Here is a 138,260-nt window from a genome sequence, read left to right as displayed (position 1 = left end):
ATGAAAAATGTCTTCCGGATCTGATCCAGAATGATGTCAGGAAAAAATATTACATTTATTACAAGTCCATTTATTGATTCACAAATCAGTTAAAAATAGACAACAACCGATTCACTTTTACATTTCGTGGTCGGCGTGTAAAGATTATTTTGCGTGCTTTCCTAATTATTATTGACCCCGACTCAGGAAACAGTCGCTCTTTCCAGACATTAAACTGATCAAATGTTTATAGCAGAGCTCAGATTTACTGGTGATGTTATTTAAGGCTTTATCTTGGTAGCCAAGGTCTTCCTCCACCCTGTTTGTGTGTATCTACTGATGCACCCCCCCGGCCCCATTCCTAAACCACCATCCACTGCTCCAATACCAGTCTGATCCAGCCCTCCCAGTCCCTATAAGGGAGATGGATCAACTTCCTGACTCAGACGTAAGGATGGGGACTCATGACAGAAGGCGTGGTCCCGTTTTTAATCAACATGCCTCATTTTGTCTGCAGTAAACACACACACACACACACACACACACACACACACACACACACACACACACACACACACAAAAAAAATGTTTCCACACTCAGAGGCTAAACTGAAAATATGCTCACGTCTTTGAAGAATGTTAAATAAACAGCATTAGGGTTCTTTTTTCTCTTTATAATTGGTTTTATTTTGTTAATTCATGTTGAATTGTTTTACTATGAGGTGAAACTTTGTCATCCGTGTTTGGTCCACTTCCTTTCTGTCCCACATCTTGTGTGCGTTGCTGCTGTTGCGTTTTGTTGGCTGGACTAATGATCAGGAGACGCAGGAGGGAGCCAGAATAGAATAGCTGTTGCTTTCATCGTCCAATCTGTAATCTACATTAAGATTTATGTGTTTATATTATTACTAGTTCCAGTCCTGGATCCAAACGACTCCCCTCATCAAGCCTCTGAATCACCGGAAGACAACACCACATCTGGCCTGGCGCGCTCCTGGCGTGCGTAAACGCTGCTGTACTGTAGAAACTCCCTCATTGGCTGAAGCCGTGACGCATTTACCCCTGATTGGCCCAAAGTTTTGGATTTGATCCGAAGTGCCGACATTCTGGAGGTCCCATATAAACGATGAGCGCACGGCTCCGGAGCTCAGACTGAGAGGACCCGCACCGTGCTCGCTGCGTGTTTGGAGTTTTTCGGGATGGCGCCGTGCGTCACAGGTTCCCTGCTGGTGATGATGGCGTGCGGGCTACCCATGTGGAAGGTGACCGCCTTCATCGACTGAAACGTCGTGGTGGCGCAGTCCCTGGGACGGTCTGTGGATGTCCTGCGTGGTTCAGAGCACCGGCCAGATGCAACATCAGAGTGGATCTTCACAACCCGCAGGTGCCCCCCCGTCCAAGAAGAGGGAGATCGGGGCGGCTGCTGCTCGGGGGCACCCTGCTGTGCTGCTCCGTCTCTCGGGGAGGGGGGGTGAGAGGCGCGTATCCCATCAAATACGCGCCCACCAAGACGATCGCAGCCAACGGAGAGTTTGACAAGAGGCATTATGTGTAAACCCCAAAACTGTTGCAAGTGCGTTAAAAAAAAGATGCTCCGGCGCAGAAACAAAACGGATCACAGAGGTCACACACAGAGGTCACACACATCATCCTCACCGCCATCATCTCCGAACCGGCCGGCCCAAACGCAACAACTTCACAAAGCACCAAGGCCTCACACCTCTGTGAGGCCTTAACTAACAGCTAGTTAGTGTTAGTTAACTAGTTAGTGTAATGTATGAGTGAAGCACCGGGAGGAGGAACTAATGAATAGCCGGGTTTGAAACTGGTTCCATTTGAACTAATACTGATGCCATGAAATCACTGCTGGTCCCTTTTTTTTTTTGGACTCTCAAGGAAGCCAAATGCATTTTGTTTTACACTCTTTATAATATTTATAACATTAATCTGTCTGTCTCTCATTAGCAGCATAACTCGAAGCGTTACGGACGGGCCTCTGAGTGCTTTATAGTTACGGACATGTGAACATGCGTCTGCAGACGCTCTCTCTCACACACACACACGCACACACGCACGCACACACACACTGTTTTCTTGACCCACTCTCCCGCTGCATGACTTCATGGGACTTTGTGTGTGATTTAATGAGCGCTCCACATGGAGACCCGGTCATGTTGATGTCCATCGTAATCCATCGGGTCCAAACGGGTTTTTATTAAGGGGAGATCGGCCTTGCGCTTTTTAGCGCGTCCACGAGAACCGGCGAGGATCGCGCGTCTGGAGCCGGAACCTCCTCAAGCGCCACGTCGATCAGCTGATGGGAGGAAACACACGCACGTCACACGAGCCCCCAAAATAAATGTGTACCATCGTGGGGGTCGCCGCCGCCCCCCAATTTAGAAACACGCAGAACGCAGGTATTGAAACACCTGTGGAAATCATGAGCATTGGCGCGCAGCAGGGTTACGCGTTGTCGTTGACAACCAGCAGTAAGTTGGTCAAGTTCAAAGCGTCAGTTGGTGGCAGAGGTATATGGAGCTGTCGAACCTGCAGACTCCTGACATTGTTGTCCAGAGAAGCAGAGAGTCAAGACGCACAGCAGGAGAGAGAAGAACAGAAAGATGGAGACAAACACGCAACATGAGTGGTGAGTGATCTCCGTCAGGAACGAGGATGCGCGTCGGTGCTGCAGGAGAACAACCGCGCGTCAGTGCGCGGCTCGATGGAAGCGGGAAAAGTCGTTTTGAAACTTGTGCAAGTGACGGAGGGTCCCGGTGCTGATCAGAAGTGATGGGATTCACTTTCATCACATCAGAGACGCGCAATGTTGTTAAAAAACGAGGTGCAAAGTGAAACGTTTGGGGGGGGAGCAGCTTAAACCGTCTTGACTGGGTCAATATTTGGTAACAACTTTGTTTTGGATGTTAATTGTGGATCAATAAGAGTTTATTTAGATAGAAAAACACCTTCCTGTCCTCCAGTTTATTCAGGACAACGTTTCAGTCCAAACATGATTTCATTAGCGCCGTTCCAGAAACGAGCTAACGTTGATGTGTGTTGCCGGTTGCAGCAGCAAAGCGACCGAACACGACCAACACCAGACTGAGCAGTCGGAGCGTCCGGACCCACAGAGTGCAGACTGCACTTCCCTGGAGGATGTTCTGAACATGCTGCTCGACATGGAGGAGGATCTGGGCACAGCGTCGCCCAGCAGTGACCCACCAGAGGGGTGCCCCCCGGGGAACGTCCAGACTGCAGCCCACTTTTACCCCCCTGCTGCTCCACCGCAGCACATGCCGGGTCAGTTGGGTGAACAGAACCTCCCGACGCTGGAGACGTTCATGAACCCTCTGCAGTTTGCTCATCTACAGACTGTAAGTCCAGCCCCAATTCATTTTCTTCTTCTACTCCAATGTCAATTTTTAAGGGGGGGGGGGTAACCCAGGTGACACCGTGGAAGCTCATCTAAGCACCATGTTCTGCTCATGCATCCAGGTTCAGAACCTCCCAGTGCTGAACATCCCCGCCTGCATGGACCAGCACCTGCAGTTTGTCGGAATGCTGTAAGTGCCGGACAGAATGAAAGCAGCCGCTGACGGTCTCACGCCGCTTCTGTGATCTAACGCTCGTCTCGTCTCTGTGAAGGAACGGAGAACCGCTCTACGCGCTCCCACAGAACACTCCGTCCAGCATGTGTCCCTCTGCTGCTCCGCCACCGAACCTCTGGGGTCAGTGGCCGGTGCAGAACGCCCCAACGATGGCGCAGTGCTACCCGCCTGCTGCTCCTCCACTAACGGAACGCCCGGCCCCAAAAACCTCCAAATCCAAGACCAAACGGTGAGTTCCCTCTCTCTGGGCACCTTCATCCCGAATGGACTCTTCTTCATTTTCCAGTTCAGACTAAAATGTCTTCTCCCAACACACCTTGTGAATCACTCTGTTGACTTGGGCGCCCTAAATGCGTGACATGATTCGTACCTGCAGCAATTTGGACGACGGCCGTCCCTACGTGAAGAAGCCTCCCAACGCCTTCATGCTGTTCCTGAGGGAGCAACGGCCTTTTGTGGACCCCAGCATCAGGCGCCTGGGGAGCGGCGCCGTGAATGCAGCGCTGGGGCGGCAGGTAAGACGTCTAGTTTAGGACGTTTGAGAAATGAAAGCCACGGTTTGGACAGAGGCTCCGTCTGCATCCATGCGTTTTGTGTTTGTCATCCGTCCACAGTGGAAGTCGCTCTCACTGGAGGAGAAAAATAAATATTATGCTCAAGCCGAAGGAGAGAAATTACTCCACCAGCAGCAGCACCCTGAGTGGTCAGGGAAAAGTAACTACGTGAGTAGCGTCACCACGACGACAACATCGGCAGACAGACGTCTGAGCGGAGATCTCACTGGACTCCACGTTTCTGTGCAGGGCAAGAAAAGGAAGAGAGACAGGCAGGGAGTGACGAGCAAGATGCAGAGAGTGCAGTGACCGCAGTCGTTACGCAGATTTAATTCATCTGCCTGACGACACAAATGTATATATTGTTTATTGTTATGTTGTAAATATTTTTTTCTTAATGTTCATTTGAAATAAATTTTGTTGTTTGTAAATATTTAAAATCTGGATTTTCCCATTTATTTATAATGGAGGATATGCATTCAAATTCACTCAGCAAAAATCCCAGTCATGAAGGGGTCCGAGATGCGCCATCATGAAAAATGTCTTCCGGATCTGATCCAGAATGAGGTCACGAAAAAATATTACATTTATTACAAGTCCATTTATTGATTCACAAATCAGTTAAAATAGACAACACCCGATTCACTTTTACATTTCGTGGTCGGCGTGTAAAGATTATTTTGCGTGCTTTCCTAATTATTATTGATCCCGACTCAGGAAACAGTTGCTCTTTCCAGACATTAAACTGATCAAATGTTTATAGCAGAGCTCAGATTTACTGTTGATGTTATTTAAGGCTTCATCTTGGTAGCCAAGCTCTTCCTCCACCCTGTTTGTGTGTATCTACTGATGCACCCCCCCGGCCCCATTCCTAAACCACCATCCACTGCTCCAATACCAGTCTGCTCCAGCCCTCCCAGTCCCTATAAGGGAGATGGAGCAACTTCCTGACTCAGACGCAAGGATGGGGACTCATGACAGAAGGCGTGGTCCCGTTTTTAATCAACATGCCTCAATTTGTCTGCAGTGAACACACACACACACACACACACACACACACACACAAAAAATGTTTCCACACTTGGAGGCTAAACTGAAAATACGCTCACATTTTTGAAGAAGGTTAAATAAACAGCATTAGAGTTTTTTTCTCTTTATATTTGGTTTTATTTTGTTAATTCATGTTGAATTGTTTTACTATGAGGTGAAACTTTGTCATCCGTCTTTGGTCCACTTCTTTTCTGTCCCACATCTTGTGTGCGTTGCTGCTGTTGCGTTTTGTTGGCTGGACTAATGATCAGGAGACGCAGGAGGGAGCCAGAATAGAATAGCTGTTGCTTTCATCGTCCAATCTGTAATCTACATTAAGATTTGTGTGTTTATATTATTACTAGCTCCAGTCCTGGATCCAAACGACTCCCCTCATCAAGCCTCTGAATCACCGGAAGACAACAACACATCTGGCCTGGCGCGCTCCTGGCGTGCGTAAACGCTGCTGTACTGTAGAAACTCCCTCATTGGCTGACGCCGTGATGCATTTACCCCTGATTGGCCCAAAGTTTTGGATTTGATCCGAAGTGCCGACATTCTGGAGGTCCCATATAAACGACGAGCGCACGGCTCCGGAGCTCAGACTGAGAGGACCCGCACCGTGCTCGCTGCGTGTTTGGAGTTTTTCGGGATGGCGCCGTGCGTCACAGGTTCCCTGCTGGTGACGATGGCGTGCGGGCTACCCATGTGGAAGGTGACCGCCTTCATCGACTGAAACCTCGTGGTGGCGCAGTCCCTGGGACGGCCTGTGGATGTCCTGCGTGGCGCAGAGCACCGGCCAGATGCAACATCAGAGTGGATCTTTACAACCCGCAGGTGCCCCCCCGTCCAAGAAGAGGGAGATCGGGGCGGCTGCTGCTCGGGGGCACCCTGCTGTGCTGCTCCTTCTCTCGGGGGGTTGAGAGGCGCGTATCCCATCAAATACGCGCCCACCAAGACGATCGCAGCCAACGGAGAGTTTGACAAGAGGCATTATGTGTAAACCCCAAAACTGTTGCAAGTGCGTTAAAGAAGATGCTCCGGCACAGAAACAAAACGGATCACAGAGGTCACACACAGAGGTCACACACATCATCCTCACCGCCATCATCTCCGAACCGGCCGGCCCAAACGCAACAACTCAACAAAGCACCAAAGCCTCACACCTCTGTGAGGCCTTAACTAACAGCTAGTTAGTGTTAGTTAACTAGTTAGTGTAACGTAGGAGTGAAGCACCGGGAGGAGGAACTAATGAATAGCCGGGTTTGAAACTGGTTCCATTTGAACTAATACTGATGCCATGAAATCACTGCTGGTCCCTTTTTTTTTTGGACTCTCAAAGAAGCCAAATGCATTTTGTTTTACTCTCTTTATAATATTTATAACATAAATCTGTCTGTCTCTCATTAGCAGCATAACTCGAAGCGTTACGGACGGGCCTCTGAGTGCTTTATAGTTATGGACATGTGAACATGCGTCTGCAGACGCTCTCTCTCTCTCTCTCTCACACACACACACACACACACACTGTTTTCTTGACCCACTCTCCCGCTGCATGACTTCATGGGACTTTGTGTATGATTTAATGAGCGCTCCACATGGAGACCCGGTCATGTTGATGTCCACCGTAATCCATCGGGTCCAAACGGGTTTTTATTAAGGGGAGCTCGGCCTTGCGCTTTTTAGCGCGCCCACGAGAACCGGCGAGGATCGCGCGTCTGGAGCCGGAACCTCCTCAAGCGCCACGTCGATCAGCTGATGGGAGGAAACACACGCACCTCACACGAGCCCCCAAAATAATTGGGAACCATCGTGGGGGTCGCCGCCGCCCCCCAATTTAGAAACACGCAGAACGCAGGTATTGAAACACCTGTGGAAATCATGAGCATTGGCGCGCAGCAGGGTTACGCGTTGTTGTTGACAACCAGCAGTAAGTTGGTCAAGTTCAAAGCGTCAGTTGCTGGCAGAGGTATATGGAGCTGTCGAACCTGCAGACTCCTCATTGTTGTCCAGAGAAGCAGAGAGTCAAGACGCACAGCAGGAGACAGAAGAACAGAAAGATGGAGACAAACACGCAACATGAGTGGTGAGTGACCTCCGTCAGGAACGAGGATGCGCGTCGGTGCTGCAGGAGAACAACCGCGCGTCAGTGCGCGGCTCGATGGAAGCGGGGAAAGTCGTTTTGAAACTTGTGCAAGTGACGGAGGATCCCGGTGCTGATCAGAAGTGATGGGATTCACTTTAATCACATCAGAGACGCGCAATGTTGTTAAAAAACGAGGTGCAAAGTGAAACGTTTGGGGGGAGGAGCTTAAACCGTGTTGACTGGGTCAATATTTGGTAACAACTTTGTTTTGGATGTTAATTGTGGATCAATAAGAGTTTATTTAGATAAAAAAACACCTTCCTGTCCTCCAGTTTATTCAGGACAACGTTTCAGTCCAAACATGATTTCATTAGCGCCGTTCCAGAAACGAGCTAACGTTGATGTGTGTTGCCGGTTGCAGCAGCAAAGCGACCGAACACGACCAACACCAGACTGAGCAGTCGGAGCGTCCGGACCCACAGAGTGCAGACTGCACTTCCCTGGAGGATGTTCTGAACATGCTGCTCGACATGGAGGAGGATCTGGGCACAGCGTCGCCCAGCAGTGACCCACCAGAGGCGTGCCCCCCGGGGAACGTCCAGACTGCAGCCCACTTTTACCCCCCTGCTGCTCCACCGCAGCACATGCCGGGTCAGTTGGGTGAACAGAACCTCCCGACGCTGGAGATGTTCATGAACCCTCTGCAGCTTGCTCATCTACAGACTGTAAGTCCAGCCCCAATTCATTTTCTTCTTCTACTTCAATGTAAATTTTTGAGGGGGGGGGGTAACCCAGGTGACACCGTGGAAGCTCCTCTAAGCACCATGTTCTGCTCATGCATCCAGGTTCAGAACCTCCCAGTGCTGAACATCCCCGCCTGCATGGACCAGCACCTGCAGTTTGTCGGAATGCTGTAAGTGCCGGACAGAATGAAAGCAGCCGCTGACGGTCTCACGCCGCTTCTGTGATCTAACGCTCGTCTCGTCTCTGTGAAGGAACGGAGAACCGCTCTACGCGCTCCCGCAGAACACTCCGTCCGGCATGTGTCCCTCTGCTGCTCCGCCACCGAACCTCTGGGGTCAGTGGCCGGTGCAGAACGCCCCAACGATGGAGCAGTGCTACCCGCCTGCTGCTCCTCCACTAACGGAACGCCCGGCCCCAAAAACCTCCAAATCCAAGACCAAACGGTGAGTTCCCTCTCTCTGGGCACCTTCATCCTGAATGGACTCTTCTTCATTTTCCAGTTCAGACTAAAATGTCTTCTCCCAACACACGTTGTGAATCACTCTGTTGACTTGGGCGCCCTAAATGCGTGACGTGATTCGTACCTGCAGCAATTTGGACGACGGCCGTCCCTACGTGAAGAAGCCTCCCAACGCCTTCATGCTGTTCCTGAGGGAGCAACGGCCTTTTGTGGACCCCAGCATCAGGCGCCTGGGGAGCGGCGCCGTGAATGCAGCGCTGGGGCGGCAGGTAAGACGTCTAGTTTAGGACGTTTGAGAAATGAAAGCCACGGTTTGGACAGAGGCTCCGTCTGCATCCATGCATTTTGTGTTTGTCATCCGTCCACAGTGGAAGTCGCTCTCACTGGAGGAGAAAAATAAATATTACGCTCAAGCCGAAGGAGAGAAATTACTCCACCAGCAGCAGCACCCTGAATGGTCAGGAAAAAGTAACTACGTGAGTAGCGTCACCACGACGACAACATCGGCAGACAGACGTCTGAGCCGAGATCTCACTGGACTTCATGTTTCTGTGCAGGGCAAGAAAAGGAAGAGAGACAGGCAGGGAGTGACGAGCAAGATGCAGAGAGTGCAGTGACCGCAGTCGTTACGCAGATTTAATTCATCTGCCTGACGACACAACTGTATATATTGTTTATTGTTATGTTGTAAATATTTTTTTTTTAATGTTCATTTGAAATAAATTTTGTTGTTTGTAAATATTTAAAATCTGGATTTCCCCATTTATTTATAATGGAGGATATGCATTCAAATTCACTCAGCAAAAATCCCGGTCATGAAGGGGTCCGAGATGCGCCATCATGAAAAATGTCTTCCGGATCTGATCCAGAATGAGCTCAGGAAAAAATATTACATTTATTACAAGTCCATTTATTGATTCACAAATCAGTTAGAAATACACATCAACACCCGATTCACTTTTACATTTCGTGGTTGGCGTGTAAAGATTTTTTTGCGTGCTTTCCTACATATTATTGACCCCGACTCAGGAAACAGTTGCTCTTTCCAGACATTAAACTGATCAAATGTTTATAGCAGAGCTCAGATTTACTTTTGATGTTATTTAAGGCTTCATCTTGGTAGCCAAGCTCTTCCTCCACCCTGTTTGTGTGTATCTACTGATGCACCCCCCCAGCCCCATTCCTAAACCACCATCCACTGCTCCAATACCAGTCTGATCCAGCCCTCCCAGTCCCTATAAGGGAGATGGAGCAACTTCCTGACTCAGACGTAAGGATGGGGACTCATGACAGAAAGCGTGGTCCCGTTTTTAATCAACATGCCTCATTTTGTCTGCAGTGAACACACACACACACACACACACACACACACACACACACAAAAAAAATGTTTCCACACTCAGAGGCTAAACTGAAAATATGCTCACATCTTTGAAGAATGTTAAATAAACAGCATGAGGGTTTTTTTTTTTCTTTTTATATTTGGTTTTATTTTGTTAATTCATGTTGAATTGTTTTACTATGAGGTGAAACTTTGTCATCCGTGTTTGGTCCACTTCCTTTCTGTCCCACATCTTGTGTGCGTTGCTGCTGTTGCGTTTTGTTGGCTGGACTAATGATCAGGAGACGCAGGAGGGAGCCAGAATAGAATAGCTGTTGCTTTAATCTTCCAATCTGTAATCTACATTAAGATTTTTGTGTTTATATTATTACTAGCTCCAGTCCTGGATCCAAACGACTCCCCTCATCGAGCCTCTGAATCACCGGAAGACAACAACACATCTGGCCTGGCGCGCTCCTGGCGTGCGTAAACGCTGCTGTACTGTAGAAACTCCCTCATTGGCCGACGCCGTGACGCATTTACCCCTGATTGGCCCAAAGTTTTGGATTTGATCCGAAGTGCCGACATTCTGGAGGTCCCATATAAACGACGAGCGCACGGCTCCGGAGCTCAGACTGAGAGGACCCGCACCGTGCTCGCTGCGTGTTTGGAGTTTTTCGGGATGGCGCCGTGCGTCACAGGTTCCCTGCTGGTGATGATGGCGTGCGGGCTACCCATGTGGAAGGTGACCGCCTTCATCGACTGAAACCTCGTCGTGGCGCAGTCCCTGGGACGGTCTGTGGATGTCCTGCGTGGCGCAGAGCACCGGCCAGATGCAACATCAGAGTGGATCTTTACAACCCGCAGGTGCCCCCCCGTCCAGAAAGAGGGAGATCGGGGCGGCTGCTGCTCGGGGGCACCCTGCTGTGCTGCTCCTTCTCTCGGGGAGGGGGGGTGAGAGGCGCGTATCCCATCAAATACGCGCCCACCAAGACGATCGCAGCCAACGGAGAGTTTGACAAGAGGCTCATACAGCTGTGTTAGTTTCATTTTGGTTGGTGGTGTGCCCCAGGATTTTGTAAAAAGGTAAAAATGTGCCGCGGTTCACAAAAGGTTGTGAAACACTGGGCTAAGCTTTGTGTCCGGAGGAAGCCATCTGGCATAATGTTTGCTGGAAAGCATTCACATTGACAGCGCACAGAAATGTATTTTTAGATCCAGGAAAACACTTTATCCCACCCGTAGCTGCCTGTGTACCTGTCTAGACAAGTCAATTTTATTAATATTGTGTCAAATCACAGCAAAACTCTTCACAAAGCACTTTCCAAAACAGAAGGACCCATACTCTTAATACCACGGAGACACAGTGATTCCTACATGCAAGGAATTGTTGACTGTGGAGAGGATAAAAGTTCTTCTAGTTGTAGAAAACTTGGGCCGATCCGGGCACAAAAGGGGCGGTCCTCCGCTCTGACCTGCTCGGTTGATCATTCAGAGATCATTCAAAATGTTATCCATCAAGATGAACGGGATTAACACAGTGATTTCAGCCAGGACATAAATATCATTTTGTCATGCATGGATTCATAATTTGTCCCAATCCATGTGACACCAATTAGTAATGTTGTCTTTTTGGTTAATGTTAGTGACAAATAAACAATATCCAGAAACAAAGTCTAGTTTGAGTCATGTCAATTCTAATTTTTAAAACTCACAACTTTGTGTGAATAAATGGGGAAAAAAGAGGAGGTGAGGACATGTCTACGGGGACACCGTCAGACGATTTGTTAATTCAGGCCGTCTGCTCTCCATTTGCCCTCCAAACAGAATCCATTCCCTCAGATTGCCGTGGCAACAGGACACAAACTAAGGACAAAGCATACAGGGAGTATGAAAAGGATTACGTGAGAGAAATTCAGATGACATTGGTTTTGGTGTAAGACTTCTGCAAAGCGTAATTGCTAAAGGCGCCGCGGCCTCCAGCAGGGCGCCACAAAAGAGATCTTCCGTTTTTTGCCACGTGACGGATAAATTCTCCGAGACATGATGACGAGCGACGACCGCAGGCCGCCGTTTGTGTCACGCATCGCTTGCTTCCAGGCTGATTGTCTTACAATAAGGCTGACCAATCAGCGCAAGGTCAGGTCCAGCGTCACTCTGTAGGTTGCCAGGTTGAAATCACACAAACAGGATAGCTGCCAAGATTATCGGTCTGCGCTGCGCACAGCACTCGCTGGATCATGCAAAATAGGGTTGCCAGGTCGGGGGGCCCCCTAGTGGCCAGGGGGCCCTAAGCAGCCGCGTCGGCTGATTATAGGCTGGGCCTGATAGTGTTGTGTTATTTCAGACTCCTCGGGAGAACGTGTCTCAGGAAATGGATCAGAGAGGATCCCGACCCACACAATTCACACACAGCACCAGTGTCTCATTGGCTGAATCATCCAAAACAGCAATTATGCCGTCTGTCTTCCTCGATCACCAGCCATTATTTAGTACAATGCTGGGCCTATCGTTAGCGGCGGCACACCCTCCCACTTTTTACCCTTCTTTCTCATCGCTCTCTGTCCCTGCTTATTCTCCATTTCGCACGTGTAACCGGGCTCGTCACGGTCCTCTTAGTCATTCCTCCAGCATCTCTCCCGGTGTCCCCTCCCATCCTCCTCCATCATCAACTGTGATTCCTCCTCTTCCTCGCTGCTCTCCTCTTCCTTCGGGCGTTGCAGCTTTGACCTTGGCAGAAATCTCTTAAATGTTCCTTGTATATTTTTTACATAATTTTAAACCTTTCCTAAAACTATTGATGATGTTTTTTTGCTTTTTGCCACTTAAGAGTTACCGGTATGTGAATGATTAATTTATGAGTTGATGAAATTCATTAATTATAGTGCCATTTTTACAGGAAGGTTCATTTGGATTGCTTTTTTTTTGGGGTTATTTTTATTTCATTTATCCAAACTTGTGAATCAAGCTACCCATTACTAGTTGACCCGCAGAGGGGCAATCTTTTCCAAAGTACCAGTCCAGTTTCTTTCCCTTCCCATTAATGTGGCTAAACATCCTCCATGGAGCCAGATTCACAATGGTCATCTCAGGTGAATAAATATTTGCCTATCGTCATAGCAACAGTAAGAAATTGCTGTGTTAAAAAAAAAATCCAAGTGCATGTGTCATGGTTATGATGTTGAGCGAGATCAGGGATGTTACGTCTTAAAGTAATAATTCATTTATCCAAAATCCATATTTTGCAGGCATGTGAATGACAATGGAAAGTCAGATAAAATGGTTTTACTTTATATGATATTTTTCTTATAAACTTTGATGCATCTGTTGTGGAAAATGCTGTTGCGCAAGTTAAAACCTTGATTTTGTTTCTTCATTTTTGCCGAATCTGTGACGAATGTGCTGCACAGCGATCGATGGAACGCACCTGTGAGTATTGAGGAGGGAGAAGACACTGAATGAAGGCAAATGTCTCATCCTCGTGTACTTCCTGCAGGCTACCCTCACATCATGTTCCCTGGCAACGGGGCGTAACATTTGAAGGTCACCTGATCATGAGGATTTCCCAAATGTGTCTCTGATCAACAGATTGTAAAAAATAAAAAAATAAAAAAAATAAAAAAGACTTCCTGATGTTCAGATGGTTGGGGAAAAAAACTTTATCACATGTGGGCAAGAAACAAACTCCAGTTAATGTAATGATCGAGCACTGTACCATGAATAACATCACATCACAGGTGATTAACAGCTAATGGCCTAGTGTGTGTGTGTGTGGCCCAATTGATAGCCAGTCCGTTCACCTGCCTGTCACCCTCTCTTGATTATCCAGATGTGCACATGGGAGACAGCGAAGAGAGAGAGGAAAGCCTTCGTAAATTGGGGCCAATTAGGGTGGCCAGTTACCATGCCAACAGGAGGCGGTCCTTTCTATAAAAAGCTAGCCGTGTGTTACTTTACATAGTTCCAGTCACTTTGGATTTTCCGCTCCACTCCTCGAGGGTAAGGGAGCAGCATTACGGAAGCAGGTTGAAGGAGGCACATCCAATCGCTGCGCCGCAGCCATCGGCTCAGACTCGCAGCTCAGACTCCCAGCTCAGCGTGCGTGAAGGCGAGTCATCTCCAGATGCAGGCTCGTTCTCATCTCCGTGTGACAGCTGACAAAACCCGAACAATATCTGCAGCTTTGGAACCGAGCAGAAATGAACCTGCACACGACAGGTTGATCCACATTCGGTTGCCCCCGGTGACGTTTGTGGCTGGTGAGGCAGATTTACACAGACAGACATACGTGACGTTCAAGTTTCTGCCGCTGTCCATGGTAGTTATTTGTTTCTTCACAATACATTGGTATTTACTATAAACTAACTCAGAGGAGCCTCACGCAGCAGCTCCAGCCAGGGCATAATTTACATAGAAATAAATAAACACGGAAAAAATGTATTTATTTATTATTTTTTGGGGTTGGTTGTGGCGGAAGAAGTGGAATTTTGACTGATTTTGGAAGCAGGATTTGACTCGGAGGTTCCGACGCATAAACGCAAAGAAAATCTTCGTAAACGTTTATGCCCAAATCTCCCATATAACGGAGCAGAGTTGTCCACCCATCTGATGGGATTTAAAACCCACTGGACCAAATTCAATAATATTTCACCCATGCTTTGTAGGAGTTGTAAAAAAAAAGTTCCATTCCATAATTGCATTTTCTAGGCAAATTTGACATCTGACTATTAGCATTCTCTTATATAATATATAACTTCTTCATTACCGTCTTTCTTCAAAAAAATAAATAAAAATGTTACACTTGTTCTTTATGGACAAAATGGGAATAAAAAAATACTTCTGTATTTCAGAATTCCCATAAATTTGCAGGTTGAGTGTCCTTTTGTGACGTTGTGGTGACGTATTGCAATTTGGGTTAATACTTAATATATAAATTTACATAATGTTAGTATCACATGTCAAACAGCTCCCTACACTTTCTTTTACAAACTTTTCCTTCTCCTTTAGGACGTGTTTTGGTGCTAATTGATGCATTCTGAATACGCTGATGTAAAACACACTGCTGAATGTATTTTAGGCTGAAGACGTGTGGAGCATGCAGCGCAAAGCCTTGAGCCACAGAAAGAAGTATTTAAAGGTCCCACATTCTACAAGTTAACGGAGTTCCCAGGCACTTATATGAAGTATCTGCGTCTATCTTTGGTCAAAATAGCAAACACATGCTGCAGGACAGCGTCCGTCATTAGTGTCTCAAACCGCTCTGCCAGAAACGCTCCAAACCCGGAAGCAAAAGTACATTCGTAGCGAGAACGCCCCGTTTTTGCCGGATAATAGTGCGGAAAGACGGAAAAAGCGAGTTTTCACGTGCCATTAAAGGGGTACATTTTCACTGATTGTGGTCAGAGATGGTTTTGTACACTCATCAGAGGCATAGCCGTGTTTCCCACTGAACTAGTAATGCAGACGACTGGTTTTCCCCACATTATTCTTGTGCACTGACTCATGAGTGACCTTGGTTTTGAGGGGCGTGGTGTGTGAGTAGAGGATATATATAGTGTCCGGGCTGATTGCTGATGTGGTGCAGGTGATGACGGGGACACAGGTGACGGGAATGAGGTGATTGCAGGAGCACCGGGAGGTGAAGACAGGGAGAGTTAGTTATTTCTTATGTCTGATTGATAAAAGCGGGACTGTGCTAAAATCTGCGTTTAACTTAGAGGCCTTCTTATCGGCGCTTCATTATCACGACCCTCCACTACAGTCCTACCACAGCTGCTCTGAACATGCAGGAGTTTCACGCTGCAGACAAGGAATTGATTAATCTCACGCAGGTTTCAGCCTGCTGGCAGTGATTTAATGAGCCAATTAATGTTTAACAGAGGAGCGGCAAAGATTAGGAGCAATTCATATGAAAAATGAACCCTAAATCACGCTGAACGCTTGGACAGGCCCTGCACTGCTTGGATTAAAGAGCACTGGGCTAGAAACGGTCTAATCTGCAGAGATTATGTATTTTAACTGTCTTTTTCTATTTATTTTTTTATTGATTGACCTTTTCAGGTTTCCATAATTTACAATCAACACAGTACGCAATATGGAAATATGGGAACAGTAGAAAGTAAAGAGGTTTGAGAGAGAAAAGACATCCATTAATTGACTAATGCAGAAATGGGTTGATGGTTTATCTTTAAATATTGTATTGAAAAATGTCACACAGTTACTTTATGAACAACTCAAATATTTTAATGTGACATATCTTGGCACAAAATCACATCTAGTTTCAGGTGAAAGTTTATTCGGATGGAGAGTGAGTTGAATGCATATTTTACAAGATATTACTGCTATTGATTTTTTTTAAGTCTCCATTATAAGTAAATGGATGAATCTAGATTTTTTGTTGATGTATCCAAGCGAGTATGCAGATAGCTTTCAAAATTTAATGGGATCTGAATTAGACCAAGACCCATCTTCAGATTTTTGTTTTGTTCAAGATCCATTCACCAGTTTTTCCATAATCCTGCAAACAGACAGACAAACGGCATCAAAAACAGAACCTCCTCGGCAGAGAGAGAGATTAAGTGCAGGTCTGGGTGAAAAATGCAAAATATGAATAGCCCTGGGTTTGATTCGTGAACATTTTGAGAATGGGAAGAGTCAAATGACACTGATAAACAAGAAGAGGCGGGTTTATGTTTCACCCATTCACACACACACATCCATGCAGTGGTGGCACAGGCATCATCTGCTCAGCACACTAACTCACACACTAATCACTCACACACTAACAGAACAGCTGCTGGGAGCCGACTGGCCTAAGTTTTCCCCATGTAAGAAATAATCATCATAAAATTAAACCGAAGGCGCAGCGCTCGATTTACTGGTCAATCTACGTTCCGACTCTCAGTCTGCACTGCTGAGGTGCCCTTGAGCAAGGCACTGTCCTTCACCCTGTGCCCTCTCCACATGAGGCCCCCGTACATATATGCATGTGTGGGATTGTTCAAGGGGCCCCCTTCGTTTGATGTGTTTGTATCTTCACCTTCACCTGCCTGAATGACGAGTGAGCTTTCGTCTGGAGCTCCGTCACTCGTGCTTTGTGAGGAGATAGTCAGAAATAGAGCTGGCGTGGCTTGCTGCTTAACTGCAGCTACAGAAGTTCAGCCCACGTCAAGCCATGTGGAGCGCTGAAGATGCCATTTATAATTCATCCCTGAAAGGAATGCTGAATGCTCATTTAGATATCTTTGGTTGCTGCTTTATGGCAGCTCAACATGACGAATCGTTGCTCCGCTCTTCTTTTAATTCACATTTGATTGCCTAAAATGGCCGACTGCAGACAAGGTGCACTTCAAACCCTTTAGATTCAATTAACTGATCATGCATTCGTCGTGGGACTTGTCTGTGTGGAGTTAGCATTTCGTTCCATACCTGTCAGCTAAACGGTTTCCCCGTATTTTTGTACTGTGGAAATCTATTTCCTATACGTTGCGCCATCGAGGGCTGTGCTACACCACGGTGAAACAAAGAACCAACAAGACGGACAGACAAAAAGCGATCTGAGGAGACGGTGCAGTGGATTTAATTGTGCTCCTTGTTTCACCCCCTTTCATCCAACCATAATTCCAAGTTTTATCCCTAAGCACGTGACTCTCAAGAATCTCGAGATTAAATTTGCAGGGCAGGCGGGGCGGGATGTGGGACGGGGGACGCCGGGAAGTGGGGAAGCGCTCCAACGCAGCCAAACGGCCAAAGAACATTAATAAAGTATTTTTCTTCCAGAGTCCTCGTCTTGATTTGAGGAGCACAGAATCTGGTGATACATCTGGTGACCAATTTTTAATATAAATATATTTGACGTGTTTTCTGCAGTTGGTAGATGCGGTTCTGCTGCCTGAATTATTCCTGATTCCTTTTTGTTATTGCTAGAAGAGAAGTAGACTGTAAAACAGACGATGAAAGATCCATCATTCTTTCAGCTCACGTCTTCAGTGCTGTTATTTTGGGAAAGGAAGCCATCACTATCACTTTATTCTCCTATTCCTTTGTTTCTGGCCACTATAAGATCAATTTCATGCTTGGATTGAAAGGATGGAACTTAATTTGGGCTGAGTGTGTGGATTTCTTGTCAGGTTATGATCAATTTCATGCTACATTTGACTGGATTGTCATATTATTTGGTCTGCTGCATTGCTACAGTGGATAATATGAACATTAGAAACTAGTTATTTTCGTTTTTCTTGCATGTACAATGACCCAGACCACAAACGGACACAAAGCTCTTCTATGATAACTGTTCCACACTACATGGATGCGCTACTAGACTAATGGGATATTCAGCCGTCCATCATGGCTGGCCTCACCACTGTCTTGCAGACCTTTCCCTTCATCCTCGCTGATACTCTCCTATCACAGAGCACACCTGATACTTTCCTCCACCTCCACCCACTCCACAACGTCATCTGCAAACAACATATGCCAAGGGGCTTCCTGGCATACAGGTCATCTTATGCCCTCTGTTTGGTCTTTGCCTCCTCTACCTTTGCCTTGCGTCTCATCTCTTCTGTCCTCTCAATGTCCCACTTCTTCTTAGCTAACCTATTTTCCTGTATGCACTTCTGCACTTCCAGGTTCCACCACCAGGTCTCCCTATCCCCTTTGTTTATACAGAAGAAAGAAAGGAGATAATAGCTGTTGTATTCCAGTCTTCTGGAAGCCTCTCTTGCTCACCCAGAGCCTGTCTCACCTCTTCCCTGAAAGCCAAACAAAACACTCTTCATTCTTCAGCCTCCACCACTTTGTCCTCTGCTCTGCCTTCGTCCTCTTCCTCTTCTTCACTACTAGAGTCCTCTTACACACCAGATGGATGGCTACACTCTCTCCTACCACGACCTTACAGTCACCAGCCTCCTCTAAACTGCTCCGTCTACACTAGATGTCGTCCACCTGTGTGCTCCTCCCTCCACTCTTGTAGGTGACCCTGTTTTCTAGTCTCTTCTGAAAATCAGTGTTAATTAAAGACACCCTCGAAAGCGAGATGGATCATCTCAAGGGGTTATTCCTCTTAATAACTAAATGTAAATGTAAACTACTGCCATTTACATCATTTCCACCACCATCTGTCCTTCTGCACAAAAGGTGACAGACAGAGTTTTATAAATAGGAACTGATGATGATGATGGAATAAAGAAACGCTTCCAATCTTTTACCAGCAACTGTTTCCTGAGGCTGTTTGTGTGCTAACGCGCTAGCAGACTAAATCTGAGCCTGATACGACAGTCAGGCTCTAAAACCGAGACCGATGAAATCTGAGTTTGCTAATGCTTTTATTTTATCTAGTTATGTTATATACAGTATAAAACATTCTAATTTAGAATATGCAACCAATAGATAAGCCCCTATGAGACGACCATGGGTGCAACATCATCCCCAGTCCCTGCACACTTTATGAACGATCGACCGTCTCGTTTCTCCTCCCAACTGGGTCACCTTGGTTTTTGTGAAGTGAAGAGACCCCCCCCCCCGGTGCGCCGATGATGTCACCGAGCCACCTTCAGAGCTGTACATCTGGCCAAATGCTGCAGCTGAGAGAACAAGTGGGAGAAAGAAGGGTTGAAAATGGCAGCCTCCCTCGGCTTCACTGTGGCTCTGCCAATGTCAGACGGGTCAGCAGGGGAGCACAGACAAACGTTGCTTCTGCTTTTGAGATCATCAGAACAAAGACTTTTTTTTTCATGACACAATTTTATGATTGTGGACCTAAATGAGGTGTGTCTGTCAGATAATCCTCAGAACACACACACACAAAAACAACCCACTCATGAATTTGTTTTACTGGTTATCTTTTGACAACCTGTCTGAATGCTGACATTGTGAAGCCCCCCCCACCCCCCACCCAGCCCAAAGATACAAATCCTTCAACCCTGGCCTTGTTTGATCCAGTAGAAATAAGAAACAACGTGTTGTATCCAGGCAACAAGTTGGTTGCCAGGTGACAGATACAGAAGTCCTCAGACCAGAGTGCTTGCAAAACTTCCACATGAATAAGACAAGGTGGAACATCAGGCACTGCCTGGAGCCTTTCCACGATGAACCTGTGATTGCATTAGTATTAATACAAACAGCTCATATCTGTTTGTCATTGTATGAGCGGTGAGGTCTCTTCTTCTTCACTGGTGATAAATAGAATAAACCCAGCGCAAACTGATCTCTCCACCTCCAGCAAACCTCCATCAGCGAGCACTAATTCTCCCGTGGAGTCCTGACGTATCAGCCGACAGCTTATCAAAGGAGCCGCATCCGCCTGCAGATATTAAAACAGTAAGTGGTGGGATGATCAAACATGTTTCTGGCTCTCGCGCGGCAACCATAAACAGAGATAATCAGCTCTGCAGCCGATAAAGCCTCCCCCCCACCATAAGGCTGGCGCTGACCCTGGAGCTGTTGGAACGTACACTTTCATTCAGATGATCTGTTTAATGACGTAAAAACCCTGATCTTTAAGGCAAATATTGCAGTTTTGACAATGTTGGTTTGTCTTTTTGCAGAAAGACATAAAAACTGCCCGTTGGATTTTCTTGAGAATTTGGTGGATGGTTACGTGAACGTTAAAATCGTAAGGTAACCCTTTTGTAGGGCACTCGTTCTAATACGTTTTTTTTGGAACTGATTTTATTTCATTTCACATTTTCCCAATAATATTACATTTCCCCAAAATAACAAAATACGGAACTTTCCTTGGGAAAAGGTTTTTTCCAGGTATTTTTTAACAAATGACCATTTTTGTGTGAATAAGTCCATTTTCAATCTTAGTTGCGCTGTAAGTTTTTCCATAATGTAAATGTCCTTCAGTCGTTCCGTTACTCCATTGCTTCACTATTGAGGCATTTTTCATAAAATCGTAAACCAATAACAGAATATTCTAAATATATATTTTGTCTCCAATCATATTCTGTTCTTCTGAAGGTGTACATCCTAATATGTAATACAACAAGTTTAAAGGCAGATCTAGACCCACTATTATATATATTTCATTTCTAATGTCCAGTCCCAGCAGATATGGGTATGATCTCCGGGCTTGCCGCATCCCCTCCAACGTAATGGTGATGATGATGGAAATATGCCAGACACAGCCATTGGTGTCCTAAAAAACCCTTACTTTCACGTTCCAATCAAATTCCTTCAAGATAGCTTATTAAATAGTCATTTAATTATTAGTAGCCCTATCTTCCCATTCATATTCTTCCACAGTAATATTAGCTTCCAATTCCCATTTTTCTTTCATATATTAAGTATTTTCAATATCATCAGACATAGTTTTATATATATTTGATACACAAGATTTTCCTTTCTACGAATTTGACTAAATGTTTTTCCACCCCTGTAGGAGGTCTCTTTAGTATTTCCCATTCTTGGGTAGTTACATAATGTCCGATTTGGAAACAGATCTGTCGACGGTGGATTAAATTTGTGCTGTAATTGAGCGAAGGATTTAAAGTCGTCTCCTTCTAATAACTGATTCACAATCATGAAATGAAGATTTCTTGGATGAAGGCAGATTCAGGATTTTGTTTTTGCTTTACCAAAATATAGGCTTCAGACTTCTGGACACGTTTCAAAACATCCTCAAGGACAGAACCCATTTCTGAGTCCTTATTAAAAACACCACGACAACCCACAGTGAGGCTTGAACCATCGAACCCAAGCCTTTGCTGCCTCCCGCCTGCTCTGTCTGGTGCATGCAAGCATAAAAACATGGAGTTGTTTCTCCATATTATTTCTAATGAGAACGTATGGTTAACCTTTCTTACATTGGTTAATGCCTGTCAGTGTATTACAGCACGTTTATTCATGCTGTACTGAATGCTTCCTCTGGTGCAGGTTACGGTACTTTATAATACAATTATGCTTTACTTTCTGTATTTCAGAATCAGAAAAAACTTTATTATCCCCGTGAGGGGCAATTTGTTGCACAGCCAGAGAGCTCTTCAATTTATGTGAACGCATTTAGTGACGGAATTGTGCCATCTAGTGGACAAACTACTTTCGTGGGTGACCAGGACACACATATCAGTAGATCTGGCGCATACCAGTCTGACCCGTTTCAAATATTCTGAATCTGCTGCTCTAGAAATGAACCTGGATAAATGTTACCATATTTTATTCATCCATTACGGTGTTTTTCCTGTCGTGTGAAAAACAGCAAAAGCAAATAAATGATTTTACCCAAGTCACCTTTATTGACGTTCCACACAAATAAATCCAATGAATCAAGACTTCATGGTCTCAAAATGAAAATCACTCTTAAAAAAGAAGAAGAACAGAGATCAGCAACGGTTCATCTTCAACCCCTGGAGAATGTTTATGCAGTGTTTTGAAGAGATTCGGTTTCATTCCGGTACAAAATGTTCCGTCCCGGTTAAACCGTCAGAAGACCTCCAGGTCTGCACAGTTGTAGACCACGGCGGCGTCGTCGGGCCCCCCCGCGGGGTCGTCGGGGCCCCCCGCGCCGTCCCGTCCCCCTTCCGCAGCCTCTTCCAAGGACTCCAGCGCCTCGTTGGTGTCGCTAGCGAACGTCTCCCTGGAGACGTCGTCGTGCTCCTGCAGGTTCAGCGTGCCGATGGCCTGCTTCATGTTCTTTGCCACCAGGTGGCGCTTCCTCTTCTGGGCGGCCTTCTTGCTCTTTTGATCTTTATGCTGTTCGTCGAGAAATATCTTCCTGACCTGCGCCCTGGTGACGCCGGGCGTGTTCTTCAGCAGGTTGAGGTAGACGCCGCCGGGCGTCCGCCGCCTGCTGCCGTCCACGGTGTGCACGCCGCCGCCTTCCTCCAACGCGGCGGTCTCCCGGAGCAACTCGATGGCTTTTTTATTCCCGATTACTTTGAGGACGCGCTCGATCAGGTCTTTTTTCGGCTCTTGCAGCCGGTACGCGATCTCATCTGCCACCTTGTCCTCCGGGTCGTCCTCGGAGATCTCGTACCGGCCCTTGACGTCCATCGCCGCCATGGGGCCCAGCCTCTCTTTAACGGGCCTCTTCCTCTTCGCGCCGCCCCCCTCCGTCTCCGGGTCCTTGCCCTCCGTGTACTCCTCCAGCTCGGCGTCCAGCATGCTCACCTCTCCGGCTTTATCCGCCTGCTTGTGCTTCTCCCGGTCCCTCGCCATCATCTTGCGTGCGAGGACATAGTTGTACGTCTCCACGCTCCTACTGGACATGCTGACTTCGCCGTCCATGCCAAATATGTCCAGTTCTGCAGCTATGGCGTCCTGGGACTGCTCCTGCACCACGGCGCCCCAGATGTTGTTCACCTTGCGGCCTCCCTGCGCACCTGGCGCGGACGTGGGCGTCGGTCCGGCCGGCCGAAGGGGGGCGTGGGACACTTTCTGTCGTTTCCCCCAAACAGCCACCTCTTCGTCCGAGGAGTCGCTGCCGCTGGACGCCGTCGCCGCCGCCGCCGCCGCTCTGGCACCGCCCCGGTAGGCGGTGGTCTGGGCTGGGGCTCTGCTCCGGAAAGAGTGGCCGATAAACGCGGGGGGGCCCCGAGGTCGAGTCGGAGCCGCTGCGCCGGTTCCCATCTCAGTGTCCGAGCAGGATCCGGAGAGCTCTCCGTCCTCCAGATCACCGTCCATCAAGTCTCCGTCATCCGCCATTTCCAATCTGGAAGCCACCGCAAAGACAATGGCTGAAGCTGCTGCTAATAGCGCATCGGCTAAAGTTGGACAGTCGTTAGCAATGAAAGCTAACGCGCCATTCGTAGCTAACTATGCCGCATACGTCATTATTCGCGTAGCAACGAGCTGCGTTAGCGTAACAGGGCCTTTAAATATGCGACGCTGACCTACGTTTACTAGTATTTCGGTTTTGCGTACCTTTCAGAGTACTCTGAAGTCTGTCAATAAACTCGAAACCCCGCAACGACGAAGACTATTGGCGCGAGGATAAAGACACTTCCGCCGTCCCGTTGCCAAAAGCCTTTTCAAAATAAATGTAACGACAGGAAGAAAATACTTAACCATCTACTAACGCTAGTTACTTAGTTAGTGTCGATAAGGTAATACTATAAAAAAGTCGCAATATTTCACCGCCTGTGTTTTGTAATTAGAGTAAAGATAAAAGCCAAAAGTCGAGGGTTTATATATTCATTGGCAACATTTTATTTTTCACTCGCATAATTTGTCACGTTTTTTTAACATAAGTTCTGTATGATTATTTTTATATTGTTATATTAAAATATTTTGTGTGTTTTATTATTTTAATATGTTTTTCTTTTAAGAGGAACTGTTTTGTAATGAGTCCGTCTTCGGAAACGTCACTTCCGCTGTGAGACATAAACAACATGGCGGCGTCCTTACACAGACTCACGTTTGCCGGCCGATATTTCCTACAAAACCATTTACTGAAAACTAATTCTTTACTAAGGGTAAGAAAATATCTTTATTATCACGTGACCTTTCGCATGCAGATCTTCAATAATGAGTTCTGTGCTGTTTAGCGGTGGATAACCTCTTTGGTGCGGGCCTGTGATGATAACTTTGCTGATAATTAATAATGTAATATCTGCGACACACGTTGCTCGTTTGAGTTGACTTCTAAAAGGCATATTTTTTTTTTAAGCATCTGTAATGAAACCATCGTAGATGCTGCTGCTCTCAATGTGCAGCGTCACCGCGACTAGAACATTTCTGCCTGTCCGCTCGCAGCTCGCAGCTGGATCCCGGAGACTGTTGGCGACTCGGTCTGCTCAGCAGGTGGCTCTCAATGTTCCCGAAACGAAGGTGACTACTTTAGAAAACGGGCTCCGCGTCGCTTCAGAAGACTCTGGCCTCTCCACCTGCACAGTAAGTTATTGTCACGCTGTTCCATATAATGTTTGTTATTTTATTCCTTTTTTTGTGCATGGAAACTAAAAGATCTTCATCTTCACCCTGCGTGGATGTTAATATGTAGATGTCTCTGACTTCTTCTAAGGTGGGCCTCTGGATAGATGCTGGCAGTCGTTATGAAAATGAAAGAAATAATGGCACAGCCCATTTCTTGGAACATATGGCATTTAAGGTGAGATGCCTCCAACACACCGAAGGTTTGCATCTGTTAGCTGGACAATAGACACAGTTTGGACATTACCTGTGTGTGTGTGTGTGTGTGTGTGTGTGTGTGACAGGGCACCCGGAAGCGCTCCCAACTGGATCTGGAGTTGGAGATAGAGAACATGGGGGCTCATCTGAACGCCTACACATCCCGAGAGCAAACGGTTTATTACGCCAAAGCGTTCTCCAAAGATCTCCCCAGAGGTACAGCCTAAGAATGATTGCATGTTGATCATCTTTTAGGATGTATCCAGCTGAGTACGCCGAATTCAGACATGTAAAACCACTAAGCCATTGCTTTACCTGATCTCCTAATATCATACATTTGAATTAACGTTACTTATCTTGTGATCACATTTTTAAAAATACATTGAAAACTTAATATAACGTTAAAATAATAATTATCTTTTAATCCAGACCAATCAACGTGGACAAAAACAACACAAAACCGTAGATTACATGAAGTTGGAAACGCTTTCCGTGACAATAATTTGCTTTTGTCGGCGACATTCTGCGTATGTAATATCAGAGTTATTTCACGCTTTGATTTTTGCTGTACCGTTTTCCGTCACCCAGCCGTGGAGATCCTGGCTGACATCATCCAGAACAGCACGCTGGGTGAGGCAGAGATCGAGAGGGAGCGAGGGGTGATCCTCAGGGAGATGCAGGAAGTAGAGACCAATCTGCAGGAAGTGGTCTTTGATTACCTGCATGCCACTGCGTACCAGTCCACAGCTCTCGGGCGGACCATCCTGGGCCCCACGGAGAACATCAAGTAGGACCAAAGGATGGGTTTTAAATGCTGGATATGTTGCTAATCTGGCACCAAATGTATTATAACGCTTTGGTTAACGGGGCTGCGTCCCTTGTTATGAGCCTTTCTGTTTATTTGTTTGCAGGACGATCAACAGAGGAGACTTAGTGGAGTATATTACTACTCACTACAAAGGCCCCAGAATCGTGCTGGCTGCTGCCGGAGGTCAGGGCCGTTCCGCTCTTCCACCGGCCACGGTGAAATCGTGTGGCGTCTCTGGGTTTCAGAACGTTCTGCCGTGTGTCTTTGTTCAGGAGTTTCACACGATGACCTCATCGATTTGGCCAAGTATCATTTCGGGAAACTTTTTGGCCGATATAAAGGTGAAACCCCATCACTTCCTGCGTGCAACTTCACAGGGAGCGAGGTAAGATTACCGGATCGTCCCGCACGTGGCTAACTGGCGTGTTTCAGGATGAGCCAGAACTGTACAGAATCCTTCAGGATGACCTACGCAAACGCAAAGCCGGTTAGATTTGGGTCAGAACAGGCAACAAACAGCTGAATATGTGGAGCGAGGCTTTGATATCTGCCATCTTGTTTAGAAAATGTCTTTTTTGGAACCATTAATATAGAAGTTCAAGGTTTGATTCCTAACCCCTAAAGCTGATGGTATTAGCATGAAAGGGCTTTATTAATAAAGTTTAATTTTATTTTTCTTTCATTTTTATTCACCATGAAACAAGTACATTTAAGAGACGACAATAAGAATGGCGTCACTAACGCGACGTTTACTCGCTGATGGCTTCCTTCCGTTGCTCCAGATGCGCGTCCGCGATGACAAGATGCCTCTGGCTCACATCGCCGTCGCAGTGGAGGCAGTCGGGTGGTCTCACCCAGACACCATCCCGCTCATGGTGGCAAACACACTTATTGGGAACTGGGACCGCTCGTTTGGTGGAGGCGTGGTGAGTAGCGTAAAGTCGTGCGACGACCGTTTGGTACCTGCAGCGTTTCTTCATACATTTAAAAATCCGGGACTTTCGTATTTACGGCAGCGGAGCACATCGAAGAGGTCTTTATGTTCAAAAGGTTTGTTGAACGGTTGTATGCCGGGATCACAGCAGAACTGCTGAGATTGTGACGGAAATATAGACGGTTGATCAAAAATACTGTCAATATCTATTAAATGTGAGAAACATTAAAAACTAGATGGTAAATTCAGCTGGTGCAGCAATAACGGATGGAAAGATAGTGCTCCATCATGAGGGTCCGCTTCCTCTTCAGAATCTGTCCAGTAAACTGGCTCAGACGGCCTGTCAGCGGAACCTGTGCCACAGCTTCCAGTCCTTCAACACCTGCTACACAGACACGGGCCTGTGGGGGCTCTACATGGTGTGTGAACCCGGCACCATCGGCGACATGATGCGCTTCACGCAGACGGAATGGTGGGTGTTTGTGCGCCCACGATCTCCTCGCTGGGTCTAAATCTGAAAATCAAATCTGAGCGACTTCCGTGATCGAGACGGGACGACGCGTCTCTTTGCTCCCCTTCAGGACGTCTCTTTGCACAAGCGTGACGGAGAGCGAGGTGGCGAGGGCCAAAAATCTGCTGAAGACCAACATGCTTCTGCACCTGGACGGTAAGCGCGAGTCACGCTGGGGGGGAGGGGGACTGGCGGGGCAAGAGAGGCAGAGTTTTTTTTTCCTGATGTCTCCTTGTTTGTCCTCCGTCTTCAGGATCCACCCCCATCTGCGAAGACATCGGCAGACAGATGCTGTGCTATAATCGCAGGATCCCTCTGCATGAGCTGGAGGCCAGGATCGATGTGAGTGGAGACGGTGACGACTAGTCTTATTTTTAGGACTTGCACTTCCTCGAAATACTTTTCTATCGATATTGTTTACCTCATAGGTGCGTTTTTCTACACAAATTTAAAAACAGAAGCTTCTTGTTAAATAAATCAGCATTTCCGTTTTCCTTCTCCGACGCGTTTTCCCTTGTTGGATCGTCGGTTGCCGACGTCTTGTTTGACCGGGACCTTTCATTAATGGAGGAGAACACGCGGCAGCTTTTTGATCCAGTTCATAGAATATATCGGATCTTTAAGGCTTCTGGGAATAAAGGTCTAAAAAGCATTTTGATTTTCTCCCAACAGGCTATTGACGCAACGACCATCAAGGACGTGTGCACCAAGTACATCTTGAACAAGGCGCCCGCCATCGCAGCCATCGGTGAGCGGCAGGTTGTTCCAAATGTACCGACTAGCATTATAGCCAGGACACTTTACAGCTGGTACATCCTCGACTCAGATCTGCTGCTAGCATTGGGAGGCTCAGCAGAACCAAAAATAATATTTCCGAGAGGATGGGAATGTCAATTTCAAATCGCTTCGGTTTGACGTGTTCGGCTGAGTCGACATGTTTCTGTGGACTGTTCTGGACTGGACTGCGTGTAAGACTAAATTTGTTTCTCCAAATCAAAAAGCTGAGATATCGCCGAAGTTCACAGGATCACTAAACCGCCGGTTCAGATGGAAATTTAAAAGGATTTGGGAATGTGTTGGGAAAAGTCTTCCAGATTCGGGTGAATCCAGAACTCCGTCGTAATGAGCTGTTTTTCTTTAAAGCAGCGTTCTCCAGATTCAGTGAATCACGGTATGAATACACATTTGATCCAATGCGGTTTCTGTTCTCAGGTCCGATTGAGCAGCTGCCGGATTACAACCGGATCCACAGCGGATCTTCTGGATGAGCAGCCGGACAGCATTCACACAGTTTGTTTCCCCTCGGTTTTATTATAAAATAAAGAGCAACACAATAATGATAAAATAACAGCTACTAGTCTCTGCGTCGTCATTTTTTACTCTTGCCCGTCACCTGCTCCTGCGCAGCCTTCTTGGCTTTCACCATTTCCACCAGCTCCTGTCAGACGAACCGGGAGGAAAGCGGTTAGGATATTCTGAAATACGATGGTGCTCCGCCCCCCCCCCCCGCCCTGATGTGGGCCCAGGGCCCGCCGTCTTACCTTGTACCTCTTCACACAGTCCTTCTTGCTCCTTCCCGGGACGACGCCGGCGATCTTCTCCCACCGCTCGGCCGTGCTGACCGGGTAGGTCTTCAGGGCTTGCTCCAGGAGCTTCTGCTCCTCTGTGGTCCAGGGGGCAGCGTTCCCTTCACCGCCGGCGCCTGTGGACCCAACACAGCCCGTCCAATGAGACGCGTCATGCCGTTTGTCTCCGTCTTGCTCGGGCTAGAATGTCCTTCTCTGAACAATCATTTTAATGCTCTCATTCTGCACAGCGGCCCCCTGGAGGATCATCGGGCCGTAACGTTAGCTTCTGAGACATGTTATAGAGTCCGACGGAACCACCAAACACTCACCATCAAATCTCTCCGAGGGCACCGCGTTGTCAATCGTCGTCGCCACCACGCCGTGCTCCTTCTTGAACTTCTCAAAGGCCTTTCTGTTGATCTCGTCTTTCTGCACCGGATCTGTCAACGTCATAAAAGGTTCAGAATGGAAGCAAATGAAAAAAAGAAACGGTGGACGACTGGACCCTGCAGCAGGTCGAGGGGCCGGGGGGCTTCTGAGCTCACCTAACCGCTGCAGGTTCTTGGCTTTGTTGATGACGTCTTTGGCAGTCCTCTTCGTGCCGGTGGTGGAGTGAAGGTTCATGTAGTTGGCGATGACCTCCCACCTGGGGAAAGAGCAGCAGCCACTTTCACGTGCACAGTCGAGCCGCAGTCCCATTAGCACATTTACGTGCTTTTTATCTTCTAAAGTGGGTGGTGCAGCGATAATAAGAGACAAATTTGATGAGTTGATCAGAATTTGAACTTTGGCCCAAATCGCTGAAAGTGTTGCTGTCAGAATCCCAGAGAGGCGGTTGGACGGGAAGAAACTGAATCACAGCAGGAAAATGGGCCGAACTGCAGCAGAATTCAGCCGGATAGTTAAAGGAGGAGACGGGTAAGGTGGGGGGGCATTCAATAAAAACAAGCCTGGGGTGGAAAACCAGATTTAAATAAACAGGAAACTGAATGTATCAGAAGTTCTCCGTCAGTCGTGTTAATAATCGTTCCGAATTCATTTACATGGACTCGCTTCCTCCGTGCCTGCGGGGGCTCTGTCGGGCTCTCGGCGTTGCCGCCGGCTGGTCTCTTACCTGGCGTTGGTTCCGGCGGGGAACAGGTTGACGGCTTTAATCAGCAGCTGCAGGTCCTCTTCGTTCCAGCCCTTCCCGCCGCCGCCGCCCCCTCCGCTGGCCTGGTCGGCGCTGCGGGCCGCCTGCCTCGCCTGGACCTCGGCCTCCCTCTCCCGCTGCAGCTGGGCGTTCACCTCCTGCACCTGAAGGGGGCAACACAAATACGCTTGCACGCATCGGAGGTGGAAGAGTCCTTCAGCTGAAGGCGGCAGGCGACCTTTTTTTTTTTTTACCTGCTTCTCCACGGCCGCCTTGCTGTCGTCTTTGGAGCCGGAGGCCAGGATTTCATTGAGCGACTGCAGACTGGAAGCAGAAAACGGCGTCACACGTCTCAGCCAATCGAAGGCTCGGACGCTCCTGCGTCGCTGAATGAGTCCCGAACCGAAATCCAGTCCCGGCGGCGCCGACTGTACCTCGTCAGCTCCAGCCGATCACAGAGCTTCTCCACTTCCTCCATCATTTTCACGCCGTCCGCTTCACTGTCGGCAAAATAGTTCCAGTTCTGCGGAGGGACGCGGAGACGACATAAAGTGGAACCTCCAGTTCTTTGGTTCTGACTCGATCCGAGAGCTTCGGCACGAACCTTGCAGGTCGTCCGGAGCTTCTGCCTCTCCTTCTTTATGGCCTTCTTCTGGATGTCCTTCTCCTTCTTGGCCTGCTGGGCTGCCTGCTTGGCCTGCTCCTCCTCCTTCTCCTTCGCCAAGCGAGCCGCCTCGAGCTCCGCCTGCCGGGCCTGTTGAAGGCAGAGAAAACTCACTGCTACCAAAAATGAATCCACGTGTCCAAAAGTGAAGCTTAAAATCGGGGAGGATAGGAAAATCCGCTCAGGTCAGACGTGATTAACAAATGTGAACCATTCGGAGATTCCCCGTCTTCAGGGCCCACGGGTGAGATTGTGAGAAGGACAATCCCGTGTTAGAGGACTTACTCGCTCTCTCTCCTCCTGCTCTCTCTTCTTGGCGTCGGCTTTAGCCTTCTTTTCTGACTCCTTCCTGGCTTTTTCCTCCTCTTTGAATTTCTTTATTCTAGGGTCACAGCTGTAGGCCGTATCTGGAGGGACGCAACGACACACGTCACCGGCGCCCTGAAATGACACAACCGTTGCACGGATTCCGCAGCGAGCCGAGCCTGACTGTACCAACGAGTGTTCGCATTCTGTTCATCTCTTCCTTCTTCCTCTGAGCCCGCGAAGCTCGATTCTGCTTTTCGATCCACCTCCGCTCATCTCGACTGAAAGGGAGAGTTCAAACACCTCCCGTCACCTGAAGAGCGTTCCGGTTCCGTGCGCCGGCGCCAACGCCCGCGAGCTTACCATTCCGCCTTCTCCTTCTCCTCTTCATCCAAGTAGGAGAATTCCCTCCAGGAGTCAAAGTCGTACCTTTAATCCAGAAACAGCCTTCGTGTCAAAGCTCCTCCTGCTTTGTTTTAAACACGTAAACGCAATCTGTCTGTTAAATAGCGGCATATCCTAAACCCAGGCAGCTCTTACTCACCAAAAGCAGTAAAAGTTGTCCACGTCTTCGAAAGACGATTCCGCCGAGCCGAGCTTGGCCACGTGCTTTTTGGAGGACCATCTAGCATTTCTCTCGAAAACGGGCGCAAACACCTCAAAGAAGTTCTCTTTGCCTTCGCTCTTTGAAGGAACGGCGTTGTCGAACATCGGATCTACACTGTCGAAGGCTCTCCTCTTCACAGGGTCGGACAGGATTTCTATAGCTGGGGGGGGGGGGGGGGGCAAGGGCAAATGGGACAGTGACTGTGTGTCCAGAAGTAACGGTGCCGACAATGAGCAGCGCTGCACACCTTTAGTTATACAGGTGAAGTAGTCGTTGTCTCCCTCGACTATTTGCTCTCCTGCGGCTTTCCTCTTATCGGGATGGTGCTTCAGCACGATGGCTTTGTCTGTGGAGAAGCAGAACGGGGCGTGAGCGAAGGCAGGAATCCTCCACCGAGGATAGAACTATACTCACGGGCAACTTTGATCTGCTTCTGCGTGGCTTTGTATCTCAGGTGGGCCAAGCCAAGGACGGCGTAGTGATCCTGATTCTGAAAGCGCAAAGTAAGAGATTTTCACCTTCATTAAAATGCAGTCGGTAAACGAGGATCCCGCAGCATTTCATCACCGCCCATGTGGTCAAATCCACAATTAAAGAAGCAGAAGCTGCTTATAAAAGATATAAATAGCCTCACCATGATGCTAGAGTGCTACGAAAAGAGATGACTAAAGCAAAAAGCAGGAAATGGCCTCCATCTTAAGTTTCATGCCTTCAAAATCTCTTAATTTTCACGTGACAAATGTTTTTTTCTTTCATATTACTATTATTATATTAGTGGTCTTATTGTAGCCGGACTCATTTATTCATTGCAGTGACCAAACTGGCCAGATTTAGAGCCCCTCAGAAAACTACCATTCCTGAGCTGATTCTTTTTGGTCCAAAAATGCCTCAAGAACAGCAATAAATTGTTGCCATGTTTTGTACAGAAAGCAATGAATTAAAGAATGAATGCTCAAGGGCACCTCGGCAGTGCTCTGGAGGTAGACTGGCCCCTCTCGGGCCACCTTCCCAAACAATTTGATATTTTTTTTATCTTGGCCCGGGACTTGAACCGGTGACCCTCCAGTTCCCAACCCGCTGAGCGACTGCCACCCCATAATAATTATAATAATTAGCAAAAAAAATAAAATAAGCGTATCTAACATTTTTCTCATCTTAGCTTCTCAAATGTGAAATGTTGTTGCGTTTAAGGTCTGTAAACTGGTGATCATTAAAAGTTTTAATGTTTTAGTCAGACAAAACATTTTTTTCCAAGACGTTGACTTTAAACTCATGACTCAGGATAATTGCCAATATTTGAACATCAATTGATAAATCCTCTTGTCATTGGTCAGACACGAGAGATTTAGCAGCAGAAAAGCTGCAGTAGAAAAACTCATCACAAAGATGTCATTTCTTCGACTCATCCTAAATTACAAACGTAATTTTTGCAGCATCTCCTGTTTCATTCGTCACCTCAAGAACGGATGAGCCATCTTCTCTGCATGAGACAAAATCTGTCTGGTCTTGACAGGTACCTTCCAGTCTTTGGGGTCAAGTGTTCGCAGCATTGGGTACTCCTCCAGCTGGAGCTCCTCATCCTCAGACTCCTCCTCGGACTCTTCTTCATCCTCCAGCTCCTGGAAAGAGGCAGATGTGGTCCTGCTCCTCCTCTTCACGTAGGCTTCAAACCATCGTCCCACCGGCTCCACCTGAACCCGCACAGAGGCTGCAGAAGGAGAGAGCCGTTCTCAACGAGACCACAATACGGAGCCAGACTGGATTTGAGGTGTTTTTAAACCAGTCTAAATATTAAACTGTTTAAAACAAGCATTTAAAAAAACCAAAACGCAAATACGAATTCGTTGATTTAGTTTTTACAAATTGTGACAGAAATCATCATCAGAATCATTTAAACAAATGTATTTGTCAGCATCAAACAAAATGCTTCTCTGACATGCTGCTCCAGACACTCCACTGATTCTTTCCCCCTCAAACAGTACAAGTAATATTTTACTTATTTGATTTGGCACCACGTAACTAGACAGTGCTTTGAAAAAAATCTACCGAACCTAAACATTTTCTTAAAAAAAAAAAAAAAATCTACATTCCTAGCCATACAAAAGTCTTATGGGTTAGACTATTTGTAAATACACTAGATGCCGAAGCATTATGTAAAAGTAATAAATGTCTGAACTGAACTCTAATAAATCACTGGGGAGCACCTTGTAATATAAGTATGCTCTCGAGAGGGCTGATAATAATTCAATCCAAACTCTGCCATTTTCCTTCATGTTTCAGCTGCTGCTCTGGCTAACCTGTCTTCCTCTGGCCTCTTCCAGTACTCACCAGCAGTAGCCGCGAAGACAACCGTTTCATCGCCATCCAGCGCCTCCAGCAACATCTTAGAACCGGCTACACGAACATCCAGCCGCGGAAACGATCAGGAAACAGCTTTCTAAAGCGCTGCCGTGTCTGGCTAGGCTATTAACACACCACATGGGCCTCCTCTTTACAGAAGCCGAGTCCGAAAACGAGCCGCACACCGTAACGCCGCTAATCGGTCCGTGTGTGTCTTTGGTTGCAATTCTTCCGTTCCGCAGTTATAACAAAGGCATTTCACCACTCGCCACTCCTTGGATAGTAATTGTTAAATTCAAATTTGAAAGTAAGATACTTTGAAAAATATTTATGTAAATATTAGAATTTATGAATCTATTTTTGCGATAAAAAATAAATACATATTTTTTTTATAATCTGTTGTGCGTCCTTATTAAAATTCCGACAACGTTTTCCGGTTATGCGCGCGCAGCAGCGGAAACGCAAAGCTGCTGTGTAATGGTGCACGGTGGTCGAAGGAGCTCGGCGTTTTAATGAAAAACATTGTTTTCCCATATTAAACATGCCGGATTATCTGGGAGATGACCAGAGGAAGACAAAGGAAGAGGTTAAGGACGATGGCCCCATCAGAGGTAATCTGTTTAGATATTTAATTATAATCTGAATAAAGATAAAAAAGAATGCACGTCGACATTAGCCACTTAAGCTAACGTTTACCAGGCTTGAAAAATAAATCGTTCCTATCGCTGGTGTTGATTAATTTCACGAGATGACGTTTGATTTTTAAGGAAAGGCTGGCACTTTATAAAATATTTAACTTTGACACAAACGGCTTAGTTCTTAAAAATGAAGACTCCTTTCCGTTGTCATCCTCACAGCTTTGGATGAAGGCGACATCGCCCTGCTGAAAACATATGTAAGTTCCCCGCGCTCGCCGAGACGTCCATTTAGAAGGCGGTGAAATCGGATTAATCATTTTTGATTTGTCGTGATGCGTTCAGGGTCAGAGCACCTACTCCAGGCAAATCAAGCAGGTGGAAGATGACATCCAGCAGCTGCTGAAGAAGATCAACGAGCTGACAGGTGGGTGATGGAAATCACGAATACGATCAGGGGCAACACAATTCACCCCGTTTTGTATACAATGGGTTTATTGGCAGGTTATGTTATTGATCACCTGTTTGCAACAACCAATCGATCAGCAGTTTCTGTGGCTGAAAGGCAGTAAATGGAAATCAGGCCAAATTCAGGGCAGTAAAATGTAATTTGATTGATGTGTGTGTGTGGACTGTAATTACTCAACTTGCGTGAATGTATTTTTGGCTTTTTACGCGGGGGGGCATTGGGATTGTTATAAATGCTCATATAAATTGCCCTGTTTTTCATTGATGCCATAGAAATATAGTTTATTTTTTTATCCCCAAAGAAATACGGGGCAAGGTGCGTCCTTCGTCTGTTCTAAATACGGGACAAGGTGCGTCCTTCGTCTGTTCTAAATACGGGACAAGGTGCGTCCTTCGTCTGTTCTAAATACGGGACAAGGTGCGTCCTTCGTCTGTTCTAAATACGGGACAAGGTGCGTCCTCTGTTCTAAATACGGGACAATTCCGTTTTTCAAGGGACGGTTGGCGACTCTCGTCTCTACAGAGAACTGGAGCGGCTGGACGTTAAGGGTAGAATCGTTTAGAGACTCGTCCGAACATTTGTTGAGTTGGTCTATTGAAACTGATCTGTCTAAACTGATCTGGTTGTTGCCAGCAGCTGATCAATAGTGTGTGTTTGTATGTGTGTGTGTGTGTGTGTGTGTGTGTGTTTCTCATCTGATGCCTGCTTGTGTTTTTGTCGGTTTTGACAGGCATTAAGGAGTCGGACACCGGCCTGGCGCCACCGGCGCTCTGGGATTTGGCGGCGGACAAACAAACCCTGCAGAGCGAACAGCCGCTGCAAGTAGCAAGGTAAAGACGTTTCTGCTCTCGTGTGACGAGCTCAGTGAAGGAACGACATGTATTATTGCAAAAGATACAGATGATTATATTACAAATGGACACTGTTTGTCGTGTTGGTGTCCCAGCTTCCTCAGCACTCACACCGTTTTAAACTATGTCACAGTGATGTTTCCTAAACCGTTTATCAGGCCCCCTTCTTTGATTTCATGTTTATCCGGTTTCGCGTGTTTGTATTCCTCAGATGCACAAAGATCATCAACGCCGACTCCGAGGACCCCAAATACATCATCAACGTGAAACAGTTCGCCAAGTTCGTGGTGGACCTCAGCGACCAAGTGGCCCCGACTGATATCGAGGAGGGCATGCGAGTCGGGTGAGGCAGAGCGAATTAAAGGTCTCGGGTGTCATTTAAAAAAAAGAATCAGATTCGTGAAGCTGTCTGTTAAACTGAGCGCATCTTCTGCCCCCCCCCCCCAGTGTTGACAGAAACAAGTATCAAATCCACATTCCCCTGCCTCCTAAGATTGACCCAACCGTCACCATGATGCAGGTTTGAATCCACGCAGTCGAGCAATCTTCTTCTAACTTCTTCTTCTAAAAACGTGAAAGAAAATTGATTCGCTGAGCTGATTATCGTTTTTTTTTTTTTACAAAACAAATTCAATATTTGTTTGCAAAACCAAAAATCAAATATTTCAAATATCAGTAAATGGGTGGAAACTGAAGTTTACTGCAAATGTCTGAAGGTTTGTAAGCGCCGGTGGCTGCGCTGCGGCTGACACTCGTTTCTCACGCAGGTGGAGGAGAAGCCGGACGTGACCTACAGCGACGTCGGCGGGTGCAAGGAGCAGATCGAGAAGCTGAGGGAAGTGGTCGAGACGCCCCTGCTGCATGTGAGCGATCGCAGCATTCACCCACAAGCTGCCGTTCATAAGGTGCTACGGTTGGGTTAATATCGTTTTGTTGTCCACTCAACAGCCCGAGAGGTTCGTCAATCTGGGGATCGAGCCCCCTAAAGGGGTGCTGCTGTTCGGGCCGCCTGGCACGGGGAAGACCTTGTGTGCCCGAGCCGTCGCCAACAGGACGGACGCCTGCTTCATCCGGGTCATCGGCTCTGAGCTGGTGCAGAAGTATGTGGGAGAGGTGAGAGAGTGAAAGCACACAAAGGTGGGGGTGGGGGTGGGGGGCTGCTGTGGTCTCGAGCCGGGATGAACGGAACCGTCTCTCGCAGGGCGCCAGGATGGTGCGAGAGCTGTTTGAGATGGCCCGGACTAAAAAGGCCTGTCTGATTTTCTTTGATGAAATTGATGCCATTGGAGGTAAGTTTCAGATTTTCTCATACGTTTGTTTGTTTCAACATTTGAAAGCAAAATGTCAAAGAAAATCAGTTTGTGTTTTGTTGAGTTTGTTCATTTAATAGGAGAGCGCCTTTTCTGTAATATAAACGGAGCTGACAAATTTACGTTTGAGTGGATGATGCTCTGATTCGCCGCCGGTGCCAGACTACTACGTTTTTAGTTCAAAGGCATTTTAGTAAATACGTCGTGACATCATCACTTCAAAGGAGGAAGCGCTTTTCACTCCGTCCTTGCGTAAAGGTGAAACCGTGTCTTTTATAACCTGCTAGGTGCTCGTTTCGATGACGGCGCTGGCGGGGACAACGAGGTCCAGAGGACCATGCTGGAGCTCATCAACCAGCTGGACGGCTTTGACCCTCGAGGCAACATAAAGGTTCTGATGGCCACCAACAGGCCCGACACCCTGGACCCGGCGCTGATGAGACCCGGACGTCTGGACAGGAAGATCGAGTTCAGCCTGCCTGACCTGGAGGTGAGTCGGCGGCGCATGAAGTCTGAAAGAAGCGTGCGACAGAAATGGAGCCAGAATGTGAGACGGGAAGCTCCCTGGAATGTGATGTTTGAAGATGACATTGTGATCTGCAGTAAGAGCAGGTAGAGGAGAGACGGGGACTATATCAGTAGAAGGATGCTGAGGATGGAACCATCAGGGAACAGGACTAGAGGTCGGCCCAGGAGAAGAAACATGGACGTAGTGAGGGAGACATGAGAGTGGCTGGTGTTGGGGAGGACGATGCAAAGGACAGGGTGAAGTGGAGAAGGTTGGGTTGCTGTGGCGACCCCTCAGGGGACATGAAGAAAGTCCAGTCGTAGTAATGTGTTTGTTTAGCTGATCGTAACTTCCTTAATGAATCTAGAGCCTCATTTGTGTTTTTTGTGTTTAAGGGTCGGACACACATCTTCAAGATTCACGCTCGCTCCATGAGTGTGGAGAGAGATATTCGCTTTGAGCTGCTGGCTCGCCTCTGTCCCAACAGCACCGGTAAGCCTCGCGCTCATTCACATCACATCCTATAGTTGGCGGCCACCAGGGTGCGCTGTAAGAAAGCTTTGTCAATCTCTGACCCAACTCAAAGCCCTAAATGTCTGAAACTGGAAGCCGCTCCTTCGTGAATTCCACGCGGTATCTTCCGTTCATCTTGAAAGCCGTGCTTCCGTATTCTTCCCGTCAGGCGCCGAGATCCGCAGCGTGTGCACCGAAGCGGGAATGTTCGCCATCAGGGCTCGCAGGAAGATCGCCACCGAGAAAGACTTCCTGGAGGCCGTCAACAAGGTCATCAAGTCGTACGCCAAGTTCAGCGCCACCCCCAGATACATGACCTATAACTGAGTGTGTGTGTGTGTGTGTGTGAGCTGGCATTGTACTGTCAGTTAGCAGAGGATTCAGTATCATCCTGGTGTCTTTGTTCCTTCAAAATAAAGTTTATTCCAGATTTGAGACTCTGACTGGTGCAACATTTCTTAAAGGCCTGTTTTGGCTACAGTAACAACCGAAACTTCAATATGCAGAAGAAAAAAAACACAATCAGAATACAATACAGTATATTGATCAATGGCAGTGCTTTTGTTGGTTTAAATACACAATAACATAGAAATACCCCATCAGTGATGACCGGCAGCCTGTAAACACTCTTATCCCGGGTTCTACCACTAGCTGGACTCCTATTGGTCCATAATTTACTTTAGAGGAGACGCATCTGAGGAAACGTTTGGGAGAAGCTCTAATGCTCCGTCTCGCTGTTCTCCAGCATCAGTGGATAAATGCTGACAGGAAGACGTGGGCCCTCGCCCACGTGACTTGTCCTCGGTTACGTCTGTTGTCCCCCCCCTCCCCCTCTTACTGGGTCGTCCTGTCGGGCCGAAGGGAGTTCAAGTGTTGACAGCTGAGAAGGGCATCATGAATGGTGGGAAACACCATCTCTGGGGTCACGACCCCAGTGAAGAACTGTAGCGCGTCCAGCTCAGACAGCAGAACTCCTGGTAGACGGAAGCAGAGGGAGCAGAGATTAACCCTCAAACTAACCAGCGATAATAATCCAGATCTACTGGGTCCAAAGTGAGCTGTAATAATCCATAATGGGGCTGAAATCTGTTGCACACACTCGGATACCAAACCCTGAAATGTGTGATTTCATCAACATCCAGAAATGATATTTTAAGAGAACACCTTCCAGGATTAAAGAAAGCCGCTCGACTCCTTTGAGCGGGATCTAATCTGGCCCATCCTCCCACGAAGGCTCAGTGAAGTACATGAAGTATTTGTTTGTGTAATCCTGACGCCGTTTCTGAGCTGCAGGATAACTTACTGCTGCACCCGGCGACGGCCACCCGCACACCCACAGCAGAGTATTCCTTAATGACCTGCGGAGGCACAAAGTCACGGAGGTTGGCGTCAGGACGGCGCCGCCGTTACAGGAATGAATCCCCGTCCGGAGAAAGAACCTGTTTGATGGCTTTGGCTCCGACGGAGTCGATGAAGCAGACCGACGTCCAGTCCAGGACGATGGCGTGAACGGGACAGACGGGTTCGAGAACGACGTCCTCGTCGTCCATGTCTGAAGAGGCGTGGCCCTCCTCCGGCTGGCCGTTCCTCTGCTCCGCCGCCACGTGGGTCGCTCCCTGCTCCTCATGCTGGAAACCGTCACACACACGATTCGTGATCGAATACACATCAATACAGACACCGAGAGGGATCATTAGCTATGCAGCAGCCTAGCGAGAGCATTAAAGGTGACGTATTCTACCCTTTCTCCACAAGTTAACTCAGTTCTCAGGCACTTCTATGAAATATCTGCATCTGCCTTTGGTCCAAATAGCAAACAGCAAACTGACAGGATGGTTTATTTTGCTGTTTTGGGGTTGATAAGGACCTAAAATCACCATAATAGTGTAGAAACATGGGAAAGTGAGTTTTTCATAGTATGTCCCCTTTAAGTTAATTCCCACTATTAACCAGGGCGACTGTTCACGCAGGCAAACCAGACGGACTCACTTGGGCGCAAAGCTTCAGTGTGGCGCTCTGCTTGATATTGTTCTTCCCGAGCTTCTTCTGGGCTTTCCGGGCCGTTTGTACGTTTTCCGGATCGACTCCAGTCTGAGGGAAAACGGTGTGCAAATACAATTCATGAATTGTGTTCCAATTATAAATATAAAATCGTTAATTCTATGCTAAATTGTGGGTTTTTGGTTCCATCTGCCTTTTAAGTTAAAAGGCTTACGATTCTAAGATTGGATTTATGCCAGGCTAAGTGGATTTAACAGGTTTGAATGTTTCAATGTAAAGCGTCTAGAAAACCAATGCATTATTATTAACTTAAAACAGACACAGGCTGGCTTTACCTTCTCCTTGAGGGCGTTCACATACATGTCGCTGTTAGCAAAGTAGATCGGCGCGCTGGAGTGGAAAATCTTAATCCCGTCGTATTCGTGCGCCTAGAACAGAAGCAGCGGTTGAGCCGTTCAGGCCGACGGACTCGGCGACGCCTTTGTCTCGTGTTCGGACTTACCTCTTCATACTCCGCCACGTCACAGTAGAGCCCGGTACCAGGAACATGGCCCAGGATGGCACTTCTAGGGCTGGACAACAAGAAGGCGATGAGTTAAGATGCGTATTAATGCTCCCCAGTTTATTTGGTTGTCTCTACTGCAATATTATGAAACAGACAGAAAACACCTTGAATTACATCCACAAAATAAAGGCGATAAATGCTAATCAGGTCATGACGATCCTCCCATACCATTGTTTGATAAAAGCTTCCAAGAGCTCCGATTGAACATTCAAAATGTACGAATTTGGATTTTCTATGTGGTTATTTTTCATTCATAAAATTTGAAGAAAATGGGCAAATGGAGAATTTCCGAGCTGTGAAACGACTTCTGTAGCGTTATGTTACTATAATAAACACACTCCCCGTCAGCAGTACCTCTGCGTCCTGTAGATGACCGTTAAAATGGCGAAAGCGACGGCCACCAGCAGCCCGTAATCCAGACCCAGCAGCACAGACGCTACGAAGGCGACCAGCCAGATGGCCTGGAACAGACGGAGGAAACCGTTTGATGGTGAAAGAAAATGGTCAGAACTTTCACTCTGTAAAGTGAACCAAGATTTTGACTCAGCAGTGACTCGATTAGATTAGATTACGGCCTCAGAGCGGCCTCTGAAATTTCTCTGGCGTCACAATATTCTATTTGTTTGTGGCTAAAATGATGGTCTTGGAAATTATTAGTGATGCTGACCTATGAAGTCTTTAATATAACACGTCATCACATCTTATTTTGTCCTATTTATATAATAAGTGCAGAGCAGGAGCCGGTTCAGCTCAGTTAGCACCTCCAGGTTTTCAGTGTGCCACTGCACGATAACCTCCGACATCTCTGTCCTTGAAATTATAAATCGCACAGACTGACCAGTTCGATCTTACTGGTCCTCCACAGAGCAGGAACGTCTCGGAACTGTTTGAACATCCCCAGCAGGTTCACCATGATTATGGCAGCCAGCGCAGTCTAGGAAAGAGCAGAACTTACATGACTTAGAAAAGATTCTGGACTTCTCTGGTATTGTGATGGGAAAACTTGCAGACAGTAGGAAACGCCGCCTCGTCATCTCCACCCACCTGAGGGAGCGACTGGAAGGCAAAACCGATGGCCACCACGACCAGCAGCACCACGAGAGACGACAGCATTCCTGCAATCTGAGCACCAATCCAGTGAATTCAATGTTATCTAAATCTGCCGTGGACAGAAGTTCAAACAGCCTCCCTGCTCGAGTTGTACGTTTCTCAGTGTGGAACTGAATTATCTGTTGGGATTCGCCAGTTTGGGAGTTTTTCCTGCTGTTTTTATCTGTTACTCTTGTGCTCTTCTCAGAGAGAACCCACCCCGCAGATATGGGGAGAACATGCGCACTCCACATAGATAGGAATCGAAACCGGAACCTTATTACTGTCAGGCAACAGCGCAACCCACTGCGCCACCGTGCCGCTCATAAGATAGAAGTGGGGGAGATGAAGATGCTGAGGTTCTCCTTGGGAGTGACCAGGTTGGACAGGATTAGAAATGAGGCAATAAGAGGGACAGTGAAGGTTAGACGTTTTGGAGAGAAGGTCAGAGAGACCAGACTTTGATGGTTTGGACTAGGGATGTCAAGATTAATCGGTTTTATGATTACCGCGATTATAAAAAGTCACGGTAGGATATTCGCAAGAATTTTACAACCCACGGTTTACCGCGGAAATCTCTCAGTGCGAGTTGCAGCACAACTTGCATAAGGTAGGATGGCATGGGCATGCGTGTCTGTGCGTAATGCGTATATGGAATATGGGGAACAGCCCGTAGACTCACTAGCAAAGACGATGGCCATAATATGAGGCCTTCAAGTCTCCCATCGCCCTTCAGGTATCAAAACAGAAAAAATATTGAGCAGGCACTAAAGTTTAATAAGATATAGCCCCAGAGTAATATTAGTCGAATATAATAATACTATAATAATTTAATAACAATAATTATGTTTATTTTGTCATTCATGTAATATTTTTATACAATATTTACTCAACTTGAGCTTTTACATTATAATTGCTCCTTTTAATCTATAATACAATTATCAATTATGTCTGCTAATCTTGTGGGTAAAGTCGGGTTCTGTCTTTCCCTCCTAATCCTGTAAAGTGCCTTGAAGCTTCTTGAAGCTTCTAAAAGTTTAAAAGTGAATGTTTACAAGTTCAAGTATTAATAAAGCATTTTTAAAGACAAATACATAAAAATCTCAGTGGTTTCCTCTCATAATGTCGATAATCGTATAATTGCATTATTTCTTCTCACAATAATCGCGACTCAAAAATTTGAAATCGTGACATCCCTAGTTTGGACATGTCCAGAGGACAGACGGGGACTATATCGGTAGAAGGATGCTGAGGATGGAACTGCCAGGGAACAGGACTAGAGGACGACCCAGGAGAAGATACATGGACGTAGTGAGGGAGGACATGAGAGTGGTTGGTGTTGGGGAGGATGATGCAAAGGACAGGGTGAAGTGGAGAAGGTTAGGTTGCTGTGGCGACGCCTCATGGGACAAAAGCCCAGCAGTAGTAGAGTGGGTCTACCTACATTCCTAAAGTCTGGTTTTAAAGCTTCAGTTCAACTGGAGACGGCGTAATCAGTCCTGCAGCGGAAGCGAGAGGGCTCACCTGAGTTTTTCCACCCGTGCTCTCCTGCACCAGGCTCCTCGACATGGAGCAGCTGATAGTAAAGGTTTGGAAGAAAGAGCTGATGAAGTTGCACAGGCCAATGGCGATAAGCTCCTGAAACACAAATATTTGTTCTCAGCTGTTTTAAGTTGAACAAGTAGACGGCCACAGGCCACACAGAACAAAGAACTGTATTAAAGGCGAACATGCTTGACGTCTCATCTGCGGCTCGTCACATTTTCAGACTCACCTGGTTGCCATCCACATTGTAGCCATATTTAAGGGCAAAGATCTTAGCAAGTGAGATAGCCATTGAAAATCCGACAATTGCTATGGCGAAGGCATCTGCGACCAAACTGGGTAACAAGGAGAAGAGCGGGACGGTGGGAGGGCGGAGCCTGAGGACAGAGGATATCACAGTAACAATCTTTAAGATTCAACATCTGCAGGACATTAAGGAAACGAGAACGGAACAACCCACCCTCTTGGTATCGTCCCGACCACATCCACCTCATAGGTGCCGGCTAAGGACATGCCGTAGGAGACTCCGGTCGACACGATGACCACGATAATCTCCCCAGGAATGGGAATGGGCAGTCTTTTCTTGAAGCGCTCGTTGAGGTCCTTGATCCCGTACAAGAAGACGAGGCACACAAGGCCCACGGTGAGAGTGGCAACGTTGGTGTTGGTGATGTCACCGAGGACAGCCTTGGTGCTCTGGGAAGAGAGGATAACAAACCCAATCACGATAAGAGAGGTTGTTTTTATTTGTAATTCTAAGATCGAAATTGCTCAGAGGTGCACTTTGAGGATCGAGGATTTCGTTTCCTTATTTTGCGACATCAGCTTGGATTCAAATGCGTGAATTTATATGAAGATTCAGAGAGAAAAGCTTCAGAAACACAAACCGCTTTCTCACGTTCTTTTAAAGACACAGCAACACGTACTTCACTCACATAAATAACAGCAAGGGGTCCGCTGAAGCGCTGCGTTTTCACCCCGAGCAGGTACTTCAGCTGAGAGACGGCGACGTGCACGGCCGCTGCCGTGGTGAAGCCTCGCACCAGAGGCTCCGTGAGGTAGATGGCCACGAAGCCAAACCGGAGAAGACCTAAGAGCAGCTGAAAGGAGCACGGAGATAAGGCACGAGATAAGAACACGCACGAGCTGTGTTGTGCTTTTGCGCCGCTGACCTGAATGAGTCCCACGAGCGTCGTTAGCACGACGGCCACCTGCACCCGCTTGACATCGCGGGCCTCCACGTCGACCGCGACAGACGCGTTGGATCCATTGGCAGCTACCAAGAACAGGGAGTCTGGGGCCTCTCTCACTGCAACACCCCCAATCATGATGCTTATCACTGCGAAAACACCTGCAGATCAACGGGCTTCGGTCAGGGAAAATGGCGTAGAGCGCAGACACGGGGACGCACGCGCGACTTGTGCACGTTCCCCCCCGCTTGACGTCAAACTACGAGCTGTTTCGGGGTTGATAAGGACCCAAACTCACCATGAAGGCAACATTTTTATTGTAAACCAGTTTCCCCAGACACACAAGTGTCTTATCAATATTGACATTCCCTGCGGGAAATAAGCAGAAGAGCAACCCCAAACCAGGCAAGCTGTTAGCGGTTGTATAGTCGACGAGCCGACGGCGTGCGAGTGAAAAGGCCGTTTGCTCCGCAGCCCAGTTCTTCACCTGCTGGGGTGGCAGAACTGTCCCGACCCGGCTGCCGAGCTGAGAAAGGCGGTTGTCACACGTCTGAGTGAACTTAAACTCGCAGTGTGTGACTTTTTCCACAGATCAGCAAACATTAGCAAGTTACAGCAAATACTAAGAAAGTGGCGCCCGAGGGGTCAGAATATTATCGACAGGATTTCTGTTGTTAGCGCTTCCAGCGGAGTCCCGCACTGCAGCTTTAATGATCTGACCCACTAACCGGGTCAGAGGGTTCACTGAGACCCCCCCCCCCCCCCCCCAGTGGTGGATTGGTGGACAGATTTACTTTGGAAGAACTTGAAACATCAGAGATGTCACGTACTGATTCTTATAGCAACTGCTAATTTAGAATGCAAAGAGCATCAACAAATAATAAACGGTGCGGAAGAAGCTCGACTAAAACACGATCTGACAAAATTGGAACAAGTCCGGTTTCTTCATTTTTGGATTATCTTTAAACTCAGAGGCAGATTTGGCCAAACGCATCGACTCGCATCGCGAGATTCGTGGCTACGCTTGATTTTGGTTGTGTATGAACTGTTTGTAATCGCTCTTATCGCTCTCGCCGTCTCAGTTTCACATTCTTGCTGTAAGCAGGCATCGCTGTGCGTGTGTGTGCAGTGTCATCGGACTCCTGGCAACATCGCATCACCTGCTATAACCGGAACAACTGGAAATATTTAAAGGCGAGTTGATGCAGCAGATTAAAGCAGCTCAGAAAACTAACCTCGATAACTGCCTTCCTTCCAGGTGTTGCCGTTTCCATTTAAACCCAAGATTAGCCCCAAACTTAGCAGCGTATTTACCGCCTGCGTTGTCTCACCTACAGATATGTGCCTGGACGTGCCGAGGAAGGTGTAGAGCAGCACCGGGTAGAATGAGGAGTAGAGGCCGTAAACTGGAGGCACAGCCGCCAGCATGGCGTAGGCCAGGCCTGTGGAGCAGAGGACAGGGGTGGATGTAAACAAGCTCAGAGTCACAGACGTGTCAAAACAGACGCAGTGGGAAGCTGGAAGCAGCCTCCCGGGAGCGGCAGCCGGCCTTTCACACACTAAAGCCACGGAACCTTGAATAGCGCAACCCCGCAGGCTTCATCGGTCAGAACGGGGAATGTTTTCGGCTTCCTAGCGAACACGTAGGCCCGTAACTCGTTCGTAATTAGAGAAGCGTTCGATGCTGCAGAGCCCTCACCTTGAGGCAGCTGCACAACGCCGGTGCTGAGACCCGAGACCACGTCTGAAAACAGGTACTGCCTGACCGGGTAGGACGGGAGCCAAGTCAGAATAGGCAGGAAGCTAAAAAGCGCTGCCTTGGCCCTCGCCGATGAACAGCTGTGAAAAGAGGTGAACGGATTTGTTTGTGATAAAAGGTAAATAAATAATAATAAAGAATCTATTTCTGGAGATAATCAAAGAAAAAAAAAAGAAAAACCTGCACCGAAAATACAATTTATTATAAAGAAATATAATACATTTTATTCCATTAAACGAATCAACTAATTATGGCAGCTCGGCTATTTCTAGGCATTTTACTATTGCGTATGATTTAATGCCTGACATTAAAGACTGAATCCTATAATTCAGATTATAGGATTCAGTCCATTCAACCATTTGGCTTGACAAATCCCGAGAGGAACGCTCCAGGCTGAACTTACTGGAAGTGGCGTGCCAGCCTCTGTCGGAGGGTGCTCGCGTTGTCTTTGCGGTGCAGAAGGTGCGAGCGGATAAAAGCTTCGTCGTAGACTGGACGCTCCAGCCGGTACGTCAGCGCCGAATCTGCATCCGGCTGATCTGCAGCTTCCTCTTGCGCCATCGCAGCGTTAGGAGGGCCGGTCGCATTTACGACTTGATTCTGCAGTATTGTTCCTCCTTCCGTCAGTGTCTGGTCAGGTTGTAAAAGAGAGAAATTCAGAAAACAAGCACCAAAGATTCAACGCCGGTAAACATTTACTTGACTTGCGTAGCATTTCATCCTGATCCCTTTACGAATGTTTGGGGTATAAAAACACGATCGATCACACTAGGAAACCGCATGCCACTGATTAATTGAGGTTTTTAATTCCCTGAATGATGTTCTGTTGGTATTAAGCGGTTAAAAGTAAGATTGCATCCGGACAGGTGATGCTAACTTTCTGTTTTTCTTTGAAAGCAGGTGACAGTATTTGATATTTCCGTGTGAGTCATGGGTGACAAAGCTGGAATATAACTATTCATAAAACTATAAATGATGCAGTATACAGAATATAATATTTAATTAATCCTATGAATGAAGTAGTAACCCCAGACCCCCACCTTCCTGAAGCTAACCCCAGACCCCCACCTTCCTGAAGCTAACCCCAGACCCCCACCTTCCTGAAGCTAACCCCAGACCCTCACCTTCCTGAAGCTAACCCCAGACCCTCACCCTCCTGAAGCTAACCCCAGACCCCCACCTTCCTGAAGCTAACCCCAGACCCTCACCCTCCTGAAGCTAACCCCAGACCCCCACCTTCACGAAGCTAACCCCAGACCCTCACCTTGATGATGATGATGAATATATTTATTAGATAGAATGTTAGAGTACAAGTACAGTCACACAGTAGCATGTATTACAGTACAAATAACGTCAAACATCCTGTCTCAGAGGAGCATTTCAAAAAAGCCCTTGCGGGCTTGTTTCCGTTGAAAGTCCTTCGTACATAAATCATCCACAAAAAACAATACAAATAACAATACAAATAAAAATAAATCCAATATTAAATTACGCAATTGATGCAACGTAACATTAGAAAGACAAAAATAAAATGTTATTACACCGCCAGTGCAAACTAACAATTAATCTAAAATAAATTACACCACTGATGCGAGATGACAATAAATAACTTACATAAACATAAACTTCATGAAGCTAACTCCAGACCCTCACCCTCCTGAAGCTAACCCCAGACCCTCACCTTCCTGAAGCTAACCCCAGACCCTCACCCTCCTGAAGCTAACCCCAGACCCTCACCCTCCTGAAGCTAACTCCAGACCCTCACCTTCCTGAAGCTAACCCCAGACCCTCACCCTCCTGAAGCTAACTCCAGACCCTCACCTTCCTGAAGCTAACCCCAGACCCTCACCTTCCTGAAGCTAACCCCAGACCCTCACCTTCATGAAGCTAACCCCAGACCCTCACCTTCATGAAGCTAACCCCAGACCCTCACCTTCATGAAGCTAACCCCAGACCCTCACCTTCCTGAAGCTAACCCCAGACCCCCACCTTCCTGAAGCTAACCCCAGACCCTCACCTTCATGAAGCTAACCCCAGACCCTCACCTTCATGAAGCTAACCCCAGACCCTCACCTTCATGAAGCTAACCCCAGACCCCCACCTTCCTGAAGCTAACCCCAGACCCTCACCCTCCTGAAGCTAACCCCAGACCCTCACCTTCCTGAAGCTAACCCCAGACCATCACCCTCCTGAAGCTAACCCCAGACCCTCACCTTCATGAAGCTAACCCCAGACCCCCACCTTCCTGAAGCTAACCCCAGACCCTCACCTTCATGAAGCTAACCCCAGACCCTCACCTTCCTGAAGCTAACCCCAGACCCTCACCTTCGTGGTCCCTCCGGCTCCTGGATGCTGCCGGCCGAGGAGATGAATAATCGGCCTGACCTTCGCAGTTAGAGTCGAACCCAGCCCAATGCCGTCCAGGGACGGCGGCGGAGACTTGTGACAGCCCAGAGCTGGTCCATGTCGAAACGATTATTTACGCAATTCTGGCGTTCCTTCCTTCTTTCCGGTGTCTGCACGGAGCGGGTTTGATTCTCACGCATGCGCAGTCTTTGCGCTATAGTTCTAGATCCGGACCCGGACCCATGACCAAGCTCTGGTAAATTCACAAGAATAGAAATATTTCATGGAGCATTTTTTCCGACGATCGCTGGCGCTGCTACTCCAGTTAATACGGCAAAAGCTGAGCCAATCACGGCCAGCGCAGCAGAGAGGGCTGGACTATGCTGCTGACGTCACGGCATGGCTCTCTAAAAAGGTCAGGAAGATCGATGCAGAAACTCTCATCGGTCTCGGAGGCAATGTTCCCTCTAATTTCTCATGTGTCTGACACAAACTCCCCGAGCAGACCCTCGGACAAATGTGAGCAACATCATAATAATACATTTTATGTTGAACGCACTTTATATTTGAAAGCAAACCTCAAAATGCACAAGATTATAAAAAAAAACATAAAAACAAGAGATAAAAAAAAATCAACAAATAAAACAGAGAAAATTAGCAAGCAAAGGAGGTACAATTTATTTTGTATACAGAGGAGGAAGGGTGTTAACTGTGGATGATGAGGAGGAGGATATATATTTTTCTTTATATATGATAGTATTTTATAGTTTATTAATACGAGTATTTAAGTTTAATATTTTTAATGTGAATAAAGGATGAACATGAACATCCAAAGAATGACAAATGTCCAGCACAAAATGCTGCGTGTTGGAACTGCAAGAAGTTGGGCAGTCATTTTACAGTCATATGTCGCTCCTGTGTGGTCAACGAGGGTATTGCACCCAAGGAATTCAATTTTATTTCTATAGCGCCAGATCACAACAGAAAGTTATCTCAAGGCACTTTACAGGATTAGCAGGGAAAGACAGAACCCAACTTAACCTGCAAGAGCAAGAACTTTGGCAACGGAGGCAAGGAAAGTGAGAGCAATGCAACCTGCTCTCTGGGAGGAATCACAGACGTGGATGATTCAACAAAGGCGTGGACTGTAAAGCTACCAATACAGGGTAAACAAGTCTTGATTCAGGATCTGACACAAGTGTTATACCTGAAGAGACATTTGACAAGTTTGCCCATAAACCATTGGAAAGATTGCCAGGTCCACCACACCAGCACCTATCAAAACGAGCGTTAACTCCTCCCACCGGACTCTGAGTCAGTGGAGGTTGCTGGGTTAGTGTTTGTGGCTCTCACTATGCTCTCCCTCTTCTCCCTCAGATCTCCTGTGACCTTGATGATCCAGACTTTCCTCGAGAGACCGATGAGAACCTGGTGTTTTGGGATAATTCTTGGTTATGGTTGGATGGAAGGGGTACAATTAAGGAGCACAAATAAATCAATTGCACTTTCCCCTCAGACACTGTGAATTTGTCGCTTTTTGTTTGTCCCTGTTGTATGTTCCATGTTTCACTGCGGTGTGCGCAGCCCTCTACGGCGTAAAACATAATCAAATATAATAGGCTAGTGTGCCAAGAGGGCAGGTGACGGTCACAATCACAATAAAAAAAATAAAATTGCATAAAACTCTAGCAGTATGTATGTTGTCACTCTTGAGCACAAATGCAGACAAGTTAATAAGAAGAAAAAAGAAAGAAAGAAAAGAATGAGAAGCAGGTGAATGTTATCATCATAGGGGAGGAGGAAACGTGAGGATTAATGATGAACGCCATGGCATCAAGCAGTTCAATACTTTATTGAATCTCAATATTAATCATCCACCTTGGAATGCTTTGCCTTTTTCCCCCTTTTTGCTCCTTGTTAATACGTCTGAGCAGCAACATTGATCTAAGGCCTCAGAATGGCGCCAGTGCTCACCGGGTGGGAGCACTTCCTGTCCATTGTCCTTGCTTTGATATATATTTAGTTTCGCATTGTCATCGCCACTAAGTAATAGAGCACATGCTGCCAGAAACAATAGTGATCAGTGGGGGCTGTGCACTAAATTGAACCGCAACAACAACAACAGCTAAATCCTCTTTACAGACGTGTGCTGTTAGCATTACAGGCACGTAAAGTGTGGCAGGAAAACTTCCATTGCATTTTCTTTATAATGTAAAGTTTTGTGATGATTAAATATTCCAGGTACTGGATTTCATTAATTGGAAGACATCTGAATTCTAAGATTATAGAAAATACTCCCAATACAATGGCTAATCTCGACATAGGAGCAAGTTTATTCCTTGTGGATTGAGCTACCACCGCTTTCATTTGTTTTAACTTTGTAAAAGTTTTGTGTAATACGTATATGCATTCAATCAAAATACAACATTTAAGAAGCAGAAGCTGTAATTTTAGTAATAAAATTAGATACGAGGCAGCCCCATCAGTGTTTCATGATTGCATATTGCAAAGGTTTCGGCAACTTTCTTTATTTTCTGCTGCAACATAAGTGTAAGGATCTGGACTCTCTACTAGTCTCAGAACTGAATAAGCCTCTTTAATCAGAGATCAAACGTCTTTGGTCAAACTTGAGCAAGTCCAGTTGATTCTTTTTTTTTTTTTTTGCGATTTACCTTGATCTGGATGACTGAGAATCTACAGGCATGCATATTATAGTATAGAATTAATATTTCCACGGCATCACCATGCAAGCCTAGTTTTGCTACTTTAGTCAGGGAGCAGATAGATACTATTAAATTAGAGATTTGAGCTTCACCACTTCCTCATAATATGCTTTTTAAAGTTGTTCAAACAAATATTTGGGTTAGGATTCATCATTTTCACATCACAATCATAAAGAACACACCTCATGGCTTAATCATTGTTATAGGAATTATGCACCATTTTCCAAAGCACAAAAGGCATTGCCTCGCTCCAAGGGTGTGTTATCCACTTCCCTGTGTGACTGATCAATAGTTTACTTTGGCTGACTTCAGAAGGGGCGCAGCTTCTTCCAGACGTGTTTCAGGAGGTGATTACAGACCTACCCAAACTACGAAGGATTGACTGGATGGTTTATTTTGCTGTTTTGGGGTTGATAAGGACCCAAAAAGCACCATAATAGTGTAGAAACATGGGAAAAGTGAGTTTTTCCATAATATGTCCCCTTTAATTATTATTGCTAGATTGTGTTAGCTCATGTAAGCTAAGCCTGGTTTGTCTATACGTTTAACTGGCTGACTTTTGTTTCAATCAATCAGTCGGGACTGAGAACACTAAGGTGTCAAAATAGTCTTTTGGATTAATTTTTTTGTTTTGCTAAGCGTACCAATAAATATTACGACAATAAGACTAATTTTACTGATTATTACTGAGATGTGAGTTGAGGATGAAACGTTAGTCTGACTTTACTGTCAAGTATGAAATTACTGTACGCTTGGTTACATTCATTGTTTACTCTCGATATTGATTTCTCCTCGCCCACATAAACTTTGGACCATTGTGACTAGACATTGACATTGTTTTCCCACTGTTAGTTTGTCCTCAAACACAGACACAGAAGATATGTAACAGAACGCGCATGGCCGATGGACATTAGTCCCGGCTGCGAGCCTTCTCTGAACGCACGGCTTTCTCACGCCGACCTGGAGAGACGTGTGTGAAGTCTTGTTTCTGTTGGGAGACCTGCTCAGTTTTTAGTGTGCAAAGGTCTAAAGGAGGGGAACCCTCCGAAGAAACGTGAGGCCTGTTACTGAGTTCCTTAACTTGTCTGCACCAGTAAGTCAATTTCTTTTCACTTGCATCTTTGTGTCAAATAAATCTCTGTAATTGATTAAAAGGATTTTAATCTTACAGTGTCATTGTCAGTGGTTCACTGTCAGTCCGCTATCATTCATCTTTGATGACATCCATGCACAGTTGTCGTCTGCCGGCGTTATCTCCGCGGGCGGTTGTTGCTGTTTACGGCCCGTGATAGGTTTAAAGTCTGTGCCATAAAATAAAAAAATAAAAAACACCTTTCAAGTTTAGAGCCTGGAAAAGCTTCTGTTGTAAAACAAACAATTTAATAGAGAATAACCTGAATTGAGCATCGATCTTGAACTTTGTGTTTTGTTTCCTTTTTTGTTTAAACTTGACGTTTATGTTTTTATGTCTGGTGGCAGGTTTTATAAGGAAGAGTACCAGTGTCTCTCATCGTGACTGATGGCTCGGGGACTTCGTGTGCTTCATGTTGACTCACCGTCATGCTTTGTTAGGCAACGGGGGGCTCTGCTCACATTACAATAGTTGTAATGTAAAGTTGTCACTCGCCCGACACTGTTCACCTTTTAATCAGCATTGTTATTCTCTCTGGTTGTTTACTTTTGTCATGAATTAATTCATAGTTTATTTATACTGACACAAATCGGGTATGAATCGACTCTGGAAACATGTATAAAAGGGTCTCACATCTGATTTGGAAGCATCAGGTTTTTGCATTCAAAGGCAAAAAAAATAAGTCAGATTTGGTTTCAAATAGAGGCAAAAATCCCAAATGAGTCAATTCATCCTGGTAATATTAACATAGCCTGGTGTAGAACAGTCATTGTTAATGCTACTGGTGAAATTATGAGATTAATTAATCTATCTTCATTGGTGCAAAGTGTTGCTGTAACATTAATATGGATTGATCCTTCTGGAGTACGATGATGCTTCATTGTTCTAGTTGGATCTCTGTGTTGAATAAAGTCAACTTTTAAGAAGCATCTGGGATGAGAGGTGAAGCGCCTTCAAGCTTTTCCACCATGTTTCAGCTGCCTTTATTCAACAAGAGATCCACTGTGGCTGACAGGCTCTACAGACACGAAAATGATGTCTGCTGACATTTGATTGTTTTTTGGATCTTACAAAGGGAAGCATCATAAAACTATAAGAATGTTAGCGCTGCATGTTAACATTATATCAGTCTGCTTACATTTCATAATTAAAACTAACTTACATTTTTATGAGCATCTCCTATAGCAGGGGTGGGCAATTATTTTTTTCCATGGGGCCATATGAGAAACACAAAATATTCTGGAGAGCCGGGCCAAAAGGCTGAACTCAATTCTGCATAATATTAATTGTATTTCTTTACAAATAAAGAATATAGCATCGTTTTGACAAGCTTGTAAGAGTATATGTTTTAATTAAGCAGTGAAAAATTTAGGTTGCCTTACAAAAAATGTCAGTCATTCAATTATATTTCTCAAAACAATGATAAAATAATAGTGAACGTTTTACAATTTGTGACTCATATTAGTGAACATTTTCACTAACATTCACTCTAAAACACATTTTGACATTTAATATACTGTTGGAAAGTTGTGTGAAGATTCTTAGCATCCTAAAGACATCACAGATACATCATATTGAACTGTCACTGAATGCAGTTTTAGTACGTGCATGAAGTAAAATTAGAAAATGTGTGTAGATTGTTTTTTTTAATCTTATGAGAAGCCACTGATGCATTGGACACACTCTCATCACGCAGTGCGAGATACTTTGAATGATGTTGCACTTACGATGGAAATGATGCGGTAAGACTGTAAACGTCCTGATGAGGCGTTTTACGGCTCTCCTTCCCTTATATTTGTCCTCAAATGCACTTTGGTTCTCAGCGCATCAAAGATTTACAGCCAAAGTTTTCATTTTGCGTTTATTTTTGTGATGCGTTGGCAATTTAGTGCTTTATTAACACCAACCGGAATGCAGCATCTCAAGATGTGCCTCGCCTTGTTCTCAATTTTCTTTCTGAGCCTTGGCAGTTTCTGCATGTAAGGAGCAAGAACATTAAGTAACGCTGAAGGCTCTGTGACCTTCACTACCTCAGGCGATGGAGTACAGTATTACAATATGGTATATACTGTAGTTCCATTACGCATGTTACTTCATGTTCTCCCAAAAAATTAGCCATAAAAATGTAGCTCCACACAATCAAAATAGACGTTGTAAGATTTAGAATGAGTTTCTTAAGAAACAATAACGTATTTCAGTTTGAGTTTAATGAAGTTGCTGATGATGAGGCGGAGGTTATATAATCGCTGCCATTTGTCCATCTGATAGCTAGATAACTCAAAAAGGTCTAGATGGCTCTTGATGAAATTTCAAGAAATGTTGGGAATGTCACCAGGAACAGGTGATTAAATTTTGGTGATGATCCAGAAAAGATCCTGGATCTTTTTTGAATTTTTCATTAACATTGCAGTCAATGGAGCTTACAAATTTGTTCCTAAATATCTCAGTTGATTATTATTGACCGATGTCTATGGAATTGGACACAGTATTGGAGGGTGGGGGCCTCTATCTCACCACCGAATTTCATCTGGATCGGATTCAGAGTGGAGTCAGTAAGAAATATTATATTTTAACGTTGAAAACCCCATTTACCATTTCAAAAATCTGTTACACAGCAACTCTGGTTAATTTTTACATTTCATGTTTGGTGTATGAAGATACCAAGAGCAATTTAGAACCTTTTGGTGATGCTCCAGATCACCATGTGGACGGTGTAAATCTAATCATGAGGCAGCTCATCTCTCATCTAATTTATTAATGGAAATATACACACATCAAGTGGAAAGATGCCGACCTTGGCGGTGATAGCAGGTCAGGATTTATCTGATATCAATCTGTGTGCTGTTATTTATAACGGCGCATGGTGTTAAAGAACAAGGGCTGGCTGAAGCCACCAAACCGATAGCAATCACATCACATCGGTTTATTACACAGACACACACTTGGACATTTCCCCCCATGAACCTGACCTAAGCTATGCCTGATCCTGGACGAACAGCAAGACCAGACATTACTTCCACTTAGTGGCACACACGCAGACGAACCATTTTGCTACTTTTTTATTTTGGGTGTTGCTTTAGTTTGAAGGAAGCGTTCCTTTCCTTTCCTTTTAGTTAAGTTTTAAGGCGACTTGTGAATCTTAATGTTGGGTGTCTTTACATTTGACACTATAAATGAAACGCTGGATGATAAAAGTTGGACTAAATCTCTTGCATTCTGCAGCTTTTTCCATGTTCAGGCTATTATTACCAGACGTCATGCAGTGTTTCCCATCCTGAAACGCTACTTGATTTCCACTTCATAACAATGACCCCTCCTGTCCTGCCCTGTCTGTCCTGTCCACATCCTCCCCATCCAGCCCGTCGGTAACAACGTATCCCAAAGGCGCGGAAAACATCAACTGAAAGTCGCAAGTTACAGATATCAGTAAGAACAATGGTCAAGGATAAGGCAGGCATCCAGCATTTGTGCAAAACAGGGGCTTCATCGCGATCGCTGTTAATAATTACAGCTGTGATAAGCAGCAGAGGTGGCATTTATTGATGGCAGAGCTGTCTGAGGTCACATTTGATCCTTCAGGAGCGGGAGGGCGAGGAAGAGTCGGCGGGGAGTTTGGTTTTCAAGCACTGTCAGGTATGTGCGATGAGCTGTTGTACAATATTAGTCTGTTTTGACTTTGGAGTGTGAAACCTCTGAATGGGGGAGGATCCTAATAAGCAGCTGGAATGCTGAAGGAATGGACATTGAAATCTCGGAAAAATCCAGCATTTCAAGGCGCTCTCAGTTTCTAGAGCTCAAGTCCAAAATTGCAAATCCCCAGAGACAGCGCAGGTCCCGGCCTGGTTCTCCCTGTACTCGAGGATCTGGAGCTTTGTTGTTTGCTGTTGATGTTGTTGGTAAGTGATGTTCAAAGGCGAGGACAGGATTTTAATGCGATTGATGGATCTCAGAGCCACATACAGAGCAAGCAGTGGTCCTCCAGGCAGCAGAGGCGAGATGATGCGTCCAGGAGCGAGGCAGTATGTGGTGTCCAGGCCGCTCTACTCCGAGGACTCCTTTGCAGAGGAGCATGAGAAGATCTACCGGCACCGCAAGACCATTTTCGAACACTTTAGGCAGTACTTCACGTGAGGAACTTTTCCGTTTCGGTTTCCTGTGTAGTCGTTGCAGCATTAACCATTGAGATCTTTTCTTTGTTCGTGTTAGGATGATGAACTGCTGGGTAAAATTAGTCTTTCTCGTTATTTGAATATATTGTGGCTCACTTTTTTAATTAAACATTTGCTCTTCTCCACTTAGACCAACGTTAAAAAAAGAGCAGAATTAACCCCATAATAATTCATTGTAATTTGCACAAAGTATATATAAAAAAAAAACACTGTAACATTATTTTGTCATCAATGTTTCCAGATCATCCCCATAGCCTCTAATGAACATTCATCAGGCAAATATCATTACAGTAATGACTGCAGGTGTTTAATTTTGTTGCATGCATTAAAGTATTTGTTAATATTTGACTTTTAACATCCACATTGTATTTTTGATTTAAATTTCTATCAAACAATAGCACAGCGGAGGAAAAAATATTATTTTTCAGATTCAGATTTATTATTATTATGATTATTTTCTTTTGTATTCTACTTTTGATTTGCCGATACCACCTGGTTGTGATTTATACACCTTTAGCCCTGTGACATAAAGACAGGCTAATAAAGAATAAGCCAGTAACATGGATACTTATGTTTGTACAGATGCGATGCCAAACGAGCCAAAAACGCATGTCTGTCTCTCCTGCCGATCATCGGCTGGATGAAAATCTACCGGATCAAAGAGTGGCTCTTCAGCGACATCGTGTCCGGCGTCAGCACCGGACTCGTCGCTGTCCTGCAAGGTAAACAGTGTTTCTCTGTTTGAATTGAAGTTGAAGTACCTTTTTTTATCTCGGGTATTTGACCCTGGAACAAAATCAGATTGGGAAGCATGGCTGAATTTGGGCCAGTTTCAGGGTGCGTGACAGAGAATTTGGAACCTCTGGTCTATTTATTAGTATATATTGGACACCTGAAATCTCCACAGATTGTGCGCTATACTGTACCTTTATTTGTGTTAGTAAAGCGTTACACAATTTCAAATTATATTTCACCTGATTTTAGAAACAGAGGTTCAATTCTCGCCAATTGTCGCTCGGAACTGGAATTTGATAATTAGTACAGTGATGAGGAGGAGTAAAGGAGGATTCCTCCCCCCCTGTATCTTCCTCTCTGAGGATCCAAACCTCAAACATGCATTCCGAGCAGGTTACCATGGATCGTGAGGTATTTCAGTATGTTTTCATGAAACTCAACTTTCAGCATGCAGACACTTCCTTCATAAAATGATTCATTTGGTGAATCCAAAAATGTCAATTGCTTTGTGTTGAATAATAATAATGCATTGATTTTACATTGTGCATCATTCATTCACTCCGTACTTGGTGTTGGTGAAGCTAGTGTTGTAGCCACAGCTGCCCCGGGGCAGACTGGCAGAATAGCACATTTTTAGACAGAAAGTACGGGCTATATAAAATCCGACCCTCAGGCCAGACTTTGAACATATCTGGTGTAAATACTGTAAAACAGTTTAAGAGTGTGTTTGTGTGTCTCAGGGTTGGCCTACTGCCTGCTGGCCTCGCTGCCACCCTGGTATGGACTCTTCTCTGCCTTCTTCCCTGTTGTCATCTATTTTTTCCTGGGCACCTCCAGACACATCTCAGTAGGTGAGGCCGATATGTGTCTCACTGTCTCTGCCCGTCTTCTCCACAAGCCATCTTTCACCTGTTCCTCCCTCTCGCCGCCCATTCGCAGGCCCCTTCCCAGTCTTGTGTCTGATGATCGGCTCTGTGGTCACCAGACTGGTCCCAGACGAAGGTCCGCCTGCCAACATCACGGGGTTTGAAGGCCTCACCAGAGACGAGCAGAGAGTGTTGGTGGCGTGTTCTGTGACGTTCCTCACCGGGATCATGCAGGTGAAACACATTCCAGTAACAAAGTGCTAATTAAACACAGCAAGAGCAGTTTTCTCAGAAAAAGTATAATGTGCGAGCAACATGAAGACAAGGAAGGGCAGCATGGTGGCGCAGTGGATAGCGCTATTGCCTCATAGCAAAAAGGTCATAGATTATTTTATTCCTTTGAACATTTAAACATTATGTTGACGCTGTTTTAAGTTTTGTGTTTATGTTTGAAGCTTTATATTACAATTTTTTATTTTGTACCAGAATAGTTGTGTTATCACATCAGTGCCATTTCTGTAAAAACACTAATCTGTTTACCTTTACCTGAACTGACATCAGAATGAAAACAAATAAGTAATCAATCTCATGCATTTGAGCCACTTATTAATGGCCAGAAACCAATGATTACAATATAAAATTATATCACAAGTTTAAAATGTTGACAGGTTAAAGGTCAAATGTTTTTATTCAATTCAAATCAATTTTATTTCTATAGCACCAGATCATAACAGAAAGTCATCTCAAGGCACTTTACAGGAGTAGCAGGGAAAGACAGAACCCAACTTGACCCATAAGAGCAAGAACTTTGTCAATGGAGGCAAGGAAAAACTTCAGTTTAACAGGCAGAAACCTCTGACAGAACCTAAGACTCATGGTGGACGACTATTTGTCTGATGAATGATGATGAATATATTTATTAGATAGAATGTTAGAGTAGAAGTACAGTCAAACAGTAGCATGTATTACAGTACAAGTACAGTCAAACATCCTGTCTAAGAGGAGCATTTCAATAAAGTCCTTGCGGTCTTGTTTCCGTTGACCAGCTGGGTTGAGAGAGAGAGAGAAAGAGAATGACAGGTAGGAGGAGAGTCAAAAACAAATTTCTGCGACTGGAGATTTTGTTACCTGCAGACAGATTCAGTTCCTCATTAGTCGTGTTTCCTCGCACAGACAAAGGGGTTGAATGCATATTTATGTCATTTGTCAGTGCATCTTGTCATCGGAATTATGAAAGCATGATGGTTTGTTTTATTTACCAAATATCTTCAGACATCACCACTTCAAGTGGGACAGGCCTAGCAATATGCCTGTTCGGCAGTTCTAATGATAGCGCCGCTGCTGCAGCATTTTATGGCTGATCTCTTGATCCAGATGCGATGTTTTGTTCTGGACTCTGACTTTTCTGCACACAGAGGCCACCGCATCATCATCATCACCATCTCCTTGTCTCCTCTAGCTGACTATGGGCGTCCTGCAGGTAGGCTTTGCTGTCATGTACCTGTCTGACACTCTGGTGTCCGGCTTCACCACGGCGGCCGCGATCCACATCCTGGTGTCCCAGCTCAAGTTTGTGTTGGGACTTACGGTCCCAGGCATCAGCGGCCCACTGTCTATCATACATGTAAGCATGAGAGTGTAAAACTCTCGTCCAGTCAGTGAGTGCAGGCCCTTCATGCGATAAGACCCGACCGTATTTCTACCTTCCAGACCCTGGTGATCATTTTCGGTAAGATACCCTCCAGCAACGTGTGCGACATAGTGATCTCCTTGGTCATCATAGTGGTGGTGTTCATCGTAAAGGAGCTGAACGACCGGTTCAAATCCAAGCTGCCTGTACCCATCCCCATAGAGGTTATCATGGTGAGCAGCATTGCACAACACAGTCCTTTGTAAGTCCTCCCATAGCTGAGGCAGCGGTAGCCTGTTGCTAATATAAAGCGTGATAAAGTTAACGCTGTGTCGGTTGTAACATTTTATGGCTCTGCTGGCGTGGAGAGTCGTTAATAGCAATGATTAATTTGATTTATTAGATCATACTTTTTTTTACTGAGTTTATGAGTCAGTATTCACTCTGTCATTTCCTTTCCAGACTGTCATTGTATGTGGAATTTCATACGCATTTGACTTCAGGAAAAGATTTGGCGTTGATGTTGTTGGCCATATTCCAAAAGGGTAAAATGCGGACGATCGATCAATTTACTTCTTCATTTTCTCCCACTGTGTCAAAAGGGGCTCAATCATAAACCGCATCTCTCACAGTGTGAACTCGATGAATGCCGTTCATCCATCTTTCTGCAAGGCGTCATCCCAGCCGTACGCAGTATATTCGGCTTGTATATATAGATTTTTTTTTTATTTACTATGTGAGACAACAAAGTGAGAACCTGTCAAATCAATTATTAACAAATCTGGAATTGAAGGGGAAAAAAAATGTCGACACTTTTTGAAGTTTTGCACTGTACGTAGTTCTCACAAGTCGCTCTGTTGTCTGGTGCTTCTCTAATCATTGGTGTCCATTTTTAAATTGTGTCAATGCGAAATATTTAAATCACACCAGCATCTGTTTCCAGGTACGAAAGTCCAATGCCTCCAAACCTGCACATTTTCCAGGAAGCCGGAGTGGAAGCATTTCCCATGGCCATCGTGGGCTTTGCCGTCGCCTTCTCTGTGGCAAAGGTTTACTCTGTGAAGCACGACTACATTATAGATGGAAACCAGGTGAACATAACTGAGATGTACGAGACGTACCGGCTACCGTGCAATCAGCTGCGAGATAAGGCATCTTCTGTACTGATCTGGCTGCAGGAACTGATAGCCTTCGGGGTCAGCAACATCTTTGGAGCTGCCTTCAAGTCCTTCGTGGCAAGTACGGCTCTCTCGAGGAGTGCAGTGCAGGAGAGCACAGGTGGAAAGACTCAGGTGAACCACGCCAGGAATGCAGGTTGTGTTTTGGGTTAACAGTACGGCATTCAGGGGGCTACCTGAAGAAGCCACCTGTTCATCCGGAAAACTTAGTTAGAGCTTTATTGGTTACTGATTTTCTTTTTTTTTGTACTTGTGCAATAATCATCTGTGCAGAAAAAAGTAAACGATTGATTGATGAGTTGTTAGTATTGGTTGAAAATGCTCCTTTCTTTCTTTTGTCTTTCCTAAACATAAATGTAATTTTTTTGTTTTTTTTTAGCACATATTGTTATATTAACCATAGATGTGATTTCAGTGTTCAGACAAGAAGATCAGACAAACCGGGCTTAAATAGGATGGTGAAGCCTGCATATAGATAAAATGTATTTGAATGAGATTTCTTATCAATGCACTTATTTCTCAGTGGCCTCTGTGTAGACACGTGGCGTCTTTTGCTCCCGTTAATCAACGAGCCTGTCGGTCCTTCCCAGGTGGCTGGATTGCTCTCAGCTCTCATAGTGATGGTCGTGACGCTGGCCGTTGGATTCCTACTGGATCCGCTCCCAAAGGTGAACCTGGACTCTGACTCCGCGATGGCAGCGCGGACTGTGTGCCTTCTGATCTTTAACCTCTCATTTTAACAGTCTGTGCTGGGCGCCATAGTCATTGTTAACCTGAAGGGAATGCTGATGCAGGTCGGACAAATCCCATACCTCTGGAGACGGGACAAACCAGACTGCGTGAGTTGTCACACATAAAGAATGATTTAAACAAGAAATTACCCTCGTTTAAATATTCATTCTATGCGCCATTTGTCCAGGTGGTGTGGCTCGGCACCTGCATCGCATCCATTCTGCTGGGACTCGATCTTGGATTGGCTGCAGGTCTCGGTATTGAGCTGATCAGTGTTGTCCTCAGGACTCAGTTGTGAGCATCGCCACTGTCTCCTTGCTTCGTCTTTATTCTCTGTTTGAATTCGTTTTAAGTTTGTTATTGGCAGCATGCTCTTTTCATTCTGCTGAATGGGACGTCTGAACTGTTTCATGAATGGCTGAAGCTGTTATTATTCCACATGTGAGGCAGGACAAGCTGGTCAGGAATCTCATCTATGATTAGATTATATCAAGCAGCAACGGCTGGATTGACCTTCCATTTTATACAAGCATTTGTGGCATAATACTAGAGTAATACCTTGACATACGAGTATAAATCGTTCCAGGACTAAGCTCGTAACTCAAATCACTCGTATGTCAAATCAATCTTTTCCATACAAAATAACTGAAAACAATTGAATCCATTCTGGCCTTTTAAAAACACCCAAATCAACGCTAATAACAATGGAAAAATATTTTTTGGCGGTAAGCAGTGCACTGGAGGGGGGCGGAAGTTGGACAGAACGGAGACACTTTATTCCGTAATTGTACCTGACACGTACAATTACCGGTACATAAACCTGGACACAATAGGTCTGCCTTTAGAGGGCGTTGTGTTCTTGAGAGCATCCTTCTGTTTTAAGATTGTACTTATTGTTGATGTACTCCGCTCGTACTGGCGTGCCAGACCCCTTACGCCGACACGATGGCCACGTTGATCGATAATTTCATGCTTCATCTTCATCGTCATCACGTCTCTTTTCTTGTTACTGCCATCCTCACCACTCGCTTTTTTTTGGACCCATCACGTATAAGGAAAACTCAGCGATACAGCCAAAATCAGGCAAATAATGAAAACACAATACTGGAGACGCGCAGGAGTACGGAAGGTGGTGAATACCTGAACTGAACGAGTGAAGCGCGCTCGCAGCGCTCGGGCCATTTAGCGCCAACATCTGGAAGCTGCTCGTATCTCAAATTTATGCTCGTGTCTCAAAGCAACATTTTTGCTCACAGCTTCGCCCGTGTCTCGGAACACTTGTATGTCAAAGCGCTCGTATGTCGAGGTAGCACTGTATTTACAAACTATCTCCAATCAAGGTGTGCATTGTGTTTAGTGTACATTTACAAAATCTAACTAAGAAAAAAGTAATAAGATATTAAAAACCATGTATAATGCATAAGGACACTCCCAGAATTGCTGGTATGGATGTGGACACTCGCCAAGGTGAAAAGGTTTAGAGTCAGACCAAACATGCGTGTTCCTTTGCTTTGGTTCCAGCCCTCGCTGCAGTTTACTGGCCAACATTAAAGGAACTGACCTCTACAAAGACAGGAAGGACTACATCAATGTAAGATGATGTGAGCTCTCTCTTTCTGACAGTTAAATGATACACCGATGAAGTGGCGCATTCGTGTGGTTTCAAGTAATCGGGAAAAATAAGTTTGTCACTTGGAATAGTCACAGGAACATTAGCTCAAGTTAGAACGCCAATTCACAAACGTTTTGTCACAAGACTTGCATTTGATGTCATGAGGCAGAAACATGGTGGACATTAGTTTGCATATCACATTTTTTTTGCTCACATGCAATATAGATTTATGTTGCAATCGGTTGAACAACTTCCCATCTCAGGCAGCAAGGCAATTTAAGGAGCTTGTAAAGGCAGAAAAATAAAAATAAATCAAGTTTAAAGGTTGCAGATTAGCATAAAGACAGGAAATAGGAACAACCATTGAGTCTCACTTTATCCAATACTGTATACATTACAGCACCTTGATTTTTTAAAATTCACTTTATTGTTTGTTTAGTCCCTAATTGTCTGGTACATAATCTCTTGTAAATTACAATTTGGCAGATTCAAATTGTTATTGATTTGTATGCATAAAAATGTAGCTACTAGGCTAATTATTCAATGATAAACGCATGACAGTGGTGCCCCCCTTACAAATGTGGATATGTTTGTTTCTTATGTTGTTATGGAAATAATTTCATGTCTCTCTCCAGATATATGAGCCAGAGGGAGTGAAGATTTTCAGGATACCCTCACCGCTCTTCTTTGCCAACATCGAGTTCTTCAGGAACAAGCTGGTGGAAGCTGTGAGTACAACTGTGGACTGTTTGAGTTGCAGCATTCCATGAAGAATACACTGTGTGCACAATTACTCAGGCAAGTGAGTATTTTGACCATATCATAATTTGTATACATATTTTCCAGCTCCAAGCTGTATAAACCTGAAATGCTTCGTTGATTTAAGCATATCAGGCGATGTGTATTTGTGTAATGAGGGAGGGTTTGGCCTAAGGACACCACGCCCTATATCAAGGTGTACTTAATTATTAGGCAAGTTCTTTTAAGATTCAGAATACTTTATTAATCCCAAAGGGAAATTCAGGAATTACAGTTACAAGCACATTTAGTAAACATGAAACACACATATATTGGATTGACAATGATGCACTGGGAATGTGCGGGGATTTTTTTTCATGATGATAAGGATCAAGGCCAGTCCTGGGAAGCTGGGGCCATGGCGCGTGGGGGGAGGGGCAGCAGTCGCAGGACAAAATGACAGAACAGAGTCGGAGAGGACAGACGAGCCATTTAACTGCGTGTGTGTGTGTGTGTGTGTGTGTGTGTGTGTGTCAGTTCTGTGTGTAGAGTTCAATAAGGGCCACAGAACACTGCCATCTGTCCTTGGGAAAGATGTTATGGTTAAAGAGACAGATTGATAGGGCCAGCTGCGTGGTGCACTCTCTGATGGGGGAAGGAAGCAGAAAATTATTCTGATTTTTAGCCGAAAACGGATGAATTTGGGTTGATCCAATTAGGCAGTTGGTCCTCAGTATATCCCCATTTCGGGAGCCAAGGAGAGACTCCAGTCCCTCTAAGTCTTTGCCAAGTCGGGCGATCTTCCTTCCTTTATGTATTCTCCATCAACGAAGGGTTTTCCATGTTTCGTTATGCTGTGATAAATGTTACAACTCCACTCTGTTACCCGGTTTTTAACAGCCAACTCCAATTAGCATTCTTTGCTCGCCTTCCGTTTTATCCGGCTCATCTCTGAAGATTTTAGTGTCAAATTGACGCCACACATTCGATGTCCTACACTCCACACTTTCACTTTCCTTTGTCCAACTATGTTGGAAATAACGGCCCTGTCGCCCATGGTCTTCAGCCGAGCCCTGGGTGGGCGCAGACTGTGCTGTTGGCCTGACCGGGTTCTCACTGAGGCGTGTGCTACAGACGGGGAGAAGGGGAAACTGTGACCAAGAATAGGAATGGAGGCAATGAGGGAGGAGCTGAGCTGTGATCATGAAACCGACCGACTCCATGAATGCAAGGCTTATGACAATTATTGAACAATTATCTGATATTTTTTCCCAACTGTCAGAAATGTTTATTTGTAAATTTTGAGTTGTCTGTTTATTATTCTCAATTTAACAGATGAAAATGAAGAAGTGAGATGGGACATTTTTCATTTAGTTGCATAATAATTCTGCAGCAAATGATTGAGCACAGATATTCTCCTAAGAAAGCCAAAACCTCACATTTAGGTTTGCGGTTAATTTACACTTTCAATTGACCAAGTAATTGTTCAATAATAAACTTAATCCTCAAAAATACAACTTGCCTAAGTCAGACACACAGTGTAGTGTGAACTATGCCGTTTAAAAAGAATCACATTGCAACTAGACAGACTGAAAATCTCTTTCACTTCATCTCTAAACTTTGTGTGTGTCCTTTTTCTCAGATTGGATTTAATCCACTGAGAGTTTTGAGAAAGAGGAATAAAGCACTGAGGATGATCCGGAAACTGCTGAAGAAGGGAGACCTGCAGTGGACGTCAGTAAGTTACCTGATAAGCACTCGGAGAGCACAGACCTCCGCCAAACACCTCGGTCTCCCAAAACCAGGGTTGGGCAAACCTTTAGACTCGTGGGCCACAATGGGTTCTAACATTTGCCAGAGGGGCCAGGCCAGGAAGAGATGGATGGAGTATTTGTGTGCAAAAGCCATTACATGAAAGGAATTGGCCTTTTACAGGTAGCATTAAAGGGAAAAGGGAAAATGAAAGAGGTTTTATTATAATTTAATGCAATGATATAATTTGGACAAGTTTAGCGGGCCGGATTAAAGCGCCCCCGGGCCTTAGCTTGCCCATGCCTGCCCTATACTGTGATTTATAGTGCTGTTTAGCGATTAAAAAATGTTAGCAATCAATGAATTATGATCTGTAATTAATTAATTAATCAACTTAATCTCTTTTTTAATCTCACCGAACAATTGCTGAGAAAATCCCTCGATTTGAGGTAGTTTCATTTAAATTACATTATTATGGCAGATCAAAATATTAATATATAACAAACAGTAGCTTTATAAAGTCAATTATTGTTTGACTTGAATCAGAAAACTTTATTAATCCCAGAGGGAAATTCCTTTCCAACAGATGCAGTTCTATTTAAATTCTGCTGTGTTTACAGAATGTCTGTTTTTCTTTTCCTGCAGCTCTGTGGAGCCGAAAACAAGTAAGAAAATGTATAAAATGCCTTTAATACTTTCACAGAAAGGCTTCCTGAACACATCATGTGGACCCATCAAGGAGACAGAGGACGAGGACAACACGGATGACCTGGACCTGCCAATTGACTTCAAGGACCTCCCTGTCCAGATCGACTGGAATGCAGATCTTCCTGCTAACATCATTGTCCCCAGGGTGGACATCCACAGCCTGGTCCTGGACTTTGCTGCTGTCTCTTTTCTGGACATCTCTGCTCTGAAGGGACTCAAAACTGTGAGTTTTATCATTTGCGAGAAGCAATATTTAACTTCTAAAATGGGTGGTGCGATGCACAGCAAGAAGGTACCGGGTTCAAATCCTGTATGTTCGGAGGTTGTATGTTCTCCCCCGTGTCCGCGTGGGTTTTCTCCCACCTTCAAAAACATTACATTTTTGTGAACTGATGACGCTAAATTCTCCGTAGTGTATAAATGGTGTGGCCCGGCTTTGGACGAGACGAGCGTCTCGCTCTCATCTCCGGGAAACCGGATGGACGGCTTCTAAAATAGTTGTCTATTTGTTTTCACAGACGCTGAGAGAGCTGATCCGAGTCGATGTCGAGGTCTTCATCGTAGCGTGCGATAGTAAGTACGAGCCCAACAGAGTCAGCGAAATAGACCTGTGGTGAGTTCATAATAATATTATTACCTGGAACAACAGTGATGCAAACGTCTGACCGCCATTAGTAGTTTGTTTCCAGTCCCCGCCCTTCTCTGGTCCATCAATGAGTTGCAGTCTGGATCTGATTCTCCTGAGTTTACAGTATATGTCCAAACGTCCCACTTGCACCTGAAGTACTCCGATGTCTCTCCAGCTTACATCTTGGAAAAACTGTACGGCTGTTGCTTCTTCGACAATGAAGTCCAGCCGTCGACGTTCTACCTGACCCTCCATGATGCCATGCTGCACATCTTAGAGAAGCATCCTGAATCTACAGAGAAGAACTTGGGCAATGACAGGGTGAAGAAATGCAACATGAGACCATATAAGGAGAATTGATAAAGCTGAATTAGTTTCATCCACTAGTGCTGTGATTGTGTGCAGAAAACTGACCTCGTCTGTTTGTCCTGCAGATTAGAACAACAGTCACGGTTCCTAATCCTGGAGGAGGCGTGAGGAGCAGAGAAAGAAACGTATGTGTCACCACTTCCATCTATACTGTGTCTGTCATCTTCTCTTCTGCACACTATTAGATGGCAAAGCTCCCCCGCATGACGCGTCTCGCACTATTCCAGAATCCATGCATTGATTTATTTAAAAAATGCTTCTTGTTCTCACTCAGGCTCCAGATTCAGAGACCAGGTTCTAGTGTGAAACGGAGAAGACACCAAAGAGACCAGAGAAAAACAAATGTTTTATAAATTATGTTACAATGGAGGAGTTTTTAATCTGTTTGCGTTTGACAATCAACAATTACATACATAGTCTGTGCTGGAATTCAGAAAGCCAACGATATGCTATTGTTGTTTTATACTATTTATAGTGACGATGTAGACATTTTAGCTGCAGTATATTTTACATGGGGTGTAGTCATGAGTCAATGAGCATGTTGGCCTTTAAAGTGAAGTCGCAGAAGTATTGAAATAAATATCACGTTAAAAACATCAAGGGTGTCGGTGTCATTTAAAAAAAAAATGAAGTTCTGAAACCAAAATTCAGGAAAAGGAACATCCGTCAGCTTTATTGGTGTTTCTCCTCACTCGCAGAGCATCATGTAATTTTAAATTACACTAAAGGATATTTCTTGATATATACAGTTCATTGCTGTATTTTTGTCGAATCAAATCAAAATGATAATTTATTTCCCACTTATATTAATTTAATTGTTTCTTGTACGCAAAAAGGTATAAGTTTGTTTTGTTAATTTTTATTCTGCTTGAAACAAATTAATAAATAAATTAATAAAAATAAATAAAAATTATATTAATTAACCTTTGTGTAACCAAGGAGAAAAAAAAACATCTCATTGACATTTAAAATCTGTCTCACAAGAGAGTTCCGGCCGGGACAGGCGCGGTTACCGAAAACAGACGTAAATACAAGTTACTGTATGCTGTCTGACAAAACTGATATCTGTCAAAAAATGTTAATTGGGATTAGCAATTAAGAGAAAGAAAGTTCCTTTATTAGTCCCGCGGAGGGACAATTAAAAAATTTTTTTTAGAATACACACACACATAGAAACTGCTCACAGATAAGATTAGAACCCGGTTCCTTCTTGCTGTGAGGTGACCACGCTAACCACTACACCACCGTCCCGTGTTAAGTGCCGTATATATAATATAACAATAGAGGTTACGGTCTAGTTTGTGTCTTCCTTCCTCTCAAGACAGTCTTAACCACCTCGGAGGAAGTGGACACACGTCATCCATCTTTAAATTAAGGCACTTATTTCAAATTCCTGTACCACATATTCATTTTACCAAACCAGACCAAAACAAAACGTGCCATCTGCAATCACAGCTCGACCGATAGGAACATGCAGCAGCGTATAAAGCCAATGACTCATAACTCTGCTTGTGTCAATGATTAAAATGAGTCAAGTAAAACTGACACGGTGATGAGACTGATATCAGATTGCAGATAAGAGAGAGTCAACAGGACGGCACAAAGAAGTCGTTTTAGAAAGCTGCTCTGAGAAACTTTTGTTTGTACCGGGATCAATTAAAACGTGAGGATGGCAACTTCTAGGAAACAGTATGCCGTTGCCAGGCCTGTGTACTCTGAGGAGCGCTTTACCGATGATCATGAGAAGGTCTTCAGGAAACACAAAACCATGCTGGACCATGTGAAGGAGTGTCTGACGTAAGTAAAGTCTCCAAAGGTCGGTCTCTTCTAGTCTCCAGAGCTGAAATGGAAATGGTTCTGATTAAACAGGAAAACGATTGAAGGTCGACATTATTGAATAATAGCTTCTGATTTCTGCTAAAATCCAGCTGCAATCCAAAACGTGCCAAGAATGCAATGCTGTCTCTTCTGCCCATCATCGGGTGGATGAAGATCTACAGACTGAAGGAGTGGCTGCCGGGCGATGTGGTGTCTGGGATCAGCACCGGGCTGGTGGCCATTATGCAGGGTGAGGAGCAGACCCGGCAGGTCGAGAGGTGAACCGTGGTTGCTAGACAACCTCTAGCTACAAAGGAGGTTCTGTTTTTTGCTGCCTTTTACCAAGACAGTGTGGAATTAGCAGTGGGAAAACGGGTTTGTTGTATCTTCAAAAGCTCTGGATCCAGATCCGGAAGAATCCGCCATTACTGGAAGTGTGCCTTCTGTGAATAATGTCAAAACTAATAATGATATCAACGTGAATCCAGTTGCTAAAGTTCTGTTTTCATGGTTAAGGAGTCTAAAAATAGAGATAAAATAAGACAATAATTTTTCATGTAAATCACAATATGGGGGGGACTGAGTAGCTTGGCTCAGTCTATTTGTTTTTTTTATTTTGCCCTGAAAATTAACTTAAGATAAAACTTTAATTGCTCTCCACAACTAAATGAATTTCAACAGGAAATACGAGATCAGAAACACGAGAGTTTAAAAAAAACAACTGTCATATTAATTATGAGCATCTAGTAAAGCGAGATCGGATGAGCTGCAGGTGACAGAAATGAGCTGCTTGCAGGAAGAGGGGGATCTGGGAAGACGGGAGAGGTTAGTGAATGGAAAACGACTGATCCTACTCACGCTGTGACAGTTGCTCGATACCTCACTATCTAAATGAAACCGGTATTCAAACAACTTCTTCTTCTTGTTTACTAATTTGATGTTGCTTTATTGACGTCCTTCTTCGTTCTGTGCTTGTTGTTTCGTCATGGCCTCTCTCAGGGCTGGCCTTCGCTATGCTGGCCGAGCTACCGGCGAGCTACGGCCTCTACACGGCTTTCTTCCCAGTGTTAATATACTTTTTCCTCGGCACTTCAAGGCACATATCTGTAGGTAGGTCCCGCAGGTGCTTAGTCACTACATCAGTTTCTCCTCGCCTTTCAAAATCTAACAGGAAAAAGAAAACAAAAAAAATTTAATCAGAATTTACATACATAAAATTCTAATTAATTATATCTACAGTTTTTGATTTAAAAAAATGGAGCATGTTTAGGGAAAAACAGGTTTTCTGTCATGAAGCGCTGACTCATCATATAAAGACAGCTGTCCCCCCCCCCACTCAGGCGCCTTCCCAGTTCTCAGCTTAATGGTGGGTTCTGTGGTGATCCGCCTGGTCCCGGACGCGGAGCCACCGGCTAACATCACTGACTTTGAGGGCCTATCCCGGGACCAGCAGAGAGTTCTGGTGGCTTCTTCTATGACTTTCCTCATGGGAGTTTTCCAGGTACCATAATGATTCTGCACTTTCTTGGAAAGTTCAAGCCAAGCTCCTTTTCTTTTCTTTTTTTTCTGTTCCATGTAGCTTGGCATGGGCGTCCTGCAGGTAGGCTTTGTGGTCATGTACCTGTCTGACACTCTGGTGTCCGGCTTCACCACGGCGGCTGCGATCCACATCCTGGTGTCCCAGCTCAAGTTTGTGTTGGGACTTGTGGTCCCAGGCATCAGCGGCCCGCTGTCTATCATATATGTAAGTCCAGAATGCGTCTATAATAATGCCTGTAATATTATGATTAACTCAACAGAAAGATAATAAGAATATACTCCTCTCGTGTATTTGTGGAAGGTACTTTACTACTGCTAGCAGCCATGCTGTCACTAGTGCTGACCTGGGCATTGTATGGCTCCAGGGCCACATACGGCCCTTTGGTTGAGTGACTCGTGTAAGGTTAATTGGAAATTACGAAAATCAAACACATTTTCTAATTTTACTTCGTGCACGTACTAAAACTGCATTCAGTGACAGTTCAATATGATGAGTCTTAATGAGCACAAAGACACTATTGTGATGTCTTTAGGATGCTAAAAATCTTCACACAACTTTCCAACAGTATATTAAATGTCAAAATGTGTTTTAGAGTGAATGTGAGTGAAAATGTTTACTAGGAGTCACAAATGGTAAAACGTTCACATTTATTTTATCATTGTTTTGAGAAATATAATTGAATAAATGACATTTCTTTGTAAGGCAACCTTAATTTTTCACTGCTTAATTATAACATATACTCTTACAAGCTTGTCAAAACGATGCTATTAACGCTTTCATTGTAAAGAAATACAATTAATATTATGCAGAATTGAGTTCAGCCTTTTGGCCCGGCCCTCCAACATATATTGTGTAAAATTATTGCATGTAACACTTTCATCACACAGGAACATGTCTCGGCTCATTGTATTTATTTATTTCATCTTAAATCTTGACATTCCCATGGCAACATTATGAATACTATTTTTACCTTGGCCCACAGAGAGCCCCCTCAAAGTTCTAACAAATGTGTTTGCTTATTTTGCACAGACCCTGAAGAAGATATTTGTCCAGATCTCCTCCACCAACATCTGTGACCTGGTGATGTCTATATTGATCATGTTAGCTGTGTTCATTGTGAAGGAGCTGAATGAAATTTACAAAGCCCAGCTGCCTGTTCCCATCCCTATAGAAGCTATCTCGGTGAGAGAGATCTTCATTCTCCTGCAAAGTTCATTTTATTAGCCACGAAACATGTAAGCATTACATCACTACCACTGCCCCATGTTTTTGCCAAAAAATATATATAAAATCTGGATTTTCCCATTTACTTGTAATGGCGGCTATTTAAAAAAAAAATCAAAATATGCATTCAATTCACTCACCAAGAATCCCAGTCATAAAGGGGTCCGATATGAACTATCATGTAATATGTCTTCTGGATCTGATCCAGAATGAGGTCAGGAATAAATATCCATACAAATATCTATATATTCACTTTTTCTTTTCATGGTTGGTGCATAAAGATACTAAGAACAATTTAGAACCTTTTGGTGCTGAGCCAGATCACCATGTGGACGGTGTAAATCCAGTTAGGAGGGGAATGAGCTGCTTGGCGGAGGTCTGTGCTTTTCTATTTTTTTGTTGTTTTTTGTTGTTAACCACAGGAGTAGGCTGAAGCCACAGCTTATTCTGCTTATTCTCCCCATTCATATCACCAAGCGAGAAAACAAACAAACATACTAGCTACCAATTTATTTTGCCCAACAATCTCAACAGTAACAAGGCAATTTGAAAATCAAAAGTAATGGAAGAGAAAATGTAACATCCACATTCATCATACAATTCCATAATATTCCTTTTAAAGTTTTTTTTATTTGAACTTATTCCAAACATTTACTCCAACAACAGAAAGACTAAATATTTATTCTAGCATACGGCATTTTAAACACATAACTTCCTCTAAAATTATAAGCATCCTCCCGCATCTTAAACAAACAGGAAACTAATTATGTTTTACTTTAAACGTAAATTGTTCTGCTTTAAAATGGACCAAGCCTTTAAACTTGAGCTCTTTTAACTCAATAATTTAAAGCAGACATGATGCCAGTACTTGCAACCCTTACAAGGCCTTTCTGTTCACAGACTATCATAGCATGTGGCGTGTCCTATGGCTTCAACTTCACAACGAGATTTAATGTCACCGTTGTCGGCAAAATGGTTCAAGGGTAAGTTGAAGTATTAAAAATCAGACAAAGTACTCTTCACAAAACTGAAGCAATATATCAATGAATTACCAACGTTAAATGTTGATAAGCCTGTCGCAAGCTGAGGCTGATTAGATTCCAAGTCAATTTTAGGACTGATTAAAGTATAACTAGAATATTAAAGAAAATGCAGCAATTCATTGATATGCAAAACCATATTTTTGTGTGCAATGTTGAATTATTTACCATTATTTACGGTAATTGAAATTACTTAATGGATATGTTTAATGGGTCAAGTCTCTTGGAACTGCTGAAAAGTCATAACTCGTATATAAAAGTGGGTCAAAAATGGATGTAGTAGCTAAATAAAATGTTTAAAGGAGCACTTCACTCAGAAATGTAAAAACCATCTTAAAAAAAAAGACAACAATAAACAAACTGTTCGACTAATTCCTATATATGATTTTTTTTATCTTCTTAAATCAGTTTTAAATGTAACTACAGCTGATGGAAAAAGTGCCATCTTTCCTTAGTTGATTAGAAAGTACAAAGTAACACGAAAGATATTTCCATCCTAAAAACTGAGCACAATCGTCTTTCAGGTATGAGGCTCCCATCGCTCCCAGTATGCAAATCCTCCAGGAGAGTGCTGTGGAGGCCTTCCCAACAGCCATAGTAGGCTTTGCTATTGCCTTTTCTGTGGCCAAAGTCTACGCTATCAAACATGATTACACCATTGATGGGAACCAGGTGAGTTCATTGCATTAAATCTGCCATGTTTACCTGGCTTTACAAGTGTTAATGAGTTACCGATACAAAGCAAGGACAGAATAAGACTCGTATCGTTTTGGTTACGAAGACATCAAGTTTCCACCGAGTGTTGCAAAAGAAAAGTCGGTCCGATTGTAGCTCTTTCCGTTGTTTCCTCCCAGGAACTGATTGCATTTGGGTTCAGCAACATATTTGGAGCGAGCTTCAAGTCGTTTGCCGCCAGCACGGCGCTCTCCAGGACGGCTGTGCAGGAGAGCTCGGGAGGCAAAACGCAGGTCGTGCAACAAGTCTCATTCCCAGTGGCTTGGCAGCGGGTCACGCTGGTTTTAGATCAACTTCTTTTCAAAGGGTTTATTGTAATTTGTGTGTAATCTGTTATGTTGCACTATTTTCATCATCGACCTTCTCCAAATGCAGATTGCGGGTCTGATCTCAGCCTTGATGGCCATGATTGTCACTTTGGCTCTTGGCTTCCTGCTGGAGCCGCTGCCCACGGTGAGCCTGACCCGACTGATGGAGCCGCTTCGGGGGGGACAATGTTTCTGTCATGCCGGTTCACGTATCGGAACCATAATGTTCCCATCCCTGTAGAAACTATCTCGGTGTAGATCTAATGCTTAACTTCACCACAGTCTGTCCTGGGTGCCTTGGTCATCATCAACCTGAAGGGCATGCTGATGCAGTTCAGAGAAGTCCCGTACCTGTGGAGGAAGGACAAGCCAGACTGTGTAGGTGTTCCCACATGTAACGCAGATGTACTTGTACTCACTTGGATATTTGCTTTGCTCTTTCAGTGTTTTACCTGTTTGTTTACAGGTGGTTTGGGTGTCGACGTGTCTGAGTGCGTGCCTGCTGGGCCTAGATCTCGGCCTGGCGGTGGGGTTGGGAGTGGAGCTGCTCACCGTCGTCTTCAGGACTCAGTTGTAATAAAACTTCATTCGTGACATTTGACATTAGTTTAGTTTCTTAAGATGCCAAAAATGAAAACTGGAGATTAAAGCATGGATTTATTGTTGGAAAAAAACCCTATAAAACCCAAATGAAGGCAGAATGCAGCGTCTCAGGCGACTAAAATAAAATGCGTCTCTGCTTTTGTAGAGTCAGAAAACTTTGATGGGTTTATGGCGAGACTGTTTCAGACCTTTGTGAGGGTTAACGTTGCTTTATTATGTGACTCAGATAATATAACTACTTTAACACTATAATAAAAGTACATAGAGGCCAATGGAATGTTTTACCATGAAGGCTTCAGAAAGCATTTTATTGTGTTTTGTCCCTTCTGGAGGGACATTTTTGACGGTACTTTATTATGCTTTGTCCCTTTTGGAGGGACATTTTAGACGGTACTTTATTGTGTTTTGTCGCTTCTGGAGGGACATTTTAGACGGTACTTTATTGTGTTTTGTCCCTTCTGGAGGGACATTTTAAACGGTACTTTATTGTGTTTTGTCCCTTCTGGAGGGACATTTTAGATGGTACTATATTGTGTTTCGTCCACTGGAGAGATATGCTAGCGAGCATGTTGATATTGTTACAGCTTTCCACAAAACAAAGCAATAAAAACAAAAAACAACAACCCTTAGTGTTTAAATCACATAAAAAAAAGAATTATTTTATAAAGTATATTTTTACGATGATGCTTTCTTATCACATGCATCACACATAGAACCCTCGTCGTGTTTTCCAGCCCCCGCTGTGCTGTCTTGGCTAACATCCCAGGGACTGACCTCTACAGAGATAGCAAAGACTACCTGCATGTAAGTGTGTCCCGTAAACTCCAGTAAACCAACTGGGACATTCCTCGCCTTTCTGTTGCTCTTCTTCCCTTTCCAGATATTTGAAACGAGTGGGGTAAAAATCTTCCGGATACCCTCGCCTATCTTCTTTGCCAACGTTGAGTTCTTCAAGGACAAGCTCATGGCCGCTGTACGTATCGCCTCCGTTTCACCGCAGGCTGCAAGTTCACAATAGTAAGATTTGGTTGTTCCAGGTTGGGTTCAACCCTCTGAGGGTTTTGAGGAAGAGGAACAAAGCTCTCAAGAAGATCAAGAAACTTTGCCAGGGAGATCATTTGGATTTTACGGCGGTGAGAGTTAAAAATAAATAAATAAAGGAAACTAGTAGCGCTTCAATGTGTTTCTCTCAACAGCTTCAAATGTCTTTTTCTGTATTTGTAAAACAGAGAGAGCTTGGAGATGTATACCACCAAAGCACTGATGATTCATACAAAGACATGGAGGCGCTCGATCAGCCCACTCACCTCAATGCCCCGCCTTTCCGGGTGGACTGGAATGACAAGTTTCCCGATGGGATCAGTGTTCCCAGAGTGGACATCCACAGCTTGATCCTGGACTTCTCGGCTGTGTCCTTCCTAGACATCGCCGCTATAAAGGGCCTCCGAAGAGTACGTGATAGGGAGGGGGAGTCTCTGTTCGACTCGTATCTCAATACACCGATCGTCTGTTAAATCCTCCGATGCGATAAACATTTAAAGAAAGATTTAAAGAAATGAATGAAACAATTCAGTAAGTTTAATAATTTTTCAATTCAAGGGACATTGCACTCTGCCAAATAATATAAACGATACGTTCAAATGTGGTCAAATAGCAAAATGTTTACCGTCATTAACAGTAACACAACCAGGCGATAACATCAACCTTGAAATAAATCCTTGAGTCATTTTTATGACCTCATTCTCTACAGGTGTTCAGAGACTTCATGCGCATTGATGTAGATGTTTACATCGCATCTTGTGATGGTAAGATTCTTTTATTTTATTTTATTTAAAGTACCCTGACTATTGTCCCGAAACACCTCCCAACTTGACTCTCGTGTGCCGACAGCATACATCCTGGAGAAACTCCATAGCTGCGTGTTCTTCGATCAAGAGGTTCTGCCCTCCGTGTTCTTTTTGACCCTTCATGATGCCATGCTGCACGTGCTTGAGAAACAGAAGGGGAACAGCTGTAAAGACAGAGTGGTAAGGCTAACTAGCATGCTTTGACCCTTTTAAAGCCTCGGCGTTGTGTTCGACCTACATGTTTAGTCTCAATTGCAGTTCATTGGCAAGAAGTATGAAAGATTTTATATGCCAAAATAAGAAAAATCTTAATTTTATTCATTTGTATTCATAGTGTGTGTGTGTTTTTTTGGTTTTTACATGAATTTTCATATTGAAATCAGACCGCTGTATGGACAACAAGGTGAAGGTGTCCAGCAGAGAGTAGACTGAAATTTCCAGTCATTAACGGGGGGGACATCCCTTTCTGGGGAGAGATAATTTGTTCACCAAAAAATAATTGGTTGAGCAGGTCGTCCAATGATCGAGAGTTCGATTCCCGGCTCCGGCACACGTGTCCTTGGGCAAGACACTTCACCCACGTTGCCTGTGTGAATGTAGTGAGCGAGTCGGTGGTGGTCAGTCTGCCCCAGGGCAGCTGTGGCTACAATAGCAGTTAATGTCCTTAAGTCTAACAAACTGATCGACTTTGTCTGGCTGAACTGACAGAAATGACTAATGAGCAAATTAGTCATTTTATTAAAATGCTCCATTAGTCAAGCTCCTCTGAAAAGGTTAAGTCCGATCCTGATTCTCATCTTACTTATATTACTTGTGTAAGGGGTGACAACGAAACACTTGTAGTATTTAATACAACAGGATATACACTGAACAAAAATATAAATGCAACACTCTTGTTTCCGCTCCAATTTTCCACGAGTTTAATTCAAAGTGCTTTGACTTCTACGCACACAAAAGGCCCATTTCTCTCAAGGTTGTTCACAAACTTGTTTGAACCTGTGTTAGAGAGCACTTCTCCTTTGCTGAGATAATCCATCCACCCGACATGTGTGGCATCTCAAGATGCTGATTAGACAGCCATGGTGCAGTTTTACCGTGCGAGGCACAATCATAATGGCTGTTTTTTTTTTTAAACTGCATGTTCTCTTTACAACCCTGAAACTCTCTCTCTTTTTCTTTTTGCAGATGAAGAATACCAAACTCTAGAAGAGCAATTGCCTCAAATGAAATACTTTCAGAAAAGCATTCAAACGTAACACACACCGTTGGATAATCCAAGAACATTTCAATCTCCTTCACTCAAGACTCTGCTCGCCGTGTTTTCCTCTTTTATTTTGTCCACCGATGATCATGTGATTTTTGTTTTGTTTTGAATCTAGTCTTTAAATCTGGTGTTCTTCTGTTTGAAGAGTCAAGTTTAAAAAAAGAAGTTCCTGATGTAATAAACTGTTGATCCCGCTCGCCCATGTGCTTCCGAAATACGCTGCAGATCTGTGGTAACGAGACTTTTTGCAGGGTTTCCAAACATTTGAGATCGATAAACCGGAGCCACTTCCAGTATCGACAGAATGGAAGGCATGAAAGAGAACAAATCAACATTGAGACACCTCCCAGAGTTTTTAACGGCACCACCTCCATTTTCTCACCGCTTATTCCGCTATCGGGTCGCGGACCAAGCTGGAGCCAATCCCAGCAGTCAATGGGCGAGAGGCAGGGGACACCCTGGACAAGCCGCCAGTTTATCGCAGGGCAACACAGAGACAGACAACCAGCCACACACACACTCACACCCACACCTACGGGCAATTTAGTGTCACCAATCGGCCTCGGCTGCATGTCTTTGGAGGCGGGAGGAAGCCGGAGAACCCGGAGAGAACCCACGCAGACACGGGGAGAACATGCAAACTCCTCACAGAATGGCCACAAGCCGGAGACGAACCTGCGACCATCTCGCTGTGAGGCAACAGTGCTTACCACTGCGCCACCGAGCCGCCGGCACCACCTCGTCTAGCTCCAAAAACATTTTTCAACTTGGCCAGAATAGAAAATGGTGAAATGGAGATTGGTCAGCTGATCCTGAAGTTTTATTTTTTCTACCTCTGGGTATTTTCGAATAAAAGAAAGAAATTGACATTTGCAGTTGGGCGAACCACAAGCATACAAACCACGGCTGAAGCATCAGAGGAAACACCGTTCTTTACCATTAAGCTGACAGGTATAGGTTCCTAGTGTGAACTTATCTGCAAACAGATATCATAGTAATGTCTTCAAGTGTCACCCAAGCACCTTCCTCCAACAAACGCGTTTTACCTAGCAACATTGAAAGCCTTCTTACATCAAAGATGCTAAAATGCTAATCTTTACCTCCAAAGCGAACCGAGCGACTGCTGATCCGTCATGTCACACAAAGACAGAGACGCATCATCAGCAGTTAAAAATTTATTGACGTAAAGGTACAGTACATATGTGTGAAATCAGTCGACATATATACAGATATTTATAACTATAAAAGGGGGCTCTCCCGCTCTTCTTCAGGTCAATTGTTTTGCTCGGCAGGATGCTCAGTACGCTCAACTAAAGTGTGCGGCACATACACGTTTGCTTTGGGGCAGTTTTATCAAAATTAAAGTCCTAAATCCTGTAACCCTGAGGACTACCGCGACGCTACTCGGACGAGTGGCGTGAAAAAGGACGACGGGCCGCCGCCCTTCACTCGGTCTGCAGTCTACTGATAGTAAGGTCGGTAGCGGCCCTGATCTGGATGGTGTGGCCCTGGCATCTGGCCCTGGGGAGGGGGACCCTGCATCCGTGGAGGCGGGGGCCCTCGTGGAGCAGGCCACATCCCTGGACTGCGCCCTCCCGGCTGGGCGAATGGTGGACTGAGGGTCCCCTGGTCCTCGGGGAACTGCTGCATGGCGTTGGGGTTGTAATGGTGAGGTGGTGGGGCATTGACGGGGGGGCCGCTGTGTTGTGGTGGAGGTCCCGGAGGAGGGTGGTTCATATAGGGGGGCATTTGGCTCATGATGTGCCCGGGTGGAGGGGTGATTGGCGGGGGGGCTGTGGACATTGGGGGAGGAGGGGCTTGGTTGTACACCATGTGTGGTGTCCCAGAGGCCTGAGGGGGATGCTGCATTGGATGGCTGATCGGGGGAGGCGGGGGTGGCGGAGGGCCGAAATGCTGTTGTGGTGGCGCCATCATGTGGTGAGCATGAGGCACTACAGGTGGCTGGCCAGGATAGTCCCCAGGGTGGCGGTGAGGTGGCGGCGCAGGGCCCGGCCCACCCGGGTGGGGCTCTCGAGACGAAGCGGAATCATCTTGGATGGGCACGGTAATGAGATTGCTGTGTTTACGAGTCGTTACCGTGGCAATGCGGAATGTCTCAGGGCCCAGAGCAGAGGAAGGAGGCGGGGCTTCGTGGGCACTGGGCGGGGGCGGCTGACTGTAGGGACCTTGACTGCCGTGTTGGAGGGGGCTGGGGAGATGAACATGGTTTTTGGGTACGTGAGGGGGAGGCACGCGGAACCTCTCGGGGACCTCGGACGCTGGAGGTAGGTGCACCGGGTCCTGCCGGCCGGCCGAAGATTTGCTCGCCCTCATGTGGCGATGGTTGACGTGCGCCTGCAGGTCACGCTGGGAGAGGTAGGTGCGCTTGCACCCCGGCACCACGCTGCACATGTAGAGGGAACCGCGCTGACACTGTTCAATGCGCTGCACCGGGTCTGTGCAGTTATACAACGTCAGGCTGCAAACAGAGATCAGGTTAAATGGCAGCAGAGATCAAATGTTTGAGGGACATCTCGGGCCGTTTTCACACCTGACCAAGCGGGCTCGGTTCGATTGGGGAGCCGAAAGCCGCAAAGTTGTTGCATTTATCGCTCGTTTCAGTTCCGTTTTCACACTGCGATTCTTAAAGCACACCGAACTTTCTGAGCAGCGTCACGTGGCTGAAAGGGGCGCTCGTCGATCGGACGAAGTCGGAGGGGAAATCCCTCCCTGGTTCATATATTTGGTGTTTGGTCTGGTGAGCTTTCACACTGCAGAGTTCGGATGAGCTTTCACCCCTGCCCAAACGAAGCGGACTATCCGTTTAAAGCGGACCAAACAGCGCTGGTGTGAAGACGACCTGAGATTCTATTAATATCCGAGCATCTCTAATCCTTAGAAAAATGCTTTTAAAACTGGGGAATCGCAATGTAATATCTGAATGTGTTTAGTAGAGCTCACCCAGGACACATTTTATCTCCTTTCTTCTCATGAAGCAAAGCACAGTCATAGCAGAAAACGTGTTTGCATGGGATCTAAGGAGACAGACAGGAACATGCATCCGTGATCGTCACAGAATGTTTCCCCGATGACAGAGGCTACAAATGCATGCTAACAACAGACATACCATCCGCCCATACAGATGGATAGGAAGACCACATTTATCACAAAAGTGAATTGGTACTTCGTCCCGCTCTCCAATCAAATTTAACTGTAAGGGAAAAAATATAACAAAACACACTTAAATACAAATACCATGATAAATAACATTAATGATAAATAGTCAGGTACCTTATAGTCCCAAAACATTTGTTGGGGGAATCTCCGCTGACCTGCAAACACATCACCAGATTTCGCGCCGAAATCAAACCTCTCCTCTTGCTTAAAGCCGAACTTTTCTGGAACACAGTAGAGACGAGTATTAAAGGAGCAATGCAGGAAAACAGACTGCTTGAAATCATATTGATTAAACACGGACATATACTCTGACATCAACCACAGACTTTATCAAGTGCAATGCTATGGCTCTGGTCTTCGCCGCTTGTCATACAGGACTTTTTAATATGAAATCGCATTTTATTTTTATTCATAAATAATATTGGAAAACAAAGCTTCCTAATTTCTCTTAATTTCATAAAGTTCCCAGTATTATCTGAAGACAGTTTTTTTTTTACTATTTTTCATCTGGGCTGCACTTCATGGTCACCTATGGCTACCGGGGTAAATCAAGGATACCGCCTGATGACGTAGAGGGGAAGCTGCAAGATGTGAAATCTAAACACAAGAAACCCTGTGTGTGTGTGTTTTTTGCTCTAACACACTTATCAAGATTAATTATAAAAAGGAAACTAAAAACAAATTAGATTAGAAGAAATAAAATAGGACTGCAAAATACGCACTGTTTAAGTCCCTCTAAGAGTATTATTAATAGCTTAAAATGTCATGGTAACAGTCATGTAGCCTCTTTCAGACAGTATTGTCACTCCTCACCTAAAGGCCTTTATACCGCCCCCCCCAACACCGGTTTAAAAGCAACGACAGGATAATAGAATGGGTATCCATTTTATCCATATCAGTAAAGCCTCTCCGGCACCTCGGGAGGCAGTAACAGTGACGGAACAAGCAGCTATGACCCCGGCAATGCAAAACAGGGACAACACCGTGGACCGAACTACACAGTAAAAAGCAAAACACACAGAGGGGGGAAGGAAAGTGACAGTTAAAGTGCATTTTTTTGCCTCGCTATTGCCATGTTCATACCCGTCAACTAATACGGTTTCCCCGTATTTTTGTACGGGAGAATCCGATTTTGAGCAGTACGGCGTACTGTGGAAATTAGGTCGGGGAAGTCTGTAAATGCATACATCCTACATCCAGGAGAGATTTGATTCGTACAGCTCTAATGGGCCCTGAGTACATCTGGCGGCGACAGGTATGCCACGCATGTCAGCTCTTGATATTATAGGACGCCTGCATATATTTTTAATGCACCCAAAGGGTCACAGAGAAAGGGACGCGTTTCAGTTTGCTCGTCTCGAAGCGGCTTGCGCCTACCATCTTCTCCAGCATCAACTTTACAGGGTCTGGTGTTGGGTCTCTGGACGCGGGGCTGAGGTTTGGTCCTCAAGGGCTGCTTAGATATGAGTTTGATGGGGATTCGACGGCGAACATCCGGTCCACCCAAACTCCCAGAGCCATCGCTTCCTTGAAGATCATTATCTGTTTGGGGAAACATAAAGCATATCAGGGAATATCAATGTACTTCAGTATCACCATATTATGTTTAGATATGCTGTGCATATTCTCAAAAATGAGCATCAAGAAATGGTTTTACATGAAAAGATTCCATCCATCGATACATTTTATGTACCATTTTGAAGAAGTTACATTCTTAGAAGATATGACAGCTTTATTAAAAGTAGAGAAGAATATGAAACTTCGAGTTTCGAACATCAGTTTATTTAACTTTTGAATCATAATTAAGTGTAATTATTTATGGCTTTAGGGAATTGGCTTCAAAGCTAGAGATGAACATATCTAGGATTATTGACTGAACTACATTTCAACTAAGCTAACGCTAGCTTAGTTAGCATTTGAACAATTAGCATTCGCGCCCACTCAATCGCAGGTGCCGCCAAGCCAACAAAAACACGGAGTCTCTATTGTTTGCAATTTGTTACCCTAATTTTGTTGCAATATATTTAAAGTTGGCGTCAGAAGTTAATCGTGTAAAAGCTCTTAACTTTCCGTGAACTCAAGTGCTCAAACGCAGCTAAATCGTTAGCCAGTGTTTAGCTAACACCATAGTTAGCCTGTATCGTGATAGCTTTAATGCTACTCGACAAGATAACAAGGTGTCGTAGCAAGCCAGTGTGCCAAAAGGACGTTATATCGTCATCGTAAAACACGAGTCGACAACAACAAGGACCGTATTGTGCCTTGCAAAACATATAGCGAAGGACAAGTAAGCCACAGTCGGCCCAACTACATTCTTCTCACCGCTGTGGTCCATGATCCAGCGAGTGGACGCAATGCATTGTGGGATACACGCCGAAAGGAAAGAGAAGAAGAAAGGAAAAAAGTTACGGGTGTCAGAGGAGGATGTGAATGGAGTAAACATGTAACGGAAAAAGAGGACAATAATAATAATAATAATGCATTGGTTTTAAAAGTTGACAAACAATTTTAGGTTTCAAAAGTTTTTTTTTCTAATGTCAGCCCTCCGGTTTGATTATGAAAAAGAAACACTTTAATTTAGGGTTTTTTGTTTTAAAATGGCAATAAAATGGCAATAAAATAAAATAACGACTCGTTTCTCATGTCTTGAGACATGAGCTTCTGAAACAAAAATCAAATTAGCAAACAATCCATTGATTAATCCTTCTGTTGTTTGCTTTAATTTTATTTGTGAAAATATTTGCAAATCTGCCTGCCTTGGCAATCATACTCGACCAATGTATTGAAGTCTCCTATGCTTAATTGATTCTCACTCAACTGAAATATTTGTCCACAGATTGAGAATATTAAACTGAAGTTTTATACATGATATAATACATATTTTTTACCATCTGAAACATAGATAGTAATACCTCATTATTGTTTGAGGGTTAGCGGTCAGGCCGTGCCACAAATAAGCCTTGTTTCAGTAAGTAACCATAGCAATCCATCTGTATAAAAACGAATGAATGTATTTTAAAAAATTGGCTTCTAGTTAAAAATATGAGAATATAATATTTAAAGATAAAAGTACTACACTGTCGCCTCAGTCAGCGCTCCAATGCGCCATGCTTGAAGTCAAAGCACGTTCCCACTTTAGGCCTACTGCGCACTCTCCTAACATTGTCGCCATTTTGATTTGAAAAATATGACTGAGTTTTTCCTGCTTTGCATGCTAAACTTAGCCCCGCGTTTGAATTACTTGTGTGTGAGTACGAATCACAGACTATGTATCTGTAATAGGTGTTGCTATTAATCCAAGCAAACATTAATGGTGGGGAAAGTGTTCACTTTGATGGACTCAAAAACCACATTTGACTAACGTTAGCCAAGTTGAGCTAGCTAACATTAGCCTGACCCGTCTTCAAAACAAACCACTATTCGCTCACAGGCTAATGTATGCTAGCTAACGCAGCTAGGTAATAGTTAGCTGTATAGCTAGTGACAGTAGCTGTCTGCTTGACGAAAAACCAAGCAAGCACCAGCTATATAGTACAGACTGAAGGAATACCAGCGGATTTTCAATCAAAGGTAGGTTTTTTGGCGGAAAGTACACGGGTTTGTGTAATTAACTAGCATTAGCCCTCATATTCAACATTAACTTCATCGACAAAGTTGAACCCAAGTTGGGGAGCAATAGTAGTTTGCTCACTCGGCTCGGTACACGTTAACTGTGAGTAGCTAATTTAGCGTACGTGCTAATCAGAGAAAAGGAGGAACTGATGTTGACGTTAGCCAGATTGTTTGCTAACTTGATAACATTTTTATGTAGGTGCCTGAAAGTAATGTTAACTAATATGCAGTTCCACAACACTGTTTTGCTAATCGGCATAATTTTGACAACGTAAAAGTGTTTATCTATTATTGTAAAATAGTCGCTGAGCTATTAACACATTTTCCTAGTTCCCACTACGTGTTCATACAAGTCTGTACAATAGACAGCTGCTCGATATTGTCTATTTAGCAACCAACGAGCTAAGTTAAGGAGGTGACTAAGGAGTGTCCTGTCCTTTAGTTATCCGGAGTTGGGTAAGGCTAAAGCCGTGTGCTCTTTCCTTAACTATCGCTGCACACTGAGGGTAAAACATGTCATGTTAATGACACACTGCAAATAAGTGCGCTTTTAATAAATCTTTTATTGGCGTCTGTTGTGGCTGGTTCGCGGTGCCTTCACCACACGGCTGAAGTAAACAGAAATCTGAGCTTCTGCCACAAATCAGTTGATGTGCGCTTCAGGCCAAGCCCAGGGCAGCTAGATTTACATCTTTAGCAGCTCGTCAGTGTGTCTCTCATTGATAAGACGCTGTTAATGAATGGGGACCCACATACTTACCCAACTGTGCTGCAATATTTGTTATCAGTATTGTGTATTATGGATCCTCATTAGCTTCGCAATAGTGGTTGCTAATCTTCCTGAGGTCCCGCTTAGCAACAGAATAAAATTAATCCATTGATGCATACATTTAGTGTATATGGTAAATGACCCTGACCCACCAGGCCACCCAAAAGCGCGTTCCTCCACTCGCAATAGTCCATATAATACATTCACATACTCACAATAACACATTTGCACGTTCACAAAAGTAGAATATACGCAGATGAAGACTGACCCAAACATCTCTATCTATCTGTTCAACAGAGCTTTCAGTCTTTTTTTATATTCATATAAGTTAGTCGTTATAACATGGTTTGAAAGTCTGAGGCAATGGCTTATTTTCTTTCTAGCCAGATCAAAGTTAATCAATAAGGGGATTTGATTTAGGACCTTTTATCTTCGTTCATTTGTGAAAGACTGTGCTTTGTTTACATACAGAAATCAGTATTTTTAACCCACCAGTGTTTTTCCACTTCTAACATTTAAGTACATGTGAGCAGCAAGAAGCTGAAAAGCTGTATTATAGACTTGGAATAATAAATATTCAATGGCCACTTTCAACTGGATTCACAGACTGCAAGTAACAGAACTCAAAAATGTAAAACCGTTTCTTTTTGCTTAGCCTCATTGCTTTTTAACATTACCTAATTAAAATATTTTTGATTCACATCATGTACATATATGCTTTTCGTATGTACCATTGTTCCAATTTTGGTTGTCTGTTAAACTGCCAGTAAGTCGGTTGTCTTGTTGAGGTTGCCTCTGGTCTGGTGACTTCTATTTTGGATGTAAAGTCAAGCGTTTGCTTTCCTGCTCAGTGTCCATGGGGAACGTTCAACGGGTTATTATTGCACTTGTGTACTCTGTAAATGTACACCAGATGGGCGCTGCTGCTGCACCAAAGAAGGGCTATCCTCAGGAAAAAGGAAAAGAAAATGGTGGGGTCATTTTGATTTCCGCCTTCAAATTTTTCTTCTATTATGAAATCTTAATAGTTTGTTGCTCCCAAAAAAAGCTAGATGATGTTTTTTTTTTTTTTTGTCGCTGATGGTGTAGTGGATAGTTGGTTATCTACATGAGCTGCCACGGTAACCACCGGAGGAAAAACACGCCGATCCAACTTACGTGGTCACAAAAGCATCAAACACTCATTCGCCAACGTTTAGGATGCGTGTTCCATTTTCAACAATCTGATAATGGGTTTCGAAAGGCCTCCGCGGTGCGGAAGACACGAGAAGTTGACTAAAAGGCTGACTGAATTAAATGAGAGGTTCACAAGCGTATGAAGCATGTCATTACCTCCTTGCTGATGAATGTTCCTATTGTGTTCACACCACATGGATACGGGGATGCGAATCATAATTACCTCCGACGAGGAGAGGACGAGGTTATGTAATCGCCGGCATTTGTCTGTCTGTCTTGTTTGTCTGTTAGCAAGATAACTCAAAATGTTCTGGACGGATCGGTATAACATTTTCAGGGAATGTTGGGAATGTTATCGGGACCAGAGGATTAAATATTAGTGATGATCCAGAAGAGCTCCTGGATTATGGATCAGTTTAAGATTTAAGTTAGTCAGTGGAGCTTCAAAATTATTATTATCGGTTGATTATTGGCCGATATTTATGGAATTTGACACAATCATGTCGGGTGGGGGGCTCTATTCCGCCACCAAATTTAATTCGGATTGGATCCAGAATGGAGCCAGTAAAAATATTTAATTTTAGCATTGAAATCTTGAACTTCTCCTGTGTTCCCTGTTTTCTTACTTAGAATACGTTTGAATTTGTTTTTACGGGTTTCAACAAAACATGCATTATTTTGATTGTTTCACTTGTACTTTTGTAATCTTTTTGGATCGTATGTCATTTTTCAGTTTGTGTCCGAACGTGTCGTTTCTCCCTGAACGCCGTTGCACCGTTGCTGAATAACGTCTGCTCTTTTCTTCTTCTGCGTCGCAGGTTATGGTGAGCCTCTCCACGCCTCCCCTCCTAAAGAGGCCTGCCTGCTAAGAGGAGACCCATGCTGATAAACGCCAGGCCTCGCCACACTTTCTGTCGTCTGCACAAACACAAATGCCTGCCTGCCTGTGGGGGAGGTCTGATTAAAGTTATCCACATTTCATCCACTGGTATGTGTGACATCTTCATCTGACATCTTGATTTGTACTTATAATGTTTAACTACATATACTTGCACTATAATGTATATAATACAGAGGTTTCCTTCTTGTAAATAATTAGCTGTCCTAAAAAATTATCTCAGCCGAGACGTAAACGCCGTTTATTTGTCCGTCCGTTGGCAAGATACCTCAAAAAGTTCTGGACGTATCTTGCTGAAATTTTCAGAGAATGTTGCCAGGAACAGATGATTATATTTTGGTGGTGATCCAGAAGAGATCCTATCCAGATCCTGTCCTATTTTGAAAAAGCACTTTGAAATTCTCACCACCGAATCTCATCCGGATCGGATCCAGAATGGAGTCAGTAAAAGATATTTCATTTTAACATTGAAAACCCCATTTCCGAATTGAAACACCACAACAGCATAGACGGCGTAAATCTAAATATGAGGGGGATGAGCTGCCCAGAGTGCTTTTTTAGTTCCGTATGTACCTGAATTGTAAAGCCCGGTAAAGATTTGTGACTTTGGCTGTTTTTAAAAAACAAATATTTGACTTTATTAATTAGTCTCAAGTGTCACCACATCAGGTCAATCCTCTATTATCTAGTCCTGACTCAGTCTTTCTGTCATTTTGATAATGTTCTGGGTATTTTGGCTGCAACATACATTTTCACGATATAACGTTTTCTGAAAATACCGCTGTTTGAGGATACTGTATTTCATTTGTTGTTATTAGTTAGGGGTGCACCGATTTTTAAAAAGTCCTGACCTGCCGGTACCGATTTTCTAAATAACTGACAGCATATTGTTCCAGTCTTAATTTATTGAACACAAACAAAACTTGTGTAACAGGTTACACTGCAGACCTGTTTAGAGCCTCTCACCAAAATAAAGCGCACAGCAGTATTTTGCTTTTACAAATGAAAGGAAAACACAAGGTTTGAGGTTGTTAATAAAATGACTACCGGTATCTACAAGACAAACTAACAAAACAATCTAAACAACCAATAAGGTGTCCTGAGTTTTAGCTTTTCTGCCCAAATGCAGCAGCTTTGTGACGATTTCAATGTAAAATTGTAAATCTAAAAATAACTTGCAACAGCTTGCAGGACAAAAAAAGCTCCTAAAAGTCAAACATTATACGAAAAATAGTTCAGCATGTTTAACGTGTTCATAAGTCAACGGGTGACTAACAACCAGAATTAACAAGGCGCAGGTCACCTCCTCTTTTTCACCAGACAAGCGCTTTCAATGCGGCAGGGGGCGGAGCCATAGCTCGTGCAGGTAGACGGACCTGCCAGTGATGTCATTGTCTCCATATCCACTCTTCTCTTTCCTTTTATACCTTTTCATTCTCCTGGTCATCTCATTCCGCTCTCCCGTGACCCCCCAGGGCTGTGTCCCCCGTCCCGGCGGCCATCATGTTCTGGAAGTTCGACCTGCACACCACCTCCCACATCGACCAGCTGCTGGACAGGGAAGACGTGACGCTGAGAGAGCTGATGGAGGAGGACGACGTTCTGCAGGAGTGCAAGGCCCAAAACCGCCGGCTGCTCCTCTTCCTATCCCAGGACCACTGCATGCAGGAGCTCGTCAGTCTCATCACCACGGAGCCTCCTGCCGACCTGGAGGAGAGGAGCCGCTTCAAGTGAGTCCTGATCGCAAACTGTTCCCCCTGTAGGTGGCAGCAGTGCTCTTTTTTGGATGACCAATCAGGGATCAGGCTATATAGCAAAACTTTGGAAGTCCGCCAAATTCAGGCAGCATCGTGGAAGTCCGAGGAGAAAGAGTTCAAAGGACAGAGATCATAGAGAGGATGAAGGTTTGAGTCTAACCCCTGGGGCGTAGAGCGCCGCACGAGAGCTCACTAGAGTCACTAGTTTTTATCCAATGCAGGAATTTAACATGGCCATATATTTGTAAATAAAAACCATTTCAGTCTTTTTTTTGTTTTGTTTTAAAGAAGGAAACCACCGTTGGAATGTTTGCGGTGTGACGCAAGCAAAGAAATATCAGCGGCAAAGTGACTCGACATGTTTCTTTTCACAAAAAGCTGGTTTTCTCCGTAGTTTGGTCAAAATCTGGTGTTTTTTGTGAAACCAGCAAATAACTAAAGAATGGAAAAAGGTAGAAACATACGAGTCTACTGTTTCTTTGATATTTACAGTCAAAGAATACTATTCTGTGGGTCTTTGTGGGGTTCTCAGCTGGCAGTGAATGAGTTAAGTGCTCAGATCTTCAGCCATTTCCTTCTTCTTATTTTGTGTTAGGTTTCCCAACATTGCCTGTGAGCTCCTGACATCGGATGTGTCCATTATTAACGACAAGCTGGGCGCGGATGAGTCTCTCCTCGAGGTGCTCTATCACTTCCTGGAACAGGACCCGCCCCTCAACCCGCTACTGGCCAGCTTCTTCAGCAAAACCATCGGCAATCTCATCGCTCGGAAAACCGAACAGGTACGCCGAGAGCGCGGCTTCTCGATCCTAACAAATTCACGACGTTTGTGTTTTCATAGGAAAATCACACACTGCCCAGGCGTTGAGCTCTTTGTTTTGTCTTCCAGGTGATTACTTTCCTAAAGAAGAAGGAAGGCTTCATCGGTCTGGTGCTGAAACATATCGATGCCTCTGCTATGATGGACCTGCTGCTTCGCCTCATCAGCTGTGTGGAGCCGACGCCCTTGAGACAGGAAGTCCTGCACGTGAGCCATCGGATCTGTCTTTTAGTCCGGAATCGGAATCATGCTCAACAGTAGCTCGAAATGCAAAGGAGAAAATAAGATGGACAAATGATTGGGTTAAATTTTCAGGGCACTCGATTCTTTGAGGAATTGTTTCCGCCCTATCGGTGGCTGATAAAATGGCTAACATTGTTTTTCCTCTCTTTCTCTCAGTGGCTGAACGAGGAGAAGTTGGTCCAGAGGCTCACAGAGCTGATCCACACCGGTAAAGACGAGGAGGTGAGCGTCGCTGCCGGGCGTCGACCCGTCGCCGTGTCGAAACGTTAAACGGCGTAGAAGACGCTCGTCTGTTCTGTTTGGACTTGTAAAAAATATAACCGATGTTTCAGAGACAATCGAATGCATCCCAAACGCTTTGTGACGTCATCCGCCTCAGTCGAGACCAGGCCAATCAGATGCAAGAGAACGCGGAGGCCGACCCGCTGTTGGCCGTCCTAGAGTCGTGAGTTTATCATGCCTTTTGAATAAACGTGTGCCGTGTCCGGGCGTCTGTCTGCTTTTATCGTGGTCACGATGGTCTTCAGAAGTCTTAATCAGGCTTCTGATTAAATGGACGTTTGCTCTACAGGCAGGAGAGTGTGGCAGGACTCCTCAAGAACATGTTTGAGGGCGAGAGGAGCGAGGCCTCTGTCGTTAACGGAACTCAAGTGCTACTTACCTTGCTGGAGACCAGGAGGTCCGGGTGAGTTTTGAACATTCACAATTTGAGAGCAGAGTAAATGTGGTTCGTCTGCGTTTGGTTCCTCCCGCTGGTTCCGCAAATAAAGCGGCACGATAACGGAATCGTTTATACTCGAGGAAATGGTGGAAATATTTGTATACATTTCAAATGAAATAACTTCATTGATATCAAAACATCAGAATTTCAGAATAATAAAATAAATGAAAGAATACTTGACAGTAGAGAATATAAATGTAGACGCACGCGGGCCAGACGTAAGATGTCCATTTTGTCTTGTGTCTCCCAGGTTGGAAGGGCTGATGGATCTGTATTCTCAGGGTTATGAAAGGTCTTACACTGTCAACAGCAGTATTTTGAATGCCATTGAGCCCCATTTAAAGGACTTTCAGCAGCTTCTTCTGGACCCCCCCAAGGTAAAGCCACAAATAAAGCAAATGTGTATTCCGCATGGAAGTGTGTATTATAATGACGAGTATTTCAATCATTTATTATAAAGCTGTGCTTGTAATCCACATGGGTCAAACTCAAGGCCCGGGGGCCTAATGTGCCCCCCCCCCCCCCCCCCCATGTCATTTGTTTTTTGTAAAATGCTGCGTCTGTCAGCTTGGCTGGTTGTTCTGCAGTTCTGCTCCTCTCAACTGTGACAAAAGAGTTTCCAGCAAAGTTAACTTGCGTTGGACGATATTTTTAGTGGTTTTCTCAACCTGATAAATTAAAAGGATTAATGTCATAACTAGAAAAGCACTCGGGGAGCGCAGACCTCCGCCGAGCAGCTCGTTCCCCTCCTAATCGGATTTACTCCGTCCACATGTTGATCTGGATCAGCACCAAAAGGTTCTAAATTCTTCTTGGTGTGTCCCCCCCCCCCCCCCCCCACCCTTCATGCCTGTGTAAAATTCCATAAACATCGGTCATTTATCAAATGTGATATTGAGGAACAAATTTTCAAGCGCCATTGACCTCAATGTTAATGAAAAATTCAAAGTAATCCAGAATCTCTTCTGGAACATTCCCAACGTTCCCGGTAACATTCCCAACATTTCCTGTAAATCTCATCAATATCCGTCCAGAACATTTTGAGTTATCTCGCTAACAGACGCCTCGCCTCGGCGCAGGTTATTAATTTACAGCAACAAGCTATCCATATATTTTTACAGCTTTGCAATTGCATATGTAATGTTTGTAACTTTATGAAGCAATAATTATTTAAGCAGCAGTTGCATTTATTTTACATTACATTAAGTTACATTTACACTGTTACGGTTACACAACAAAAGCACGCTCCCCATTCCCTCCACAGAAAAGTGCAATATTGACAACCGTCGGCGTGCTAGAGCGGCCGCTGGGGAACGCCCGCCTGCACGTGGCCCGGCTGGTGGCCGCCCTGCTGCAGACGTGCGACCCCAGTATCTGCCAGGAGCTCTGTAATCTTTCCACCATGGATTTACTACTGGTGAGTTCATTTTCATTATTGCGTACGAGGTGAGAAAAACCCGATGAAGTAAAAAAGAAGGAGAGTTTCCTCCGATTGACACGAGGTGGGGAGCAGACGTGACCGTAGCGCTCCACCTGGCCATAGAGCAGAGGGCGTGCTGTTTGGACGAGGTTCTTATACCTCCTTAATTGCATTATCTTAAAAACACAAACTACGGATACCAAATGCTTCCCTTAATAATTGTCTATTTAGAAAGCTAAAACCATTTGTAACGCTTCTAGAACGTTCTAAACTTGAGAACATCTGGCCGGCTCAACCCAGCCGGTCCAGACAGATGGCGGTCCACCATGAGTTTTAGGTTCTGTCCAAGGTTTCTGCCTGTTAAAGGGAAGTTTTTCCTTGCCTCTGTTGCCAAAGTGCTTGCTCTTGTGGGTCAACTTGGGTTCTGTCTTTCCCTCTAAAGTGCCTTGAGATGTTATTTAGACGCTCGGGACTCATCCGCTGCACGTCTCCGTCCTCGGTCTGCGTCTCTCTCCGAATAGGATCTGTTTTTCCAATACTCCTGGAACAACTTTTTGCACTTCCAAGTGGAGCTGTGTGTCGCAGCCATCTTGAACCATCCTTCCTCAGAAGAGCGGCCCAGCCCGGGCCTCCAGAACCACGACGGGACGCCCGCGGCCCTGAACCCCGAGGTGCAGAGGGACGCCGTGGAGACGGACACGCCCAGCGAGCCGCGGACCTTTGTCCACAATGCCCTGGTGGCGCACGTAGGTGGCCTAAGTTGCGCCGGCTGTTGCTGCTGCTGCTCGTCTGCATCTTCATCCCGTCTCGTGTTGAACCCGCAGCTCTTCCAGAAGTGCAAACTGGTGCAAAAGATCCTCGATGCCTGGGAGGAGAACGATAAAATACAGTAAGACGATCCCAAATGTCCCTGGGGACAAATAAGTCTCTCTCTCTCCCATCCTTCAAAGTCATAGCTATGTGGGTAAAGCTAACTGTTAGCATTTTTTTTTTTTTTGTCAATGCCAGGGCCGAGGGCGGGACCAGGAGAGGCAACATGGGTCACCTGACCAGGATTTCCAACATGGTTGTCCTGAACTTGGAGAAAGGGCCCGTGCAGACCCAGATCGCCGACCTCATCAAAGGTAGACCGTGTCCTCTTATTGTCCAACTGTCCCTTTCGACGAAGGAGTCGGTAAAAGAGGACTCTGCTTGTTTTGACAGAGCTTCCAGAAGACTGCCGAGGTCGTTGGGAGAGCTTCGTGGACGAGACCCTGAGAGAGACCAACCGGCGAAACACGGTGGAGCTGGTGGGGGACGCGGCATCTGTCTTTTGAAAGATCTTTGGACATTAACGTATTAATACTGAAGTCAGAAAACTGCCCCCCCCCCTCCCCCCTGCAGGTCAGCACCCACAACATGCACTCGTCCAGCGAGGACGACGACATGGAGAGCCCCTTCCCCAACGACCTGTCCCTGCAGCAGGTAACGACGCCTCCCGTCGCCCATTAGGACGTCGAGACGCTCCTTTGACCTTCCCTGACCTTCCCAGGCCTTCTCCGACTATCAGATCCAACAGATGACGGCCAACTTCGTGGATCAGTTCGGGTTCAACGACGAGGAGTTCAGCGAGCACGACGAGAACATCAAGTCAGTGCGGTCGAGGCGCCGTCGTTTTGTCGCCGGACGGGGTGGGGCTCACCGCTGTGCTTCTGTCCTTCTGTCCTCAGCGCCACCTTCGACCGGATCGCCGAGATAAACTTCAACCTGGATGCCGACGATAATAGTGTAAGTTTGAGGCGTCGTAATAACACGGCCCTTTCGGTTGTTACTGGGTTATTAACGTCTTGTTCGCGTTTATCCGGCACGCAGGCCAATGCGGCTGCGTTTGAAGCCTGCTGTAAAGAGAGAATACGCCAGTTTGACGACGCCGAGGAAGAAGAAGACATTTGGGAGGAGAAGGAGATGAACTATGCAACACACGCTAAATCTAGAACGAGGTAAACCCTGTGATTATTCCTGTTTTACTATTCCTACATGTTTAGATTTGGTCCTTTTAGTTTCGTCCAAACTTTCGCTTCCAGGTTTGGAGTCTCTCAAACTTCAGATGGCTGCTCCAGGAACAGCATGGAGAACGGGGGCAGGGAACGGGACCGGAGCTCTGGGTCTGATGAGGAGGAAGAGTCTGAGCAGAACCGATCAGACTCAGGTAGGATAGCGGAGAAGGGATTTTGGCGTGTCTCTCGTCTTGGCTTGAATCGGGTTGTCCTGTGTGTCCAGGTCCGGGCTGGACGGCGACCTTCAGGGACTCCAGGGGAACCGCGGCGTCCCAAACCCCGGCAGGGTGGGACAGCTCCCCCGTGAGTGGATCGGAGGTGCAAGGAAGTGGCTGGGCCAACTTCACTGAGTTCCAGCCGTTCTCCGGGTGAGGACAGACCAAAGTCTCCCGGGATGTTTGTCTTCCGAAAGTGGACGAGGACGATTGTTTTGTGTCCAGTAAAGTTATTAAAAACGTACCGTTTTCACGTTTGTTGACGAGTAATGCTCGTTCGACAGGAAATGCAGCGGCAGACGTGGAGATTCTGTGAACGCCGTCCCCTTTTTAACGCTCTCTCTGTGTTGCTGATTGTCTCCAGGACAGAGACGGACCCCCGGTGCAGCTCTCCCGTGGACACGAGCAGCGGTGACGCAGTCCAACACGCCAAACGGAACGGTGAGCGTTCGCCTTGAAGCACGAATCGATTCCTCCGGAGAGACACGACGGCCTTATTGTTTCTCTCGCCAGCAGATGCTAGCGCTGCGTCTGTCCCCTCGCCAGCAGCAGAAACGAAGAACGTTCCCCTTGTGGCTGCTGACGGTATTTCCTCCAGTGAGGATGATGACAAAAGTGCCCCCAGCGTTCCCAGCGTTCCCAGCGTTCCCAGCGTTCCCAGCGTACCCAGCGTTCCCAGCGCTCCCAGCGTTCCCAGCGACCAGACCAGCGCCCTCAACAGGTGCTGCTGCTGTGTGTCTAATCATTTAGAATGAGAAGTTTTCCTTCTTAAAAGTTCAATTCGACTTTATTTATAAAGCACCAGATCTCAACAGAAAGTTATCTCAAGGCACTTTACAGGAGGAGCAGGGCAAGGAAAAACTTCCCTTTAACAGGCAGAAACCTTGGGCAGAACCTAAGGCTCAGTGGACGACCGTCTGCCTGGACAGCCTATAAATGCTAAAGCTAGCATGGACATCAGGTCCAGGTTCTGCAGGGACGGAAGGACCTCCTTGAACCTCTAGCATAGCAGCAGACAGACGGGACTGACTTGTTGATTGTCTGTCCAGCAGTGAGGAGACGCCGTTGTCTCTGGAGAAACTCTCCCTGTCGGATCCTCCTCGAGCTCCGGGGCAGCCGCCGCCTGCCGAGGATTCGCCGGTAGCCACGACGACCGACAGGAAGTAAGTGGGGCCCCGTTGGCGCCGCCGAGGTTCTGATCGCGACTGAACTGTTGTCCAAAAACACGTTTGTCCTTCATATTCAAGAAGCTCTTTGGGCTACTTGGCCGCTGGTTCTAAAACTCGCAGACATGAGGTTGCCGTAGCAACCAACCGGGCAGCGTTTCTATTGGCCGTCCTCAATGGGGGGGACTTCCTCCCCGGGGAGAACCAAGACACGTTGGAGCACTTGTCGTCTGTTTCGTGACTGCTTTCCGTGTCGTCCCGACAGGGAGGAAACGCCGCCGCCCCAGGAGGCGTTGGTCAACGGGCCGGTCTGAGCGTGAGCGACGTCTCCGCGGGAGACCCCGCCTCCTCCAGAGCGACTCTCCTACATCAGCCTCACCGCAGCGACGGTGATCCCTGCCCTGCCATTGGACCTGGACACTGCCAATCAAAACCAATCACGAGGGGACGGGGACACGGGGACACGTCAAAAAAAAAAAAAGAGACAAATGGAAGAAAAGAAACCGGGACGGATGGGAACGCCTCTTTTCCGATGTTCGCACACAACGTACGGTTTTAATGTAGCAGCGGGTCGGAGGGGGTGACATCATCATCATCATCATCATCGCTTTTTTTTTTTTTTTTTTTTAACGTCCTGAGAGATTTCTCCCGTTCCAAGCTGCTGGATTCCCAGCGTTCCGGTCGCGCCGCCTCTGAACTGATAGCACAGGCTAACTTTTACCGAAGCCTCAACAACGAATACTTTTCAGTTTGTTGTTTTTCCTCTCGAGCTCAGCAGCCGTTTCCTGTCCGTTTATAGCACAACGCCGGCGTCCCGGCCTCGTCTCATCCTCGCCGTCGATGGAGAAACATCTTTCTGCCGCGCGTCTCCGGGTTTCAGTGGAGGAGGAAGAGGATGAGGAGGATGAACAGAGCTCTAATAGTATTACTGTATTTTGCTCATGTGCAATAATAGCCATTTTTTTTTATTTAAAAATGAAATTCGACATTTATCTTTTTAAGAAAGCATCAATCTAGCATCGGAGGCTTGTTTCGACAGGTTAATTTGGATATCATCTCTCACTGATCTCAGATTTTAACGTTGATTTTCTGTCTAGCGTGTGTAGCCGGTTCTCCGTTGACCTAGCTAGCGAGCTGAGACCTTCTGATTGTATCGACCTTTAAGTTCTTTCTGCCGTTTTGCTTAAATCGACGCATTATCCGCCTATATCGACATTTAAAATTCATTCTTCAAGCGATCTTGAGGATGCTGTTTTCCCTTCCTTTCTCTCTCTCTCTCTCCCTCCCCCTCCACTGATGGGGTGGGGGGGGCAAAGGGGCATCTGGAGCGACGCCGCAGGGTGAAGAGGAATTTGTCTTTGACCTCCTCGGCGTACTTTAATTAAATCGTCGGACATTGATCAGATTCTTCAATCGTTGTTGAACAAATTGAATTAAAAGTGTCTGCTTGACCGGATTAACACCAAAAAGCTTCGGCTTCACTCTCTGGTTGTTTGTCCACCTTCGTCTGAACGACTCGGGCCGGCTCTCGACGTTTGCCGGCGTGCCAACGACGTCGTCATGGCAACACGTGATGCTTTCGTCTTGGCTGATAATCAGTTAACGCAGCTTTGAGGATCAGATCCTTCAGAGTGACGCTGAGCCGTTATCCTTTCCAGGTGTTAAAGCTGATGCTGTGAGACTCCAGGAACGGGGAAATCACTAAATGTTTTATTTCTTGTTTTTAAATCCTCGATGGGTTTTGTTGGCATTTCTGTGTTTTTAGATTCAGGCAAGGAAGAGAGGAAAACATGCAGCAAAGCATCCAGGAATCAAATCTGGACTTAACCCACCCCCAAAAAGTGGTCCCTCTTTATCCCCTCACTGCCTGGACAGACTGTCAGCCTGGAGCTTCTGTGTGAAGCAGCGCTGCAGAATTATACTAATTATCTTAAAATGCTAAATGATTCCAGAAGAATCCTGGAAACTGAGATCCCGAAACCGATCAGAGATGTTATTCGGACCCTTGAAAAGCTGAAGCGGTGCGTGCAAACACAGCAACAGCCTGCTTCTCCGTTCCTCCGGTGGGGTTTAGACAGATTTAACCGTTTACTTGAAGCGTCGGCGCCTTTTCCGTTCATTACGTTGGATTATTTAGCTGCGTAAGGAGGCGCTGCTTCCCATAGGTGTGCCTGAAGTCTGATTTTAGCTTGAATTCTATGTTTAACATTTAATCTCGGGCTGTAAGTAACGTCTCTTCAATGATCTCGGTGCTTCTGGAGACGTGGATCCATTTAGCTCAGCTTCCGGTTGTTCAAACAACCAAAAGGTTCTTCGGAGAGTTTTATTACAACATGAAGAACATTTCTAAATGCTTTATTTCTACTGTGGCTGATATTTTGTAAACATCTAGACGAATAAAAACGTGTTATCTGAGGCGAACCTAATCATTCTAATCTACACCAACAGACCGACGTTTAAACTCATTTATTTGGATTCTAGAATCTAGTAGACGGACTTGATTAACAAAAAGGGCCCGGCTCGGTTATTTCTAATAAAAGAACCAAAAAAACAACTACAAAGGGATCATGTTGTGTTTGATGTCGGACTCCATCCGACTGGATGGAGTCTTCATCTTTAAGGAACGCTACACGGACTATGAATCTTCTCGATCAAACCAGGAAAGTTTCCATTTAAGTGTGAAATGTTCCAATTAGACGGCAGCAGAACCGAGGAAGAGGCGGGAAGATGTTTGAAATTTATTTTGGTAACCTTCGTCCAGGAAGTAAAACCCCAACCAGAGGCCCCCTCCTCCTCCTCCTCCTCCTCCTCTAACAGAGCTTTACATTCCACAGTAAATAAATATGTTTACAAAAAAGACATTGAGGGTTTATTTGTACATTTTTCCAAAAAGAAGCATTAGTCACATTAATACAGAAATAAACGAATGGCACGTTGAATTCCAAATGTAAAAAATAAAGTGGTGCTCGAGGAACTTCCTTACAGAGGAGACGAGTTAAATAAATTACTACCATAAACGTTACATACAAATCTGGAGTATATACAAAGGAGTTATTAGACACAAAAAAATAATCTACAATATCAAATCGTATGTTCAAAGACAGCAGGAGACCTTTATCTTACACAATGCAGGAATGGGAGTGGGTTCGTGTGTGGAAGAGAGAGAGAGGACAGAAAAGATTCTACATCCTGTACTAGAAGTAAAAAAAAAAAAAATCAGTTTTAAGCATAGAAGGAAAAATTAAAATCTTTCTGGAATTGTTTATTTCTGTTTTAAGATCCTGTCATAAATGAAATGATCAATGAAAGACGGGATTGATCTTGCTTCAGGTTTGTATGTTCTACAGGCTTTAACTCCAGGAGCTACGCTTCGATGCTTCAGTCGGACTGGAAGACGAGCTTTTCAAAGGACGTCTGTAAATAAATATTCTCTCAAAAATGTGGCTTTTTCAAACTGATTGGACGTGGAAGCAGAGTCAGCGCGATCCAAAGACGTGTCGCGGGGCCCGGGTGGGAAAAATACCTGAACTGCAGAGTCTCCGATGCATCCCATAATATCACTGCTTCTCCTCCCGTTTCCTTCCGAGTGTTAATAGTGGTTGTTTGGGGATCAGAACGCAGGCGAGGACCGGAGCAGCGAGGGAATTGTCATCTACCTTTGTAAACACTCAAAGTGGGGGCGACCCGGTGGCCCCCCTCCGACCCCCCCCCCGATGGACCGAGTCTCCTGGTTTGATCTCTCTGACCGCTTCGAGTCTTTCACAGTATAACCGTCGTCGATCTCTTTCTGGTAGAAATTGAAGATTTTTGGAAAACAAAAAAATGGAATCCTTCATGGACCGTTGAGGCCCCCCGCCCCCCCCGGATCCACCTTCATCCCGGCTCAGAGCAGCCCCACCTCCCAACAGCTCCTGCTGTCCCACAGCCGAACTGCAGCTCCTCCGTCGTTCCTCCTAGGGAAGGGGAGTAAATCAGGGGCGTGTTCAAAGGTCTATCGCTGTGCGCACAGACATCCAGCTCACAGGGTGGGGGGCCGGGGGGAGGGGGGGGCGAGAGGCTGCAGCTACTTGGTGAAGACAGCGAGTGGTTCTTCAGACTTTTTTTTTTTTGTCTTTTAATTACTTTTATACTAAAAAACACAGAAATGTGACGTGACGTTAACAGTCCAGCAGAGCGCTGATAGGCCCCTCCCCTTCTCCGTGCAGCCGGGACGAACCGACCAGAGACCGTCCCTCGGGCGCCACGGCGCCGCTAGGCGTCCGACAGGCAGCTCTGGACGCTGTCCATCCACAGCTGAGCGTTCAGGCTGTCCTGAGCACAGAAGTAGTAAACTCGTTTGGTCGTCTTGAGCTGAAAGAAAGCAGGAAGTGGATTAGATGCCGAACGTGTGGCAGCAAGCGACACATCAGAGACCACAACTTTAACAAACGTGTGTCATGTCGAGTAGATATTGGAGTAATAATCGTTTCATAGTTATCAAAACTGTATAATAGAAGGTTTAGTGGCCACGTTTACGTTTTTTTAAAGGCAGTTCCCAAACACTGAAATATCTGGGACAAAATAGCAAACAGATGCTGCTGTTCGGCGCCTCTGGAAATGAAACCTAAACTTAATTTACAGCTGGCTGCACGCTACCATGGTAACCGGTGAGGTGACATTTTTTTTTTTTTAGCACACACTAAAACATTTTTGCCAATTTTCACCAGAACATTAGCACCAAAAATAAACTTTATCCACTCTGTCCTTCTTCGACTCCTGGAGGAGCCACGGGTAGAGCGCGGAAACAGGGGGGGAGGGGGGGGGGGGGTGCGCCGCCAGACATGTTTCAATACTTGATCACAGAACTACCCAGGATCGACTGGATGGTTTCATTTTGCAGTTTTTGGATTAATCGTGACCCGAAACCACCAAATATTCGTGTCGAAACACGGGAAAAGTGATTTTATTTTACAACATGTCCCCTTTAATTATCCCCCTGGTGTGAACTCACATCAAAAAAGGCTTTCTCCTCGATGTTTTTCGGCGCTCCCATGGTCGGCGTTCCGGGAGTGACGGACTCCACGTCGGCCAGCTCGATCACGCCTTTGCACTCCTGATCCCGTCTGCTCTCGTAATACCTCAGCTGGGCACAGAAACGGTCGAGTTAGAGACCGCCGCTTGTTGAGGCCGCAACGAATGAGATTTGATTTCTTGCCTGATGTTTGGTCTTGTCCAGCACAAACCACCGTGGTTTCCATGGTTTCAGCAACGCCCCTTTCTTAAACAGGATGCCTTCAAAACTCCTGATGGGACAGATCCGAACAAAAATTAAGCCACTGCCTCTGCCTCCCGACTCTCCCCGGCGTGGAACTACAGACCTGTTCTCGCTCTCCGTGCTCTGGAACTGGCTGTACAGCGTGCTGGTGGTGGTCCGGCCGGCGACCGGCGTGGAGGTGGCGCTGGCCTCGCATTCCAGCGCCAAGTTAATGGAGGAGCCGACGCCCCTCTCCTGCAGGTAGACGCCCTGGGAGCGCCGCTGGTGGCTCAGGTTGGACGACATCAGCAAGGAGCCGGAGAAGGACGGCTGAGGAGGAAGGACATTGATTATGTTCCACGTGTCAGATAACGGACATCCCGTTATTGATTGAAGATCTTCGATCGGTCCACCAAAGACATTCCGTCCGTCTCACCTTGCTCTCCAGTTTGACCTCCGCCCTCTGCGCGCTCTTGACCTTATCCCACGCCTCCTTCCACCTCTCCGCCGCGTGGCCGAGCTCCGCCTCCAGACCCTGCAGGTCGTGCAGCAGCTTGGTGATGGCGTCTGGCGCCGCCTTGCTCAGGCTGTCGTAGCACGGCCACACGACGCGCCGCTGCGACTTGGAGTCGGACTTGTCCGCCGCCTCCTCGGCCGCGCGCTCCTGCCGACCCCCGAGCTCCCAGTCGTAGGACGGCCCCTCCGAGAGCGTCTCCTCCAGGTAGAAGCCCCACACCTTCAGGTTGGAGACGAAGGTGTACGGCCGCAGCACCTGCAACGCGCAAAGCCCCGACGTCTCACTTCCTGCGCGGTAAATAAAAAGCGGCTACGTCTTCGTTCCCCGTGCTCGGGCCTCACCTCGTCGTCCTCGGGGGCGAACATGTAGTTGTAGAAGGCGGGAGATTTCTTACTGAGCCTGTCGATGTAGTCCCACACGGACTTGCACACCTGGGCGCTCCTCCTCTCGCCTTTCTCCTCGTACAGGACTCCTGCAGACGCACAAGCGCGGTCAGAAACGCGCGTCGCGCCTGAGAGCGTCTCGGAGACGACGCGTCTTTACCCAGCTCGATGCGCTCGTAGTCCGAGTCCAGCAGGAAGGTGCGGAAGCGGTTGGACACGTAGTGGTAGGCCAAGAACTTCAGGTAGTACTGACTGAACTCGAACTCCATGGGGAACTGGAGGTGGATCTGGGGGGGGACACAGATCGGGGGCGGGGTCAGATCTCTGGCCCAGGCTGACGTCTCAGAGGCGCCGCGCGTCCCCCCCCCCACTGACCTGGTGGACGCAGTCCAGGAACTGCAGGAAGATGGGGGTGAAGCCGCTGCTCTGGCTGCCCAGCGTTTGCGCCCCCCGGTGGCTGAACCGGTGGCCGAACGACAGCCATTCCTTCTCCACCAGCAGCCGGAAGCCGTCGAATGTTCGGTAGTACGGGTCGGACAGCAGCTGCACCAGAGACACCACCTGGACGCGCGCGCGCGCACACACACACACACACACACACACACACGCACCGGTCACACCGAGCCGCGCCCAGGAGCAGCACTCGGGCTTTAAGGCGCAGAGTCCAACCTGAGTGGTGACGTCCCACCCGTCCTCCAGGCTCACCATCACCGACGAGCCCGCGTCCAGAAGCTCCACCACCAGGACAGAGACCTGCAGGACTCTGTGGAGCTGAAGACACACAAACCGGGTCAGTAAAACAGAAGAAAAAAGACCCGAAAGGAGCGAAGCGCCGAGAGCACCGACCAGAGCCATCCAATCAGAGTCCTCCAGGCAGCGCTGGAAGCTCATGCCGGGCTCGGCGTTCAGCGAGCTCGGCACGCAGGCCTTCATCAGCTTCTTGAAGCTGTTCTTCACCTGCCGCACGTCGCACACCTCGATGGGGACCACCTCCCACTGCTGGAACGAGTCCTGCTTCCCCCCCTGCGTGCAGAAACAGCGTCAGGGCCCCCCCCCAAACCTCATCCTTCCTGTCGTGTGTTTTCACCGCGTCCGCCGGTCACCTTGAGCTGAGCCTTGTCTCCGATGATGTAGAGGTAGGCCTTGTGCTGGCGGAGGAACAGCGCCTCGGTCGGACCCCCGTTGGGCTGCGGGGACTCCCTCCCCGCCAGGCGCGTGCCCACGTCTGGATTGTAGGCGCTGGGGCGTCCGCCGCCACGGATGCTGCCCCATTTACCTACGGGAGACAGAAAAAGCAGGGTCTTCAAAGGACGCGTGAAACAACAAAGGAATCAAAGGTCACGTGGAAGCCACGAGCAGCCACGCCGATGGCGGCGTCCCGATGACACGCTGGTCGCCGCCGACGTTCACCAGAAAGAAGCAGAATCAAACAGCATGCACCCCCCCCCCCCGCCCCCGCAGGGCTGAAAGACCACCAGTCCGCTGAGACAGAGCGCTACCACGCTACCCGGGACATGATCTGATTGGTTAGAGAGGATCGCAAGGAGGGGGGGGCGGGGCCTACTGTACCTCTGGGAGGATTCCTGGCCTTGCCAGACGCTTTGGATTGAGAGAGGGAGATGACCTTCGCCCTTTGACCCAGAGCTGAGGTCAAACGAGAGACGGCCAGTTAAACGCCACGCCCACGCCACACAGTGGGGGATGGTTTCAACACACACACACACACACACACACACACACACCTCCTCTGCTGAAGGTTCCAGGAGCGTCGTCCTTGGCGCCCATCACCTGCTTCATCAGAGCGCCGATCTTGGGCTGCCGGAGCTTATCTGACGAGTCTACGGCGAGGAGAACGCGTCAGCGCAGCGCTAGCGAGGCGTGTAGCACGCATGTAGCACGCGTGCTAGTCGACCCACCGACCTGAGGTGCTCATGTGCGTGGACGTGAAGCCGCCGAGCGTGTTTCTGCCCGTCCTCTCGCTGTAAGAGGGCATGGAGCTGATGACGGCCTGCAGGTACTTCTCCTGCTCCAGACTGGTGGAGTCTGCCTGGGACGGCACTGCAGGGGGGGGGGGGGGGGTGTTAGGGTTAGCTGACGTTTTCATCGTGCGCCGCTGAACAGCGTCTCCTACCTGCAGCAGGTGCGTTCGGCGACTTGAAGAAGCCCACCACCCCCTTGGCGTGGAGGCCGGCGGACCTCAGCAGGACGGCCTTCGTCCGCGAGCTCCTCCAGCAAACCACGGGGAAGCGGTTCTGCCGGTAGCAGCGGCAGATCCGCTGGAGGGTCGTGTCTGGGATGCTCTGAGGCACAATCAGGAGGCCAGGGTAACTGCGACACACACACACACACACACACACACACGCACACACACGCACCGCATCAAACACACGCCTCCTCGCCCCCCCCCCAGCGCTGACTGCGGCGCGTCCCCCACCTCCTGCAGACGGTGTACATGCGGTTGACGGTTGAAATCCTGAAGGGCTCGTTCTTGGAGCGCGTCAGGCTGCTACTGAGCGTGCCCAGGCCCAGGCGCTGGTAGTCGCGGCAACAGGCCCGCTCGACAACGTTGCTCATGGTCTGCCGGTCGGACGATCGGATGGTGGAGGAGAGGGTGAGAGAGCTCTGCTCCACTTCCTCTGAAACTGTGGAGAAGCAAACAAACGAGGTGAGCTTTGCTTTCACAGGAAGACGGCGGGGGGGGGTTCTAGTTTGTAGAGCCCGTCCCCCCCCATTTATTTTCTTTTTATATCATGCTTTGCTGGCTGTCAGTGCACGACACAAATGAAAATGAATCGAGTCAGAATCGATTCACCCGAGATCTCGTCCTCGTCCAGCTCGGACTGGAAGCTGCTCCGATTGTCCCCCCAGGTGGGCGGGGCGTACTTCTTCCTGGTTACGTGCTGCCGGCCAATGGTCTTCTTGGCGGTCCTCACCAGGTTTTTGGAAAGCGTCCTGACAAAGACGAGGGAGACAGAAAGAAGAGAGAGAGAGAGAGAGAGAGAGAGAGAGAGAACCCGATTAAACGCATCACTGTGCAGAGTCACACGCTGCCCTTTAAACACACAAACTCGGCGTTCATCTCAGTGAAAGATCCACAGCTGGGAACTCACTACTGAGGTGCAGCTAGGTTAGCATGGAGCTTTTTAGCTAACACACACACACACACACACACACACACACAGTGAGGAACAGGGAAGAATGGAGGCAGTACAACGGCCGCCACATTTTCCACTGATGAATTATTCATGTTCCTTTCAATCACCACAAAAGAGAAAAGGGGGCGGGGGGGGGTGACTTTGAACAAGCCAAGGCTTTATCCTTTATCAGAGAACCGAACCCTCCGGCATCGATAAGAAGATTCCCCCCGGACTAGGATCCATGGCGATGTGGATCGCCTGCAGGTTTAATGTGAGACGTTTCCACACCGAATCGCACGAGACACGAAGCTTCAAAATGTTTCTCCTGTTGATGCGTGCGCAGTAACTTCCTGTTTACACACCAGCTCGTCACACTTCGTACTATAACTGGCCTAAATGGTTACAGTTCCAAGAACTCAAGCCAGACTGGCTCAGTGGTTTTTAAACTGGGGGGGGACACTGAGGGGAAAAATGGTTGCAGAGTGCCTTTGTCTGACTTTGCTGCCGTCCTTTTTGCAGACTACAGTGCGTCACCTGGTTCTTGCTGCTGATTGGACGGACAACGTTCTTGTTCTCCATCTTTAATTCCTTACTTGAGCGACTGGTTCTTGTCCTTGGCCTTGTGCTCCACCACCATCTTTCCACTCTGCCCCACGGTGAAAGCGAAGGTTCCCTGGACGTGCTGAGGGTAGCGCAGTTTGTGCATGTGCTTCCTGAAAACCTCGGCCAGGTCTGACGCGACCTCCTCATCGAACGCAATCTTCACAAGCTTTGCAGACGGAGGAAAGGACACGGTGAGAGCAACGAAACGATGGCGTGGACCTTTGCGGAGCGCCGAGGAGTACCTGGAAGGTGCAGGACCGGAGCTGGAGCCCCTCCTGGACATACTGGTCCATCGGGACAGAGACTGAGATCCTCTTCTCTTTAGTAAGGGAAGCGATGGGAAATGAACGAGTCACTTCCTGCTCGCCCACTGAGGGAGAAAGACGCACAGCCAATGAGCAGGGCTTAAAGGACCCCCCCCACAAGGAACCGGGGAGGAGCTGAGCCGCCCAGCGTCGTGCGTCTCATCTCACCCAGCGGGTCACTGGGCGTGCCCTTGAAGATGAGCCGGTAGGTGGTGAGGAAGACGGCGCCCTCGGCAGGGAGCAGAGGCGGACCGCCCACGAGGCCCGTTGCCTCCTCGCGGCCGTCGGGGACCAGGTGGACCCGCATGGCGTCCATCACCAGCTCCTCCCCGGGTAACAGCGTTGGCCTCAGCAGCTTGGGCTGCACACGGACAGGAAGAGAAGAAGACGGGAAGATCAGCGACGCTGCGGCGAGAAACAGATGCGTGGAGGAGTGGAGCTCAGGCTCATCTTAATTTAGCGACTCGTTCCCAGGCATGAAGGCGGGCAACCCTTAAAGGTCCCATATTAAACCCCGCAAGTTAATACCCAGACACTTATATGAAATATCTGTTACAGTCTTTGGTCAAAAATAGACTTCTTCTAGCTCTTCCTGGGGGGGGGGGGATCCCAGGCCAGCTGAGAGACATAGTCTCTTCTGCGTGTCCTGGGTCCTCCCCGTGGTCTCACCAGGGAGGCGTTCATCCGTGCTCCTCCCGGATGACGTCTCAACCGATCTCTAAGGGAGAGCGCAGCCCCCCCCTACGGTGGAAGCTCATTTCAGCCGCTTGGACCCGCGACCTTGTTCTTTCGGTCACTCCCCAAAGCTCGAGACCACAGGTGAGGGTGGGAAAGAAGATCGACCGGTAAATGGAAAGCTTCGCCTTTGGGCTCAGCTTCCTCTTCACCATGACGGATCTGTGCCGAGTCCGCACCACTGCAGGCGCTGCAGCGACCCGCCCGTCCGTCTCCCGCTCCATAAAGCGTCTCGTTCAAAGTGTTTCCCACACAATAAAACATTTTTGCCAAATGTTCGCCGGAATATTACCACCAAAAATAAACTTTATGCAGGGAAAATGCCGCAGGTAGAGCGAGGGCCCACAGAGCCCAGACAGAGGGACGCACGCACGCATGTGCACGTTCTTTCAAACGTGTTTCAATACGTGACTACAGACCTACGCAGGATTGGCTGGACGGTTTAATTTGCTGGTTTTGGGGTTGATAATGATCCAAACTCACCATAATAGTGTAGAAATATGGGAAAAGTGAGTTTTTCATAATATGGGACCTTTAGATGAGTTAAAAACAAGCAGAATAATGAAGCGACACAATGATGACTGGTAAAGCCTGATCATGATACTGGTTTCCATGAGTCAGCTACGAACACTCAAAGCACTCATCAGTTTCATGCTTCCACAACATGCTGCGGTTTACCGGCTGTTTGAGGAGGTTGGATCCGCATGTTTGAACATAATTATTGATACAACACACACACACATCAGCTGTTGGAGAACGGGAATCCCAACAGACAAACTCAAGTACACAATCAGTAACAAAGTAATATTTATTGAGATGTTTGCTACGTCGTTCTCGACCGGGCGGCTGAATCTGTGTGAATAGCAACAAATTGAAATATGAAATTTGTCCTCTTACATCACTTCCTGCCCGGAGAGCTTCCTACGGAACTCCACCTCTGCTAGGAAATGAATTAGAACTACAATAACCTGCTCCGCAACACCTTATGCACACATGTCTACGATCCAGCTGTAGATACGCAGCGGGGGGGGGGGGGAACAGGGTTCCTCTGCGGCCATGTAACTGCTGCGATCCCAAAGTGGGCGCCATTGCTTTTGTGCTTTAGCTCTGCCCAAATGACATCATCTTACATGCTGGACAAGCGCTGATGGCAAATTGCGAGAGCAGAGAGGCAGGAGATGATGGAGGAAGACGTGGCGAGGGCCGGAAGCTGCTCCACTCTCAAGTCTTTAGTGAAACGGCAAAACGCGTCGCTTCAGGCTCAGTGAAGCAACGACAGAACGCACTCGGCTCAGCAGGGCCTCGCAGACCGAACGGCACAACGGGGGGGGCAATCACCCAGCATGCACTGCTCAGGCGTGCTGCGAGCCACACTGTTCTGTCTCCGGTGGACAGACGTACCTGCCGTGACACCGTGAGGCTGCGCTGTAGGGGTTGGCGGAGAGGGGAGCGGGCGGGAGCGGCCGCGGTTCTGCAAGGCCTTTGTCCAGCGGAACGTAAAAAAAGGAATCGGTTACCTTTTGGATCGGCGGCAGCCTCTTACTCTCCCTGTGGACTGCGTCCAACGTCTCGATGTGCATCTGAACGATATCTGTGGAGAGACGGACCGGCGATCGGTGCGCTGCCCTCTGTGGTTCAAACGGAGGTGACGGAGGCGGCGCGTACCTGGGATCATGGTATGGAGAGCCTTCAGGTGCTCGTTTGTCACGCCGCTCTCGTTGCACACTTTGTCTACGAAGCGGTTGATGAAGCGCACCACAGAGTTAGCCACATCCGAGCTCTCGGCGTCTTCGAAGCCGCTCTCTGTGTCGTAGCTTTCAGCCATGCTGCCGGCAATACTGCAAGAAAAAGGAAACCATTTAGAGCAGGGGTCCCCCCAAACACCGGGCCGGAAGGCTTTTGTTACCGGGCAGTACAGAAAGAATAACGAATTAATATAATTTCCGTTGTATCGATAATGACCGTTTAAAAGGTGTTTTATTTTGAAAAAAGGCCGGCTATTCTCCAACAATCGCTTGCGAAGTCTTGAAAACTACTTCGGCACATAGAGGCCAAGAACCCGGGATTAAAAGACAAGAACATGGAATTTCCTGAAAGAAAAAAATGTGAACACGAAGGACAAGAAGCCACGATTGAGACCACAATTTAATGGAGAGTAAATATTGGTGTAACAATTGTTTAATAGTCATTGAAAGTACATAATACAAATTTTAGCGGTTAGATTATATTCCTCTTTTTTAATCTTTTCAGTGCTCGGCATGAAAACAGAGGGGGACCACCGATTTAGTTTTTTTTATTATTCTTCATAGATTGAATAAGAAGCTATGCTCTTCTGATGTGTTTTGTATTTACTGTAATATAGGTGCAGGTTTTTTCCCTTCATTATTATATATATTTATATATAAGGTAAAACATGTTCTCTGGGACCACTGATCATGATTTGTCAAACGATCATCAGATTTAATGGGATTTAAAGGGTTTAAATTAACATTTGCTAGCTAACACAAAATTAAAAGTGAACATACGTTTGAATATTTTATATAGTTGTTGAACGCTTCCTGCCCCGTGTTGCGTCTAAGCCCCTCCTTCCTGCCCCGTGCTGCGTCTAAGCCCCTCCTTCCTCCCCGTGTTGCGTCTAAGCCCCTCCTTCCTGCCCCGTGCTGCGTCTAAGCCCCTCCTTCCTGTCCCGTGCTGCGTCTAAGCCCCTCCTTCCTGCCCCGTGCTGCGTCTAAGCCCCTCCTTCCTGCCCCGTGCTGCGTCTAAGCCCCTCCTTCCTGCCCCGTGCTGCGTCTAAGCCCCTCCTTCCTCCCCGTGTTGCGTCTAAGCCCCTCCTTCCTCCCCGTGCTGCGTCTAAGCCCCTCCTTCCTGCCCCGTGCTGCGTCTAAGCCCCTCCTTCCTCCCCGTGCTGCGTCTAAGCCCCTCCTTCCTGCCCCGTGCTGCGTCTAAGCCCCTCCTTCCTCCCCGTGCTGCGTCTAAGCCCCTCCTTCCTCCCCGTGCTGCGTCTAAGCCCCTCCTTCCTCCCCGTGCTGCGTCTAAGCCCCTCCTTCCTGCCCCGTGCTGCGTCTAAGCCCCTCCTTCCCGCCCCGTGCTGCGTCTAAGCCCCTCCTTCCCGCCCCATGCTGCGTCTAAGCCCCTCCTTCCTGCCCCGTGTTGCGTCTAAGCCCCTCCTTCCTGCCCCGTGCTGCGTCTAAGCCCCTCCTTCCTCCCCGTGCTGCGTCTAAGCCCCTCCTTCCTGCCCCGTGCTGCGTCTAAGCCCCTCCTTCCTCCCCGTGTTGCGTCTAAGCCCCTCCTTCCTCCCCGTGCTGCGTCTAAGCCCCTCCTTCCTGCCCCGTGCTGCGTCTAAGCCCCTCCTTCCTCCCCGTGCTGCGTCTAAGCCCCTCCTTCCTGCCCCGTGCTGCGTCTAAGCCCCTCCTTCCTCCCCGTGCTGCGTCTAAGCCCCTCCTTCCTGCCCCATGCTGCGTCTAAGCCCCTCCTTCCTGCCCCGTGCTGGGTCTAAGCCCCTCCTTCCTGCCCCGTGCTGCGTCTAAGCCCCTCCTTCCTGCCCCGTGCTGCGTCTAAGCCCCTCCTTCCCGCCCCGTGCTGCGTCTAAGCCCCTCCTTCCTGCCCCGTGCTGCGTCTAAGCCCCTCCTTCCTGCCCCGTGTTGCGTCTAAGCCCCTCCTTCCCGCCCCGTGCTGCGTCTAAGCCCCTCCTTCCTGCCCCGTGCTGCGTCTAAGCCCCTCCTCCTTCCCGCTAACGGCCGCCGTGGGTACCTGTTGGTGACGTAGCTGTTGCTGACACTCTCCACGTCTCCGAGGCCAGAGCTCCTCAGCAGGCGGTTCTTGCTGGTGTCCAGCGGCAGCAGCAGGTAGCTCATCCTGTTGGCGTAGTGGATGGCCTGGCTGAACACGGTGCTCTCCTCCTTCTGCACGTGCTCCGCCTGCGTCTCTTTGCCGAGCGTCGGCCACAGCCGGTTCTGCTCCGATGCCAGCTCCAAGGCGCACATTTTTCTCCCATTGACCGACGCCCCCTGCTGCTCCTGACGAAGAATCGAAGGAGGTGAATCGTCTCAAGATCCAAGTGACAATCTGCTCAGCAGGGTGGAAGACCGACTCATTCCTCTAAAACCTTCTATAATATGCAACATCACGTCTTAGGCCCCCTCTGGTGACATCGAGTGTAACAGGAGTACTCACGGAGTTATTTTGCGGTTCTCCCTCCTCCGTCTCCAGGTACAGCGCTCTGATGTGGTTCTGGACGTCACTGTAGAACATGGACTCCCAGAACTGCATGGTGGCCCACACCATGTGCTCCTGGACGCAGCTGTAGGCAAACTGCGTGATGCCGGCGCCCAGTTTCTGTCAAACACAAGAAGATACTTGAATATAATGAATTGGGTTGTGCAGCTTGGACTACATTTTAACAGGCGCAGTTCTCCAACAAACAGAAAACAATTTGGATCTTTAGCGGTTTAAATGGGTTCTCAGGCTGAACTCTTCCCAAAGGAAGAGTTCAGGACTTTGGTGATGCTGGTTCTGAACTTACTCTGCAGAAGGCCGTGACCAGTGGGAGGAGAGCAGCTGCAATCCCGTGCTCATCGATGTGAGAGCAGTCCTGACGGAAACAAACGGTTAATACTGTGACAATGTCTAAACATTCATTATTACTTGCCTACGGTTTCAGTCTCTTTAAAATGTGTACTCCTGACGTGTCTAATGTGTGTCCTTACTAAAAGACAGCAAGACAAATGTTATCTACATCAAACCAGCGGTCCCTAACCGTTCATATTCACGTATTTTTCTTCCAAAAACAAATTCCAAGGGCTTGTCTTTCAATCCAGGGTTCTCGAGCTCTATGTGTCGGAAGCAGCTTTGAAGGCTGCTTTACCTCATTTGCTAGCTTTGCTGCCACCTATTATGCAGAGCGGACTTGGTGCATGAGTCACCTTGTTGATCAACCTGTATTTTAACTCCTAGTATTGTCTGTTAAAAGAAGCTCCTCTTCTTTCCCCTCCGTTGGCCTTTTCCCCTTTGCAAAGAAGCTTATTTTACTAATTTCCGCTACTTTATGGACGTATTTGTATCTTTACGCGTTACGATTCACAGATGAATGTTACTCCTACTACTGTACTTTCGGCTTGTCCCTTTAGGGGTCGCCACAGCAAATCAACCTTCTTCTCTTCACCCTGTCCTTTGCAACATCCTCCCCAACACCAGCCACTCTCATGTCCCCCCTCACTACGTCCTTCTCCTGGGTCGTCCTCTAGCCCTGTTCCCTGGCAGTTCCATCCTCAGCATCCTTCTACCGATATACTACTCGGAGACGTTTTCCTACCAAACAAAAACATCTTCCATCTCGACATGCTGAATAAACGCTGCTACTTTGCGTTTCCAGCTCTTCTACTTATTCTAGTGCTGTTCTAATACGTATATTCGCAGGCTCACCTGCAGGGTGCAATTCATCATCCGGACAATGTAGTCAAATTGCTGGTCATCCAGCACGGCTCGGTTTTGCAGTACATGCTGATTGAGCTCCTGCGTCAGACAAACGCGTGCTGTTCGGCCCTTCAGAGCCCTCAACACGGCCGGCATTAGCTGGACAGAGAAGACAAGCACAACAGCTGGATTAGAAATCCCCTCGCAAAAGTCAACAACCTAAAAATAGGCACTTCAGACATTTAGAACATCCCAGGAAACCAGATGAGTTCACGTTTAAGGGCGTGCTCACTCTTACCTTCTTGGCCTCCAGCATCTTGTTCTCAAAGATGTAAGTGATGCAGTTCCGAACCACCTCCAGCCTGCGGGCGCTGTTGGCCATGACGTTGCCGTTCCTGTCCACGATGTCTCCTGTGGAGACAGAAAGGATTGATGAGACACAGATGGAGCTGACAAATATTTATTTGACATTTATCTGCTCAAACTTTCTTAAAACACGACATTTACAAAATCTATTTTCAATCCGCTCAGTCTCTCCCACCCCCCCACCCCCCTCCAGCTCACCCAATGGGGGCCCAGAGGGCACCATGCCCTTCAGTTCTGCCTTGACCACAGGCGGCGCAGTCCTGAGTTTAGCGGCAGCGTGGTCGATGAAGAGCTCCACAACGACTTCGTCGAGCGAAGGGAAAGGCTTCTGATTGCGTGCAGCGTTCTGTTTGTTTTCTGACGGCCGTGCAAGTTTGTGCATCGCCACGGCAGGGTAAGGATTCTCCTTGAGGGAGGCAAAGACGGAGAAAAAGATGACAAATTGTATACTGTATAAATTGTCACTCCGCACAACAACTGCTTACATTGTCACTACAAACCTCACACTTCACTATCATTTATTCATACTTGATCTTTTTTTAGCCAATCTTTTTATGGGCTGTGTCCTTCGCATTGTACTTGACTTGTTTTTTTGCACCTTTACTGGTTTTTGCACTGTGCAGAGCCTGTTTAATTTCATTGCATCACCGTGTTTAATGACAATAAAGTGCTATTCTATTCTATTCAAAAAGGAAAACGGCTGAGATTAAGACCACAACAGAAAGAGCTGGACAAAAAGAGAGCTATGAGGGAGGAGGACATGTCATTGTGCAAGAAGAAGAAAAGAGAAGACAAACTGGATGTTAAGGTGAAGAAAAGAGGTCGGCACAGAGTTGACTGGAGTCCATTGCACTGGAGAACATACATTTTTGAAGAGCTGCTCAGCCAGCTCCTTGACATGGTTCAGGACTTTGTGTGGACAGGCCTCGTCCCTTCGTATCCTTCCAACATGATTGGCGACGAGCTGTCGACAGGATACAAAAGTAATGTCAGTTTAAATATCAGCATCAATCTCACATCTAAAGCACGTACTTGTGAAGTACCTCCTGAATCAACTCAGAAAACAAACGTCTCACACACACGTGAAAGTTAACGTCACTGAACTGCGTAGTAAAGAGGTGGCTGGTGGGACACATTTAACTCACATCATCAAACAGATCAGTGGCTCTGTAGGGAGGCCCTCTCTCCGAGACGAAGCCAGCAAACGCCATCCCATCCAGCACCTTCATCAGGAAGTCATCCTCTGTCAGCGACCTCTGACCCAGGAAGGCAGCCTGCGGAACACACAGGTTACACTCTTCAATCAGGAAACTCAGCACACACCAACGGAGGATTGGTCAGAGCTGAGCAAACAGCCAGCGTTCCTCCCAGACCTTATGGAAGCGGATCACTGGCTCTGGGTGAATGCGGATGATGTGTAAACACCAGCGGTAGCCCTGGAAGAGCCGAGCAAACAACCAAAGGAAAACTGCCCGGATCTCCTTATCCTGAAACGCACAACGACACAAGACTGAAGAACCCGAGTGGATTCAGAGTCTGGAAAACGTGAAGAATTCCGGACCCGCAGGCTAATCTAGTTTTGAACATTCATATCCCGTCTTCATGCCAAAAACAACAATATATAAAATACTCTTTTGTAATTCAACATCAGATCAATCAGAGCAGCACAGATTAATACAGATTGAAATGAATACATTCAATCCTATCAATATTTATGGCTGAAGATATAAACATATTCATTCACTCTGACATCGTGCAGAGATGTTAGGTTCGGGAAAAACACTTTTTACGGAAACCTCAGCACGTGATTGGCTTTTCTTACCTGGATCTTTAGCGTCGAGGGTTGCATGGAGGATGGGGGAAAGGCATGATCAGCTACCTCCAGCTCTGGATCCAAAACCTAGAGTAAACAAGAACAGATCACTAATCATAAACAAACGCCTGTAGAGTTCGTTTCTTCTGCATTGTGTATTCTGGGTAATTGAGCCAAGACCTCCTACAAATACGGTGACATCACAATTTCTATTTGCCGTTTTTCCTTTTTGAATATCTTTGGCTAACACTAGAAGTGCCACAGCCGAGCCATTTGGCTTTTCTACCTAGAATGTCCAAAGGGAAGCCAAATGGCTCGATTAGTTTCACCATTGACTGACTGCTCTGTGGTACTTCTGATTGCTCATTGTTCATGAATAATGAGTGCTACACTCAATAGATTCATTAATAATGATAATAATGATATTACAGACTGGAATAGCAGATATAGAAACGTTAACAACTACTCTCTAATGTGTTTTTTGAATTAATTAGTGACATAAAAATGAAATAATAATGACTTGATGTCTTTTGTGGAGACACACAGAGCCCAGAGGCTCTTTGTGCCGCTTTCTCGTAATCAGTGTTATAAAACCTGCATTCCATGCAAAGTGATTAAAGGCAGTAAAAGAAGAAAACTTGAAAGTTATTGGAATTAATTCTGGTATAAATTCTGTAAAGGAAACAAGAGAGTGTTTAGCTGTTTGTGCTGCAGACAGCGGAGAGGAGAGGAGCTCAACGCGAGCGTCTGTCAGGGGTTTGATGTCTAATCAGACGAGCCCAGAACAACATATTATGTTCACTTGTTAGTCCTGCATTTACAAGACTTTGCATGTTATCAAGTATACCAAAGTTAAACTGAGGGACATTTCCTGTAACAGATCCATTTTGAAGCATATTTCAATAACAAGAAAATGGGAAAATCTGTTCATGTCATCAGACAAAAGCATTTATCATAAATGGAATAATGGTTGCGGCTGAAGGTGCAGGATGCCTAAGACATGGTATCTGATGCGGTGGTGCAGAGCAGGAATAGCACAATCATCACTATTTGCGCAAGGCAGATTAGTTTTTATATATAAATTGACAAAAGACGTGAGCACAAAGGCGGAAACCAAATTGTGAATCGTTTCCTGGCATCCTGACCCACAGCGCACCAATGAGGACTTTGTTGCTGCCTGGAAAGCACCCACTGGATGTTAATGACATTCCCCCCCCCCCCATGTGAGCAGCGGTGCAATCTCAGGCGTGTTCACAGATCAGGCTGAGGCTCTCACCATGGACAGCACAGTCTGGGTCTGCTGGAGGAGAGGCTCAGGCAGCAGGGAGATGTGGACACACTCAGGGATGGTGACCGTGCCCCCATCCAGGTCAGCAATGATCACATCCAACTGAAAACACACACACACACACACACACACACACACACAAACAGTTTCCATCAGCAGGAAGATACACAAGGAGGTTACAACAAAACCAAACACAAAGAAAAGGTCGTCTCCGTCGCCAGGACAGGATGGAGGACAAGGTGCAACCGCATCCATTGCATGTTTCATCAGGATTGCATGAGTGGCAACTAACTCATTTCTTTGCTCAGGACATCCAGACAGTAATCGCTGTATTGTAAATTTATTTTGGCAAGATTTCCTGCTATAAAACTTGCACGTGTACCGGTATGCATGTGGAGAATAAAGAGACGGCAGCAGTGCAGGTGGTCCGGAGTTACGTTCCGAAGGCCCCGACACTAAACAATGTCTTTGTTAAACCAAACCCCCCCGTTGACGGACATCTTGGCCAACATTTTGCGTTGTCAAATTTTTTTTACCCCGCGTTGTGCTGGAAAAGCTTCCAGGGCGTACCCCACCTATTAAAAGTCTTTCTGGAAAAGTACTCAGGTTTTATTATTAGAAAATTAATGACGTCACTGTAATTAATACCTGGGAATATAGAGTAAATGATTACGCAGCCTCAGAGAAGTGCACAGACCTTCTCATGCGTCTGTATATAATATCTGGCCCTAGATTCTAACTGCTCCACTGTGTGACGGAGTTCCAGGACTTGATAATTAAGACAAATCTCCAAGAATCTGCCTGTGCCAACATGCAACAGCCTGTTATATAACATGTTTGGTGATGTAAACCCACCAATTCTTGCGTTTCCGAGCGAAAGAACGAGTTGACACCAATGATGAAGGGGGTGGGGGTGCTCAGGACCTCGAGCAGTTTCCCCGGCAGAATGGGAACGTAGGTGAAGCTGAAAGGGCCACAGACAGAGAGAGATTTTACAGCGCTGCTCATCTGCAGATGAAATGAATCCTGAAAATGAAAGCAGAAGAGTGGAGTCAAACCTGTATTTGAGGGGAAACATGATGGCCAGCAATCCACGACAGGCGTCCGTCAGTCTCTGGTAGCTGCTCGACAGGAAAAGGATCTTATGTTCCGTCAGGGCCGCGCAGAACAGATACAACACATTCACTATACCTGAGGAAGAAGAGCATCACACAGAGACGAAGGCTCATTATCTGAAAATCTAGATGCTCTAGTAATCTATTTTGACGGAACACTGAAAGTTCCTCGAGTACTTAGAGGTTAAAGCTTTAAATTCACTTCTTAAAGCTATTCTATTCTATGTTAGATGATTAACACACTATTAACAGGGTATTTTAAGTTCAAGCGGTTAATCATTAACACAGTTACATACTGTAGGAACAGCGTATCATTTCAAATTCAAATTTTTATTGCGGGTAGAAAATCTGTAAGTGTAGAATAAACTATAAAAAACGATATCGCCTTACTGTAACCGGGAGTGACGGATTCCAAAGTTCATTCCAGGAACTAAAAGAGTTTCTGGCTGTTTTAATCCAGATTCATCCTCTCAACAACAAGGAGGAGCCTGGGATGAGACGTTTGCCACCATTGTTCATCCCAGAGTGTCTGGTACAGGTCCAGTCTAACATCCGACTGGTTTAAGTGGTTCCAGACCAATAATGGCCACCACCATTAATATTTCATGTTTTCAAAACTGGACGATACGGACAGTGAGCTGGAAAGCCAATAAGTCGGACATCCTGGAGCTCGAGCCAAATCACGAGTCATATATTTGCAAATGGGGCAGCCAACGAGGGACTGAATCGTACCGAGCTGTCTGAAGAGCTGGGCCACGCTGCAGCCGCTGACAGGAAGTGAGTCATCGATGGGGGTCTGGATGACTTGCCGGTCTCCAGCTCCTAATGTTATAGTCCTCTGTGGATTAGAGCGACAGGGAGAGAAAAGAACAATTTGCAAAGGGAGGTGAGAAAAGCAAAGAACCAGAGATCTCTTCTCAGAAAAAGAGAAGCAGAGCAGCGAGAGCCAGTGACAGAGTGATGGAGAATCCCAGAAGCTTAGCAGGTACATCGCAAACAAAACACAAGCCATTCCAGCCAATCAGGACTCGACGCCAACAACCTCGCAGCTGAACGACACCAGCATCACCAAGGCAACAGGTCTTCATGGCAAGGCTGAAATAATGGCAGGGGTCATGCAGCCGATTTGCAGTTTAATGCGAGCACAGAAGAAAAGGAGATTGATTGGATCGATTTAGAGCCATGAAATCAGTCCTAGCATTAAATGAACATCTGCAAATTTACCAGTGTGGAAAGGCTTATCACAGTTTAGATTTAAACTGCCTTTAAGGATATTAGAACAGCAGGGATATGTTGTGTCTAAAAACTGTGTCCCACTCATAACCAAACTGATCCACTGTGTCCCTGACAAATGACAAATCTGCAGGAAGATGACGCGATCTCTTGATTCCATGAAACATGAGTGAACACATTTCCATCTATTGTGTGTCCTTCGTTAATTCGGGCAACACAGTTTGCTCAAAATGAAAATTCAGTTATTTTTCTCACTTCATCACAATTCTCCTTCCTCTTGCATCGTGAACGCAAACTTACATGGGAATATTTGTATTACTGCTACTGTACTGTCTTCTTGTCCCCTGAGGGGTCACCACAGCAAATCAATGCTCTCCACTTCACCCTGTCCCTTTGCATCGTCCTCCCCAACACCAGCCGCTCCCATGTCCTCCCTCACTGCCATTATGTCTCTTCTCCTGGGTCGACCTCTAGCCCTGTTCCCTGGCAGTTCCATCCTCAGCATCCTTCTACCGATATAGTCCCCGTCTCTCCTCTGGACATGTCCAAACCATCAAAATGAGTGTAGAGTCCATATAAACCTAAAAAACCTAAATTACTAAAACCAACTGAATCACATTATCTTGACCAGGCAACGCTGGATCCAGATGCATCGTGGGAAGCGAGTTAATCGAATCACCAGCCTCCTCTAAACTGCTCCGTCTACACAAGATGTCGTCCACCTGTGTGCTCCTCCCTCCACCCTTGTAGGCCCACCCCGTGTTCTTAACACCTGGATTAATATGTAATGGCAGACATCCAAGATGTAAATCAATCTTTCTGAGGAGCCCCCAAGCTTCACAAACCAGTGAACAGTGACAGCGGTGCACTGGGACAGTTGGGAGGCAAAGGTGCGGCTTAATCTCATGCCATCTACAGCAGCAGCAAACACAGGTGAGCTGTTATTGATTCAATATTGTGACTCATCGTCTAATCATCAGCACTATTCAATTCACTGTTTGGTCTTTGATGACTGATAAAAGGATAAAAGGTCGGCCTTGAATGACCGAAGATAATAACTGGTTTGTAGTGTTTGCTGGAGTAGCAAGCCAAGTAAGGTCGTTCAACACATTGAATCACCAGTTTAAAATGTGTATTGATGTTTTTTAATGTATTTGTCAACAACCCCTTTGAGCACCCAGAAATACAGAATGCCGTATATTTACATAACAGAGACATGTCCTCATATAAGAACTTCAATTATTGTTAAATAGTATTCATTAATAAAAATGTAACACACTTATAGATGCAAATAACTAAACTACAGTATTATTACATGTCTATCTATTCCTAGTGTGATATAAACATGTGCTAACCACAAGTACAGAGGGATAATCGGAGTCCAAAAATATAAATTACGTACTTAAAATATTTAAATGAAATGATTAGCTGAGGGTCACATATTGAATCTGTGTCAAAGCGTCCAGATTGGCTCTCCTGCCACAGGATGTGTGTGTGTGTGGATTGGTTGAAGGGAATGGGTGGAGGCAAGGAAGCAGAAGAAGCGGAAGCCGATCTGTGACGAGGAGAGAATGAAGGTCGGCTGGGCATACCAAACTCTCCTCTCTCTCTTCCTGGCCCGGCTACACGAGCATCCAGCAGAGACGCGCAAACATCACCCGGCAGGATAAGACACATGTTAGAAACGACAGCAACCGTAATGCAGCGGCGCGGCAAAACAAGGAAGCTGCACAAACAACGACACGTAAACACGAGCCGCAGGACGACAGCCGTGTAAAAACGGAATGTGCCAAACGAAGAAACGCCGTCATTTAGCGTTCAGCAGAACAGATGGAGCCTTAATTCCTGAGCCCAAACAAACAGAGCGAAAGAGAAAAGGATGTAAATAATTAAGAGTCTGTCATATATAATTACAACAATAATAATATTGTGGGCAGCAGTACGTAGATGGAAACACTCAGCGGTTGTCGACGATGTCACAGCCATTATTTGGAAACGTCTTGGAAAAGATTAGATATTTTAATGTGGCTTTCTAAGAGGTTATTAAAGAAGCTGCTGTTTATGAACGCCTGCATCCTCACATGGATTTAAAATGACATGTTACTGGTGAGATATGGACATCCAGCAGATGGCTGGCTACACTCTCTCCTATCTCAACCTTACAGTCACCAACCTCCTCCAAACTGCTCCGTCTACACAGGATGCCGTCCACCTGTGTGCTCCTCCCTCCACTCTTGTAGGTCACCCTGTGTTCTAGTTTATTCTGGAAATAAGTATTAACTACTGCCATTTCTATCCTTTTGGAAAAGTCCACCACCATCTGTCCTTCTAGGTTCCCGTCCTGAACACCAAACTCGTCCATCACTTCTCCATCTCCTAGTTCCTTCACCAACATGCCCATTGAGGTCTGCTCCAATCAATATCAGCCTGTATACACGCATGGTGAGTCGATAATGTGTAAGACACTGAGGGTGATGAATTCATACTGGCCTCAGCTGTAACTGCTTCGTAACAAATGAAACAAACTTCTATCAGCTCTATTAAGTCGCAAAACTTTAGTTAATCAAAGAAAGTACTCGGTGCTATAAAAGTATTTATTACAGAACACAATAAAATAAGTGACACAAACCATCGAGTGCGTTTAACCTGCACAATTATGTGATGCCAGCTATTAACCCAGCACATAATATAGAAATGAGGTTACAGAACTGTTTGCTACGTGTTGCTCTAACAGTATTCAGAAATGTCAGCGCGCTGTGTGTTTAAACAGAGCAGACCCTCCGTGCAACGACAGACATTTAGAGTGGCTGATTAAACAGCTCTAGGAATGTGTGCCGTCTCTTTTACAAGTGGCGTGTCCTCCCGTTGAGAACGGTTTGTGCTCGGCTGAGTCATTTCTGACCGTCTCAAGGAGCTGTGTGCTGCTATATGGATGAATGCGTTTGCATTCCATTCTAGGTATTACACAGCTCTTTAATGGAACCACTGATCACCAGTATGATGACTGAGATCTGGCTCCGGCCTGTGTTTGCACATGTGTTAAGTGTGTGAGGTGAGCTGTGCATCAGTCTATGTGTGTGTTAAGACCGATTAGATCTGATTCTCTCATTCAGGCGCTGCCCGGTACGAGCCCATCTGCCATCCCATATGGTCTCCCAGCAGCTGAACTGCAACCCGCACGGCGACGCTTTGGGGAGTGTGTGTTTGTGTGGATGGCTGAGAGACTGGGGGAACAAAAATATACGTTTTAAAATGCATATTAAAGCTGCAACAAATCAAGTTGATGACAAACACAAGATAAGAAAAAAAGAGAAATTAAATATCCGAAGCTGAATCCTGAAGAAACTCTTTGATCACGGACACAAAAAGCGGGTCAGAAGTGGCTGAAGCGCCGTCAACCACACATGATCTGCAATGACTGACAGAAAACAGCTCGTCTCTGTGATTAACCAACTCAGTAGGACTGTGCTTATTGTTGATTGGTGGAGCTTAAACAAGAGTAAAGTTACCTGGAGACAGGCCAGTAGCCAGTCACAGGCCAGGGCCTGAGGAACTGTGTCTACACTACAAACTGGGGACACACTTATCTGTAACACAGAGGAACCAGTGTACAGTAGGTGCACAAAAAGACACAGAGGTGGACCGTCCAACTGAGGACAGAAACGTTCAACATGTGAATCAACAAGTGTAACAGCATTCCCATCAGATTGAATCACTTACTACACACAAATACCTGAATAACGAAACAGAAAGAAAAATCACTTTTTATCTGGGGTGAGATTAAGAACATGGTTCTAACCAAATCTATTAAAAATGGTGAAACAAAAAATACAAAAAGCAAAAGTCTGACAAATAAGCTCTTAAATACAACCCATATGTATGCACAGTGCATGTTTGGGTCAGCTTACAGGTAAAGGTGAGCGTGAACACGACTGAGACAGCCCCGCTGGAGAAAGGTCACCGGTACCGAGCAGCAATGAAACACAATATGCAGGTTTGTTTGTTTTCCAGTCTCAAGCGTTCACGCAAGGAAGGTAGAAAGAGAAAAGAAGAAGAGCTCAGCTGCACCCGCCGGGAGAATCAGCACCCTGGAGAGCACCGCGACACCCGGCAGTGCCCTATAGAGAATAGACCCTTCCGCTGTACAAGCTTGACTTCACTACAGCAATGACCATTTTAATGCCATCGACGTCTAGCTAAACACAAACGTGCACTACCAACCCTGACATTGAACCCTGCCTCTCTTCAACGACCAATAACGCCAGAACAACAAATGGTGAAAGAAGAGACTTTAATCTTTAATTTGGTATGTTTGGTGTTTGTCATAGTATATATATAGTATAGTATAGTATAGTATAGTATCGTCATGGTAGAAAATATTCTGTGAAAATATGGCAAATGAGCAAAAGAAACGGGGCACTCAGCACATAGCTGAGCTGAAAATGTTTGGCACTGAAAGAGTTAATCAGCTGTGCTGCTGAGCAAGGCATGAAATGACAACAAGATGTACGAGCGCACAGCGTCAAAGTTAACCGTCCCCCCTCGATGAGCCGGGTCAGGCATCAAGCTAGAGCGCTAACTTTAGCCTTTGAAGTGGGGTGTGAGAAACAGATGAAAGGCAGCAGTTACCTGAGAGCCTCCAGCAATGGGAATGAAACAAGTGAGGAGATTTCCAATCACCGTTTCCAAAGGGACGGACAGGCCATCGATATGAACGGTGTAGATGAGCCCAAGGCAGTTCTGCGCAATAAGAGAGAACACAGAGGTCAAAGGCCAACATTCGCGTTGTTTCCTATTAAATTGACGGCAAAAAAAAAACCTTCAATGTATTTCTCTCAAGATTATCCAGGGGGTTCTATAGACCATGCAGAACATATATACGACAATATGCAGAGCTGGTATTTGGATCTGTGGTGTCTCTCGTACCCGGAACACCTCTGTGTAGTCCAGGTGGGACACCAGCACCAGGCTCTTAGGGGCAAAGACCTGAGCTGATTGGACGACAGCCAACTCCTCTTCATCTTCCTCGCTGGTCTCTGCCTTCTGCAGCCGAACATGGAGGATAGAAAGAGCAGTACTTAGTCATATCCCAGCACGTCTTTCCACACATATGAACGTTACAGCAGAGCATCTTGGGAATTCCTTGAAATAAACATTTGCTGCACTTGTTATTATAAACTGTTATTATAAACTGTTATGATAAACTGATATGTAAAATCGAGGGGTGCACCGATTGCAATTTTCTGGCCGATCACCGATCACTAAAAAGTCCCGAGCTGCCGATTCTGGCCGATGTTTTCAAATAACTGACGGCATACACCTTCAATGTTCCAGTATTATTTTATTTAACACAAACAGAACTTGTGCAGCAGGTTACACAATGTCGTAACGGCGAGGGACCATGTCCTAGCTGACGCCTGCCTCACCTTTGAGCCGTCCAGACCCTCCCAGAAGGTGAAGCAGGCACAGTAGTGACGCTCCGAGTTGATGTCGGTCAAAACCGCTACGAAGAAGGAGGCCGGCTGCCGCTCAGGAACCAGCTGCCAACCGCTGGGCTGACAGAACTAGAGTTGAGGTTGAGGATGGTGAGAGAGAAGACACAGCGAAACAGGAACAACGGTTAGAATTAGACGATGGAAGAAAGGAAGAGTAATAAACCAACGTGGGCGACTACATGTTCCTCCGGGACCTCGGGCTGATTCTTCCTGGGCTAGGCTATCATTAACGTAACGAAACAGGCGCTAAAGATTTCCCCGTCCGCTCTAATCGTATTACAAGTCTTAGTTCGGATCGCAATGTAATAAGTGTTAACTTACCAGCTCAATGCCTTGTGGGAACGGGCTGTCCTCCCAATCTTTCTCAGGAAACCGCTGGAGAATGTGACCTTGACCCTCCCCCTCCACTGCAGAGACACAGAAAGGGTCAAATGAAGAGGTCAGCCCATGATTATCAGCGGGTTTGTTACGTATATTAGGGGTGCACCGATTGCAATGGCCGATACCGATTGTCTAGATAACTGACTGCATACGCTCTTAGTTTAACGTGTTTAACGTGTTCATATGTCAACGGCGGGTAATAACAAGAATTAACATGGCACAGCTCATTTTCTCTTTTTCACCAGACAGGTGACTTTCTTTTCTCATCTCCATGTCCAGCCAAGCTAAACAGGCGCTCGCTTTCAATGCGGCAGGGGGCGGAGCCACAGGCTCAGGCAAGCGCCGGCAAGGCTGACGGTGATTTACTGGCCGAGCAGAGCAGGAGAAGACAGTGGCCGACTGTCAGACCTCTGCGGAGATAGAAAGATCGGTGGATAAGTTAATCAAGGAAATCGGCACCGATCGATCTTGACTTTTAAAACTTTACTTTCTTGAGCATCGTGAGAACCTGAAAGCGGCACCTTTGACAACAGAGTGCCTTTCTGGCTGTAACACTTTAAAACAAGCCCCCCATCTTACTCGGTTGTTCAAAAGAACGACGCAAGACTGATGGGATTTGAAGTTCCGCTGATGTTTTGTGGACTAAAAAGTCCGGGCAAAAGTGAGTTTTTCATAATAGGGGACAGCAGAGCTCTGTGCTCAACGGCTCAAACTATTTCTTGATGACTTTATTTCCGTGCTGCCTAAATTATTGTCGACTTGCAATAATGTTACGGCTAGCACTTCGTCATTTGTTTCACATCTAGGCCAGAAGCCACACGGCAAGCTTTCAGCAACATAACTCAAGTACAGGTGAAACTTGGGTACATAATGCGAGAGCAGCCAAAGCTGCTCTAATCGTCAGACGACCACTCTGCTAAGGTAACGTTCATAAAGCTCTTTGGGTGAAGACATGGCGATGCATGACTTTATACGCCACACCCTATGACAGCACTTTCTCTGCTATCCACCCCAGCTTGCTGCTGCACACACACGTTTCATCAGCAAGCAAATATGTGGGGGGGCTCACACACGCAGGACAGGCTTGTAAGTAATACGAAGGAGTGTGAGTCATTCTCTGATTGGAAGCAGCGACAGAATGAAGCTCCTTATTGGGTCAGGGACAGGAAGGATTAGGACACCAGTATGTAATTCTGGACATTTAGACATAGAGTTTTCATGTTATATTATAGTAAATATGATTATGTTACATAGTCCATCTTTAAAACCAGCAGAGAAGCTGCTGTTTAGGGCTCTGCTATGTCTGGCGACCACCATCACCTTTTGGACATTTCCTTTGCGAAAAAGCTTTTTAGCAACTCGCATCCTTCCTTCCAGGTCAAATAAAGGTTTTCCAGGAGAGGAAGCAGCATTAGAGGCAGCCTCAGTGACTAAACATTTCAGGAAAGTGGGTCGCGCTCCATCCAACTTAAATTAAAATGTCACAGACTTGATCAATATCAATCTCACTTCTGATTTTTTTTCTCACATCCTAAGGTATTAAATTGCTTTTTAAATAAGTGGGTTTACTTGTAAATTCATTTTAAACTTGAACTGTAAATCAAACAGTCTGACAAAATGTGACAGAGTAAACCTGACCTGCATCAACGTGCATAAAAGGCATTTCTTAAAGTGCAAAAATAACCTGTTAAACAAGTCATGCTACTGTGACGCGTTGCACCATAAGGTATTGTGGTTCCAGCACATGGACAAGGTGCCGAAAGCCTTCGTTTTCTACTACCGACTACGCATAAATCTTTACAAACCGCCGTTATCTTTATAGCCGGCGGAGAATCCGGTAGTAAATGCGAGTGAATTTTGCATATGCGCGGCTGACTACGACACAGCCATGAATCGATTCCGCAAAATTAAAAGGAAATCGATCCAGAATCGATTTAAACGATTTTTTTTACCCAGCCCTACCAATGAGACAAATAAAGTTTTTTTTTTTATTATTATCTGAACTGGAAATTGAAACACGCATTGTAACTGGGGAATTTATCTGAATGTGTCTACTTATGATAAAACAACAATACAATAACATAAATTAACATTAATGTGTTCCAGAACACCCAAATGTCCAGTCATCCACCGTTTCTATATTTGATGAGGATTCTCAATGGGACAGACACCCTTGATCTTCAAATAAAATCTTCAAATGATGCAGTCCTTGAATTGAGACACAGCTAATATGTGACAGGCGTTCACCATAACCTCCACCACAGACGGAGCGTAGACAATGCCACAGGAAACACAGTAAAGCCACAGAGACATTCCAGCCAGCTGTCTGATTGGTTGAAGGAAGCCGTTCATGCCAACGCAGACACACGAGCATCAGAGCAGCACAGCCTCGGCCGCGACCCGGCATCACTCTGTCGCTTTCCCCATGAAAGGCAGATTGTGAAGGCTATTTTTGGAGGGCCAAAAAGGCTGCAGTCCGGGCTCCGAGGCGATGGAGGAAGTGGCTGCCCACAGGCAGGCACTGCTGGCAGCATCTCACACACACACACACACACACACAGTCCTGTCTCCTCCACCCCACTGGCGGAGACTCACTCTCAAAGGTTTATAAATCTCTTTAGGTGGACCTCTGCTTGCAGTCACAAAGCACCACACGGATTAGTCGCAGTTTTGCCACAATAACTGAAATCCCTGATCTAATACGGCAACTGTGTGGATCACATTCTACAGATGTTTAGTAATTTATCGTGCCTCAAGACATGGCCTCGATGTTTAAAGCATCGACTATCAAAGCACAATGTTGATTCCTTTCTCCCGTCACCCCTCACCTGTCATCGACACATGGCATCAAGCATAGCTAAAAACAAATGTGAAAGTAGGTTTGATGATTATGATGAAAAAAAAAAATCATGTTCGTGTTTTCCCATAAAGGCCTCAAACACCCAGTTAAATGATGGGAGACGTCACAGTGCCGATTGATGGGTGGCAAATTTTACTCTGATCATTGTGCCGAGACGAAAGAGTCAAATTCTGGAAACTATTATTGTTTAAATCTGATCAAATAGTGAATGAAACGAGGGGTCGTCCGACAGTCGGTCTGCTGTCACTTCTCTGTCTCCGGCATTGTCCCACCCACAGCACCATCTGATTGGCTGTTTTACCCGTGGCATGGCTCTGCATGTACCCAATCAGCAGCAAGCTTTAAGAGTGAAGAAACTCTGGAGAGCACGTATGTTTCTAAGGCAAGTTAAGGTAGCAGACTCTCTTAAAATTGTTTTTTTTTTATCTCTAACATTGTTCTAAACATCCCAGTCCTGTACAACTCACAACTATTATTAATGTTACTGTTAGCGTGAACAAACTCAGTGGAAAAGACTTATGTGAGCCCAGTAATGTTCTAGAAACAGAAGCGGCAGCTCTGCTCACTTGCAGTCTCTCCAGACTCGTCTGTGAATCACTAAAAACAAGATTGCTGATCATATTGATCGGGAAGTAGTCGGTGATAACAGTAAAAAACGTGTGTGAGAGAGAGTAAAATGCAGTTAGCTTTATTGCAGGCTAACACGTTAAGGGGGTGGATAGAGAGCTGTGTCTGTGTCACATGAGAAGCTGCAGAAACTGACAGCAAAGCATCGTCTATCAGAGAAAACTCAGAGCATTAATGGTTGTTTAACTACCAACATATTTTAGTTTACTTTTTCGTTTGAGTTCGTATTATTCAAAATTTTGATGCCAATATTTTCACATTTACTGCAAATAAATATCGTCTCCAAATATCAGTCATCGGCCTCCTTGATTACTAACAATCCATTTCAGCCATAAAAAAAAAAAAAACATATCGGTCGATCCCTACGTAAAACAAGTGGTCAAACTAAAAGCCAGTCTTCTGTAGCTTTCTGTACAATGGATTAGTTCATTTAGTTCATTAAACAATGTCAGGAATCGCTAATCAGGCATCAGTTTAACTAAAAGTCAAACTGGCACTAAAATAAGAAACGAAAGTTAAAACCATTTTGTTTCAGCGGCTGACAACAATCACTGCTATAAAACTGTCAGAGACAGAAGTTACAGCAAACAATGTCAAAGTCACAATCACAAGTACGATCATCACGAAACTCCATGCTGGTAATAGACACAAGCTGACATCTGTAAACAGTGAGTGTGTGTGTGTGTGTGCGCGTGTGTGTGTGTGTGTGTGTGTGTGTGTGTGTGTGCGTGTGTGTGTGTGTGCGTGTGTGCAACTGGGTGTGGAGAAGAGGGTCAGACTTGTCGCTCCTGCCTAAAAGAAAAAATGTCCCGAATTCTATTTAGGGCTGATGCAGCACCCTAAAACTGCACCGCCAGAGGCACACAAATGGACCGACAATGGAGCCTGTATGTTTGCGCCTGTGTGTGTGTTTGTGTGTGTGTGTCTCTTCTCGGTTGCACTGCCTCACAAAGACACGCAAACACACAAACACACGGCCCTTTCTTGGGTTTGAAATACGAACGGGGAGACAATCTGGATTGTCGCTCTAAACACGTGTCCCCCCGGGTCCTCGAGCCAGTTTCCTGTTTGGACTTTGGACTGTGGATCCATCTAGCTGTGGTGGTCTAAGGCGCAGAAAGAGCTGCTGTCAAAACAGTGTGGACACGGTGTGGGATTTCTCAAGAGACCCTCGCTAGGACGACCACACCCCAAAGTCTTGAAAACCCACAAGCAGCCATCTTGGTTCAAAGACCCACTGATACAGCACCCACAGAATGGTAGATTCACGGCTCAATCAATGGGTTTATGTCTGTTACAAATATGAACCAGGACAAGATAGAAACATCTGCCCAGCCATCAGGATGTTCCGTTTGTAAACGCCCACCCAGTTTCTGTTTTTGACGGCGCTCTGAAAGACAGATGATGTCAGCGCCGAAAACCTTTCAGTGCCCGATGCATGCAAAACTTCAACTGTGACCGCAGAAACTGCTCACAAAAAAGCACACAGACAGGATGCACGAAGGATGAAACACGAGAGGAAGCACTTCTGTGCTTCACAATTCTGCCATTCTTATGATCGAGGACCATTCATTCCTGTGTTTTTCTTTACAGTCACATAGTGAAAGCAGGACTGATGCGGGAAACATCCAAATACAACCAAATACTAACACACGCATGCACAAATATTTCCTTCTCCCAGAGATGAACTGATATTGTAACACCTGTCTGTGATCGGCGAGCTCGCTTTTGAACAAAAACCGCGTAACCAGCATTTAAATCATTCTCCATCTCTTTTTTTTTAGCTACAGTCACATCACAGATCATTTTGTTTAACGCCATTCTTTCCCCTCAGATCAGATGTGGCTACCTTGGGAAGCTTACCTTCATAATTATGAGTGGTCTGTATCGTGCTCTAATGTAAACGCATGGGTCCAGCAGATATGTGCTTGAGGTACACTGGCTGAACAGAAAAGCATGCAACTTACAAAACAAGGATGATGCTAAAGATTGGAATTACCTCACTCCAGCAAATTCAGAGGCCGAAAGCCTCCACCTAGAAACTTCTGTATGAGGACCGTTGCTGGTAAACAGTGAGGCAGCAGTAGTGGGCCAACAATCATCATCGCCCTAAAGTGTTTGGGATTTAAAAGCTATTGTGGCTTTAACGTCTGCTGCACAGATGCTTTGTTTTTTTTTAATGGGCTCATTCTGTTCTGCGTTGCATTAAAACAGGAAGCAGCGTAGGCCGTGTCTAACGTTATGACATCCTGTATTCAATCCCCCTATGTAAAAAGAAAAAAAGTACAGCGAGATGCAATACAAAGCAATCAGAGAAGTGATGCAGGTTTGCGCAAAGCAATGAGGCTTTTTAGCCACGGAGGGCTTGCAAAGTTACAATTTGCATGATTGAAGCAGGCCCATTATACTACACCGATGTAGGCCAAGGCTCGGGCTGAAGGGAGGGGGACTCAGATAACGGTCCAAAACCCCGTCCCGACAACAGCCCCGGTCCGAGGGGGGGGGGGGGGGGGGGGCTCAGGGAGGGGCAAACAAGCTATCTGGGTTAATCCACACAAAACTCAAACAAAGACAACAATCGCTAGCTCCGCTGAGGAGAAGCATCGGTTTCTACTGTGAAAATATGTCTTTAAGTCAAAGTGAAACTCGGCAGGGGTTTCGCCGCTTTGCTGCAACCACGGCGCTGTCAACTCACTCCCAAAAACCCCCTGCGTCAAGTCATTAAAAACATTCAGCTTTTAACTGCGGCAGGTGTGCACAGGATACAATATGCAGCCAGAAAACGGAAACGTTTAAATAAATCCGCCTTGTGTCACAGCTAGCCGAGGAGCCCAGGTACTCCCCCGGAGCTAGTGGAGGCTAACGCTAGCTTTTAGCAAATAAAGTTAGCCGAAGTTTGCTGTCAACAAAGTCACGCGTTTACTTTTGTTAAAGAATAAAATAATTCTGTAGGATAAGCAATGCAAAAGGAGTTGTGCATTAAATATTTACTATCAAAAGATTTGCAGTTCACCACCTGGCAGACTAGCATTTAAGTACACTAATCCCGTGGGGCCTACACATCCCCGGCCCACAGTATACGGCTAATAGCGAGCGGACATCGCCTAAACTCGCCCAACGCTGAGTGGCGGCCCCGCCTCGGCCCCGCCTCCTGCTCATTCACAGCTAGTTGAAGCTAAAAGGACAGGCTAACTCCGGCACCCACCTCGGTTGTCGAGGTCGTAACCGACCACTAAAAAGTAATCGGCGAGCCTGGCCATCTTTTTGAGCTCACGGCGTCAGGCCTTTCTTGCAAAATCCTCTTCTTTCAATGCCCACGATAATCCATTTACGTCCTGCTGGCAACAAACGCATCTCCGGCAACAGTAGCATCCTTCCAGCTGCACCCCGCCGCCATACTGTCAAAAGATCTGCCTTTGCCCTGACAGCGGAGAAGAACCGGCGAGTCTGCGCGTTGAGGGACTTCAAGGGAGGGGCTGCTCGACAGGAATGTCCCATCATGTGAGGAGCCAAACCAAGCCAGGGGCCAAAAGTCTGACCCGAACGTGTAATTAACCCACGCGTGGAGGAGTGGAAGGGTTGAGGATTCGAGGAGCCCTAAACTCTGGAGAAGCCAAAAGAAAAACGAAGCGCAGACGAGTTTATTTTAACTGGGAAATAAGAGCATAAGATTTGGGTGAGGAGAGTTCTGACGAGAGAAGATAAGATTTACTCAGGTATTATAGGATTACTGTGTTCACTGTGTAAACGTTGTAAATGTTATGTGTGTGTTTTTTTTATTGGACCATTGTGTCTGCAATAAAGATTTGATTGATTGATAATGTTGATGTGCTGAATGTATTCTGTCTGTCTAGAGAGGTCATTATGCTCATTCTGACGAGGTCATGGAACATATTCCTTTTCATCTGAGAAATACTGCTCATGTCAGAGAGATGCTGAAATTGTGATCCAAGCTTTTATTATTAGTCACCCAGAATATTTCTGTTCCTTTTTCACTGATTTGTCTAAAAACAACAATCAATTTTTTATTGAAATATTTAAATGCAAAAATGTGTGTGATGTGTGTCATTTGAAAATGTGAAATCTGTCTGTGTTTCATTTTTTTTTTTGGTCACAGTATGCAATGGACATTTTTGCTTGAGAATTGTGTTGCAGTTCCAGCCAGAATTAAAAATGTAACCCCTGAATGGATTATAGAAACGACTGCCAAACACACAGCCACTTGCCATTTAAAGTTAATGAAACATTCTTTTACATCGAGCATGATGAACTGTTATAGAGATATTTGACTAAATTGAAGATGGCATTATTCAAAGTTTCCCTCATGAAATAAATCCCTAACTTCAATATCGATCTTTCTTCTTGTCCCCCCCCCCCTCTCATTGTTTCCTTCTGCTCACTGCTAAAAGGCAGAATGCATTCAGCCAGGAAAATAGAAATGATTACCAGAAACATGTTGAGCTGGAGAAGACCTTGGGATGATGGTGTGGCGTCACTCAGATAAGGTTTCAGCGGGATGTGAGGAAGACCCGATGGCCCACATTAACGTGGTCTGTCCTTGGCTGTCAGCGCCGTAACCGTCCCGAGAGAATTCGGATACGTCCTGCACTGTGACCTTTGCCCTAAAGTACTTATCACTCTCTTGTTGGAAACAATCCGGAACATGACATGTCACATTTCTCTTGAAGAGCTTGTCTTAGTTGTAATTTGTCTCCCTCTTTTCTCACAGAGACTCTCAGAGACTCAGCGAGTGAAGGACAACTCTTTGATAAACACAATGATCCTGTGTTAAACAAAGATAACGCCGATCTCAAAGCTTCAGGGAGTCACACTGAGGTCACTGCTGTGGTCTGCATTCGCACAGCAGACGTTAACGGTATCTTAACCTTGAAACACACTTGATGTTTTGCCAGGGAGGCGGGCAGCGAGGGGAGAAAGAGAGGCAAAGACAAGGCAAACACAGTGTCTCTCACACTCTTCCCTCAGGACATGGATACACATTGGTAGAGGGAATGGAACCCTGCATCCATGTGTCCGTACATCCATGGGTTTAGTCTCCAACAGCCACTGAGAGGAGGTGGCTAAATGAGACCACAGAGGTGTTTGGGGCTCATTAAAGGCATTACATCGATTACAGAAAGAGATCTAGTCTATTGCCAACTCTTCAGACATATATATATATATATATATATTTTTTTTTACAAAGCATGTATTACAGGATGCTTTGGAATGATTACTGCATCTTTTTTAATCTTTGTACTTCTCATGTGCGTGGATTATCTTTCTCAAAAACGTGCAATAAATTAGCAATTTGCAATAAAGCTTCTTGTGCAGTATTCCAAACTCAAGCCCAAAAAAGGCCATTGTCAAAAAGGAATCAGAGGGATTCTAACCCTAAGAGAGACTCTAGCTGGGTCGACCATCAAAAATACTTGCAAGCACGACTACGGAATAGCATTTGTGTCACGTTTTATTCTTCCAAACAAAGAAATATGATAAAAAAGAAGGGAGGAACCTACATCTGATTCAAACACGCAACCCAATCAGAGCCGCTCTGCACAGGATGCAACAGCCACACGACTTCCTGTAGACTGACCACCAGGCAGGAAGTGGTTTGAAGCCCTCTTGCACATTACAGCTCTTACAGTATTTATTTTTAACTACAGCTCAGTCGAAGCATAGCATATGAAAACACTTCACGAAGCAGGTGTCATGACAATCAGCTAAGAGAAGCAAATGCTCAAACTACGACATCATTGTTTTAATCATGACCACATGTAAACACACATGCTTGTCTGTTGTGTGCATTTCATTGTTGCAACTGGAGCGCAATTGTTTCTGCACAAAACAGAGGCAATGCTATTAAAGACAGTATACAGTGTACTGCTCTGTAATTAATGTGTTTATCCATAATAACACTCACGACTCTTTGACCACGGCATCTTTTTGTTATGTCTCTCATAAAACAAGAAGCGTCGTGCTGCAAGTTTAATTGAAAAAGGCCGTAATGTTGTATCTCTCTTTTATAATACTTTAAGAAGTTGTACGAAGGAAGGTTCCCCCCCCCCATATTAGAGCTACTGTATGAGATTTTGACGCCACACTTCCCATAAACTCGATGATATCATATTTGAACCTTTCAACTAAATTGCCTCATTTTGCAAGCAATACACCCCAGAAAGTACGTTTATTACCGGTATGTCATAAAATACACGAGGACAAAAACTGGAGGTAAATCTGACTTTTATGGATGCATCTTAAAAATCTACTTAAAAATCCACCTTGAATCATTAAAACACTGTAGCTTGTGCCTCATTTGTATTTCCCTTCTTTATATTTCCCATTTTATCCTCCGGGCGGGTTTCAGTTTTCACCCATTTCTTTTTGTTATGGTTGGTCAGTTTGGTTGGTTTGGTTTTACAACCCATATATGTGTTATCAGGTTTGGGGTTCAGGTAGAAAGCGTCCCTTCTTAGCAACTATTATACCCACATTTTGTGAATACAATATTTTGGTACAATGAAATTGCCCTAATTTTCCAGTGTTATAAATGTTGTGCTTCAAAGACGTCAGAGAATCAGCGCAGAGCAGGCAACAAGTAGAGAACTGTAAAGTCAGTAAACAGCAAGAACTACAAAAGCAATAGGAGAGCGCAAACCTCCGCCAAGCATCTCATTCCCCTCGTAAGTGGATTTACACTTGTTAAAAATTATTTCAGCCTTTTCAGTTTGAACCACAGCGTCCAATCTGCTGCAGGGAGGTCTGTTCATGTAAAATGAGGTTCACTAGGGGGCAGCAATCAGTAGACTTGTGCCTCGTGATGGAATAAACCTGACTTGAAGATAAATGAAAGGAAAAGTCTGTTTAAATTACATCCAACCCCCTTAAAACAGAAAGTACAGTGTGATTAAATCAGCTAATGTATTAGAGTCAGTTCAGAAAAGCTGCAATTTATTGGAGGGAGGAAGAAGTGGGGCAAAAGTCTGAGATATTGGTGTAAAAAGTGTCTTTAATAGGGAATGGGAGAGAATGTAATATTTGTTGGAGTGCAGCTAGATCGGACACGGCAAGGAAAGGAAGAACAAGGCTTTTGTTCCGATACACAAGTCTTTAGTTTCCTAAAAAAAGAGAGATAAACAGGAGAAAGAAGACGTTCAGTGACAGAAGCCATAAATCCTCCTCAGACCTGCAGGTGCTGCATGTTTGTATGTGGAGTCCTTCAGCACAGCCAGCTGGGATGCTGCTGCTGTTTATGTGCTATTTCACAATGAACTTCAAAACACTCTGCAGCACAAACATCAACAGGTGCTGAAACTGGGAGAGATTTCAGTTTCTGTCTGGTTCGGTTAAACTACTAAATTGAAGGTCCCATATTCTACCCTTTTTCCACAAGTTAACGCAGTTCCCAGACACTTATATGAAATATCTGTGCCAGTCTTTGGTCAAAATAGCAAACAGATGCTGCAGGACAGCGTCTGTCATTTCTGTCTCAAATAGCTCTGTCAGACAAGCGTCTGAAAACGAAAACGAAAATAAATTCATTGCGTGCACGCAATGAGTGTGGATGCATGTGCATACACGTCTTGTGCACGTTCTAACAATGTGACGTAACATAAACGAGGATTTCTTCCAGACGTGTTTCAGTAGGTACAGAACTATGCAACCTACTCAGGTTGGACTGGATGTTTTTGGGTTGATAATGAACCAAACCCATAATAGTCGTGCAGAAACATGGGAAAAGTGAGTTTTTCACAATATGGGACCTTTTAAAACAATAATTAAAAAAAACCTCCCTTCACTATGTTTTTTCACCACTTTCATCTGCATCACACCTTCATGAATGGCGTCGGCATCTCAGCATGCCACCCAAATTCCATACGTCCATGTTTCCATATTAGTGTAATTAATCCTTAATCCTCTAAGGAAAGCCACGATATGCACGTGAAGGTTCTGCTCAGAGCTATTATGTAGACCTTGAGGGGTTGTTTTTGGGGTTAAATTTCTATTCCTTGAATGTAATTATTCCCACAATATATTTAATTATCTAAATTCCATTCACTCTTTGATCAGCTGAGAAAGCCTGTCCTGTTTTGGATGAGCTTCAAAGCAGCAGATGGAGGCTCCTTTAAAACTGTCATGTGCCGCATTGTCCGGCCTCATCAAGTTATGAACTCATATTTGCTAATTGCCACCAAAACAAAAGTAAAATCAGTGCACGACTGAAAGATCAAACCCAGCCGGAGCCCAGAGATCAGAGAACAGAAGGACCCGATTCAGCTGTTGTCACATGAGCTCAGAACTCTTACATAAACAGGTCAGGATTGGTAACCCCTTTCCATAAACCAAGGCTGAAAGATAAGTCGGTTACTATTGGGAAATGTTTCATGAATAAATTGTGTCACAGCTAAATCAGCAGGTGCCACTGTGGTGAAGATCAATATTCAACATGAATGAATCAAGCCCAAGTCAAGCCCCACACTGCTGTGGTTCAGGATGTGTTAATTCAAGAATGGAAAAAGGAATCCATTGTCAAAGCGATTTAAGTGCAGTGAAAGATTATGAGGATTCTTTGATTACAAACATGGATCAGTGTGACATTGGTAGGACATGCGCTGAATCTGGTGGTGGGAACTACAGAGAAACTTCATGAGACGATCAAAGGACGTCCTGAGTGGACCTAACCTGTAAGACGATAGCGTTGGGGGTAGGCAGTTGGCAACTATCACTGACGACTCAGTCTGAGCTAATATAACTCAAGCAATGCTTCACATTACATGCAGCCGTGCAGGGATTACGATCAAAACCAAGGGATAGAGAAAATGAAGCAGCTCAAAAACCACTAGAATGGGGGAATTCATGACACTTTGTCATAATAACTTCTTTCAAGGCTTCTATTACAAAACACTGACACAAATAAATGGGCTTCCATACATTTACTTTGAAATTTGGGGGGAAATGTCAAACTCCTTTGATCATGCAGGAGACTGAATATCTCTTTATATGACCGTTCCAAAATGCTCTCACAACAACAAAACACAACTTGGGGATGAACTCCTGGCTTGGTAACAAGCTTTACCTCATAAATCAGAAGTCTGTCCTGCAAAAAGCTTCTCACTGACGGCAGAGGAAGCCTCCGTCTCAGAAACATTATCGCCGATGCTTCACGAGAAGTATTCTGAGAAGAATCTTCTGTTTCTCTCTATCTGTCTCGCAGGCTTGGCTGGCGGCGATGATAAGAGTGAGGAGGGGTGTTTGGACTGAAAGACAAACTACTCGAGAAATTCATGACAAGTGGCCATTTTTCCTCGGTTGATGGTGATAGTGTGAAGTACTTTATATAGGGTAGTACTGCATTTATTATACTGTTAGCATCCTGGTATTCCTGTCGATTAATAATGTTGCATTTGTGACTTCACAGTAATGTTTCATGTATTTTATGGTACATTAGTATTAGTATTTCTTAAGTACTCTTCACTGTATATTTTCAGTATTTAACTTGCAGCAGCTCCACCTTTTATTGCATTTGATTTAGCAGAATGCATCCTATATTCATTGATAATTACAGTATAGTACTGCAATAGTGTGTTTATTTTACTAATATGGTGTAATCATGATCATGTGCTTGACACATACCAGCATTAACCCATTCATGCTCACAGGCCACCTCACAGTGGGAGGTTCCATGTGACAATTTGCCTCCAAATCGCGTGTTATTTAAATGTAACCTTTTACATACCAATTTATGATTTAAGTTGCTAAACATTTACGGCAGCTTGGCCTTCTGGTTACACAAAAAAAGGTCAGGTTTAAAACACACATAACTTCAGATAACCATGCTATTCAAGTGATGGGGGAGGGGAGAATACAATTAACAATGAATGCGTTAATCTTATCACAACCATGTTGGTCACAGTCTGTAAACTCTGCTTAGCCACCCTTGCAACCGACATCCAAAATACTTCAGACTGCCTCTGACTGAGCTTTAGACAGGAAATGTTTGCATGGTGGTACTGTGTATGAAAGTACACTGCCAACTACTGGCCTGGCATGCACACCGAAGCATTTCACTGTAGGTCATTTTGAGCATTTTTATTTTTTTTACATTTTTGCAACATGGCCCAGTTACAAACGTTGTGGAGCTTTTTCTACCGGAGCCCCGGGGCCCTGCAGCAACCTTCCTGAGATGATAAGGCTGTCTGGCTCTTGTCTTCCATGTTTCTATCAGAAAGTTTATCCTGGTTTTATCTGATTCCCCTTCCTTTTATTGAACTAGTGCAAACTTGTATTCTTTTTGTTCTACTTTACTTTACAAGAGATGGAGACTATATCGGTAGAAGGATGCTGAGGATGGAACTGCCAGGGAACAGGGCTAGAGGACGACTCAGGAGAAGATACATGGACGTAGTGAGGGAGGACATGAGAGTGGCTGGTGATGGGGAGGACGATGCAAAGGACAGAGTGTTTGAGACAGACAAGAGGGACGCTGTCCTGCAGCATCGGTCTGCTATTTTGACAAAAACCCTTACAGATATTTCATACAAGTGTCTGGGAACTGCAATACCTTGTGTAAAAAGAGTATAATATGTGATCTTTAAGTACCATATATTTTACTTGTGGCCTTTCTGTGAGGTGTTTGTATGTTCTCCCCTTGAATGGGTTCACTCCGGGTTCTCCAGGTTCCTCCCACCACCAAAAACATGCAAATTAGGTGATTTGGTTACACTTAAATTGTCCATAGGTGTGAGTGTGTGTCTCTGTGTGTGGCCCCTGGCGACTTGTCCAGGGTGTACCCCGCCTCTCGCCTGTTGACTGTTGGGATTGGCTCCAGCATGACCTGCGACCCGGTAACGGACAAAGCGGTTAAGAACATGAATGAATGAATTATTATGATCAAT

The 138,260-nt window shown here is 45.8% G+C and overlaps 10 protein-coding genes across 13 annotated transcripts; 5 read left to right on the top strand and 5 right to left on the bottom strand.

Annotated features, from left to right (window-relative positions):
* Positions 1-21,994: 21,994 nt before the first annotated feature.
* On the bottom strand, positions 21,995-23,705 carry phax (phosphorylated adaptor for RNA export). Its single transcript, XM_068755355.1, has 2 exons — positions 23,645-23,705; positions 21,995-23,432 (listed from the first exon to the last, which is right to left on the bottom strand). Exon 2 carries the CDS (start codon positions 23,423-23,425, stop codon positions 22,205-22,207), a length of 1,221 nt encoding a protein of 406 aa, XP_068611456.1. The 5' UTR covers positions 23,426-23,432; positions 23,645-23,705; the 3' UTR covers positions 21,995-22,204.
* Positions 23,706-24,103: 398 nt separating this feature from the next.
* pmpcb (peptidase, mitochondrial processing subunit beta) lies at positions 24,104-28,451 on the top strand. Its single transcript, XM_068755019.1, has 13 exons — positions 24,104-24,195; positions 24,476-24,613; positions 24,744-24,830; positions 24,937-25,066; positions 25,439-25,637; positions 25,762-25,841; positions 25,931-26,043; positions 26,441-26,584; positions 26,904-27,064; positions 27,174-27,259; positions 27,357-27,445; positions 27,776-27,851; positions 28,316-28,451. The coding sequence occupies exons 1-13, from the start codon at positions 24,112-24,114 to the stop codon at positions 28,369-28,371; spliced, it is 1,443 nt and encodes a 480-aa protein (XP_068611120.1). The 5' UTR covers positions 24,104-24,111; the 3' UTR covers positions 28,372-28,451.
* dnajc2 (DnaJ (Hsp40) homolog, subfamily C, member 2) lies at positions 28,401-33,848 on the bottom strand. The gene is made up of 16 exons (XM_068755018.1): positions 33,709-33,848; positions 32,898-33,088; positions 31,795-31,870; positions 31,628-31,726; positions 31,318-31,540; positions 31,137-31,202; positions 30,963-31,054; positions 30,753-30,874; positions 30,408-30,557; positions 30,238-30,326; positions 30,058-30,127; positions 29,786-29,967; positions 29,217-29,317; positions 29,001-29,111; positions 28,645-28,805; positions 28,401-28,541 (listed from the first exon to the last, which is right to left on the bottom strand). The coding sequence occupies exons 1-16, from the start codon at positions 33,761-33,763 to the stop codon at positions 28,473-28,475; spliced, it is 1,857 nt and encodes a 618-aa protein (XP_068611119.1). The 5' UTR covers positions 33,764-33,848; the 3' UTR covers positions 28,401-28,472.
* Positions 33,849-34,174: 326 nt separating this feature from the next.
* On the top strand, positions 34,175-38,441 carry psmc2 (proteasome 26S subunit, ATPase 2). 2 transcript variants are annotated; one of them, XR_011106081.1, is made up of 12 exons: positions 34,175-34,331; positions 34,578-34,615; positions 34,701-34,782; positions 35,555-35,654; positions 35,887-36,018; positions 36,123-36,195; positions 36,443-36,538; positions 36,624-36,788; positions 36,877-36,964; positions 37,273-37,475; positions 37,589-37,985; positions 38,176-38,227. XR_011106081.1 is itself a non-coding variant. In XM_068755364.1 (12 exons), exons 1-12 carry the CDS (start codon positions 34,262-34,264, stop codon positions 38,331-38,333), a joined length of 1,302 nt encoding a protein of 433 aa, XP_068611465.1. In that variant the 5' UTR covers positions 34,175-34,261; the 3' UTR covers positions 38,334-38,441. The 2 variants fall into 2 exon arrangements, 1 of the variants encoding a protein (XP_068611465.1); XM_068755364.1 differs by having other exon boundaries at positions 37,889-37,985; positions 38,176-38,441.
* slc26a5 (solute carrier family 26 member 5) lies at positions 38,406-48,503 on the bottom strand. Its single transcript, XM_068755363.1, has 18 exons — positions 48,481-48,503; positions 46,559-46,785; positions 46,096-46,235; positions 45,728-45,838; positions 44,379-44,557; positions 44,142-44,306; positions 43,667-43,902; positions 43,436-43,583; positions 43,186-43,299; positions 41,617-41,694; positions 41,411-41,506; positions 40,927-41,033; positions 40,510-40,579; positions 40,343-40,435; positions 39,996-40,097; positions 39,446-39,634; positions 39,310-39,364; positions 38,406-38,980 (listed from the first exon to the last, which is right to left on the bottom strand). The coding sequence occupies exons 2-18, from the start codon at positions 46,714-46,716 to the stop codon at positions 38,841-38,843; spliced, it is 2,181 nt and encodes a 726-aa protein (XP_068611464.1). The 5' UTR covers positions 46,717-46,785; positions 48,481-48,503; the 3' UTR covers positions 38,406-38,840.
* Positions 48,504-56,352: 7,849 nt separating this feature from the next.
* On the top strand, positions 56,353-67,658 carry LOC137911062 (chloride anion exchanger-like). The gene is made up of 19 exons (XM_068755484.1): positions 56,353-56,483; positions 57,108-57,247; positions 58,001-58,111; positions 58,200-58,360; positions 59,586-59,750; positions 59,837-59,989; positions 60,219-60,301; positions 60,700-60,847; positions 60,935-61,048; positions 61,525-61,602; positions 61,678-61,773; positions 61,854-61,960; positions 63,188-63,257; positions 63,914-64,006; positions 65,659-65,754; positions 66,472-66,699; positions 66,995-67,049; positions 67,280-67,425; positions 67,539-67,658. Exons 1-19 carry the CDS (start codon positions 56,353-56,355, stop codon positions 67,656-67,658), a joined length of 2,295 nt encoding a protein of 764 aa, XP_068611585.1.
* Positions 67,659-69,142: 1,484 nt separating this feature from the next.
* LOC137910983 (chloride anion exchanger-like) lies at positions 69,143-77,925 on the top strand. Its single transcript, XM_068755405.1, has 19 exons — positions 69,143-69,270; positions 69,402-69,541; positions 70,291-70,401; positions 70,632-70,792; positions 70,871-71,035; positions 71,861-72,013; positions 72,956-73,038; positions 73,620-73,767; positions 73,950-74,063; positions 74,206-74,283; positions 74,421-74,516; positions 74,605-74,711; positions 75,476-75,545; positions 75,622-75,714; positions 75,779-75,874; positions 75,971-76,192; positions 76,492-76,546; positions 76,632-76,768; positions 77,774-77,925. The coding sequence occupies exons 1-19, from the start codon at positions 69,143-69,145 to the stop codon at positions 77,792-77,794; spliced, it is 2,178 nt and encodes a 725-aa protein (XP_068611506.1). The 3' UTR covers positions 77,795-77,925.
* A 1,250-nt stretch (positions 77,926-79,175) lies between these two features.
* Positions 79,176-83,367, bottom strand: cbll1 (Cbl proto-oncogene-like 1, E3 ubiquitin protein ligase). 3 transcript variants are annotated; one of them, XM_068755408.1, is made up of 7 exons: positions 83,352-83,367; positions 82,407-82,571; positions 82,321-82,322; positions 81,144-81,245; positions 80,980-81,063; positions 80,814-80,887; positions 79,176-80,331 (listed from the first exon to the last, which is right to left on the bottom strand). In XM_068755408.1, exons 1-7 carry the CDS (start codon positions 83,362-83,364, stop codon positions 79,314-79,316), a joined length of 1,458 nt encoding a protein of 485 aa, XP_068611509.1. In that variant the 5' UTR covers positions 83,365-83,367; the 3' UTR covers positions 79,176-79,313. The 3 variants fall into 3 exon arrangements, with proteins under 3 accessions (XP_068611509.1, XP_068611507.1, XP_068611508.1); XM_068755406.1 differs by lacking the exon at positions 82,321-82,322 and having other exon boundaries at positions 81,144-81,250; positions 82,368-82,571; XM_068755407.1 differs by lacking the exon at positions 82,321-82,322 and having other exon boundaries at positions 81,144-81,250.
* Positions 83,368-87,513: 4,146 nt separating this feature from the next.
* On the top strand, positions 87,514-97,374 carry ppp6r2a (protein phosphatase 6, regulatory subunit 2a). Its single transcript, XM_068755404.1, has 23 exons — positions 87,514-87,574; positions 88,960-89,214; positions 89,837-90,023; positions 90,131-90,268; positions 90,461-90,526; positions 90,637-90,749; positions 90,876-90,989; positions 91,276-91,402; positions 92,290-92,442; positions 92,967-93,191; positions 93,270-93,334; positions 93,454-93,569; positions 93,649-93,734; positions 93,829-93,909; positions 93,977-94,074; positions 94,155-94,212; positions 94,297-94,424; positions 94,509-94,633; positions 94,705-94,849; positions 95,061-95,143; positions 95,210-95,417; positions 95,749-95,859; positions 96,128-97,374. Exons 2-23 carry the CDS (start codon positions 88,988-88,990, stop codon positions 96,174-96,176), a joined length of 2,703 nt encoding a protein of 900 aa, XP_068611505.1. The 5' UTR covers positions 87,514-87,574; positions 88,960-88,987; the 3' UTR covers positions 96,177-97,374.
* A 2,599-nt stretch (positions 97,375-99,973) lies between these two features.
* On the bottom strand, positions 99,974-130,739 carry sbf1 (SET binding factor 1). The gene is made up of 42 exons (XM_068755008.1): positions 130,571-130,739; positions 123,819-123,904; positions 123,420-123,566; positions 122,929-123,042; positions 122,632-122,742; positions 121,512-121,589; positions 117,502-117,607; positions 116,713-116,845; positions 116,510-116,618; positions 115,643-115,756; positions 114,376-114,453; positions 113,927-114,040; positions 113,699-113,827; positions 113,419-113,517; positions 112,752-112,959; positions 112,486-112,598; positions 112,197-112,346; positions 111,298-111,366; positions 110,949-111,110; positions 110,526-110,791; positions 108,441-108,613; positions 108,293-108,366; positions 106,209-106,401; positions 105,978-106,105; positions 105,726-105,901; positions 104,808-104,947; positions 104,430-104,637; positions 104,127-104,323; positions 103,916-104,053; positions 103,738-103,833; positions 103,565-103,639; positions 103,099-103,271; positions 102,842-103,018; positions 102,665-102,766; positions 102,371-102,556; positions 102,156-102,282; positions 101,954-102,084; positions 101,532-101,867; positions 101,220-101,425; positions 101,057-101,144; positions 100,853-100,984; positions 99,974-100,212 (listed from the first exon to the last, which is right to left on the bottom strand). The coding sequence occupies exons 1-42, from the start codon at positions 130,623-130,625 to the stop codon at positions 100,114-100,116; spliced, it is 5,796 nt and encodes a 1,931-aa protein (XP_068611109.1). The 5' UTR covers positions 130,626-130,739; the 3' UTR covers positions 99,974-100,113.
* Between the last annotated feature and the right edge of the window lie 7,521 nt (positions 130,740-138,260).

Source organism: Brachionichthys hirsutus, chromosome 22, assembly GCF_040956055.1.
Source record: "Brachionichthys hirsutus isolate HB-005 chromosome 22, CSIRO-AGI_Bhir_v1, whole genome shotgun sequence".
Lineage (NCBI taxonomy): Eukaryota > Metazoa > Chordata > Actinopteri > Lophiiformes > Brachionichthyidae > Brachionichthys > Brachionichthys hirsutus.
Note: the sequence above shows the minus strand (reverse complement) of the source record. Positions and strands in the feature narration are given on the sequence as shown.

What these genes read in the sequence shown, in the direction of transcription:
- phax (XM_068755355.1), bottom strand. Translation starts at nt 23,425, where the DNA reads ATGGCGGATGACGGAGACTTGATGGACGGTGATCTGGAGGACGGAGAG.
- pmpcb (XM_068755019.1), top strand. Translation starts at nt 24,112, where the DNA reads ATGGCGGCGTCCTTACACAGACTCACGTTTGCCGGCCGATATTTCCTA. An exon ending in CTGGCCTCTCCACCTGCACA is followed by an intron (nt 24,614 to 24,743) that starts GTAAGTTATTGT and finishes ACTTCTTCTAAG; the next exon opens with GTGGGCCTCTGGATAGATGC. An exon ending in CTCCAAAGATCTCCCCAGAG is followed by an intron (nt 25,067 to 25,438) that starts GTACAGCCTAAG and finishes TCCGTCACCCAG; the next exon opens with CCGTGGAGATCCTGGCTGAC.
- dnajc2 (XM_068755018.1), bottom strand. Translation starts at nt 33,763, where the DNA reads ATGTTGCTGGAGGCGCTGGATGGCGATGAAACGGTTGTCTTCGCGGCT. An exon ending in GATCGGCTGGAGCTGACGAG is followed by an intron (nt 30,128 to 30,237) that starts GTACAGTCGGCG and finishes TTCTGCTTCCAG; the next exon opens with TCTGCAGTCGCTCAATGAAA. An exon ending in CCCGCCGGAACCAACGCCAG is followed by an intron (nt 29,318 to 29,785) that starts GTAAGAGACCAG and finishes CTCTTTCCCCAG; the next exon opens with GTGGGAGGTCATCGCCAACT.
- psmc2 (XM_068755364.1), top strand. Translation starts at nt 34,262, where the DNA reads ATGCCGGATTATCTGGGAGATGACCAGAGGAAGACAAAGGAAGAGGTT. An exon ending in TCGCCCTGCTGAAAACATAT is followed by an intron (nt 34,616 to 34,700) that starts GTAAGTTCCCCG and finishes TGATGCGTTCAG; the next exon opens with GGTCAGAGCACCTACTCCAG. An exon ending in CCTCTGTCCCAACAGCACCG is followed by an intron (nt 37,986 to 38,175) that starts GTAAGCCTCGCG and finishes TCTTCCCGTCAG; the next exon opens with GCGCCGAGATCCGCAGCGTG.
- slc26a5 (XM_068755363.1), bottom strand. Translation starts at nt 46,716, where the DNA reads ATGGCGCAAGAGGAAGCTGCAGATCAGCCGGATGCAGATTCGGCGCTG. An exon ending in GCACGGGTGGAAAAACTCAG is followed by an intron (nt 41,695 to 43,185) that starts GTGAGCCCTCTC and finishes ATTGGTGCTCAG; the next exon opens with ATTGCAGGAATGCTGTCGTC. An exon ending in CACTGAAGCTTTGCGCCCAA is followed by an intron (nt 39,635 to 39,995) that starts GTGAGTCCGTCT and finishes GACGGTTTCCAG; the next exon opens with CATGAGGAGCAGGGAGCGAC.
- LOC137911062 (XM_068755484.1), top strand. Translation starts at nt 56,353, where the DNA reads ATGATGCGTCCAGGAGCGAGGCAGTATGTGGTGTCCAGGCCGCTCTAC. An exon ending in GGAACAAGCTGGTGGAAGCT is followed by an intron (nt 64,007 to 65,658) that starts GTGAGTACAACT and finishes CCTTTTTCTCAG; the next exon opens with ATTGGATTTAATCCACTGAG. An exon ending in CTCTGAAGGGACTCAAAACT is followed by an intron (nt 66,700 to 66,994) that starts GTGAGTTTTATC and finishes TTGTTTTCACAG; the next exon opens with ACGCTGAGAGAGCTGATCCG.
- LOC137910983 (XM_068755405.1), top strand. Translation starts at nt 69,143, where the DNA reads ATGGCAACTTCTAGGAAACAGTATGCCGTTGCCAGGCCTGTGTACTCT. An exon ending in CATGTGAAGGAGTGTCTGAC is followed by an intron (nt 69,271 to 69,401) that starts GTAAGTAAAGTC and finishes GCTAAAATCCAG; the next exon opens with CTGCAATCCAAAACGTGCCA. An exon ending in GTCGGCAAAATGGTTCAAGG is followed by an intron (nt 73,039 to 73,619) that starts GTAAGTTGAAGT and finishes ATCGTCTTTCAG; the next exon opens with GTATGAGGCTCCCATCGCTC.
- cbll1 (XM_068755406.1), bottom strand. An exon ending in AAATGTTTTGGGACTATAAG is followed by an intron (nt 81,064 to 81,143) that starts GTACCTGACTAT and finishes TTTCCCTTACAG; the next exon opens with TTAAATTTGATTGGAGAGCG. An exon ending in GGAGATAAAATGTGTCCTGG is followed by an intron (nt 80,332 to 80,813) that starts GTGAGCTCTACT and finishes CTCTGTTTGCAG; the next exon opens with CCTGACGTTGTATAACTGCA.
- ppp6r2a (XM_068755404.1), top strand. Translation starts at nt 88,988, where the DNA reads ATGTTCTGGAAGTTCGACCTGCACACCACCTCCCACATCGACCAGCTG. An exon ending in GAGGAGAGGAGCCGCTTCAA is followed by an intron (nt 89,215 to 89,836) that starts GTGAGTCCTGAT and finishes ATTTTGTGTTAG; the next exon opens with GTTTCCCAACATTGCCTGTG. An exon ending in ACAATGCCCTGGTGGCGCAC is followed by an intron (nt 93,192 to 93,269) that starts GTAGGTGGCCTA and finishes TTGAACCCGCAG; the next exon opens with CTCTTCCAGAAGTGCAAACT.
- sbf1 (XM_068755008.1), bottom strand. Translation starts at nt 130,625, where the DNA reads ATGGCCAGGCTCGCCGATTACTTTTTAGTGGTCGGTTACGACCTCGAC. An exon ending in TGATGAATTGCACCCTGCAG is followed by an intron (nt 111,367 to 112,196) that starts GTGAGCCTGCGA and finishes TGTTTCCGTCAG; the next exon opens with GACTGCTCTCACATCGATGA. An exon ending in AGCACGGAGAGCGAGAACAG is followed by an intron (nt 101,145 to 101,219) that starts GTCTGTAGTTCC and finishes CTGTCCCATCAG; the next exon opens with GAGTTTTGAAGGCATCCTGT.